We start from the raw sequence: 113678 nt of genomic DNA, 5'->3' as shown, positions 1-113678 counted from the left end.
CCTTCCTTCCTTCCTTCCTTCCTTCCTTCCTTCCTTCCTTCCTTCCTTTCTTCCTTCCTTCCTTCCTTTTTTTTTTTTTAGATGGAGTCTCTCTCTGTCACCCAGGCTGGAGTGCAATGGTGCAAACTCCACTTACTGTAACCTCCGCCTCCTGGTTCAAGTCTCAGCCTCCCGAGTAGCTGCAATTATGGGTGCCCAACACTAAGCCCAGCTAATTTTTGTATTTTTAGTAGAGAAACACGGTTTCACCATGTTGGCCAAGCTGGTCTCAAACTCATGACCTCAGGTAATCTGCCTGTCTTGGCCTCCCAAAGTGCTGGGATTACCGGCGTGAGCTACTGCACCCGGCCAAAATATATTTCTTATATAAAAGAGAAAGTTTTCCTTGTGCTGTGTTCTACTCATGGCTAAAAGGTTCCTAAAATGGGCCTTGTTCTTTTCTTCTTCTTCTTCTGTAGAGCAGCTAGAAAGACACTTGTTCTTCACCCAAAGAGGCCTTTTTTTTTTTTTTTTTTTTTTTGAGACGGAGTCTCGCTCTGTCACCCAGGCTGGAGTGCTGTGGCCGGATCTCAGCTCACTGCAAGCTCCGCCTCCCGGGTTCATGCCATTCTCCTGCCTCAGCCTCCCGGGTAGCTGGGACTACAGGTGCCGCCACCTCGCCCGGCTAGTTTTTTGTAGTTTTTAGTAGAGACGGGGTTTCACCGTGTTAGCCAGGGTGGTCTCAATCTCCTGACCTCGTGATCCGCCTGTCTCGGCCTCCCAAAGTGCTGGGATTACAGGCTTGAGCCACCGCGCCCGGCCAGAGGCCTCTTCTAAAAATGTTTTCTATATTGGTGAGACTAATTAAACTGGAAAAGATCACCAATTAAATGATAAAACAAGGTAAAGCCTTTTGCTAATTATTTTTGAATAATTTATTCCTGTCCAGGCACGGTGGCTCATGCCTGTAATCCCAGCACCTGGGAGGCTGAGGCAGGAGGATCACGAGGTCAAGAGATCGAGACCATCCTGGCCAACATGGTGAAATCCTGTCTCTACTAAAAGTACAAAAATTAGCTGGGTGTGGTGGCTCACGCCTGTAGTCCCAGCTACTTGGCGGGCTAAGAAGGGAGAATCACTTGACCCCAGGAGGCAGAGGTTGCAGTGAGCCAAGATGGTGCCACTGCACTCTAGCCTGGCGATAGAATGAGACTCCATCTCAAAAAAAAAAAACAAAAAATTATTCCTGGGCTCCCTATGACTTATTGAGGAATTGCAAGATACTGGGAAGTCTCTAATTAGGGAGTTTTAGAATAAACAGAAGTATAAACATTCATAGGAGTTAGATTTGAAGACAACCGCTTTTAACACGCAGGCCCACCAGGAAGTGAGCATCTTGGTGGGGGTTATTTATTATGTGTTTTACTTTGAACAGAGAACATGCACATTCATTAGCTCAAAAGTGTTCTTGTCCTCGCATAGTGAAGGAAATGTGTGCAAGATAAGGATGAATGTGGTTTGCAGGGAGATCTAGGCATGACTGGCGTTTGGCTTTGCTGTTGGCTGCAATGTGGACTGTGGACTGTGGGCAAATTAACTCACCACATTATGAATGCCCCTTAGAGAGGAAATTCTAAAAAGATTCCAAGACTTGCAGCAGCCTCACAGGAGATTGAGTATTCAAGGGAATAGAATGCTGGAGAACACAGAGACAGGTTAACTAAAGAAGATGAAAAATTAGGCTGGGCGCAGTACTTCATACCTGTAATCCCAACACTGTGGAAGGCCGAGGCAGGAGCATCACTTGAGTCCAAAAGGTTGAGGCTGGCCTGAGTGACATAGTGAGACCCCATCTCTACAAAAAAATAAAAAGAAATCAATTGGGTACGGTGGCATGCACATGTGGTCACAGCTACTCAGGAGGCTAAGGTGGGAGAATCACTTGAGCCTGGGGAGGTGAGACCCTGTCAAGGAGGAGGAGGAAGAGGAAGAAGAAAGAGGAGGAGGAAGAAGGGGAGGAAGAAGACATAGAAGAAAAAGAGCTGGGTGTGGTGGCTCATGCCTGTAATCCCAGCACTTCCGGAGGCCAAGGCAGGCAGATCATGAGGTCAACAGATCGAGACTATCCTGGCCAACATGATGAAACCCCATCTCTACTAAAAATACAAAAATTAGCTGGGTGTGATGGTGGGAGCCTGTAGTCCCAGCTACTCAGGAGGCTAAGGCAGGAGAATTACTTGAACCCAGGAGGTGGAGGTTGCAGTGAGCTGAGATCATGCCACCAGGCTCCAGCCTGGTGACAGAGTCAGACTCTGTCACAAAAAAAAAAAAAAAAAAGAAGAAGAAGGAGAAGGAGAAGGAGAAAGAGAAGGAGGGAGAAGGAGAAGGAGAAGGAGAAGGAGAAGGAGAAATGGTCTCTGAGCAGCCACAAAGAGTAGGAAGATAACCCAACCTTCCCCTCACTGGGTCTATGGGGAAAATATTGATTAAAGCAGAGCAGGTCTTCAGAGAGAGACTAGGTTTGGTGAGTAAGAGATTCAAAAAGCTAGAAGGAAAGGAGGATATTTAAGTTAATCTTATTGCATAATATATAACCCCAAAACTTTAGGCACTTGAAATAACAATGTTTTTTTTTTTTTCATGGTTCTGGGAGTTGATGGGTTCAGGTAGGTGATTTTCACTGGGGTCTCTCACGCTGTTGCAGTGGCTGGGGCTGGAGTCTTTGCAAAGCCTTCACCAGTCCCATATCTGGCAACTGATGTTGGCTGTCATCTGAAACCTGTGCTGGGATGTTGATTGGAACATCAAAATGTGGCCTCTCCCTGTGATCTGGGCTTCCTCACAGCATGGTGACTGGGTTCAAAGAGCAAGCATCCCAGGAAGACCACAGAGAAATGGTGTCACCTTTTATGACCTACCTTAAATCACTTCTGCCAGTCACAGACTTTCTTGAATTCAAGGCGGGGGAGCACAGACCCAACCTCACCATGGGAGCAATATTAAAGTTATTTTGAAGAACAGTGCATGCTATGATGATGATGATGATGATGATGATGATGATGATGATGATGATGTCGTCTTGCTTTGTCACCCAGGCTGGAGTCCAGTGGTGCAATCTTGATTCACTGCAACTTCCGCCTCCCAGGTTCAAGTAATTCTCCTGCCTCAGCCTCCCGAGTAGCACATGCCACCATGCCCAGCTAATTTTTGTACTTTTAGTAGAGTTGGGGTTTCACCATGTTGGCCAGGCTGGTCTCAAACTCCTGACCTCAGTTGATTTGCCCAAAGTGCTGGGCCTCCCAAAGTGCTGGGATTACAGGTATAAGCCATCACTAGGCCTCCCAAAGTGCTGGGATTACAGGTATAAGCCACCACCACACCCAGCACATGCTATTAGTAAAAAGTCAGAAAACAGGTGAGATGGTTTGCGCCTGTAACCTCAAACTTTGGGACGCAAAGGTGGGCAGATCACTTGAGGTCAGGAGTTCGAGACCAGCCTGGGCAACATAATGAGATCCCCATCTCTATAAAAATAAAAAAATTGAAAGTCAGAAAACAAAAGATGTTGGCGAGGATTCAGAGAAACGGGAACGCTTATACACTGTTGGTAGGAATGTAAATTAGTACAACCATTACAGAAAACAGTAGGGAGATTTCTCAAAGAACTAAAAATAGAACTGCCGTCCAACCAGCAATCTCACTACTAGGTATCTACCCAAAGGGAAAGAAATCAATAAATCAAAAAGTACCTGTACTCATATGTTTATCACAGCACTATTCATAGTAGCGAAGATATGGAATCAACCTAAGTGTCCATCAACAGATGACTGGATAAAGAAAATATGGTACATGTACACCACGGAACATGACTCAGCCACATAAAGAATGAGATTATGTATTTTGCAGCACTGTGGATAGAACTGGAGGCCATTATCCTCAGTGAAATAATTCAGAAACAAAGTCAAATACTGAATGTTCTCACGCGTGGGAGTTAAACAATAGGTACACATGGGGAACAATAGATATTGGAGACTCCAAAAGATGGGAGGATAGGAGGAGGGTGAGGGGTGAAAATTTTCCTACTGAGTACAGTGTTCACTATTTGAATCATGGCTACACACGAAGCCCAGACCTTAGCACTCCACGGTATATGCATATAGCACTCCACAATATTTGCCCCGGTCCAGTTGTGAAGTCTCATACAATCAATTAGTCAATGTTCTCCCTTGGTTTTGAATGTACTTCTTTTACTTCAAGAGTAAGTTGTCAGGTGCGGTGGCTCACACCTGTAATCCCAGCACTTTGGGAGGCCAAGGCGGGCGGATCACTTGAGGTCAGGAGATCAAGACCAGCCAGGCCAACATGATGAAAACCTGTCTCTATTAAAAATACAAAAATTAGCCAGGCATGGTGGCAGGCACCTGTAATTTCAGCTACTCAAAGGCTGAGGCAGGATAATCTGTTGAACCCGGTCAATGGAGGTTGCAGTGAGTTGAGATCACACCACTGCACTCCAGCCTGGGTGACAGAGCTAAAAAAAAAATTTTATTTTATAAAAATATAAATAAATAAATAAATAAATGAAGAGCACACGGGATAGCAGAACTTGTTGCAGCCACCTTGGAATAGAGAATCTGCCACAGACGGGAAGTAGAAAGAATGTCAGAGTTTAAGATTTCAGAAATCTAGCCATCTGAAAGGATCACAAGAGCTATTCCTGTGGCGGCTTTGGGGAATGGAAGCAAAGGTCAGAGCTGAGAAAAACGTGGGATGATGAGTCAGGCGAATTGCATGCTCATCCACGTGGACGCTGACATCCTCAGGAAAGCAGAAGGACTTCAGATAACAGAGGGCAAAACACGATTTCATTCTTTTGTTTTTTTAGAGACAGGCTCTTTCTCTGTCACCCAGGCTGGAGTGCAGTGGCGTGATCATAGCTCACTGTAGCCTCGAACTTCCGAGCTCATGCAATCCTTCCACCCCAGCCTCCTGAATAGCTAGGGCTACAGTGTGTGCCACCACACCTGGCTAATATTGTATTTTTATTTTTTGTAGAGATGGGGTCTGCTATGTTGCCCAGGCTGGTTGGTAACTCCTGGCCTCAAGCGATCCTCCCACGTTGGCCTTCCAAAGCATTGGGATTACAAGCGTGAGCCACTGTGCTCTGCCTCAAAATACTCTTTTAAAAGCTTTTGTCTGTTTTTCTGGAGTGGTGAAATAATCTCTGTGGTGAGGACTTCCTTTTCGTTTGGGAAAAGATATTTGCTGTGGGCCTATTGTTTCTGTAAAAATACTAGTAGCTAACATTTTTTGAGTGTCCATTCATTCATTCATTCAAATTATATATATGGGGGCCAGACACAGTGGCTCACACCTGTAATCCCAAGGCCAAGGCGGGTGGATCACTTGAGGTCAGGAGTTCGAGACCAGCCTGGCCAACATGGTGAAACCCTACCTCTACTAGAAATACAAAAATTAGCGGAGCATGGGTTGTGTGCCTGTAGTCCCAGCTACTCGGGAGACTGAGGCAGGAGAATCACTTGAAGCTGGGAGGAGGAGGTTGCAGTGAGCTGAGATCGTGCCACTGCACTCCAGCCTGGATGACAGAGAGAGACTCTGTCTCAAAAAATAAATAAATACAATTGTATATATATATATATGTGTGTGTGTGTGTATATATATATATATGTCTGTGTATATATATGTACTGGGCACCTACTCTATGGTTGGGGCCTATTCTAGATGCTGACACAGTTAATAAAACAAAGATTTTTGCCCTTTGGGGCTTCTAGTCTAGTGGGAGAGACAAGCATAAACAAGATAAGTAAGTATAATACATATTATGTTATATGGTGGTAAATGCTAAGGAAAATAATCAAAATCCTCCATGTGTTATTAGCTCATAGCACAGGGGTCAAGAGCTGGGGTCCAGGAGGTAGACTTGGAGTTTGAATTCTAGTTCTGCAACTTATTAGCCATGTGATTCTGGGCAGGCTATATTGCCTCTCTAAGCCTCAGTTTCCTCATTTGTAAAACATAAAAAAACAATAGTTTCTACATCAAAAGTTGTTGTCATGATTAAATGAGTTAATACAGACAAAGAACTAAGAATAGGATGGCAAGAGTGTGAGAAGTCACGGGCTTCAGAGTTCCTGAAGGTTACTGAGCTCTGAGACTAAGTTTAGGCTGGTGGCCAGGGTCCCAGCGGTGGGATTCACGGAGCTTGGAAGGAGAGGACCCCAGTCGAGATACATCACAGGGGCCTCAGGATGGCAGTGTGCAGTGGAGTCTCAGCACACTTCAGGATTTAAGCCTAGGACTAGCCTGCTGCAGAGCACAGGGAAGCCACCTCTGTTTCACTTTGAGGCAGGAACAAGGGAAGACCCTGGCCCTTGATTACACTGATAGATAAAACAGAGGAAGTGGGTTGGGAAATAATCCACTCATTATATCCTGGGAATGAACAGAGCCTCCACATGAAATTGAGTGGTGATTTATTAAAGGGAATCCAAGGCTGGGCACGGTGGCTCATGCCTGTAATGCCAGCACTTTGGGAGGCCACCTCATCAGGAGTTCAAGACTAGCCTGGTCAACATGGTGAAACTCTGTCTCTACTAAAAATACAAAATATTAGCGGGGCGTGGTGGCAGTCACCTGTAATCCCAGCTACTTGGGAGCCTGAGGCAGGAGAATTGCTTGAACTCAGGAGGTGGAGGTTGCAGTGATCCAAGATCATGCCATTGCACTCCAGCCTGGGCAACAAGAGTGAAACTCCGTCTCAAAAAAAAAAAAAAAAAAAAATTAAAATAAATGAAGGGAAACCACACAGAGGGGTGGGGAGGAAATACTAGCATCAGACAGGCCTGGGTGCTAATTGAAGCTCTACCTTTTACAGTAATTGGGCAAGTTACTCAACCCTCTGAGATTGACTTTTCTATATAAAGTAGCTGTTCCTGTGGATGACTTAAGGGGAGTGGAAGCAAAGATCATCAGAGTTGATGTATGACTCAACTAAGAGTTGAGGATGAAAAGTGGGGATAACACCTACCTGTACCCTGGTACAGATCATATGATGTTTATATATTTATTTGTGGAGACAAGGTCTCACTTGGTCACCCAGGCTGGGGTGCAGTGGCACAATCATGGCACACTGCAGCCTTGAATTCCTGGCCTCAAGCAATCCTCCTGCCTCGACCGACAGGGATTTATAGGCATGAGTTACTGTGCCTGCCCAGATCTCATGAAGTGTAACTATGACATAGCATCCGACAGGTAGACTTGCTCAGTGGAGGCCTCTTTTTTGCCTGATGGGTCAGCGGGGGTCCTGTGTGTACAAATGATGTTTACTGGTCCACACCTCCTCCAGGTTTTTAAAAATGAGCATTTTCTCTGTACTGACAATAATGAAATAATAACAGAATCCATTACGTTTTTTAAAATATATAATTATATTCAAATTTCTTTTTTTATTTTTTATTTTGAGACAGGGTCTCACTCTGTCATCCAGGCTAGAGTGCAGTGGTGTGATCATAGCTTACTGCAGCCTCTAACTCCTGGGCTTAAGCGATCCTCCTGCCTAAGCCTCCCTAGTAGGGGGGACCACAGGTGTGCACCACCAGGCCTGGCTAATTTCTATTCTTAGTAGAGATGAGGTCACTATGTTGCTCAGGCTTAACCTATCTTTTAAAGCGGGCAAAAGACTTGAATGGCACTTCACAAAAGAGAACATCTAAGTGGTCAAAAAACACATGGAAAAAATGCTCAAATTCATTAGTCATTAGAGAAAGGTGATTTAAAAACTACAAGGAGCAGCCAGGCATGGTGGCTCATGCCTCTAATCCCAGCAGTTTGGGAGGCCGAAGCGGGAAAATTGCTTGAGCCCAGGAGTTTGAGACCAGCCTGGGCAACAAAAAGAGACCCCATCTCTAGCAGGAAAGGAAGGAAGGAAGGAAGGAAGGAAGGAAGGAAGGAAGGAAGGAAGGAAGGAAGGAAGGAAGGAAGGAAGGAAAGAGAGAGAGAGAGGGGAAGGAAGGAGAAAGAAAGAAAGAAAGAAAGAAAGAAAGAAAGAAAGAAAGAAAGAAAGAAAGAAAGAAAGAAAGAAAGAAAGAGAAAGAGAGAAAGAAAGAAGGAAAATTAGCTGGGTGTAGTGGTCCATGCCTATAGTCCCAGGAGCTACTTAGGAGGCTAAGACAGGAGGATCACTTGAGCCTCGGAGTTTGAGGCTGCAGTGAGCTATGGTCGTGCCACTGCACTCCAGCCTGGGTGAGAGAGTAAGACCCTATCTCAAAAAAACAAAAACAAAACAAAACAAAAAAACAGGCCAGGCATGGTGGCTCACATCTGTAATCCCAGTACTTTGGGAGGCTAAAGCAGGCAGATCACTTGAGGTCAGGAGTTCCAGACCAGCCTGGCTAATATGGTGAAACCTTGTCTCTACTAAAAATACAAAAATTAGCCAGGTGTGGTGGCATATGCCTGTAGTCCAGCTACTGAGGAGGCTGAGGCAGGAGAATCACTTGAACCCGGGAGGCAGAGGTTGCAGTGAGCCGAGATCATGCCACTGCACTCCAGGACAATAGAGTGAGATTCCATCTCAAAAAAAAAAAAAAAAGAAAGAAAGAAAGAAAGAAAGAAATGAGGGCTTATGGTGACTCACGCCTGTAGATCCAGGCCGAGGCAGTGGATCACCTGAGGTCAGGAGTTTGAGACCAGCCTGACCAATATGGTGAAACCCCATCTCTACTAAATAAAAAAAAAAAAAAGAAAATCAGCCAGGCTTGATGACACATGCCTGTAATCATAGCTACTGGGGAGACTGAGGCAGGAGAATCACTTGAACCTGGGAGATGGAGGTTGCAGTGAGTCGAGATTGTGTCATTGCACTCCAGCCTGGGCAACAAGAGCTAAACTCTATCTCAAATTTTAAAATAAAAATAAATGAGGGCTTATGAGGCATCAAAGGTCATTAAGTTCATGGCAACTTAATTCATGATAGCTAAAAATGGGCCAGATGTCCATCAGTAGTAGAATGAATAAGTAAAATTGTGGATATCTAATATAATGGACTATTACACAGTAATGAAAATTAACAATCACTATTTGCAATAGCATGGGTAAACCTCCCAGACCTATTGATGAAAGAAGCCCAATGATCAAGAGATCTCATCAACTGAGTAAAGGAATCTATATGAAGGGCGGTTGCAGGAGTCCACTTAAATTTATTAAAACCATTAGGGATGTAGAGTGAGGTTTTTGGGTTTTTGTTTTTGTTTTTTAATTAGTGTGTCACTCTGTCATCCAGGCTGGAGTGCAGTGGGACAATGTCAGCTCATTGAAACCTCAATCCACACCCCTGCCCCAAGCCCTCTGGGCTCAATCAGTCCTCCCTCTTCGGCCTCCCAAGTAGCTGGAACAACAGGCATGCACCATGCCTTGCTAGTTTTGCATATCTTTTGCAGAGACCAGGGCTCCGTATGTTGCTCAGGATGGTCTTGAACTGCTGGTCTCAAGCAATCCTCCTGCCTCAGCCTCTCAAAGTGTTGTGAGCCACCCCACCCAGGCAGAGTGAGGATGTTTTTGAGGACTGTGGTAGATAGCTTCCTCATATTCATGTCCTGTGTAATCCTCTCCCTTTGAGCATCGGCTGGATTAGGGACTATTTTCTTTTTCTTTCTTTTTTTCTTTTTTTGAGATGGAGTTTCTCCTTGTAAGCCAAGTGGAGTGCAATGGTGTGAGCTCGGCTCACTGCAACCTCCACCTCCCAGGTTCAAGCGATTCTCATGCCTCAGCTTCCCAAGTAGCTGGGATTACAGGCATGTGCCACCATGTCCGGCTAATTTTTGTATTTTTAGTAGAGATGGGGTTTCACCATGTTGGTCAGCTGGTCTTGAACTCCTGACCTTAGGTGCTCTACCCACCTTGGCCTCCCAAAATTCTGGGATTACAGGTGTGAGCCACCACGTGTGGCTGGACCTAGGGACTATTTTCTAATTAGCAATAGACTATGTAAAAGTGATGGGATGTCACTTCTGGGATTAGTTTTCAAAAAAGGACTGTGATCTCACTCTCATTTTCTTTTTCTGTCTCTTCCTCTTTCCCCTCCCTCTCCCTGGGGTAAGCCTGCTGCTTCTCAACAAGAGGTGCAAGTGGACAGGAAATGATGTCTCCAGCCAACAGCCAGAGAGGACCTGAGGCCTGCCAGCAGCCGTGGAAGTGAGTTTGAAAGAGGAATCTGAAGACTTGAGAGAGCTGCAGCCCTGGCTGACAGCTTGATTGTATCCTCGTGAGAGCCTGAGCCAGAGGACACAGCTAACTTCACCCAGATTCCTAGCCCATGGAAACCGTGAGGAAAAAAAAAATGTATTGTTTCTTAAGCTGTTAAATTTGGGGTGATTTTTACCCAACAATAGATAACGAATACAAAGATATTGCTTATTACTCAAAATATAATGCCCCTGAAAAATTGAAAGCTGCAACCAGGGAAACTGAAAATTTCCAAGAACACTGTGTTTCTTCTTAAAGACAGTGAGAAAAGCACATACATCTGTTTTCCTTTTAGTTTTGGCCACCGGGAAGCTCAGAGCCAAATTTATGACGCAATTTTAATAACTGTGTAAGCCCCTATGGCCTATTTATCTGTGTTCTTATTCCTGGCCTTTCATTTTATTCTGACTTTTCTTTTTCTTCGTCCTGATTGTATTAGCTCATCTTTATATTTTTCTATATTATATGACTTATGGTAAGCCACCTCAAATTCAGCTTACAGAGAAGCAAGGCATTCGTAAATTTTTTTTTTTTTTTTTTTTTTGAGACTCTCACTCTATTGCCCAGGCTGGAGTGCAGTGGAACGGCTCACTGCAACCTCCGCCTCCCGGGTTCAAGCGATTCTCGTGCCTCAGCCTTGCCAGTAGCTGGGATTATGGGCGCCCACCACTACACAAGGCTAATTTTTTTGTTGTTGTGTTTTGTATTTTTAGTAGACACAGGGTGTCACCATGTAGGCCAGGCTGGTCTCAAACTCCTGACCTCAGGTGATCCACCTGCCTTGGCCTCCCAAAGTCTTGGGATTACGGGTGTTAGCCCAAGTACCTGGTCCATAAATCATTTTTTTAAAAATAGTTTTTAAATTTGAAACACAGTTTTGCACATTAAAAAAAAAAAAGTTTTGTACAGGTCGAACACAGAGTCCCACAGAGGTGGTGGTGGGAAGATTAGGTCATAGAAGTGTGACTCTGGAGCTCCAAGCATTGGCCAGGGTTGATTTAGATAGGGTCAGAAATATCAAGTGATAACGACGAAAAAGGGAAAAAGGATGGCAATTGATTGCCATCCTCAGGAGGGGCCGACGGCTCGCCCAGTCATCCACAGTGCCATCCTTGCAATGTGCTCCTTACACCGCTCCTCTAAGTCCCTCCCTCGCTGACCCGCTCGGCCCCGCCCCTCCCCTGCCCCGCCCCTCTCCTCCCCTGCCCCGCCCCTCTCCTCCCCTGCCCCGCCCCTCTCTACCCCGGGCTCCACCCCTCGCGCCTGCCGCCCCGCCCCGCGCCGCCTCAGCCTCCGCCGGCCGATCCGGCCTCCCCGGCGGTTGCGCACTCCACCCCCTCCCTCCACGCCCGCGCGCGCCTTCCCCGCCCGGTCCGCCTCACTCCTTTCGGGGCGGTTGGGCCGCGCTCCTGTGGGGGCGGGGCCCGGAGCAGGAGACCGAGCCAATGGGGCGCGGCGGCGGCGGCGGTGGTGGCGGCGGCGGCGGAGGCGGTGGCGGCAGCGGCGGCGGCTGGGTCGGGCCCCGACGGGCGGCGGCGGCTGAGGTGGAGGCGGAGGGAGGAGGCGGCGGCGGCGGCGGCGGCGGCGGCGGGGGGAAGATGGCGGCGCCCGTCCTGCTGAGAGTGTCAGTGCCGCGGTGGGAGCGGGTGGCCCGGTATGCAGTGTGCGCTGCCGGGATTCTGCTCTCCATCTACGCCTACCACGTGGAGCGGGAGAAGGAGCGGGACCCCGAGCACCGGGCCCTCTGCGACCTGGGGCCCTGGGTGAAGTGCTCCGCCGCCCTTGCCTCCAGGTAGCCGGCTTGGGGGAGTGGGCCGGGAGCGGCTGAGCCGGGCGAGGGCGGAGTCTGGGGGTGGGGAGCGCGCGGCGGGAGCTCAGGCCTGGGGGCTGCGGGGACCGGGCCGTTGGGGGACGGACGGGGTCGGGGCCGGGCGAGGGGCGGCTGCGGGGCGCTCCTGCCCGGGGGGGCGGCCTGAGCCAAGGCCGCGGGGAGGAGGTGGCGGGGCCGCGAGGCAGCCGGGAGGGATGAGGTGGCAGAGTGCAGCCGGGAGGCCGGGGCGGACGCGAAGCGGTCGGGCGGGCGGGCTGGGGCCGGGCTGGGCAGGAGCGCGAGGGGGCTGCGGAGGGTGGGTCCAGGCCAGCTTGACAGGTTTCCTGGTTCTCGGGAGGCGGGCCGGGGGTGTGGGACACTGTCCGCCGCACCCGCGAGACCAGCGGCCACCCCTTTTTCCCCAGATCGCTGCAACCGAGGCTTTGGGGCCGGCGCGGAGACAGGGGGGTTGCGTTTCCCACTGTCTTCCTGGTGCTAGGACAGGTGTTTCCGTGGTCAGGCCTCTTTGTACTCCAGCGCTAGTGAGAATTTGCAGACTTATTGGGACGGTGACATTTGCTGGCAAACACGAATTTGACCCTACTCTGGAGGAAGATACCAGCACTTAACATATCTGATTTCTTGGATTCTCCCTTGTATATTTCAGTGTGCCAGGAGGGGAAAATGGTCTGAGTTTGGGTCTAGTTCAAGCTTCATTGGAGTAAAGAGCAAGTATGTTATGTGTATGGTGGTGTTTTAGGCATTGGGATGACTTTTAAACGTTGTTGCCTATTAGTATAATAGGATACCCACAACAGATTAAAAACACACCCTTTGCTAAACTGGAGCGATTGGTTTGTGTTACTGATCATTTTAGTTTTTTTTTTTTTTTTTAAGGTTGTAATTGATTTGTCTGTTACGTTTTATTTTAATGCATTCAATTTTCCTAGGCAAGTTACTTTGAAAAAGGGGGGAATTTACATTTTAAAAGTGGCTGCTGTTTTTTGTTGTTGTTTTTTTAAATGGGGCGATTAAAAAAATAACAAGTCGAAGGAATGATTTCAAAATGTATAGGTTATGATTTTAATAGAGACTATGTCTGATATTTAGATGTTTGTTAACAGTAGGCACATTTGAGCGATTTCTTCCCCTCCTTTTGATTGGTAAATTGGCATGTATCAGAAATGTGTAGCTCACTAATTTATTTCAACTCACATATTGTTGATTATATGAACAAGGTAGCATTGGAGTTTGTCTTGTTATTGGTTACAAAATTCAGGGAGCTGATCTTTCCACTTAGTCTTTTTCATGGACCGGATACTCTGTCTCATTTGCTCTTAAACCAAAATCCTGTCGCTTTTTAGAGGAGAAATAATTATCATAGGGCCAAATGAAACATTTTAAAAACGCATTTAAAATGTAGGTATCAGTTTACAGGGGAAGATACAAGTAGATGTGACAAAAAGCTCACATTTGTTGTTGGTTATTCAGAACAAAGTTAATAGGCTGATTAGACTCCCAGATACCCTTTGAAAACCATTGAGTGTCTTTTATGCAAACATTGTTATGTTATTTCCACTTTCAGAAAGGACTTATAAACTTAAAGTACCTTCCACCCAAAGTTAGTTGAATGAATAAATATTTAAGGAAAACATTATGCAGCAGCACATTTCAAGTATTTAAGAAACAAGAACTAAAAATAACTTTTGATCCTAGTTTAATATGGAATTTAAGCAGAATTATTACCAATTTTAGATTTGTTTTCAAAACAAGCAGTCTGTAATAAATGGACTTTTAACACTGGAGCATGGAAAGAGTACTTATTGTATGCTTAAGTTTTTTTTTTTTTTTTTTTTTTAAGACGGAGTCTTGTTCTTGTCGCCCAGACTGGAGTGCAATGGCATGATCTCGGCTCACTGCAACCTCCGCCTTCCAGGTTCAAGTGATTCTCCTGCCTCAGCCTCCCGAGTAGCTGGGATTACAGACACCTGCCATCATGCCTGGCTAATTTTTGTGTTTTTAGTAGAGATGGGGTTTCACCATATTGGCCAGGCTGGTCTCGAACTTCTGACCTCAGGTAATCCACCCGCCTCTGCCTCCCAAAGTGCTGGGAATCAAGCGTGAGCCACCGCGCCTGGCCTGCTTAAGTGCTTAAAATTGACTTTTCTTGGCCAGGTGCAGTGGCTCATGCCTGTAATCCCAGCACTTTGGGAAGCCAGCACTGTGGAAGGCTGAGGCATGGTGGGTCACACCTGTAATCCCAGCACTTTGGGAGGCCGAGGCGGGTGAATCATGATGTCAGGAGTTCAAGACCAGCCTGGCCAACATGGTGAAACCTCGTCTGTACTTTCGTGTCCTTACTTTTTCCCATTTTCCCATAAATCGGTGAAAACTGCTGCAAACCTGCATCTGCCTGCCAGCTAACAGTAAGTTAGCACTCCCTGCTCCCTTGGTTTGGTACACTGAGCTCAAATCTAAGGGATCTGGGTGGGCTTCCACCTCTCCCAGTTCTTAGACTTGTGGCTTTATCTTCATGGTGCCTCAGTTTCTTATGTTAAGTAGGGATTTTAACACCTACTTAGGGCCCGGTGCAGTGGCTCACACCTGTAATCCCAGCACTTTGGGAGGCTGACACCTGGCAGATCTCTTGAGCTCAGGAGTTTCAGACCAGTCTGGGCAACAGGGCGAAACCCAGTCTTTACAAAAAACACAAATATTAACCCGGCATGGTGACGCATGCCTGTATTTCCAGCTTCTTGGGAGGCTGAAGTGTGAGGATCACTTGAGCCTGAGAGGCTGAGGTCCGCAGTGAGCCATGATGGTGCCACTGCACTCCACCGTGGGTGGTAGAGAGAGACCCTGTCTCAAGAAAAGAAAAAATAAACAAAAAAACCTACTTTGCCAGGTTAGTGTTATGATGAAAAGTGATACGTGTATGTTCCTGAAATAAAGCCTGTCCTCAGTTATAGCTGTTACCATTGATTGGAGATGTTCTTTTTTTTTCAGTGTTTGATAATAAATGCTTTTAGTTTCTTGTACATACTCATATGTTTAAACATTAATTGTTTTAATGTAGTTTATTGCTGACTTCATGGCATAGTATAAAGATGTGTTCATTTAAAAGAATTTTGAAGTTGTGCAAGAGAAACTAATATGCAGAATATTTTATTTTTTATTTTTTATTTCGAGATGGAGTCTCGCTGTGTCACCCGGGCTGGAGTGCAGTGGCATGATCTCAGCTCACTGCAACCTCCACCTCCCGGGTTCAAGCAATTTTCCTGCCTCAGCCTCCCAAGTAGCTGGGATTACAGGCAGCCACCACCATGCCCAGCTAATTTTTGTATTTTTGATAGAGACGGGGTCTCGCCATGTTCACCAGGCTGGTCTTGAATTCCTGACCTCAGGTGATCTGCCCGCCTCAGCCTCCCAAAGTGCTGAGATTATAGGCATCAGCCACTGTGCTCGGCCCTAATATGCAGAATATTCTATGTAGGTATTTTCTATATATTAGACCTCCTCTAAGAAGGGTTTCTATGTAAGAATAGTACAAATAATCTGGATAGATTAATGGGCTTGACAAATCTATGTTTCTTAAAACTGTAAAAATAGTCCGGCTGTCCTCTGGTATATGTATAGGTCCTATACATATACATACATATGGTATGACATATACCATAGGGGATTGGTTCCAGGACCCCTGTTTCTACTGAAATCTTGGCATACTTAAGTCCCCACTGTGGGCCCTGCAGAACCTGAATATGAAATGTTAGGCCTCCATCAATGCAGGTTTCGGTCTGCATTTGGTTGAAAAAGATCCACACATACGTGGGCCCACACAGCTTAAACCCATGTTCTTCAAGGATTCACTGCATTTGAAAATCAAGTCCACAAAAAAGGTGCCTTGTTTTACGAAATGTTGGATTACTACTTCTACCGTATCTTAAAAAAAAAGTACCATCTATTTACTACCCCATTGAGATAATAAAACTTTTAGAATTATAATATAACCCAGGGCTGGGCATGGTGGTTCACACCTGTAATCCCATGACTTTGGGAGGCTGAGGTGGGTGAGTTCAGGAGTTCGAGACCAACCTGGCCCACATGGCAAAACCCCTTCTCTCCTAAAAATATAAAAAATTAGCCGGGCATGGTGGTGGGCACCTGTAATTCCAACTACTCGGGAGACTGAGGCAGGAAAATTGCTTGAACCTGGGAGGCGGAGGTAGCAGTAAGCCGAGATTGCGCCACTGCCCTCCAGCCTGGGCAACAAGAGGGAAACTGTCTTAAAAGAATCTAGAAGTATTTACTGCTTCTTGCTTTGTCTGAGACTCAGAGGTTAAGTGACTTGCCCAAGATAACACAGGTAGTAGCAAATTGAGACTTTGACACTTGGCTTCCAGAGTACTTATTTAAAGTCTCCTTTGCACCCCCATTTTAAAAATTAAATTCTTGGCTGGGCGCAGTGGCTCACGCCTGTAATCTCAGCACTTTGGGAGGCTGAGGCGGGTGGATCACAAGGTTGGGAGATGAAGACCATCCTGGCTAACACAGTGAAAACCCGTCTCTACTAAAAATACAAAAAAAATTAGGCGTGGTGGCACAAACCTGTAGTCTCAGCTACTCGAGAGGCTGAGGCAGGAGAATCACTTGAACCGGGGAGGTGAGGTTGCAGTGAGCCGAGATCGCGCCACTACACTCCAGCCTTGGTGACAGAGTGAGACTCTGTCTCAAAAAAAAAAAAAAAAAAAAAATTAAATTCTTGTCTAGGTAATGCATTCGCTGCTTCAGATTTGAAATATAAAAAATAAAAAAACATGTACAGTGAAAAGTCTCCTTCATATCCCTTCCACCAAACAGACCGTTCTCCCTCTCAGTAGACTGCTGTGAAACTTTTCAGAGCCGTTTGACGCATAGACAGACATCCATATGACCATATGATTCTTCCCTTTTTTTTAACATGGGAATATCACGTATGTGTCCTGATTGATAACCTGCTTTTTGCTTGGCATTTGTTCCATTGCTCCCATAGTTTAAATGCTTATATTCATATTTAGTGAAATGTTAATAACAGCTAGTATGTAAAAGAGAATTTGTTCTAGTAGTTTTGACTAGGATGAATTTCAGAAATAAAATTCTTAACATTATCATTGTTTCTTGGTATGGAAATTTCAGAAGCAGGTTGAACTGAAAAGAGTCCAAGAGGAATAGAGAAATATCACAAGGAAGTGAATCTGGACTGTAGTAGCGATAAATGTTAATACTTACAGATAATGCTTACTGTGTGCTAGGCAGTGTTCTAAATGCCGAGACGGGCAGGTCACGAGGTCAGGAGATCGAGACCATACTGGCTAATATGGTGAAACCCCGTCTCTACTAAAAAATACAAAAAAAAACTAGCCGGGCGAGGTGGCGGGCACCTGTAGTCCCAGCTACTTGGGAGGCTGAGGCAGGAGAATGGCGTAAACCCGGGAGGCGGAGCTTGCAGTGAGCTGAGATCCGGCCACTGCATTCCAGCCTGGGCAATAGAGCGAGACTCCGTCTCAAAAAAAAAAAAAAAAAAAAGAGTGATAACTATATCAACCAGATTTTTAAAATATGCAAACAATAGTGCCAGCTTTTGTATCTGTATGACAGAAATATATAGAGTTTGTATTATAGCTTTTACCTGTTTAGAGCACTTTTTGGAAAGGCAGGGAAATTACTGTGAAGGTGTTGATATTCGAGAAGTAAGTTCCTGGAGTGTTTGCCTTTTAAGGTGTAAGGACGTGGTTTGTCACACCCAGTTAGCTAACAGATAGTGGAGTGAGCTATCCGGAAGACTTACCAGGTTAGCCTAGGGAGGAAGGAGAAAGGGGTTCTGGGCACATGGAGGGAGGGGGAGGGAGAAGAGTTTGTTTGAATTTGTCCTAGGTTGGGGTAGCTTTTTCTGAGGGAGGCCTTGTCGTGTGGACCTGCTGCATATAAAGACAGGAGAATTGGACCTGAGGTGTGGTGCTAGCTAAAGCACCACACAGATCTGGGAATTTAAGAGGAGTTTGTTTCCTCTGTCATTAGGAAGAACTTGAAAGGGTAGCAAACTGTGGTCATTTGAGAAGAATAGCAAGTGGTCATATTTGAATGTAACATACTCAACTGGGTTGGGAAAGAACCAGAATCTAGATGTTAGTCATAACAAGTACAAAACCAGGCATTCTTGTAAACCATGTACTCTTGTAAACAGTGATAAAATGTAGCACTGAGTCCTGGGTTTTTCTTCTATAAAGTTCTTGTACAGGCTGAGGATCCCTAATCTGAAAATCCAAAATCTGAAGTGCCTCCGTGAGCATTTCTGTTGAGTGTCATATTGGCACTCAAAGTTTTGGATTTTGGACCATTTTGGATTTTGGACTTTCAGATTTGGGATGCTCAACCAGTTAAATGCACATATTCCCAAATCTGAAAAAATCACAAATTCAAAGTATTTCAGCTTCAAAGTGTATCAGATAAGGAATATTCAACCTGTACTACATTGTACTAGGCTTGTATTAGATGATCAGTTTTCAAAATTTGTATCTCAGAATCCCTGTTCTCTGTCAATGAAACAGGGATTTCATACACCTTTGATTCACATTTTAATGTCTTAAACTTTAAAATTTTATAAATGTTTATACACACTCGAATGCATCTCATGCTAAATTTTAATATATTAGAGACAACTGATTTGTACCACCAGGTTATCTCAAGAGAGTTATACTGAGTGAAAACAAGTAAGAACCCTAAAAGGTTACATATTGTATGATTGCGTTTATGTAACATTATTGAAATAACAAACCTGCAGAGGTGGAAAACAGATTTAGTGGTTGCTAGGAGTTAGGAATGGGAGATGAGGGGTGGTGTGGTTATAAAGTGGTGGCATGAGGGAGCTGTGTAGGGATGGAAAAGTTCTGTATCTCAGGTGTAATTATACAAAGCTGCAAATGTGATAAAAATTTCATACAACCAATCACATACTGCATACAAATCTTAGCATACTCAAGTCCCATTTTGCATACAACACTGGTGAAACCTGAATAAACTAGGGATTGTACCAAGGTCAGTTTCCTGATGGTGACAGTTTAGTAGAGTTACATAAGTTATAACATTGGAGGAATTTGGGTGAGGGTACTTGGGACCTCCCTGTGTACTTTTTTGTAAATTCCTGTGGTTTATAATTATAGTAATCTTAAAATAAAAAGTTGGCCAGGCACAGTGGCGCCCGCCTGTAATCCCAGCCCTTTGGGAGGCCGAGGCAGGTGTATCACCTGAGGTCAGGAGTTCAAGACCAGCCTGGCCAACATGGTGAAACCTTGTCTCTACTAAAAATACAAAAATTAGCTGGACATGGTAATGGATGCTTGTAGTCTCAGCTACCTGGGAGGCTGAGGCAGGAGAACCACTTCAACCTGGGACGCAGAGGTTGTAGTGAGCTGAGATCATGCCACTTCACTCCAGTCTGAGCGACAGAGCAAACTCCATCTCAAACCAAAAAAAAAAAAAAAAAAAAAAAGCTGGGCACAGTGGCTCACGCTTGTAACCCCAGCACTTTGGGAGGCCGAGGCGGGAGGATCACCTGAGGTCAGGAGTTCGAGACCAGCCTGACCAACATGGTGAAACCCTGTCTGTACTAAAAATACAAAATTAGCCAGGCATGGTAGTGCATGCCTGTAATCCCAGCTATTAGGGAGGCTGAGGCAGGAGAGTTGCTTGAACCCAGGAGGCAGAGGTTGCAGTGAGCCAAGATCACGCCATTGCACTCCAGCCTGGGCAACAAGGGTGAAACTCTGTCTCAAAAAAAAATAATAAAATAAAAAAGCAGTGCATTTAGAATATATGAGAGAAAATAAGCAAAAGGAAGAAAATGTAAATTATCTATAATGCTCACACCCAGGACAACAATCCTTGGAATAGAGTGTCTCACTTTGTGTGTAGAATTGAAACTTTTAAAATGCCATTTTATTTTTTAATTAAAATTTTTTATTTCCTTTGTTTTCTTCCTCAGAGTTAGAAAGGATAAAAATGTTATTGACTAGTAAAACTGTAGCTTTATGTTGATACTTTGAAATTTTAGGCTAGTGCTTGTTTGTACATGTAACATTATATAAGCACATTCAGTACTATTAGAACTATTGCATTATGCAATAACGTGACTGCTTAATGCATATATCAGGATTAGTACATATTGTAAAGTTTTTATTTTTTACCAAAAAGTTTATGACTACAAAGTATTCATTCCTTAACACTATTACAGAATTAATTTAGAAATGTTTTACTTTTAAAACCTCTGGACAGATGTAATTAAATCCTTAGATAGTGTTAATGTACTATTTAAAAAACACACACAAAACATTATTATTTGCAAAACATGCTTTATCATCTATTCATCTTTGTGAATCAGGTTTTTCTTGATACCATGCAATCGAAACAAAACAAATTTGACGTAAGACTGCCCAATCATCCATAATTTAATGTTGGTGTTCATCAGAAGAATTTTATTGTTCTCATTATATACGTTATACGGTTGAGCTTTTTTTTTTTTGGAGATTGAGTCTCACTCTGTCACCCAGGCTGGAATGCAGTGGTGCCAACTTGGCTCACTGCAGCCTCCACCTCCCAGCTTCAAGCGATTCTCCTGCCTCAGCCTCCTGAGTAGCTGGAACTACAGGCATGTGCCACCATGCCTGGCTAATTTTTTCAATGTGTGTATTTTTAGTAGAGACGAGGTTTCACCATGTTGGTCAGGCTCATCTCAAACTCCTGACCTCAAATGATCCACCCACCTTGGCCTCCCAAACTGCTGGAATTACAGGCATGAGCCACCACACCCAGCCACATTTGAGCTTTAAAATGCATTGATAGAATAAAATACTGCTTTAATCTTTTTTCTTTTTTTGGAAACGGTCTTTCACCCAGGCTGGAGTGCAGTGGCGGGAGCTCGGCTCACTGCAACCTCTGCCTCCCAGTTTCAAGCGATTCTCCTGCCTCAGCCTCCTGAGTAGCTGGGATTACAGGCACCCACCACCACACCCGACTAATTTTTGTATTTTTAGTAGAGACAGGGTTTCACCGTGTTGGCCAGGCTGGTCTCGACATCCTGACCTCGTGATCTGCCCGCCTCGGCCTCCATAAGTACTGGGATTACAGGCGTGAGCCACCATGCCCAGCCTAATCTGTTTCTTATGTTACAGATGCACATGAAATTTCATTTAGAAAAATGTTCTTGTGCTACAATATTTAAAGCTATTGAATTATGATTTATGAGTTTTATTTTGTAGTTAGCATCTCTAGGGGAATTTCAGGGACACTGTTGCTGTCTTGTGATTACTGATCCTTTTAAAAACTTGTGTTTGAGGCTGGGCACAGTGGCTCAAGCCTGTAATCCCAGCACTTTGGGAGGCCAAGACGGGTGGATCACGAGGTCAGGAGATCGAGACCATCCTGGCTAACACGGTGAAACCCCATCTCTACTAAAAACATGCAAAAAACTAGCCGGGCGAGGTGGCGGACGCCTGTAGTCCCAGCTATTCCGGAGGCTGAGGCAGGAGAATGGCGTGAACCCGGGAGGCGGAGCTTGCAGTGAGCTGAGATCGGGCCACTGCACTCCAGCCTGGGCGACAGAGCGAGACTCCGTCTCAAGAACAACAACAACAAAAAAAACTTGTATTTCAGAAGTAAAGTAGTAGAAAATCTATGACAAAATCGGGAATTACAGTAGACAATAGACTCAACTCCACTATGTTTGAAGAGTTTGATTAATTTCTGTACATTGTGCTAGTGGTTAAGATCTTGGACTCTAGAGTCAACCTGAGTTGAAATCTTGGCTCTATCACTTGATCTCTTGTCTCAGTTTCTTTCTCCATAAAATGAGGGTAATAATAGTGTTAACTCATAGCATTATTGTCAATATGAAGTGTACCAGTACATGTAAACAGTCCTGGTGTCTGGCATAAAGGTATTCATAAAACATAGTTACTATTATTTTAGAACATAGTTGAGATCTTACTGTATGGTTTTTTTTTTTTGAGACGGAGTCTTACTCTGTCGCCCAGGCTGGAGTGCAGTGGCTGGAGCTCACTGCAAGCTCCGCCTTCCGGGTTTACGCCATTCTCCTGCCTCAGCTTCCCAAGTAGCTGGGACTACAGGCGCCTGCCACCTTGCCCGGCTAGTTTTTTGTATTTTCTAGTAGAGACGGAGTTTCACCGTGTTAAGTCAGGATGGTCTTGATCTCCTGACCTCGTGATCCGCCCGTCTCGGCCTCCTAAAGTGCTGGGATTACAGGCTTGAGCCAGGACTCAATCCCAGGACTTTGAGAGGCTGAGGCAGGTGGATCATCTGAGGTCAGGAGATTGAGACCAGCCTGGCCAACGTGGTGAACCCGGTCTCTACTGAAAATACAAAAATTAGCCAGGCGTGGTGATGCACACCCATGGTCCCAGCTACTTGGGAGGCTGAGGCAGGAGAGTTACTTGAACTGGGGAGGCAGAGGTTGTAGTGAGCCGAGATCATGCCATTGTACTTCAGCCTGGGCGACACAGTGAAACTCTGTCTCAAAAAAAAAGAAAATATTACCACTGTTTTCCCATGTTGTTAAAAATTCCACCAGTAATGTAAGAAAATGTTGGGTGCCCTGTACCCTTGCCAAATTGGGCATTCTCATTTATTAGATATTTGCCAATATAATTTATGAAAACTGTCATGTTATTGTTTTGATTTGCATTTTCCCCAAGCATCAGCAAGATTTGATGGTTTCACATTAAAAAAAATTTATCGTTTAATTTATAATCACCTTGTTTAATAATGAGGTTTTCATGTTTTTATTAACTGTGTTTCTTCTCCTGCCTGGATAAGTTTTAGAATTTTTCACATTGATTTAGACAAATGCTAGTACAAAGGTTTTTTCAAGTCTATGATAATTTCAATGATTTTTTCTTGGTAATTTTTGTCTGTAGATTCAAGTTCAGACAGGCATTTCCCATTCTGATATCATGTAAATGTATGTAATTTGTTAGTCTTGAAAAACATGACTTCTTTAATCTCCTAGAATGTAATTTACTGGGTGTTACATGAGTCTACAACATAATTTTTGTACAGACAAAACTTTTGCATTTCTTCTGGATATTGCCTGTTCATACCTTTGCCCATTTTTTTCCTTTCTTGGTTATCTTCTTATTGCCTTATAGGAGTTCTTTAGATATCACAATGGTTAATCTTTTGTTATATGTGTTACACATTTTCTCCTCATTTATTATTAGTCTTTTAATTTTGTTTATGGTATCTTTATATAGAAGTTTTAACTTAGGTGGTCAGATCTTTCACTTAAAAAAATTCTTCATTATTCAACTTAAAAATCTTTCACTTCTTTATAGTTTTTTTTTTTCTGGTTTAGCAAAATCTCTACCATCCCAAGATTATCTTTTAAAATTTTTCGTATATTTTATGTGAAAAAATTTTTTTCACAGTGAGCTCTTTTAGTTTGTATGGAATTTCCTTTTGTGTCTAGTGTAAGGGTGGGGATCTAAATTTTTCCTAAGTGGATAGACTTTTGCCTCTCTCAGTTTGTTGACTTGTTCATATTGCAAATGCCTCAAGGCTTTCCTGCATACATAAGGCCTCTTTGGATTCTCAGTTCTGTTCCAGTGACAGGTCTGTCTGTGTTTATTCCATTACTACCCCTCCCCCATGGCTTTTTATAGAAGTTTGATATCTGATAGGGCAAATATGCTCGTTTTCAAATTTTTCTTAGCTATTCTCATGAATTTACTGTTTCTGGTGAATTTTAGAATTATTTTGTTGAGTTCTAAGACAAATCCCACTGAGATTTTGATTAGAATTGTGCTAAATTTATAGATGAATATGGGAAGGAGTCAGTTCTCACTAGCAGGTCTTTCCATCAAGGAGCATATTGTATCTGTTTATTCTGGAGTTGCCTGTCTGATAACGGTTTTAACCTAGATGCTCATTGTGGCATTGTTTTGTTCTAAACACATGTATTACAAAGATAGTATAAGAGTAAATTAGTTGAGGGAAAAGCCTTACATCATCTATCCCTGTTTTCATTTCTCTTTTCACCTTTACTTTTGGGTCTAAAGAGACTTTATCGTGGCATATGGTGTATGGATACTCAGATTCTTGTAATAATCAGCAGTATATTATGATCTCTTTTTCTTATAGTCATTAATTTAATGATTAAGGACCATTTAATCAAGTTGATAACTGTACTTAACTCTTATTGTTAGATATGAAGGATGTTTCCAGTTTCTGAGGGTACACATTAAGATAGTGTTTTTACTCTTGTTTTACTTGAAAAATGTTTCAGGAGGGGTTGTTTTATTTTTTCAAAAAACCTCTTTGAGGTAATATGTAATTGTTTTGAAAATTTCATACAGGATTGCAGCATATAAAGAAGAAAGTGCCTTTTGAGAAGGTGAGAGTTTTTTTTGTTTGTTTGTTTTTGTTTTTTTTGAGACAGAGTCTTGCTCTGTCACCCAGGCTGGAGTGCAGTGGTGCAATCTCGGCTCACTGCAACCTCCGCCTCCCTGGTTCATACCATTCTCTTGCCTCAGCCTCCTGACTAGCTGGGACTACAGGCGCCTGCCACCACGCCCGGCTAATTTTTTATATTTTTAGTAGAGATGGGGTTTCACCGTGTTAGCCAGGATGGTCTCGATCTCCTGACCTCAGGTAATCCACCCGCCTCTGCCTCCCAAAGTGCTGGGATTACAGGCGTGAGCCACTGGGCCCAGCCCAGTTTTTTTTTTTTCCTGAGACAGAGTCTTACTCTGTCACCCAGGCTGGAGTGCAGTGGCACGATCTTGGCTCACTGAAAGCTCTGCCTCCCGGGTTCAAGCTATTCTCCTGTCTCAGCCTCCCGAGTAGCTGGGATTACAGGTGCCCGCCACCACCCCTGGCTAATTTTACTTATTTTTAGTAGAGACGGGGTTTCACCGTGTTAGCCAGGATGGTCTCGATCTCCTGACCTCATGATTCGCCCTCCTCGGCCTTCCAAAATGCTGGGATTACAGGCATGAGCCACCGTGCCCGGCCGAGAAGGTGAGAGTTTTGTTGTCCGAACTTTCAATCATTGGAGTGCCTCCTTGTTACTTTTGCCATATGTTTGTATCATCTGTACTGTTAATTCATAACAGTTTTCTTAAAATTTACTAAAGAAACCCAAAAATCCTTAGTGATAAGAGCTGTGAGCTCATACATTGATGTATATTCAATACATAACGTTGATATTATGTACATTGCTGTATATTAAAGAAATGTACCATTGATGCATATTAAATAAATGAGATTTTCAAAAGTATGTATACTTTATGATACACTGGCACAGTGAGTGGAAGTGTAGTTTCTGAAATCAAGGTTTTTTAATGGTTTTAAATCCTAATTCTGCTGTGTCCTCCCTCAGTGATAACAGATAATAAACTTAAGCCTTCACTTCCATTTTATTTGTTAAATGAGGTTAGTATGCCACCTACCTTGTAAGGTTATTGTAAAATTAAAACAGCAGGTGTACAAGCAGTCAACACAACCCTAGTACCTAGGTGTTGCACAAATACTAACTATCATTCAATAGATAATTTGTAAATACCTTGCGCCTCCTACAAAGTTAGTTATCACACAAACATCTCATTTTTAAAGTGTTTACGTAGTATTCATTGTAAGAAGGTGTTGTGATTTATGAAATAGCCTTTTTTAATTTTTTTTTTTTTCTGTCATTAAAAAAAAGAAAGCAACAAATAAGAGGATTGTTTCCTAATATGTATCACCATATTTCCCTCCCAAAGGACTGTACTAATTTGCTGTTCTGTCAGTTTAGACTTTATCACTTAAATATTTGGTGAGGGGTGATAGTGGTTTTAAATATAAAAATTGTTTTTGTTTTAGTTAACATTTTATTATTATTCACCAGCCAGCCATTAAGTAACATATTAATTACTATTTATTCTTTCTTGTTGAATCTGTGCAATTTTCTGAGAAGTAGGTAAGCCCGCACCTGTGTGTATGTGTGTGTCTGTGTGTGTGAGACGAAGTTTGTGAGGTGCTAGAAATTGAGAAATTATGGTAATTTCTTATTATTCTGGTCAGGGATCCCTGGAATATCAAAATTGTCTTCAATCTATAGCCACTATTTTCAAGTCTACAGGGTCCCTGGGAGAAATATTTATATTAAATATTTGCACTGACAAATGGACGACGAAAGGACTCTACATTTGATTCTTAACTAGGACTTGGGCACCAAACTCCAGGGTAGAAGACTGGAATTAACCCGGCTGGTTCAGGTGGAAATACTGTTTTTTTTTTTGGAATCTACTTAAGCTTAAATTATTTCAAACTAAAGTAGGCCATGAGAATGAACCCTTTTCATCTCCCCAGTTCTCAAACACACTGAGATCTTCCCGACATTTCACTCCTTTCTGTCAGTTGACCCAGGTCATGTAACCAGAGCGAGCCCATTTGCCCTGGCTGACTGCTGATCTGGCCTTGGACACCTGCCCTGGCCTCTTCTGCCCAAGGTGTAGGTTTGGCCCTGGCTCTCCCTTACTGCGGGGGTGTGGGGGGTGCAGGGGGGAGTGACAACCTTCTCAACCACTTCAGTCACATGAAAGAAGCAGAAAAGTGATCTTGCATCTGTGTGCTGACCTTTTAACAGTGATGCTGCCCAGTAGCACACAGACCCAACCAGTGTTCTCACATCTGCCTTCCTCCTTCCTGAGAATTAGGAGAAGGAAGAGCTCAGCCTTGATTTCTTACCTCAAAAGACAGCACATAAAAACTTGCAGCCATTCTCAGAAGCATTGGTTTTCTGTTGGGTTGTTGCTTGTGTCAAGTCAGCCAGAAAGAAGTGGAGTAAAAACTGGCCTGCAGAGTAGTACACATAATCCATGTCCCCCACCCCACCTCCCAACTATGCATCAACCTGCAGAGTGACTTCTTACTCTTGAGACGCTCTTTCCTCTTGCTTAATGGTTCATGACAGTTCTTCATTTTCCTCCTACCACTCTCAATTTTTTTTTTTTGCTGGCTTATTCTCCTGTATCTGGCCATTAAATGTTAATGTCCCACCAAGCAGCCTTAGGCCTTTCTGTCATTCTTCTTTCCCTTAACAGTCACAGCCATGTCCATAGTCTCACTCATGGGTGAATCCAACATTTTTATCTCAACCCCAACCTCTGATGGTTGAGTACTCCATTTGCTAATATCTAATTGCCTACTAGCTATCTCTACTTGGATGTCCCAAAAGTAATAAAATCAGTATGTCCAAGATTTATTTCATACTCTTCCTCTGAAAATGCTGTTTCCTATCTCAATGAAAGGCATCACCACCTAAGCAATTGTGCAAGTCAGAAACCTGGGACTTGTCTGTGATTCTTTCTCTCTCCTCCCCTCCCCCACCAAATTTAATCACCAGGTCCCGTTGATTGTTTTTAACCTTCTTTTATTGTGAACTATAACATACAGAAAAATCATTGAGCGGTGCGTCTTCTTATTGTTGTAATCAACAAAGCATAACCCTGTAACCAACATTCCAGTCATTAAATAGACCAATGTCAGCACTGCCGAAAGCCCTCCCTTAACTTCACCCTAATCAAGTATATGTATCCCACTTCTCAAAAGTTACTGTCCTGACTTTTATGAGAATCATTTTCTTGCTTTTCTAAGATCACACCCAAACTTGGTAGTTTAGTTTTGCTATTTGAACTTTATATAAATGGAACCATTTAGTTTGTTTTCTTTACTTGACTGCTTTCACTCAGTGTTATTTTGTGAGATTCACCTGTGTTTTATGGAGCTGTAGTTTGTTCATTAGTCATTGCTGAATAATACTCTATTATGAATATAACACAATTGATATTATATTCACTCTCTTTTTTTTTGAGATTGAGTTTCACTCTTGTCGCCCAGGCTGGAGTGCAGTGGTACGATCTCAGCTCACTGCAACCTCTGCCTCCTGGGTTCAAGCAGTTCTCCTGCCTCAGCCTCCCAAGTAGCTGGGACTACAGTTGCACACCACCACACCTGGCTAATTATTGTACTTTTAGTAAAGACGGCATTTCACCATGTTGGCCAGGCTGGTCTCGAACTCCTCACCTCAGGTGATCCACCTGCCTTAGCCTCCCAGAGTGCTGGGATTACAGACGTGAGCCACCACACCCAGCCTTCACTCTCTTTTTGATGGAAATTTGTCTCCAGTTTGCAGCAATTAGGAATACTGCAGCTATAAACATTTTTGTATATCTTTTTATAGTTTTACTTGGTAATGCCAGACTATTTTCCAAAGTGGTTTCACTAGTTTAGATTCCTACCAACAATGTGTTAGAATTCCTTTTTGTCCACCTCTTTGCCAAGGCTTAGAATTGTCAATCTGTTAAATTTTATTAACCATTCTGGTAGGTACATAAGGGGTTTTTGTGTGTAACTGAGGTAGATGTCATACACAATAAAAACAAAAATATACAGCCTGAAGAATATTTTCATATAAATGTATCTAGGTAACCACTACCCAGATGAAGATATAGAATATTTTCATCACCCCCGAAAGTTCTCTCATGGTAATTTCCAGAAAGAAGCTGCTATTCTAACCACACTGTTTTGACTTCAGCCACTATACATGCATTTGGCCTGTTTTTGAACTTCATATAAATGGGCTCAGACAGTATAGACTCTGCTGTGTCTGACTTCTTTTGCTCAGCATAATGTTTTTTGTTTTTGTTTTTTCAATTTATCTAACTTGTTGGTTTTATCAGTTACTCTTTTTTTTTTGCTGAGTTCTGTTGTGTGGTTATATTACCCTTTGTTTATTCATTTTCTTATTGATTGTTTCTAAGTTTTGGCTATTGTGAATTAAGCTGCTATGAACATTCTCATATATACTCATTTCCCTTGTGTTGCTATGAACATTCTCATATATACTCATTTCCCTTGTGTGTATATCTAGGAGTGGATTTCTGGGTTATGGAGTAGGTGAGTGTTTGACTTTATTAGAAACGATAGAACAGTTTCCCAAAGTGGTTGTACTAATTAACACTCCACTTTGGTTTTAATTTGCATTTCCCTGATTACTAATGAGGTTGATCAGCCTTTTATATGTTTTTTGGCCATTTGGATAACTTCTCTGTGAAGAGCTTATTGAAGTCTTTTGGCTAATTTTCTGGTAGGTGTTCTTTGTTTTATTGGTTTGTATAAGGGATAAATGTATTGATCCCCTCCCCTCCCTGCTTCATGTCTGTGTTGCAGATATTTATTACTAGCTAGTGGCTAGCCTTTCCTTTTTATTCTCTTAAAGGTATCTCTTCACTAACAATTTTTTTGTTTTTGTTTTTAATTATTATGAATACATAATAGCCATACATATTTATGGGGTAGATGCGGTATTTTGATACAAGCATACAATGCATAATTATCAAATTAGGGTAGAGTACCTCATCACCTGAAGCATTTATCATTTCTTCGTGTTAGGAATATTCCAATCCTAGTCTTTTAGTCATTTTGAAATATAAAATAACTTATCGTTAACTGTAGTTGCTCTATTGTGGTACCGAACACTAGACTTCTCATTCTTTTTAACTGTATTTTTGTGCCCAGTCACCAATCTCTCTTTATTTTCCACTTCCCTTCCTATCCTCTATTCTATCTACACGGGTTCAATTTTTTTTTTTCTTTAGCTCCCACATGTGGGTGAGAACATGCAATGTTCATCTTTCTGTGCCTGGCTTATTTCTCTTAACATAATGTCCTCCAGTTTTATCCATGTTGTTGAAAATGACAGGATTGCATTCATTTTGATGACTGAATAGTACTGCATTATGTATAAGTGCCACATTTTCTGTATCCATTCATCTATTGATGGACACTTAGGTTAATTCCATATTTTGCCTATTGTGAACAGTGCTGCAGTAAACATGGGAGTGCAGAAATCTCTTCGATACACCGATTTTCTTTCTTTTGGGTGTATACCCAGTAGCGGGATTGCTGGATCACATGGTAGTTCTATTTTTAGTTTTTTTAAGGAACCTCCACATAGTGATTGTACTAATTTACATTCCCAACAGCAGTGTACGAGCGTTTCCCTTTTTCCACATCCTCGCCATCATCTCTCATTGCCTGTCTTTTTGATAAAAGCCATTTAAACTGGAGTGAGATGATATCTCATTGTAGTTTTGATTTGCATTTCTCTGATTAATGGAAATTCTTAATTTTAATGTAGTTGAATGTTTCTGCCTTTTCCTTTGTAATTAGGGGTTTTTGTATCCTGATGTGAAGGTAATCTACATTCTTTTCTGTCACTGTTTTGCCTTTCACATTTAGATCAACGATCTTTGGAATTTTTGTGTGTGTGGTGTGAGATTGGGTCATTTTGTTTTACTAGATGTCATGATGATGATGATGATGTTTAGTTCCATTTATTGAAAAGGCCATCTCCTCCTGCTCTGTAGAGCTACCTTGGTCATAAGTCAGGTGGTTGTGTATACCAGGATTTGCCTGCCTCTTCTATTCCTGTCTGTTTGTCCTCTGCCAGTGACCCATTGTCTTAAGTACTGTATTTCAGCAATTCTCAAAGTGTGGTCCCAGGACTATGGGGGTTTCCTGAGACCCTTTCAGAGGCCAGGTCAAAACTGTTTTCATAGTAACACTTGGTGGTTTTTTGCCTCACACTCATCCTCCCACAAGTGTACAGTAGGGTTTTCCAGAGGCCGCGTGAAGTGCAGTGTTGCGACAGATTGAATGCAGAAGCAGATAGGAGAACCCAGATGTCGCCCATCAAGCCAGACATTAAGGAGATTTCCAAAAAATGTCAAACAGTACCACTTTTCTCACTCATTTTTTAAATTTGTTTTGGAAAATAGTTATTTTTCGTTAAAGTGTTATTTATGTTAGCATATAATAGATGTGTTATTTTTAAATGAATGAACTGGTACTTAAAACTTTCCTGTTTGGGCCTGGCACGGTGGCTCATGCCTGTAATCCAACACTTTGGGAGACTGAGGCGGGCAGATTACCTGAGGTCAGGAGTTCAAGACCAGCCTGAGCAACATGGTGAAATCCTGTTTCTACTAAAAATAAAAAATTAGCTGGATGTGGTGGTACATGCATGTCATCCCAGCTACTTGGGAGGCTGAGGCAGCAGAATCATTTGAACCTGGGAAGTGGAAATTACAGTGAGCCGAGATCATGCCCACTGCACTCTAGCCTGGGGTGACAGAGGGAGACTCCATCTCAAAAAAAGTAAAAATAAATAAATAAATTTCCTATTTTAATTTCTAACATGGTAAATATAATAGGTATAACGCATGTTAACTAAAGCATTTTAGAGTCTCAATAGTTTGCAGGAATGTCAAACCAAAACGTTTGAGAATCACTCATCTAGTTTTATGTCTTAATATCCAGTGGATAATAAATGTTAGTTATGTGTGGCCCTGGGCCCTGTGCATTTCCACATACATTTTAGAATCAGCTGTGATGTTCCACAAGAATACCTGTTAGGATTTTGATTGGAATTGTGTTGAATCGGTTTGGGAATAATTGAATTTTTTTTTTTTTTTTTTGAGACGGAGTTTTGCTTCTGTTGCCCAGGCTGGAGTGCAGTGATGCAATCTCAGCTCACTGCAGCCTCCGCCTCCTGGGTTCAAGCAATTCTGCCTCAGCCTCCCAAGTAGCTGGGATTACAGGCACGCGCCACCATGCCCAGCTGATTTTTATATTTTTAGTAGAAATGGGGTTTCACTGTGTTGGCCAGGCTGGTCTCAGATTCCTGACCTCAGGCCAATCCACCTGTCTCAGCCTCCCAAAGTGTTGGAATTACAGGCATGAGCCACTGCACCTGCACCCGGCCGAAATTTTCTTTTTCTTTTTTTTTTTTAATCTACACCTGCTGTAATGAGAATTTGAAATCTTTATACTGTTGAATCCTCTGATTCATAAACATTATTTCTCCATATGTTTTGAACTTTAATTTTTTTCTCAATATTGTTATATAATTTTCTGTATAAAGGTTTGCACATTTTCCAAACAGAATTTTTGAAGGAAAAAATTCTACTTTGAAATAAATTGGTGCCGGGCGCAGTGGCTCATGCCTGTAATCCCAGCACTTTGGGAGGCCAAGGAAGGCGGATCACGAGGTCAGGAGATCAAGACCATCCTGGCTAACACACTAAAAATACAAAAAATTAGCTGAGCGTGGTGGCGGGCACCTGTAGTCCCAGCTACTCAGGGAGGCTGAGGCAGGAGAATGGTGTGCACCTGGGAGGCGGAGCTTGCAGTGAGCGGAGATCACGCCACTGCACTCCAGCCTGGGCAACACAGATTCCGTCTCAAAAATAAATAAATAAATAAATAAATAAATAAATAAATAAATAAAAGAAATCAATTGGCCAGGCATAGTGGCTAATGCCTGCCATCCCAGCACTTTGGGAGGGCAAGGCAGAAGGATCACTTGAGTCCAGGAGTTTGAGACCAGCTTGGGTAACACAGTGAGACCTTATCTCTACAAAGAAAAAGTAAGAGAAACTTAACAAGAAAATGAAAGATATTTCTGAAAACTATTGCAGAACTTTACTGAAGCTCATAAAAGAATTGAATAAATGCTAAAACATATTTTGTTCTTGAATAGGATAGCTCTCACATTTATAAGATGTCAGTATCCACTCTAAGTTGCTGTATTTTATGTTGTTAGAAAAATACTTTTTTTTTTTTTTTTTACCTTTTATGATTTCTAAAGTTAAGATACACCTTAAAGCTGATGACATCTTCCAGGTGCTTCTGGCCATGTGGTAATTATGAAGTTAGGTTAGGAGTATTTTAACCAACTTATTTTACATAACTTTACTTTCATTATAAGCACAAGTTAGATGGGATATGAAAACAAACATTTAAGTCTAAAGAAGCTATTTCAATTGGCATAAAATAACTGTGCATCTTACATTGAAAATGTCTTAAATTTAGTGAAATTGGCCAGGCACAGTGGCTCACGCCTATAATCCAGCACTTTGGGAGGCTGAGGTGGGAAGATCACTTGAGACCAGGAGTTGGAGACCAGCCTGGGCAATATAGTGAGATGCCATCTGTGGGGAAAAAAAAATATATATATATATACACACACACACACACACACACATATAATTTGTGAATTTAAAGTAATCCCAATTAATATCTCAATAGGCTTTTCAAAACTTGACTCTAAAGTTTGTATGAAAGAACAAAAATGAAACTTTTTACAAAAATTATGAAAATCTGTTCATGAAGGAGGTATTAGTGCTGTGAAATATTAAAGTGTATGTCGAAGCCAAACCAATTTGAACATCAGATCACTGACACACAGTTGAGAGCACTGAAGTAGCCTCATCTATAGAAATGTTTTATGTGGTAAACAGTGGTATATGTGATGAAAATCAGGAATTCCTTAGTAAATAGTATTGGATGAACTGAGTAGCCATTGGGAAAAAAAGAGAATTATCTTGCTATCTCACTTCTTTTTTTTTTTTTTGAGACGGAGTCTCCCTCTGTTATCCAGACTGGAGTGCAGTGGCGTGATCTCGGCTCTCTGCAACCTCCGCCTCCCGGGTTCAAGCGATTCTCCTGCCTTAGCTTCCCAAGTAGTTGGGATTACAGACGCCCACTCCCACGCTCAGCCAACTTTTTTTTTCTTTGTAGTAGAGACGGGGCTTTCACCATGTTGGCCAGGCTCGTTTTGAACTCCTGACCTCAAGTGATTCACTCGCCTCAGCCTCCCAAAGTGCTAGGATTATAGGCATGAGCCACCGTGCCCAGCCACTATCTCACTTCTTTTGTTTAACATGTCTGTGAGATTTATTTATGTTGTATATTGCAGTTCTTCTTTATTGTATAGGATTATATTGTGTTAATATATCACATTTTATCCGTTTTACTATTGGTGAAAATTTTAGTTATTTCTTTTTTTTTTTTTTTTTTGAGACAGAGTCTTGCTCTGTCGCCCGGGCTGGAGTGCAGTGGCCGGATCTCAGCTCACTGCAAGCTCCGCCTCCTGGGTTTAGGCCATTCTCCTGTCTCAGCCTCCCTAATAGCTGGGACTACAGGCGCCCGCCACCTCGCCCGGCTAGTTTTGTTTTGTAGTTTTTAGTAGAGACGGGGTTTCACCGTGTTAGCCAGGATGGTCTCGATCTCCTGACCTCGTGATCCGCCCATCTCGGCCTCCCAAAGTGCTGGGATTACAGGCTTGAGCCACCGCCCCCGGCTAGTTATTTCTTTATTTTGGCTAAAGTGAATAAGACGGCTAAGAACATTTTGTACATGTTTGGTGGACATAAATATTCATTTTCTGTTGGAACTGAGTGGGACTGCTGGGTCATAGGATGTATGTTTATTTTGTTTTGGCATATATTGCCAGTTTTCCAGAATGATTGTAACAGCTTACACTCCTACCAGCAATGTAATAGGTTCCCCTCCTATCTTCCCCTCCCTCCCTCCTTACCTCCTTCCTTCCCTTCCCCCTTCCCCCTTCTCCCTTTCCCCGCTTCCTTCCTTCCTTCCTTCCTTCCTTCCTTCCTTCCTTCCTTCCTTCCTTCCTTCCCTCCCTCCCTCCCTCTTCCTCTTCCTTTTCTTCTTCCTCTTTCTTTTCCTGTCTGTCTTATGATTCTTCATCATTCAACTTGAGCCCTTACATACAGAAAAAAAGTTGGTGAATTTGCATAAAAACAGACAAGCTGCTAGGCCTGGTGGCTCATGCCTGTAATCTCAGCACTTTGAGAGGCTGAGGCGGGCAGATCACTTGAAGCCAAGAGTTCGAGACCAGCCTGGCCAATAAGGTGAAACTCCATCTCTATTAAAAATACAAAAATTAGCCAGGTGTAGTGGCACATGCCTGTAATCCCAGCTACTTGGGATGCTACGGCAGGAGAATTTGCTTGAACCCAGGAGGCGGAGGTTGCAGCAAGCCGAGATCGCACCACTGCACTGTACTCCAGCCAGGGCAACAGAGCAAGACTCCTCATCTCAAAAATAAATAAATAAATAAACAAACAGACAACCTAGACATGGCAAAAACTAGTATAAACAAAACTGGGACTCCAGTGATAAGCTGGGAAAAAATAGTTGCCATGCATCATGTTCAAAGGGCTCATTTCCTTTAAAAAGCAGGATCACTTGCTGATAGAAAACACCAACAACTCAGTAGACAAGTGGGCACATTCAGTGACAGTTCAAAGGAAAGACAAATGACTCCTAAATGTATGAAATGATCCTCAGTTTCAGTCAGTATTAGAGTTAAGCAAATTGAAATATACTGAAAGCATTTTAAAAATAACCGATTAACACGATTAAGAAGTTTGATTAGCTATTGACTAAGGTGTAGGAAAATAGCTACTTCTGTATATTAATGGTAAGATTCTAAACTCTATGGAGAGCAGTTGAATAATATCCATTAAAATTCAAGAATGCACGTACCTTTTGTAGTATAGTATAGTTTAGATCAGTTGTGGTGTATTTACACAATGGGATATTATAGAGCAATAAGAATGAATGAATTACAATTCACCCAACATGAATGACTTGCAATCATAATGTTGGGTGAAAGAGCCAAACACAAATATAAGTTCCAAAAAAGACAAAATTCTGGTGTTAGAAGTCAGGGTAGTATTACTCTTGGGGAGCTCACTGGATGGAGACATGAGGGGCTTTTGGAGGCTTATCATCTTTTTTTTTTTTTTAATCTCTGTTAGGTGGAATTATATTGAGAAAATTCATCAAGCTATGAACTTAAGAATTATGTACTGCTCTGAATGTATGCTATACTTCAATACACATTTTAATGTAAATAAAAATAGTGTGCATACATCAAGTCACACATCACACGCATCACACAGTCACACATAAAGAATGCACATAACTTTTGTTTTAGCAGTTTCATCCTAGGCATAACATATATTTACACACACTCTTCAGTAGTGTAAAGTATATTCATATTGTTGTACAACCAGTCTCTAAAACTTTTTCATATCCATTAAACAAGTACTTAATGCTTCCCCTACCCTTAGCAGTCACCATTCTACTTTCCGTTTCTATAGATTTGACTACTCTAGATAGCTCATGCAAGTGGAATCATATAGTGTTTGTCCTTTTGTAACTGGTTTGTTTCACTTAGCACAGTGTTCTCAAGGTCCATACTGTTTTGTGACTTTTGAATATTTTGTTTATTACCCATTTTCAAAAGAGCATTAAAGTAAAAAGGCATGACCTTATTCAGAGCTGGTTAATTACATGGTAAAAAGTTGATGGCTGTTGTGTCTTAGTCATTTCAACTAATAATAAATGCCAGTTTGGGCAGCAAAACAACTTTCTGCCAAAGCGTCATTTGAAGCCTGGTTTATGACATGTTTCGCCTTTTATCATCTTTGGGTGCCACCCAAATTGCAGGCTCAAGGCCCCAGCCTCTTGACTGTGTTCCACAGTTTCCCCTCTTGGCTTATTGTCCAACTTTGGCCTGCTCTTCCAAATCCACTTCTTTATCCCAGGAACAAGCTGCTTCTATGCCAAGGGCATGGCTTCCTCTTTGCAGATTGTCTCATATCTCTGACCTGGAAAAAAGGGGGTTTTTTCATTCTGCTAACTTTTTAGTGCTGCTATGAGATCATTATTTTAGAGCCCTCTGCAGTAATATTGTTTCTCATGGACTGAAATTCATTGTTTCCAGTAGGATTTTTGACTAGATGTGGAAACAGAAGGACAAGTTGAAATGACTCTGAAGCTTATGGGAGGACTGGGTATCATTAACTGGCACAGAGGGAGAAAGGCAGGCTCTAGGTAGAAGATATGTGACTTGCTTTTGAAAAGAGTGGTGTGAGATTCTGGCCTGCCAAAACAGCTGGAGTTATGAGCTAGAAATGGGGACTTAAAAAAGAGCTTCGTGCCAGATGTGGTATCTCATACCTGTAATCCCAGCACTTTGGGAGGCTGGAGACGAGCGGTTCATCTGAGGTCAGGAGTTTGAGACCAGCCTGACCAACATGGAGAAACCCCGTCTCTACTAAAAATACAAAAATTAGCTGGGCATGGTGGCACATGCCTGTAATCCCAGCTACTTGGGAGGCTGAGGCAGGAGAATCGCTTGGGATGTAGAGTTGCAGTGAGCCAAGATCACGCCATTGCACTCCAGCCTGGGGCCCGGGCGGCAGAGCGAGACTCCGTCTCAAAAAAAAAAAAAAAAAGAAAGAAAAAGAAAAATAGCCAGGTGCAGTGGCTCACACCTATAATCCCAGGGCTTTGGGAGGCTGGGGTGGGTGGATCACGAGGTCAGGAGATAAGAGACCATCCTGGCTAACACGGTGAAACCCTGTCTCTACTAAAAGTACAAAAAAATTAGCCAGGCGTGCTAGCGGGCACCTGTAGTCCAAGCCACTTCGGAGGCTGAGACAGGAGAATGGTATGAACCCAGGAGGGGAGGCAGAGCTTGCAGTGAGCCGAGATCGTGCCACTGCACTGCAGCCTGGGTGACAGAGCAAGACTTCGTCTCAAAAAATAAAAAGAAAGTGTTACTCACAAAACAGGTCATCATTCTTAACACCTTAAGTGAATTAACTGCTGTTTTTTCCTCTGGTTGTATGTGTATAAAAGTACGTATATAGCTGGGTGTGGTGGCTCACGCCTGTAATCCCAGCACTTTGGGAGGCTGAGGCTGGCAGATCGCTTAAGGCCAGGAGTTTGAGACCAGCCTGGCCAACAAGGTGAAACCCCATCTCTACTAAAAATACAAAAATTAGAACCAGGTGTGGTGGCACATGCCTGTAGTCCTAGCTACTCGAGAGGCTGAGGCATGAGAATTGCTTGAACCCCAAAGGCAGAGGTTGCAGTGAGCCAAGATTGTGCCACTGAACTCCTGCCTGGGTGACAGAGCAAGACTCTGCTAAAAAAAATAATAATAGTAAAAATAATAATAATAAAAGTACATATATAAACTTTAAAATGTAGTAGAAATTCTATTTTGTATTCACCCTTTTTCCCTCTGTGAATGAAGAAGTCCAAGGCCAGTCGCTTAGTACTTCTGCAAAAGAGATTATGAATGAATCTATAGGACTTGTTGAAATTTCACAGGTGAGATCCTACACAGATGGAGAAGAAAATGCGGCAAGAATAGGATTTGGGAAACTTGCCAAGAACTTTCAGAATTCAAGAATCAGAAATCATAAAGAGGTAGGAGAATGAAGAGTTTAGTGTCAAACTGAGAAGAGCAAATTCCAAGAAAAATGGAGGAAAAATTGTGTTTGATGTTATAAAAAGGGAGAGCTGGATGAAGACTAAGCATTTAAATACTAAATTGAGGGAATAGTGGCTTGCACTTGCCTGTAATCCCAGTGCTTTGGGAGGCCTAGGTGGGAGGATGCCTTGAGACCAGGAGTTTGAGGCTGCAGTGAATTATGAGCCACTGCACTCCAGCCTGGGTGAGAGTGAGACCCTGTCTCAAAACATCAACAACAACAAGATACAAATTGAGAAACTGTTACTTGATTTGCAATATATATTCGTCCAGCAGTGATGTAATAACAAGGACTGGATTTACATATGTGAAATAGCAATTTGTAGGCATTGGGTAACAGGCAAAGCAAGACTGTGGTCACTGAAAGGTGGGAAACAAACCTACTGAGCTCTATGATTGCCCCAATTTATTATCTGGAGGTAGTTTTCAGGCTGCAGAGCAGGGATGGGGAAGCCAAATAGAGCCTGGTGTCTTCGAATTGGGAGGACAAGATGGGGGTTGGCAGGGAGGGAAGGTTGTCATCATTCATGGGACGGAGTACCAGAGAGGTGGGAGTTGTACACAGAACTCCAGAGATAGGCGGAGGAGTCTCCTGAAGTCTGGTTGAGTCCTGATCTATACGTGCATGAGAGGAGAGCACCTGAGACCTGAGAAAGAACCCCACTGGAAAGGAGCAGGCCAAACAATTCCTGGAACTCACACAGAGCTGGGAATAGCCTCTGTTCCCATTAGCCAGAGTATATGCAAGGGCATCAAAGAGCCTTTGTAATGAGGCTAAATTCGCCCTAAGTTAAAGGCTACTCTGGACCTACTCTCACAATGAAAAAGCAAGTCTTGGAAGATCCAGCCAATTTAAAGAATCTTACCTGTGTGTGAGAACAAAGTCCAGCCCTATTTAAAGGAAAACACAAAATCCAACACCCAGAACACAAAACTCATGATGTTTGGCATTCAGTAAAATGACCAGGCATGCAAAGAACCAGGAAAATATGACATAATCAGGAGAACAATCAACAGAACTAGATCCAGAAATGACAGAGATGATGGAATTAACAAAGGCATGAAAACGGCAATTATAAATATGCTCTCGGTTCAAAAAAAGTAGAGGAAATGGTTAACAGTGGAAAGAGAAGTGGAAGGTATATTTTAAAAAGACCCAAACAGAACATCTAAAGTTGGAAATAAATTTTAAAATGCAGTGATGGCATTAACAGCAGTTGAGGCACTGCAGATCAGTGGACTTAAAGACAGCAATAGAAACTGTCCAAAATGAGAACAGAAAGAAAAATGGAAAAATCGATAGAGCTCAATGACTGTAACAAGGACAATTGTTAGAGATAGGAACAGTCTAACATACGTAATTGGAGCCCCAGAAAAGAGGGAAAGGGAAGAACAGAAAAAAAGATAGTAAAAAATAATGACAAGAAAATTCTCAAATTTGATGAAAACTATAAGCCCACATATTTAAGAATCCCAAGGAGAATAACTGTAAAGGAAACCACACCAAGGCACATCATCGTCAAACTGTTGACAACTCATAATAAAGAGAAAATCTTGAAAGCAGGCAGAGAAAAAATACACATCGTGTATGGAGTAACAGAGATAAGGATGATAGCAGACTTCTCATCAGAAATTTAGCAAATCAAAATACAATTGAGAGACGTCTTTAATTTTTTTTTTTTTTTTTTTTTTTTTTGAGGTGGATTTTTGCTCTTATTGCTCAGGCTAGAGTGCAGTGGTGCGATCTCAGCCCACCACAACCTCCACCTCCTGGGTTCAAGTGATTCTCTTGCCTCAGCCTACTGAGTAGCTGGGATTACAGGCATGTACCACCATGCCTGGCTAATTTTGTATTTTTAGTAGAGATGGGGTTTCTCCATGTTGGTGAGGCTGATCTTGAACTCCCTACCTCAGGTGATCTGCCTGCCTTGGCCTCACAAAGTGCTGGGATTACAGGTATGAGCCACCACGCTTGGCCTTCATTTTTGTGTTTTTCAAGACAGAGCCTCACTCTTGCCCAGGCTGGAGTGCAGTGGCGCGAACTCAGCTCACTGCAACCTCAGCCTCCCAGGATCAAGTGATTCTCTTGCCTCAGCCTCCCAAGTAGCTGTAATTAGAGGCGCATGCCACCATTCCTGGCTAATTTTTTTTATTTTTAGTAGAGACAAGGTTTCACCATGTTGGCCAGGCTGGTCTTGAACTCCTGACCTTGTGATCTGCCTGCCTCGGCCTCCCAAAGTGCTGGCATTACAGATGTTAGCCACCATGCCCAGCCTGGAGAGACATCTTTAAAGTGCTTTTTAAAAAAGACTGCTGGGGCTGGGTGCAGTGGCCAACACCTGTAATCCCAGCACTTTGGGAGGCAAGGCAGGAAGATTTTGAGACCAGCCTGGGTGACATGGCAAAACCCTATCTCTACAAAGAATGCAAAAACCAGCCAGGCATCGTGGCGCGCACATGTGGTTCCAGCTCTTTGGGAGACTGAGGTTAGAGGATCACTTGAGCCCGGGAAGCAGAGGCTGCAGTGAGCCATAATTGAGCCACAGTGCACTTTAGCCTGGGTGACAAAGCAAGACCCTGTCTCAAAAAAATAGGCCTACTGGAATTTGTTGCCAGCAGACCTGCACAAGAACTGTTGAAGTTATTCAGGCAGAAGGCAAATGGTTTAAAATGGAAATTTAGATCTTCATAAAGGATTGAAAAGTGCTAGAATTGGTAACTGTGGGAGTAAAAATAAGACAATTTTTTTTTTCTTTTTTCATCTCTTTAAAAGACGGCTGCATTGAAGGTGATTGCTAACAGGTACAGGATTTCCCTTTTTGTATGATGGAAATGTTCTGCAATTAGTGGTGATGGTTGCACAACATTGTGAATTAAAGAAATAGTAGCTTTAAAAAGATACTTGCTTAAAGCAAAAATAATAATGCATTATAGGTTTTATAACACATGGGAGTAAAAGTTATGACATTAGCTCAAAGAATGGAAGGGGACAGGAAGGGTATAAGAAACCTTAGTCAGGTTATTTATTTATTTATTTATTTATTTATTTATTTATTTATTTATTTATTTATTTATTTGAGACAGAGTATCGCTTTGTTGCCCAGGGTGGAGTACAGTAGCGCAATCCTGGCTCACTGCAACCTCTGCCTCCTGGATTCAACAAGGTTCAGCAAGCGTCCCAAATACGTGGGATTTCAGTTGTGCACCTCCACACCCAGCTAATTTTTGTATTTTTAGTAGAGATGGGGTTTCACCATGTTGGCCAGGCTGGTCTCAAACTCCTGACCTCAAGTGATCTGCCTGCCTCAGCCTCCCAAAGTGCTGGGATTATAGGCGTGAGCTACCATGCCCGGCAGAAACCTTAGTAAGGTTCTTAAGCTGTACATGGAGTGGTATCCTTCACCTGGAAGGCAGACTGATAGTTAACACTGTATAATTTAAAACCTAGAACAACTACCAGAAAAATTAAAGAAGTATAGCTAACAAACTGATAGTAGAGATAAATAGAATTCTAAAGAAAAAATTAATCTAAAAGAATGCAAGACATACAGGGAAAGAAACAAAGCACAGATGGGATAAATAGAAAAGGACAGTAAAATGGTACATTTCAACAGAGTCATGGATCAATTATTACATTAAATGTAAATGGTCCTGAAAAATTCATTCAGGTTAAAAATACAGGAGAAGATAAAAAGCTCCATTTTCACCATCATTAAGTATACTTCCTTCCAGTTTATTTTTGTCTGTATGTATATATGTGTGTATACATTTGTACCTGTTTATGTATATATGTGTTATACACATTATATACATATATGTGTATATATACATACATGTGTATATACATACATGCCTGTATATATGTGTATGTATACATATAGGTATGTATGTATATATGTATATAGGTATGTATAGGTATACATATACATACATATATGCATACAAATGCAGGTGTATACACATAAATAATGTGCAGTTTTTTAGAAACAAAATTGGAATCATGCTTGTTTCCTTTAACTTTTAATAGTGAACATTTGGACCTGTAATAAAATATTTGAAAACAGCTTTTAATGTCTGTATAGTGTTCCACCAAGTGCCACCTTATAACTTGTTTCATTCTAGATAACTTGTCATATACTTTGTTTTAAATTGGCCTTTTTTTTTTTTTTTTTTGAGATGGAGTCTAGCTTTGTTGCCCAGGCTGGAGTGCAGTGGTGCGATTTCGGCTCACTACAACCTCGGCCTCCTGGGTTCATGCCATCCTCCTGCCTCAGCCTCCCGTGTAGCTGGGACTATAGGTGCCTGCCACCACACCTGGCTAATTTTTTTTATTTTTAGTAGAGACGGGATTTCGCCGTGTTAGCCAGGATGGTCTTGATCTCCTGACCTCGTGATCTGCCTGCCTTGGCCTCCAAAAGTGCTACGATTACAGGTGTGAGCCACCGTGCCCGGCCAAATTTGCCATTTTAAATAATGCTGAGTATTCTTGTATACTTCTGTGTAAATCTTTTTTTTTTTTCTTGAGATGGAGTCTCGCTCTGCCGCCCGGGCTGGAGTGCAGTGGCCGGCTCTCAGCTCACTGCAAGCTCCGCCTCCCGGGTTCATGCCATTCTCCTGCCTCAGCCTCCGGAGTAGCTGGGACTACAGGCGCCCGCCACCACGCCCGGCTAGTTTTTTGTATTTTTTAGTAGAGACGGGGTTTCACCGTGTTAGCCAGGATGGTCTCGATCTCCTGACCTCGTGATCCGCCCGTCTCGGCCTCCCAAAGTGCTGGGATTACAGGCTTGAGCCACCGCGCCCGGCCCTGTGTAAATCTTTACATCATTGATTTTTTTTTTTTTTTGAGACAGAGTCTCGCTCTGTCGCCCAGGCTGGAGTGCAGTGGTGCGATCTCAGCTCACTGAAATAGCTCCACCTCCCGGGTTCACACCATCCTCGTGCCTCAGCCTCCCGAGTAGCTGGGACTACAGGCGCCTGCCACCATGCCTGGCTAATTTTTTGTATTTTTAGTAGAGACGGGGTTTCACCATGTTAGATAGGATAGTCTCGATCTCCTGACCTCGTGATCCACCCGCCTCTGCCTCCCAAAGTACTGGGATTACAGGCGTGAGCCACTGCGCCCAGCCTACATCATTGATTTTTTGGCTGTATTCCTACAAGTGGAATTGTCAAATTTACATCTAGAAAATTAAAACAATTTATGTTTCCATTACAGATGTATGGAAGTGCCAATTTAACCTTATCCTTGGTCCACGTGTGATATTAGTTTAAAAACGTTGCCACCCAGATTTTTTAAAAACTTGATTACCCCAGACACCCAATCCTCACTGTGCTTGTAGGATACTTACTTTATCTCTGAAATCTTTGAAATTCTACCAAAATCTCTTTGCCTTAAATTTGGCTAAAACATAAAACGTATACATTTATTTTTTCCTTTCCTTCTCTTCCTGCCCCTTTTCTTCATCAGCATAGTTTTCTTCATTCACTTCTTTGATTACTACTTCAGCTTCATTGGTTCTAGAATGTGAACATTTTGAAGACACATTCCATATCTCCCATATTCTCTGTTGTATCGTAGCCATAGTATACTAGATGCTCAATAAATTTGTCAAAAAGGCCAGGCATGGTGGCTCATGCCTGTAATCCCAGCACTTTGGGAGGCCAAGGGAGGTGGATCACCTGAGGTCAGGAGTTCAAGACCAGCCTGGTGCCAGTGGTCTCAACTACTTGGGAGGCTGAGGTGGGAAGATTGCTCGAGCTCAGGAGGATGAGGCGGCAGTGAGCTATAGTACCACTGCATTGCAGCCTGGGTCACAGAGCAAGACACTGTCTCAAAAAAAAAAAAAGGTATGGTGAAATTTTTAGTAGTATAAAGTTAGGTCTAAGAGTTTTATTTGCAAAGATTACCATGTGGGAGTAATCTCTAGACATTTTTTACTTCCTGGCCTATTTTGTAAGACCCCTAAAGTTGGAGAACTGGATCAGGGAAAGAAGCAGAGCTTGAATACACACTGCCTATTTTTGAGAGGAACACAAATTTAGAACTTGAAACAATTGGAGTTATTCCTTTCCTTAATTACACTTTGGAGTTTGGCCCTAGGGACCCAGAAATGAATGTGAGTTCCTCTTCTCTAGGAGTTCAGTTTAATGTTAGACATACATGGTAATAAGCACAGTCCGTGCAACAGAAATCAGTGGCATGAAGGTAAAGGGGAAGAGATCAATAATTCATGGTTGACGTTTTCCACTGAGGGACCAGCATCGGTTTTATGCAGAATGGAGGACATTTGAGATTTCATTTTGGGGCCATAGGAGGCTATAACCTGGGATGGTAAAAAAATTATAAAGCAGTGCTTACGCTCAGGTTGGAAACCTTGAACTTGTACTGGTGCTAGTAATGGGTTTTTTCCTAGTAGTATTTACAGCGCCTATACAGGGGTGGAAAATGAAACTAATGTATTTACTCAAAATAGGTGACTTGAAGGAAAATGGAATGGAGCAAAGTAGTGCTTTATAATCAGCCCCAGTTTTCAGGATAAGACTGCTAGAGAATCGTTACTTTTCACATTATAATGTAAAATTAATCATTAAAACTTTAAGTAAAATTGGAGGTTTTTGGCCAGACACAGTGGCTCATGCCTGTAATCCCAAGCACTTTGGGAGGCCGAGCTAGGCAGACCACCTGAGGTCAGGAGTTCGAGACCAGCCTGGCCACCATGGTGAAACCCTGTCTTTACTAAAAATACAAAAATGAGCCAGGTGTGGTGGCGTGTGCCTATAATCCCAACTACAACAGAGGCTGAGGCATGAGAATCGCTTAGAACTTGGGAGGCGGAGGTTGCAGTGAGCCAAGATCATGCCATTGCACTTCAGCCAGGGCGACACAGCGAGACTCTGTCTCAAAAAAAAAAAAAAAAAAAAAAAATGGAGGATTTAAATATCTTTCCTCATACCAAAAACTATTTATGGTAGCAGTATTTCTGACAGCCCCTGGCATCCTTTTGTTAATGGCTAGGAAGAGAAATGTAAACTGCTTTCACAGTCCAGAATGACCCTCCCTAGGCCTCCCGCTGTTCAGTTGTGATTACTGTCAATAAACGCCACTGTGAATACTACTGTTTTGTTTCATTTTGTTTTAATCATAGAGAAAAGGTTTTAATACTTTCTCTGCGACTAGGTAGGCTAATGATCTACAGATCTTTGAGCAGATGTTTAATAATTTTTCAAGTTCAAGTTCACTTGAACTTCAGGGAGTCTGAGATTACAATCAGAACATTTGGTTATTTCCAATGACAGTTTTACTCAGCTGGTTAACCTAAGCGAGATAGGTTTTGTTTTCAAGATCTTCCTTCATCAGTTTATTTTCCCTTATCAAAGACAGCAGTTTCAATGGAGCGAACACTGGATTAAGAATGAAAATATGCTCTGGTCCCAGCTTAGATTGCTTACCAGGAAAACAAGCAAGCAGTATGTCAGGTCTTTTAACTCCTGTGATATGCAGAGGCTACAACTGCTGTGCCCATGAATATTGACAGTTAAGACATTTTCCTATACCCTTCAAATTTGTTTTAGTAGAATCTCAGTTAATAGAGATTTATTTGGCTGGGCATGGTGGCTCATGCCTGTAATCCCAGCACTTTGGAAGGCCGAGGCAGGTGGATCACCTGAGGTCAGAAGTTCGAGACCAGCCTGGCCAAAACCCCTGTCTCTACTAAAAATAGAAAAATTAGCCAAGCATGGTGGCACACACCTGTAATCCCAGCTACTCAGGAGCTGAGGCAAGAGAATCGCTTGAACCCGGGTGGCAGAGGTTGCAGTGAGTCGAGATTGCACCACTGCACTCCAGCCTGGGCGACAGAGCAAGGCTCCGTCTCAGACACACAAAAGGCGGGGGGCGGGGAGGTGGTGGGGAGCAAAAACAAAAGTTAGAAGCTTCAAAGAACAGTTTCGACAGATTATCACCAAATACCTTATAAATGAAACAGAATATTCTAAAATTTAATTTTCCAACCATTGAGATCCACTCACAGGAAATGTAATGGAACCAAATCTCTTTCCTTCACCTAAAGATAATTAAACTCTTCATGGCATAAACTGTTAGAACTGGCTAATGCTGAAAGATAAAGGATTGAGGAGAATTGCTTTATTTTGGATAAAATTGGAAGTGCGTATCCTGAACTTGGTGAAATTGTTTTTAAGATCTCTTCTTCCATTCCGTCAAGACATCTCAGTAACAATGGTTTCTCTGCGTAAGAGTATTATTAAATCAAAACATAGCAAAGCTTAGTCTTATATTGTCAATTGAAACTGGTGCTCTGCCCAGGCGCGGTGGCTCACCTGTAATCCTAGCAATTTGGGAGGCTGAGGAGGGTGGATTGCTTGAGGCAAGGAGTTTGAGACCAGCCTGGCTAACATGGCAAAACCCTGTCTGTACTAAAAAAAAAAAAAAAAGAAATTAGGCTGGGCGTGGTGGCTCACGCCTGTAATCCCAGTACTTTGGGGGGCTGAGGCAGGTGGATCAGGAGGTCAGGAGTTCAAGACCAGCCTGGCCAACGTAGTAAAACCCTGTCTCTACTAAAAACACAAAAATTAGCCGGGCATGGTGGCGCATGCCTGTAGTCCCAGCTACTGGGAAGGCTGAGGCAGGAGAATCACTTGAACCTGGGAGGCAGAGGTTGTGTTGAGCCAAGATAGCGTCACTGCACTCCAGCCTGGTCAACAGAGTGAGACTCCATCTCAAAAAAAAAAAAAATTTTAGCCGAGTGTGGTGGTGGTGCGGGCCTGTAATTCCAGCTACTCGGGAGGCTGAGGCAGCAGAATCACTTGAACCTGGGAGGTGGGGATTGTAGTAAGCCGAGATCACACCACTGCATTCCAGCCTGGGCGACAGAGAGAGATTCTGCCTCAAAAAAAAAAAAAAAAAGAAAGAAAGAAAGTGGTGCTGTCTTCAACCCAGCCTAGATAAATTAATGAGGTAAGCTCATCTATCACATTATTTTGTCACTTTTAATTCAGTTACAATTGCAAAATAACTATGTGTATGATTCTTTATGTCCAGTTTTTATCATTCTTTGTATTGTATTTATTTTTATTTTTTTGGAGATAGAGTTTTGCTCTTGTTGCCCAGGCTGGAGTGCAATGGCGCGATCTTGGCTCACTACTACCTCCGCCTTCCAGATTCAAGATATTCTCCTGCCTCAGCCTCTTGAGTAGCTGGGATTACAGGCATGCACCACCACACCTGGCTTATTTTGTATTTTTAGTAGAGATGGGGTTTCTCCATGTTGGTAAAGCTGGTCTTGAACTCCCAACCTCAAGTGATTCGACTGCCTCGGCCTCCCAAAGTGCTGGGATTACAGGCGTGAGCCACCACACCCAGCCTGTATTGTATTTATTGATATTATTAAAACTTAATTCAGCTGAATAAATTACATGAGCTTGTATTTTACATGCCTGATGTTTTTATTTATTTTTTAATACTTCATTTTGCAAACTATCAGTCTACAATGGATTGGAATCTTTTTTTTTTTGAGATGGAGAATTGCTTTGTCGCCCAGGCTAGAGTGCAGTGGTGCAATCTTGGCTCACTGAAACCTCTGCTTCCTAGGTTCAAGCAATTCTGCCTCAGCTTTCTGAGTAACTGGGAAGACAGGTGCGTGTCTAATTTTTTGTATTTTTAGTAGAAACAGGGTTTCACTGTATTAGCCAGGATGGTTTCCATCTCCTGTCCTCGTGATCTGCCTGCCTCGACCTCCCAAAGTGCTGGGATTACAGGCATAAGCCATGATGGCTGGCCTGGATTGGAAATTTTAAAAACTCTGCCTTCACTGGTTTGAGAAATACCAGGCTAGCTGTAAGTAGCTACTTACATTTTGAGTTTGTGTGAACAGATTAAATCCAGATAATCTTGAATAAATCTCTGTTCTTTTTTTTTTTGAGATGGAGTCTCGCTCTGTCTCCCAGGCTGAAGTGCCGTGGCAAGATCTCAGCTCACTGCAACCTCTGCCTCCCGGGTTCAAGTGATTCTCCTGCCTCAGCTCCTGAGTAGCTGGGATTACAGGTGTGTGCCACCATGCTTGGCTAATTTTTCTATTTTTAGTAGAGACGGGTTTTGGCCAGGCTGGTCTCGAACTTCTGACCTCAGGTGATCCACCTGCCTCGGCCTTCCAAAGTGCTGGGATTACAGGTCTTTTGTGTGTGTGAGACGGAGCCTTGCTCTGTCGCCCAGGCTGGAGTGCAGTGTGCAATCTCGACTCATTGCAACCTCTGCCACCCAGGTTCAAGCAATTCTCTTGCCTCAACCTCCCAAGGAGCTGGGATTACAGGCATGTGCCACCAAGCCCAGCTAGTTTTTGTATTTTTAGTAGACACGGGGTTTCAGGATCTTGGCCAGGCTGGTCTTGAACTCATGACCTCATGACCCACCCACCTCGGCCTCCCAAAGTGCTGAGATTAGAGGTGTGAGCCATCATGCCCCACCTTGTTTTTACCTTTTAATCTTATCTGTTGTTAAAAAGCATGTTGCTTTCCTTTCTTGTAAGGAAGTGTTAAGATAATTAAAAGTAACAAGTTGGCTAATCAGTTCACATCTTTTAAAAGTTAGAAACAAACTTGTTTCTTACCTTGCAGAATCTCTGAGTCTGTTCTGTAATTCAAATTTCTCCTCGGTACTTTTGTTTTAACATGAACATTGTTTTAACATTAATTCACTAACAGTATCCTTTTTTATTAGCACATAATAAAGAGAATAATCATTAATGTGTATTTGCATTCTCATGATTTTTATTATGACACTACACACATACTGTTTAGTTCAACTGACATTTTTTGTACCAAGATCACACACACTAAGTAGTGATTTTCTTTCTGGTGCAAGCTGCTTAATCTGGGGAACTACTCCAGAATGTTTTCTTGTCTTTGCAGCTGTGCTATCAGAACATTCTTGTATACAGAATTCCAGACCAGTTTTGTTGCCAACATAATTCTCATCGTTTTACCCAGTTCAGAACTAGTTGTGTTTGTTGTATGTAAAACTGAGAAAAAGAATTCTTCCTTCACATTACCATCATTTTCGGGTAGCACATTAGCAGTATCTGTGCGCTTGTCAAGGTACAATGAAAAGCACTTTGCAAGTTTTTTTTTTTTTGTAAATTGGTCTTCTGTATCATTAGTTTCCAAAGGTAGCAAGCTATGCTTTCATTGGAAAGTGCAGATTTACCCTTTGACGTAAGTAATATTCACTTGTTTCTTGACAATAGCATTTTTATTTTAGCAATCCAAAGTGCTGGGACAGGAAGCATCTAAAACATTTATGGATAAAATACTGATCATCTCCTTCTGTTAACCTTTAAAATGTAGTACTCTTTCAAAGAATTCTCTCTGAAATTCTCTCTCTCTCTCTTTTGAGCTTATGTCTGTACATTTGGTTTATAAATGCCCTTAAATTTTGATGATTTTGTTGCTCCATTAACCAGTATATCTCTGCAATTAACAAACTGTGACATTACACTTCACCATTAATTATGGCTATAACCCTGAACTCAGTATGTGAGGCATCTTTTGGTCTTCATCTCTTTGGATTCACTTCCTTCACCGTCCTGTGGTTTACTATATTCAGAGGCATGTCTTTTCCACTGAAAAGATGCTGCACAATCAACTGAAGCTTGTTTATCCGTATGTAAATTTAGTTAAAAAGAATGTAAACTTCATTTCTCTAGTTTAACTCATGTTAAATTACAGATTTAAATACAGGCTTAAGATGAATATATTTGCAAAATTAAGTAGTTATAAAAATGAATAAACCCGTGCATTTTCTCAGATTTTTGTATACATTTAGATAGTTGGTAAAATAGCCGTAGCATATCCCATGTAACTTGATTCTGCCATACCTGCCTAGTACATGTCATGCCATATGCACCTCCCCACGTGAGCTTGACAGCACTTGGATTGGTTATTACTCTCTGTTCAGCAAGACAAATCACTGGTCATGCCCTTGCATGTCATGGCATTGTTGAATGTGTATAAAACTTTTTTTTTTTTTTTTAATAGAGACAGCATCTTTCTATTTTGCCCAGGCTAGTCTCGAACTGCTGGGCTCAAGCAGTCCTCCCACCTCAGTGTCCCAAAGTATTGGGATCACAGGCATGAGCCACTGTGCCTGGCCTATACAACTTTCTAAATGCTTATTCTCAGTTTCTGAACTGACCCCGTCATGGATTCATAACGAATAATTCATAGACCAGCACTGGTTTGTGGTTTTGCTCTGATAGGCATTTTGTTGTGATTGGATGATTGTATCATTCTTAAGAAAGTTATAGGCTTCACATGCATTCATGCATTAAGTCCATAGAAAATAGCTAGTTTCACTACATCTTTTTAAAGGATTTATTTGATAACTATTATATCACACAACAGGGCACATTACCCACTATTGACATATAATCCCATAATATAATATGAAGGTAAAAGGGGGAGGGTTGATTAAACCTGGGAGACAGAGGTTGCAGTGAGCCTCTATCGCACCATTGTACTCCAGCCTGAGTGACAGAGCAAGACCCCATCTCAGAGAAAAAACAAAAAAGATAAATGCTCTAACTTTATATTTCATCATATTGCACTTTAATTTTCAAAAGCTTGACAATGCATTCATTTATAGGCGTCTACTATTTTAACTAGAATTTCAGAACATTTAAAGTAGGCATGAGCTGTGTGTAAATGTTTCTGAGGTGTGAATTTACAAAAGTAGCTTGTATTAGTGGAGCTGTAGAATATTGTTTCTTCTACAGGAAGCCACCAGGAACCATATATTGTGTGGTGGAGCTTGTGGCTCTTTCTGAGCTCACGGTGTTGACAGCTGATTCATTTCAGTGCACGTAACATCCCGTGTTTCTCAGCTGGCTCCATCATGTGTCAGTTTCTTCTGATTCGTGTAATGGATTAGTGAGAATAACTTCGTGAAGGATCTGCATGTTAAATCTTTTTTTTTTTTTTTTTTTGAGACAGAGTCTCACTCTGTCGCCTGGGCTGGAGTGCAGTGGCCGCATCTCAGCTCACTGCAAGCTCTGCCTCCTGGATTTATGCCATTCTCCTGCCTCAGCCTCCAAGTAGCTGGGACTACAGGCGCCCACCACCTCACCCGGCTAGTTTTTTGTATTTTTCAGTAGAGACAGGGTTTCACCGTGTTAGCCGGGATGGTCTCGATCTGCTGACCTCGTGATCCGCCCGTCTCGGCCTCCCAAAGTGCTGGGATTACAGGCTTGAGCCACCGCGCCCGGCCTGCATGTTAAATCTTAATGCACGAAGGCCCCATGTAGCAGGCAGTATGTTCCTCAACAGCTGACTGAAGGCTCCAAGGAAGCTTTACTGACACCATGCCATCGCTTGTACTCTTCAAAACTGGGCACTTAAAGGTCTAGTGCATAAGAATCTAGTAAATCAGTGCTTCTCACATTGTGATGAGGAAATACTCCCCCCACCCATCAGGTAGGGAGCTATACTTTGTAAAATATAATTGAAACAAAGTACTAGAAAAATTCATTTTAAAAGATAAAAATATAAAATGTAAAAAGTATATACCACATTTTTATTAATAGATTCAATACATAAAATTACATTTTAGTAAATGTTACAACATAGGAAAGTTTTTCTTTTCCATTTCTGTATGTATTTCATCATGGACTAGTAAACAGTTACAGGAGCATCACCAGTCCGTGGAACCCACTCTGAGTAGCACCGTGGTAGTTACTGAGCCTTGCATGCCAATCTGTGTTACTGCAAGATTGGGTGGGGAGGTGTGGGTATCTCAGAGAGCTGGTAATACTGTCAGCAGCAGAACTGCAAACGACAGAGCATCCTGTGGGGCTGCTTCCTCCACAGATCTGAAATGTACATGTCAGAGCCCATCTTGGCTGCTATAACTATGAAAAGTTAAATTTTGATGAAATATAAATCATATTCTTTTTCTGATAGTGAATTTTCATTAGAGGCAGATTGCTTCTCTGAGTCCTGGGAACATTCCTGGTTCCCTTCTTTAGCACTGTTGCTAGACCCTTTGTTTTTTTTCATGTAACGTATCCTTATGGAAGGAGATCTGGGCCTGCTGTTCATTGTACTACAGCAGTAAAATAGGAGCTGGGATGTTCCTCCACCCAGATCTTCACTCACATAACATTCTGTGCCATCAGAAGGGAAAAAAGAGCCAGGCATGGTGACTCACACCTGTAATCCCAGCACTTTGGGAGGTCGAGGCGGGCGGATCACTTGAGGTCAGGAGTTTGAGACCACCCTGGCCAATGTGACGAAACCCCATCTCTACTAAAAATACAAAAATTAGCTGGGTGTGGTAGTGGATGCCTGTAATCCCAGCCACTCGGGAGACTGAGGCAGGAGAATCACTTGAACCTGGGAGGTTGGATGTTGTGGTGAGCCAAGATTGGGCCACTGCACTCCAGCCTGAGTGACAGAGTGAGACTCTGTCTCAAAACAAACAAACAAAAAAAGGTGGGGGGGAGGTGTCAGGGGGTGGAATGAGAATATTCAATTACCAGGATGAACATTCAGAGGTCTGATTGGAATTATATGGATGAAATCACTAAGGAAAATTTCTGGGTAGTTCTTTTGATGTGGCTTTTTGTGCCAAAATAAACTTTTAGGGTCTCCCTCCAATACTAGGTATATGGGAGAGTTTCCAAAGCTGCCAAAAGACAGAACTGGAATGACTATAAGTGGGAACTGGAATGACCCGTTGACCCAACTTAGACTTCAGCCCTTATTTCTTAAGTTTAGAAGCATTATTAAAAGATTAAAATGTGTCTTAAATTTGGTACAGTGTATTAATATAGAGATGCTAAGTCTTTGGTGCCTTTATTTTATTTTTAATTTAATTTTTTGAGACAGGGTCTCACTCTGTCACCCAGGCTGGAGTGCAGTGGCACAATCCTGCCACCTCAGCCTCCTGAGTAGCAGAAACTACAAGTGTGCACCATCATACCACCATGCCCAACTAATTTTAAAATTTTTTGTAGAGGTGAGGTCTCACTTTGTTGCCCAGGCTGGTCTCCAACTCCTGGACTCAAGTTGGTCCTCCCGCCTTGGCCTCCCAAAGTGCTGGGATTACAGGCGTGAGTCACCGCGCACAACCCAAGCACTTCTTTTTTTGCCACATCTCTCCTATCCCTTCCCTCTATATCCTCTGTAAATAAATTGTCCTGCATCCTTAACCTTCCCATCTTTCCCTTTGCAGTTTTACCTCAATGAAACTCACCTCTTCCAGCACTACTTTTTAATGGCAAGTACTCATTCAAATTCTCACAGCCCACATACCATGGAGTACAAAAGAGGGTGACAGCATTCTTTCTGCTTCCCCTTGCTGTTTTCAAGCTAATTCTTTTCCACCCTCATATTGTTTTATTATTTACATTCTTAGGATTCTCTTGTTAGGATCTGCTTACTCTCCCTCTGGCTGGGTGTTGTGGCTCAAGCCTGTAAGTCCAGGACTTTGAGAGGTTGAAGTGGGAGGATTGCTTGAGACCAGCCTGGGTAACATGGCAAGACTGTCTCTACAAAAAATAACAAAAATTAGCTGGGTGTGGTGGCACATGCCTTGTGGTCCCAGGGACATGGGAGGCTGAGGTGGGAAACTCACTTGAGCCTAGGAGTTCGAGGCTGCAGTCAGCCATGATCATGCTACTGTACTCCAGCCTGGGCAACAGAGCAAGACCGTGTCTCAAAAAGCAAAAAACCCCACTCTTCGGTGTGTGATTTGTGATTGTGAGCTTATTTTCTTTTTCTTTTTTTTTTTTTGGAGACAAGAGTCTCGCTCTGTTGCCCAGGCTGGAGTGCAGTGGCATGATCTCCGCTCACTGCAAGCTCTGCCTTCCGGGTTCACGCCATTCTCCTGCCTCAGCCTCCCAAGTAGCTGGGACTACAGGCGCCCACCACCATGCCTGGCTAATTTTTTGTATTTTTAGTAAAGATGGGGGTTTCACCGTGTTAGCCAGGATGTTCTCGATCTCCTGACCTCATGATCTGCCTGCCTCGGTCTCCCGAGGCTGAGGCAGGAGAATGGTGTGAACCCGGGAGGCGGAGCTTGCAGTGAGCGGAGATCGTGCCACTGCACTCCAGCCTGGGCGACAGAGTGAAACTCTATCTCAAAAAAAAGAAATTTTCTTTTTAGAGACAGGTCCCACTGTGTTGCCCAGACTGATTTCAAACTCCTGGCCTCGGGGATTCTCCAACCTCAGCCTCCCAGCGTGCTGTGATTACAGGCATGAGCCACCTCATTTCTTTTAAATCATCACCCCACAGGTTATACCGTGCCTCCTTGGTTTGTTGAAGTCTAATATAAATTAATAGTTGTATCACTTTTCTATCAGTGCATGGACCTTTGGATATTTAGGCTTCATTTACTACTTGCATACCTTTTGTATCATTATTGTCATTTATTTTAATTCTGCATATTTTTGACCCCAGAAGACGTTTTGCTTGACATAGTCAGTATTCATCTAGTCTCCCTCATATTTCTCCTTTCAATCATTATTCCCCCTCTATCTTTGCAGTGCTTCTGTCTAGGATCATGTTTCTTTTTTTTTTTGTTTTGTTTTGTTTGAGACAGAGGTCAGAGTCTTGCTCTGTTACCCAGGCTGGAGTGCAGTGCAGTGGCACAATCTTGGCTCACTGCAACCTCCACCTCCTGGTTCAAGTGATTCTCTTGCCTCAGCCTCCCGAGTAGCTGGGATTACAGATGTGCTGCACCACTACTCCTGGCTAATTTTTGTATTTTTACTAGAGATGGGGCTCCGCCATGTAGGCCAGGCTGGACTCTAACTCCTGGCCTCAGGTGATCCGCCCGCCTCAGCCTCCCAAAGTGCTGGGATTACAGGCGTGGGCCACTGCTCCTGGCCAGGTCATGTTTCTTTTGCCTGAAGAACTTCCTTTGGTGTGAACAAATTCAGTTTTTATTCTTCTGGAGAAGAAATTTTTTAACCTTCATTTTCAGCCAAAATGTGGACTTGCATCTAGAATTGTGGATTGGCAGTTCACTGTCTTTTGACTTCCTTTCTTTTTGTTGGTGTTAGCTATCAGTCTTAGTTTTGCTGCTTTAAGAGTGCTGTGTTCTTCCCTGCTTCTCTGGCTGCTTTTAAAGATGGTTAATTTTCTTTTGTTTTTGGAAAGTTTACTGTGATGTGTTTGCATAAGTATTTATGTGTCCTGCTTGGGGTTCAACATTTCTTGAATCTATGGCTTAGTGTGTCTTTCTTCAATTTTGGAAGTTTTAACCGTTATCTTTCTCCCTCTCCAAATTTTCTTTTGTCCTGTTCTTCCCTCTGTTTTTGCTGATGATAAAGTAGAGCATTTGATCATAGGAAAGGTAACTGAGTTGGAGTTATTAAAGATGTACTTGATGTGCTTGTTCATCTGTGTGAGGCTGACATCTCTTAAAAAGATGGTAGGATCAGGGCACAGTGGCGCTTTGGGAGGCCAAGGCAGGTGGATCACTTGAGCCCTGGCGTTCAAGACCAACCTGGGCAACATCTCAAGACCCTGTCTCTCCACAAATCGCAAAAGTTAGCTGGGTGTGGTGGTGCATGCCTGTAGTTCCAGCTACTTGGGAGGCTGAGGCAGGAGGATCACTTGAGCCTGGGGAGGTCGAGGCTGCAGTGAGTTGTGACTGCACCACTGCACTCCATCCTGGGCGACAGAGTGAGACCCTGTCTCAAAAAGAAAAAAAAAAAAAAGATGATAGTAATTGGGGAGGAGAGAAAGACTGATGAGCCAGGAGTGAAACAGCTTCCTTGAATGACAGCGTGTAAGGGAGTGACTGTAAGTGTGATTATTAAGTTGGTAGGTGGCAACAGAGAGTGGTGGCTGGAGCATATGTAGTTATATGGAAACACACCTCCAAGGAGCAGGAAGATTTGCAAGAGAGAGAGAGGTGCAAACTCCTGACAGCAAAATGTAAAGGAAGGAGGGTATTTTCCTTCCTGGCCTTGACAAATTAGGAGTGTGAGACCAAACAGTGTTTCCAGCTGAATGGGCTGCAAGAGAAAAGGCAGAAATATTTTTCTAAAGTTAATAGCTTATTGATCAATGAGTAGGGATTTCAGAGGACAGAGCTGAGAGGTTTGGGATAGGAGAGGAATGAAAAATTGGATTTTAATGGAAAGTACAGAGCAGTGTGACTTAGGAAGCCTCACCTTCCGGCAGTGACAGGTAGAGGGGATGCTGTGAAGCTAACAGGATCGGTTCTGTTAGTTTCTGAGATATGGATGGGTAGTTGGATTTCTACCCTGATTACATAGGCTTCCTCTTCCAGTATAGGAGTGCATGAGGTGGTACCACCCTAAGGTTTTAATGTGTTGAGACTTAGAGCCTGTAGCAGAGGGTGACCTAGCCAGGGTAGGATTCTCAGTAAGGACTGTGAGATCAGTATGTTCTCATGTCTTCATACATGGCTTTACTGAGGCTGGGCATAGCAGCTTCCCGAGGTTTTTTGAGGTTTTGAGATTATAAAACCCAAAGCTAGACCCTGGACCAGGTTGAATGCACCAAGTTAAACACCCGTTGTGAGACCTTTAGTGGCCAATTAGCCATTTAGCAATTAACTCCTCTTTGCCTTCTGTTAACCTGGATGCTGCCTTTTCATCCTAGAGTGGCACACTCTATCGATAGTGACATTATACTGCAGTTGGCCAGGTTTTTCTGTTAAGAGCCAGAAAGCAAATATTTTAGGCTTCACGGGCCATAGGATCGTTGCCCAAACTAACTACGTGACTATTCTATAATATTATAGTTTGAAAGCAGCCAGAATAATACAAATGTGAATGGCTTTGTTCTGATTAAACTTTATTTACAAAAACATGCAGTGGGCTAGATTTGGCCGTGAGTTGTAGTTTGCCAACCTCTGGTCAAGTAAAACCTCCAGGGCCTCACTGGCATCACTGTTAGACTTTGACAGTACACTTCAAGGTAAACTTTTTATGTGACAGGTGGTCTTCAGATTGGGTGAAAATCTATCTAGTAATTTTTGCAGATACGGTAACAAATGGTGAAGTGCTTACTTTTTATATGGATTATAAATATTTGTTACTCTGTATTCTATGAATCTTTTTCTCAGCATTTGATATAGAATATTATGTTCTTCCTTAGATTCTCCTGTACCTTCCTGTTACCATTCTCTCTCCTGGTTCTCCCGTGACTCCAGCATTTTCCATCACCTTCATGGGTGCTTTCCCTCCTGGTTGGTCCCTCACTTAACTTTTGGTGTTCCCTAGTACTCCATCCATAATCTTCCCTTTCCTTCATATTCTCCCTGAACATTCTTCATGGCTGTTGTGTTTAGAACCACACTTCTAAATCTGCATTTCAGACCCATCTAAAAACCTTCAGGTTTTTATTTAGGGCTGCTTATTGGACAGAGTTATCTGTGTGACTTGGAGGTATGTGAAAACTCAACATGTCAAAACTCAACTCAGTCATCTGTTCTTCAGCCTGTGTTCTTTGTCCCATGAATGGCCTCACGATCTACTCAGTCATCCTGGAAACCCGGGAGTCAGTCATTCTTCCTCGATTCAGAAGTTATCAGATCCTGTCAGTCTTAACTCTTCAATCTTCAAATCCATCTTCAGTGCTCTAAACTGTTACCATCTCTGAGTTAGTCTCACTCTTGCCAGTTCTGACCCCTTCAATCTGTGCTGTATGCCAATGCCACAGTGACTGTTAACCCCCTCAGGCAAAATTCAGCTTCTTCATAAGTCCATAGGTGCTTTGCAGTATTTAGTACATTATATTATGTTTCAGAGTATGATGTTTCTCCCTGTTCTTTAAGCTTCTTGAGGGTAGGGACTATTATTCAGTCACAAGCAATAAGTGTTGGAAGCAGTAAGGGCTTTGAGATTATATGTTAGGTTAGTGCAAAACTTCAAAGCCTTTACTGCTTCTAACACCTATTGCTTGTTGTATAGGTATTTAATAAAATTTGAGTAAGTGTATTTTAGATTTCCAGATAAATATAATGGATTTAATGCACATGCTTATTTCTATACCCTTAGGAAACCCCAAGGAGATGAGAGTAAAGGAATACAATAAATTGTATAAAACCACAGGACAAGAAGAATGAGAAAATAGGCAGAGTGCAAGAACACTGGCAGCCAAGCATCTTCATTCCCATCTGTACCCCAGAAGTAGGAGGCTGGTGGAAATGATTTTTCCGAAAGAAACATTTTTTCTAGAAAAAAATGGGACCACTAATGATATAGTTAACTCTCTGCTTAATTATTCACCTATGGTAACATATATTGGGTGTTGACAAAGCCACACCCAACGAGAATTCTATTCTGCCTTTAAATTTTAATTAATTTTTTTTTTTTTTTGAAACAGAGTCTCACTCTGTCGCCCAAGCTGGAGTAAAGTGGCGCAATCTTGGCTCACTGCAACCTCTACCTCCTGTGTTCAAGCGATTATCTTGCCTCTGCCTCCACGCCCAGCTGATTTTTGTATTTTTAGTAGAGGTGGGGTTTCACTATATTGGCCAGGCTGGTCTTAAACTCCTGACCTTGTGATCTGCCTGCCTCAGCCTCCCAAAGTGCTGGAATTATAGGCATGAGCCACCATGCCCAGCCTAATTAATTTTTAAAATTATTTTTTAAGCTTCAAGGAAACACACACTGCTGGTGAAAATGTAAATTAATACAACCTCTTTGGAAAACAGGATGGAGATTCCTTAAAAAACTAAAAGTAGAACTACCATTTGATCCAGTAGTCCCACTCCTGGGTGTCTACCCAGAAGAAAAGAAGTCATTCTATGAAAAAGACACCTGCACATGCATGTTTATAGCAGCACAATTCACAATTGCAAAGACATGGCACCAGCCTAAGTGCTCATGGGACCAATGAGCAAATAAAGAAAATGTGGTATATGTACATCATGGAATACTACTCAGCATAAAATGAAACCAAGTAATGTCTTTTGAAGCAACTTGGATGGAGCTGGAGGCCATTATCCTTAGTGAAGTAACTCGGAAAGCCAAAAACAGTATGTTCTCACTTATAAGTGGGAGCTAAGCTATGAGTACTCAAAGGCAGAGTGATATACTATGGAGATTCAAAAGTGGGAGGTTGGAAGAAAGGTGAGGGATAATAAACATATTGTGTGGCCGGGCACAGTAGCTCATGCCTGTAATCCTTGCATCTTGGGAGGCTGAGAAGGGTGGATCACTTGAGGCCAGGAGTTTGAGACCAGCCTGGCCAATACGGTAAAACCCCGTCTCTACTAAAAATACAAAAATTCGCTGGGTGTGGTGGTGGGTTCCTGTAGTCCCAGCTACTCGGGAGGCTGAGGCAAGATAATCATTTGAACCCAGAAGACAAAGGTTGCAGTGAGCCAAGATCGTGTCACTGCACTCCACCCTGGGCAACAAGAGTGAAACCGTGTCTCAAAAAAGCGGAGGGGGAACCCATAATGGGTACAGTGTACACTAATTGGATGACAAGTGTACTAAAATCCCAGAATTCACTATATGTAGGATGGATATGGATTCACTATATATAGTGAATTCTGGGATTTTATATATTGTATAATTAATCCATGTTAACCAATAACCTCTTGTACCTGTGAGAAACAGACTTACCTGTCCAAACCCAAAGAATGGACTCAAGAGACCAGGAAAACAGCGAAAAGTGAGACTTTGAATGACAGCCTTGCAAGATAAGGTGTCTGGTGGGCAGGCACACCCAGCACAGTCACAAGCCATTTATCCCCTAGTGTGCAGGTCCCTCCTCCAGTTGCTGAGTACTGCGGGGTTATAGTCTTCCCAGACGTCACGTATTGGTAGTTGGATTAAGATTTCAAGTATGTTCTTTAGGATCTTTCTGCTGCATTTTATTGCAGCCCACCATGCATTGCAACTGTCTCAGAACTCTCCAAACATTTGTCTTACGGCCCTAGTGGCTGCACTTAGCTGATAAGAAGGGGTACAATTATTTGTGTTGCGAAATAGCCTAAACTGAATTCTTTGGTGAGATGGGGAGAGGGTAGTTAAAGGGCGCCAACTGATAGGCGCCTGGCCACTGAGTGAAAGGGAAGGCAGGAAGAAGGAGGGGGCAGTGATGACTCAGTACCCTCTGCTTCTTTATCTCTATTTCTGTGTAGCCTGTTTAAACCTATACTAAGGCACTTAGAATTGAAAGTGGACTGCCACATATAGGTGATTTTCTATATGCCTCAAGAGCTATTGAATTTTTTTTTAATGGGAAAAAAATTTTAAGCATCTATACAGTGATATTCACTATTTGATTTATAATTTGTTGCATTTAGAGAAATGTGTATAGTCATGTAGCCACTATTACCACCAACATCAGAACAATTCCTCCCACTACCTTTTCTTTTTTTTTTCAAATGGGGTAACGAGGTCTCACCGTAATACCCAGGTTGGTCTTGGACTCCTGGTATCAAGCGATTTTCTCACCTCAGCTTCCCTGTTAGCTGGGATTACAGGCATGTGCTCCTGTAGAACAATTCCCTTTTGTAGTCAACCTTTCCCCATCCCTAACTCCTGGCATGCATTTATTCTCTACCCTCAGAGTTTTATCTTTTCCAGAATATCACTTAAGTGGAATTTTCTAGTGTCTAGCCTTTGAGTCTGGCTTTGTTCACTTATAATGTATTTGAGATTTATCCATGTTGTTTCATGTATCAGTACATGAAACAATTCCTTTTTATTGCTGAGTGACAGTCCATGGTATGTACCAGTGTATTCATCCATTCACCCATTGAAGGACAGTTGTGTTGCTTACGTGTGGGACAATTATAAATAAAGCTACTATAAACGTAGCTGGGATTACAGACACCCACCACCATGCCCGGCTAATTTTTATATTTTTAGTAGAGACAGGGTTTCACCATGTTGGTCAGGCTGGTCTCAAACTCCTGACTTCAGGTGATCCCCTGGCCTCAGCCTCCTAAAGAGTTGGAATTACAGGCATGAGCCACCACGCCCAGCCCGTTTATTGATTTTCTTGATCATTTCAAAGAACCAGCTTTTGGTTTCATTTATTTTCTCTATTGTTTTTCTGTTTTAAATTTCATTTATTTCTGCTCTAAGTTTTGTTTTGTTTTCCTTCCTTCTGCTTGCTTTAGATCTAAATTGTTCTTTGGGTTTTGTTGTTGTTTTGAGGCAGGGTATCACGCTATCGCCCAGGCTGGAGTGCAGTGGCACAAACACAGCTCATGGCAACCTCTGCCTCCCGGGTTCCAGCGATTCTCCTGCCTCAGCCTCCCAACCAGCTGACATTACAGGCACCCGCCACCACCTCCAGCTAATTTTTGTATTTTTGTTAGAGACGGGGTTTCACATATTGGCCAGGCTGGTCTCAAACTCCTTGAGCCCAAGTGATCCATCCACCTTGGCCTCCCAGAGTGCTGAGATTACAGGGTGAGCCACTACACCTGGCCTGTTCTTTTTTTTTAAGGTGGTAGCTTAGAGTAATAATTTCAGACCTTCTTTTCTAATATAAGCATTTTAATGCTATAAATTTCTCTCTCAGCACTACTTGAGCTATGTAACACCAATTTTAATTTGTTATATTTTTATTCAGTTCAAAATTTGTTATTATTTCCTTGATACTTCCTCTTTGATCCATGAATTTTTTTTAGAAGTCTATTGTTCAATTTCCAAAGAGTTGAACATTTTACAGATATCTTTCTGTATGAGTTCTAGTTTAATTCCATTATGGTCAGAGGACACACTTTGTACGATTTCAGTTATTTTAAACTTGAACTTTGTTTATGATATGTTTATGTTTTGTTTACAATGTGGTCTATCTTGTTGAAACTTCCATGTGTATTTGTAAAGAATGTGTGTACAGCTGGGCACAGTGGCTCACACCTGTAATCCCAGCACTTTGGGAGGCCAAGAAGGGTGGATTACGAAGTCAGGAGTTCAAGACTAGCCTGACCAAGATGATGAAACCCCATATCTACTAAAAATACAAAAATTAGCCAGGCACAGTGGCAGGCACCTGTAATCCCAGCTACTCAGGAGGCTGAGGCAGGAGAATCGCTTGAACCCGGGGGGTGGAGGTTGCAGTGAGCTGGGATTGCACCATTGCACTCCAGCTTGGGCAACAGAATGAGACTCCGTCTCAAAAAAAAAAAAAAAAAAAAGCATCTGCTGTTGTTGGTTGGGCAGAATATTCTGTAAATGTCAGGTGTCAGGCTGATTAATGGCTCTCTTCAGGCCTTCTGTATCCTTTCTGATCTTCTGCCCACCTGTTCTGTCCATTACTGAGAGAGAGAGATTGAAGTCTTTAAGTATAATTGTGGATTTATTCTTTCTTTCAGTTTTGTTAGTTTTTGTTTCATTTATTTGGGAGTTCTCTTATTAGATGCTTGTATATTTAGAATTGTTTTGTCCTTTTGGTTAATTGATCCTTTTACCGTTACATGTCTCTTTCTTCCCTGGTAAGTTCCCTTGTTCTGGAGACTACAGTTTCTGGTATTAATACAACCACAGTTCCTTTACTTTTCTTGTGCAAAATTTATACAAAATAAAATTTACGGCCGGGCGTGGTGGCTCACGCCTGTAATCCCAGCACTTTGGGAGGCCGAGGCAGGTGGATCACGAGATCAGGAGATCGAGACCATCCTGGTTAACACGGTGAAACCCCGTCTCTACTAAAAATACAAAAAATTAGCCAGGTGTGGTGGCAGGCACCTATAGTCCCAGCTACTCTGGAGGCTGAGGCAGGAGAATGGCGTGAACCCGGGAGGCAGAGCTTGCAGTGAGCCGAGATCGCACCACTGCACTCCAGTCTGGGCGACAGAGCGAGACTCCATCTCAAAAAAATAAATAAATAAAAAATAAAAATAAAATAAAATTTACATTTTAACCATTTTCTGGATTTCTTTTGATTAGTGTTTGTATGATGTAACTTGTTTCATTTTTTTACTCTTAACCTATGTTATAATATTTAAAGTGGGTTTTTTGTAAATAGCATATACTTGGATCTTTTTTGCTTTTTAGTTCAGTTTGACAGTGTCTGTCTTTTATTGGTATATTCAGACCATTTACTTTTAATATAATTGTTAGTATGTTTAGATTTAGGTCAACCTCTTTGTTTTGGTTTGTCCTTTCCCCCATTTCATGCCTCTTAGATATTGGTAGTTTTTAGTATTTTATCTATTGACTTTTTACTTTTATCTCTGTGAATTCTTAGGTGGTAGCTCTAGAGTTTACAGTATGCACACATAGCCTTTCATATTCTAGTCAGATTTTATATTTAACAACTTTAAGGAGAATATAGAAATCTTACAACTGTTAATATAAAGATTCCTTAATCCTCCCCCGCCTTGTGTTATAATTGTCATTTGTGTTATATCGTGTTATATCTACATATATTGAAAACTCCACTCCACAATGTTACTTTTGTTTCCAACAATCTTAAGTTTTTAAATTGAAAAAAATCTTTTGATACATCTTTAGTCAGTTTTCTAAAAATTTTAATGTAAATTAGCTGGGTGTGGTGTCTCATGCCTGTAATCCCAGCACTTTGAGAGGCTGAGGTGAGAGGATCACTTGAGGCCAGAAGTTCAAGACCAGCCTGGGTAACATAGTGAGACCCCCATTTCTTTAAAAATAAACATTTTATTGTAAAATGACAGTCAATACTTGTATATATTTATGGAGTACAACATGATGTTATAATTTACCAGTATAATATGGAATAATTAAATCAAACTAGTTAACATATCCATCACTTCAAATACTTATTTTTTGTGGTTTAGAACATTCCAAATTTATTCTCTTGGCAGCTTTGAAATGCAGAACACACTATTATTTACTGTGTTCACTGTGCTGTGCAATAGATCTCAAAATAAAGCTTATTCCTCCTGTCTCAGATTTTTGTATCCTTTGACCACCATTCTTAATTCCTCCCACTCCCCCAGCCTCTGTAACCACCATTCTACTCGCTGCTTCTATGAGTTCAATTGTCTTAGTTTCCACATGTAAGTGAAAATATGCAGTATTTGTCTTTCTGTGCTGGGCTTATTTCACTCAGCATAATATTCTCCAATTCCATCCACGTCACCAGTGACAGAATTTCCCTCGTTTTAAAGGCTGAACAATCTTAAAGCACTTTAGATATTAAAAAAAAGTCTAGGTCAGGCTCAGTGGCTCAGGCCTGTGGTCCCAGCACTTTAGGAGGCTGAGGCGGGCAGATCACGAGGTCAGGAGTTCAAGACCAGCCTTGCCAACATAGTGAAACCCCATCTCTACTAAAAATACAAAAAATTAGCCGGGCATGGTGGCAGGCACCTGTAATCCCAGCCACTCAGGAGGCTGAGGCAAGAGAATCACTTGAACCCGGGAGATGGAGGTTGCAGTGAGTGGAGATTGCGCCACTGCACTCCAGCCTGGGCGACAGTGTGAGATTCCATCTCAAAAAAAGAAAAGAGAAAAGTCCATTATATTTACCCAGATATTTACCATTTCTGTTTTTCTTCATTTCTGAAATTTCATATTTCCCTCTGATGTCATTCTCCTTCAATGTGAAGAACTTCCTTCAGCATTTCTCATAGTGCCGGTCTGCTGGTAGTAAGTTCTCTTTATTTTCTTGCTTCTGGAAGTGTCGGAGTATTCTTGATCCCTCAAAGAGATCTTGAGGGATATAGAATTCTCAGTTGACAGTTCTTTTCAGTACTTTAAAGATTTTGGCCTCCATGGTTTCCTTTTTTTTTTTTTTTGAGACGGAGTCTTGGTCTGTCACCAGGCTGGAGTGCAGTGGCGTGATCTTGGCTCACTGCAACCTCCACCTCCCGAGTTCAAGCGATTCTCCTGCTTCAGTCTCCCGAGTAGCTGGAATTACAGGCGCGTGCCACCATACTCATCTAATTTTTGTATTTTTAGTAAAGACAGGTTTTCACCATGTTGGCCAGGATGGTCTTCGATCTCCTGACCTCATGATCCACCTGCCTCGGCCTCCCAAAGTGCTGGGATTACAGGCATGAGCCACTGCACCCAGCCCCCTCCATGGTTTCTGATACAAAATTGGTAGGCATTTGAATTCTTGTCTGCTTATATAATGTGTCATTTTTCTCTGGATGCTTTCAAGAGCTGTTTTCTGTCTTTGGTTTTTAGTAGTTTGGTTATGATGTGTCTGGAGGTGGCATTCTTTGAGTTTAATCAACTCCAATGTTCACTGAGTTTTTGAATCTATAAATTTTTATATTTGGCTAAATTTGGGAAGTTGTTAGCCACTATTTTTTCATACAGTTTTGTGCACCAATCTTTCTCCTTCCAGAAGTCCAATGAAATACATATTAGGCCTTTTGATACTACCCTATATTTAAGATTGTTAAATATAGGATACTACCAAAATATTGTCCTGTATTTCAGATTGATATTTAAGATTGTTCTTTAAGTCTCCATTCTTTTTTTTTTTTTAATATGTTTTTCCTCTCTGTTGTTCAAATTGGATAATTTCTGTTCATCTTTCAACTCACTGAATCTTCCCTTTGGTATTCCATTCTGCTATTGACCTCATCTAGTGGATTTTTAATTTCAGATCTTATATTATTTAGTTCTGTAGTTCCCCCTTTTTTTTTCTTTTTTGAGATGGAGTCTTGCTCTGTTGCCCATGGAGTGCAGTGGCACAATCTCGGCTCACTGCAACCTCCACCTCCTGGGTTCACGCCATTCTCCTGCCTCAGCCTCCCAAGTACCTGGGACTGCAGGTGCTCACCACCACACCCAGCTAATTTTTTGTATTTTCAATAGAGACGGGGTTTCACCGTGTTAGCCAGGATGGTATCGATCTCCTGACCTTGTGATCCGCCTGTCTCGGCCTCCCAGAGTGCTGGGATTACAGGCGTGAGCCACCGCGCTGGACTTTTTTTTTTTTTTTAATGGTTACTTTTTCTCTGCTGAGAACTTCCTTCTTCCCAGTCATTTCTCTTTACTTTCACTTGTGGAACATAGATGTAACAACTGTTTTAAATCTTATTCTGATAATTCCAGCATCTGGAATGTCATCTCAAGGTTGACATCTGTTCATCATGGTTTGTTTCTCTTGAGAATTGGTAACATTCTTCTGGTTCTTTGTATGTCATATAATCTTGGAGTGCATCACTAATGTATTTTGAAGATTATGTTGTAAGAGTCTGGGTGCTGTTAACATTTGGAGAATGATGATTTTGCTTTAACAGGCAATCCAGTTCCACAAGCTCTGTCTCTCCTTCTGTGGGTGATGGCTTCAATGCCAGTTTTATCTTAAAAGCGTTTGCTATGCTGTTTGAGTTTGCCCTCAGGTGCACCTCTCAGTGATTTGTCTGCAATTTGAGTGATGGTTTATATCGTAGTTTATTTCTGAGAGACTTTGCTATCTATGCCTTTGGGGTCTATTCCATGCATGTGCCACTTGGGTGAGTCTGGGACTTGTGATGGTTCCTACACAAAATTAAGGGATTCCCTTCTCTGGTCCTTTCCTTGCTGGGATTTTCTTCCCTGTCTCTGGCTCCCGGGCACCCCTTTCCGTTTCTCTTGCTAGAAAGATGGGTTTCTCTCAGACAGTTTTAACCTCCTTCACTGTCACACAGTTCCATGTGACTGGCACCCAAAGAATGAGGCAGTCAAAGAAAAGAGAATAAACAACAGGATTCCTTTTACATGCTTACGGCCACAGAGACCCCTTCTCTCATTTCTTCCAGGGAAGGAGACAGGCTTTTCTCAGGCTTTGAGGTGCCTGGACTGCTGGCCAACCTTTAGGCAAGGCCAAGAGGGAAAAAAGAATGAATGTGAAAGTACGCTATCATCATGCTCTCCAGCCCACATGGATCTCTTGTCCTCATCCTCTGGCCAGAAAGTTTTGTGGGCTTTTTTGTGTTTGTTTGTTTGTTTGTTTGCTGTCTGACCCCTCACACACCTTAACCCTCGGGCAATTCTGCAAAGAAGACAGGAAAAGAACCCAAGAAACTCCAATGTAGTAGTTCATCTTCCAGTTTTTATTCCTCCCCTCTATTAACCAGCTATTTTTCCTTTTCAGAATCCTCAGTTGCTTTTTGTGTTGTCCAATTTTTAATTGTAATCCGTCAGGAAGAACAGCTTGTAGTGGGCATATTATATTTTATCCAGCACTGGAATTGGCATCCAGATTTGTTTTGTTTTGTTTTGTTTTTGAAATAGTATGATAGTATCTCATTCTGCCAGGCTGGAATGCAGTAGCACAAATACAACTCACTGCAGCCTTGACTTCTGGGCTTAACTGATCCTCCCACCTCAGCCTCCCTAGTAGCTAGGACTACAGACGTGTGCCACCACATCCAGCTAATGTTTTTTTGGTGTTTTTTTGTCTTTTTGTTTGTTTTTAGTAGAGGCAGGGTTTCGCCATGTTGCTCAGGCTGGTCTCAGACTCCTGGGTTCAAGCAGTCCCTCCAACCTCAGCCTCCCAAAGTGCTGGCATTACAGGCATGAGGCAGTGTGCCTGGCTGACACTCAGATTTTTAATGCCTTGGTCTTAGAAATGAATAGACAATTAATGGTCCTCAAACATTTGAGAAGTCTCTAGTATGACAGACAGACACATATGGATGTATGTCCAAGGAACTCAGAGCAACCAAAAATTGAAGTAGCCAGAAATAAACTTAAACATAGATCATTTGATCTCCTTAGATCTAAGAAAAAGTGATATCCTTGACCGGGTGCAGTGGCTCATGTCTACAATCCCAGCACATTGGGAGGCTGAGGTGAGTGGATCATTTGAGGTCAGGAGTTCGAGACCATCCTTGCCAACATGGTGAAAGCCCGTCTCTACTGAAAATATAAAAATTAGCCAGGCGTGGTGGTGGGTGCCAGTAATCCCAGCTACTTGGGAGGATGAGGCAGGAGAATCGCTTGAACCCAGGAGCGGAGATTTCAGTGAGCAGAGATCACACCACTGTGCGACAGAGTGAGACTCCGTCTCCAAAAAAAAAAAAAAAAAAAAAGTGATATCCTTAAAGCAAGATGCTATTTATGTAAAAGGAATAATCAGAGACTAAGAGAGAACACATAAAATTAAACATGTGTTAGCAATAAGTTTAATAAATGAATTTAACGGGTTTGGGAGAGTATATCATGCTAATCTCCTACAAATGGAGTAAAAGGAAAAAGAGAAAATAGAAGAAAAGATCAAAGAAAATTAGAGGGCCAACATTTGGCTAAGAAATGTATGAACATTTCCTAATATTGAAGAATGTAAATTTCTGCATTGAAAGAGCCCTTCAACACTCAACTCCTACAACAAGGCACATCCTTTGTGAAATTCGAGAATACCCAGATTAAAAAGAAGATTCTTAGAGCAGAAACAGGTCACATTCAAAGCTCAGAATAGCATCAGATTTTTCAAAAACCAACTCTGAAAGCAGGATGGTGGAAGAGTATCTTTAAAAATGTTGAGGGATTTGTGGCCTTCAATGCTGCCGAGAAAGTATCGTTCAAGCCTCTCTTCCCACTGCGGGCATGTCTAAGCCAGTTTCCTAAAGAGCCCGAAGCCGCGGAAGCCTTGAAACAGCTGAGTCTGGGGAGCCCTTCTGAACCATGCTCATGACTGTGTGGTCCTGAGACCCAGACTTCAAGCACTCCGGGGGCTTTGGGTTGGTCATCTGCCACTGTGGAGGAGATGGATGTAGCCATGAATCAAGGCCATACCAGGTGGAGAGAAGAGCTGTAGAACCTCAGAGAGCTGTCTGAAGATTCTCAAAGACCAGGTGCCTATGTGACTGTGGAAAAGATATTTCCTATCCTTGAACAGGATAGGAAAATTGAAGTGATTGAAATCACGACTGACTGAGGCAGTAGCAAGAAAAGGGTCTTTGCTTTTATAACCTTTGATGACCATGACTCCATGGATAAGACTGTCATTCAGAAATATTATCCTGTAAATGGCCACGGCTATGAAGTAAGGAAAGCCCAGGTTGCAGCAAGACATGGCTGGTGGCTCATCCAGCTAAAGAAGTCAAAGGGGTCCTGGAAACTGGTGGTGGTCGTGGAAGTGATTTGGTGGGAGTGACAAGTTTGGTCATGATGGCTTTGGTGCCAGCAATGATGGTGGTGGATATGGTGGCAGTGGGGATGACTGTCACGGATTTGGTAATAATGGAAGCAATTTTGGATGTGGTGGAAGTGACAGTGATTTTGGCAGTTACAACAGTCAGTCTTCAAATTTTGGACCCATAAAGAGAAAAAACTTTGGAGGCAGAAGCTCTGGCCCCTATGGTGGTAGAAGCCAATATTTTGCCAAACCCTGAAACCAAGGTGGCTGTGGTGGTTGCAGTAGCAGCAGTAGCTATGGCAGAGGCAGAGGGCATTAATTACTGCAGGAAACAAGGCTTAGCAAGAGAAATAAGGCTTAGCCAGAGCAGCGACAGGGAAGCCGCAGGTTACAACAGATTTGCGAACTCAACCAGGCACAGTGATGGGGGCCTAACTGCCTCAGGGCTATGCTTCAGATAATACTCATGTGTATGGGCAAAAGACTCGAGGGCTATCTTTGGGCTGTAATTGTATAACAGGGCATTTTAGTTTCTGTTCTCTGGAAACTAAAACAATCCAACAAAGAATTGTAATGTAGACTTTTTTTGCACCCATGCTGTTGATTGCCAAATGTAATAGTCTGATCATGACACTAAAGAAACGTGTCTTTAAAACATTCTGAGGGAAAATTGTCATTACTTTTTTTAGTTTTTATGTTTTTGTGACAGGGTCTCTACAGCTACCCGAGTAGCTGGGGCTACAGGTGTGTGCCACCACACCTAGCTAATTTTTTTTTTTTTTTTTTTGAGACGGAGTCTCGCTCTGTCGCCGGGGCTGAAGTGCAGTGGCCGGATCTCAGCTCACTGCAAGCTCCGCCTGCCGGGTTTACGCCATTCTCCTGCCTCAGCCTCCCGAGTAGCTGGGACTACAGGCACCCGCCACCTCGCCTGGCTAGTTTTTTGTATTTTTTAGTAGAGACGGGGTTTCACCGTGTTAGCCAGGATGGTCTCGATCTCCTGACCTCGTGATCCGCCCGTCTCGGCCTCCCAAAGTGCTGGGATTACAGGCTTGAGCCACCGTGCCCGGCCACTAATATTTTAATGTTTTGTAGAGATGGGGTCTCACCATGTTGCCCAGGCTGGTCTTGAACTCCTGTCCTCAAGCAATCCTAAGCCTCCCAAAGTTCTGTAATAACAGTCATGAGCCATCACACCTAGCCAGAAACTTATTTTTAATGTATAATTATATACCCAAACTATCAACCAATTATGATAGCAGAAGAAAGACATTTTTAGATGTCCAGCATCTCAGAAATTTGACCTCCTGTGTGTATTTTCTCAAGGAAAGAAGCTATTAGAGGATTGTGCCACCAAGTAAAGTAAACCAAGGAGAAATGGGAGACACCAAATATAAGAAATGGAAGATTCTTATATTTCTTCCATTATATGGAAGAGATTGGAAGTCTTAGGACGACAGCTGCAGCAGGCCTAGTGAGTAGCCAGCCCAAACCATGTCATCCAGAGAGCACCAGGAAGGCGAGGGCTTCAACAGAGATGTCTTCAGAGAAAGATGAAAATCATAGATTTCTTCACATGACTGATCCTGTTTAAAGTATTGCTCAGAAGGGATTCAGAAAACCAGTAATAGTGACGTAGAAAACTAAGCAAACAAAATATAAATTCGTAACTCCATGAAAAGCAATTTGTGCTCAAAAGGAAATATGATGACAGTTAATTATAGATATTTTTGTGATGGATAGTAAAACATGTCCCTGGAAAAATTTATTTTCTACAGAATTGAGCCCTAAACATACTAGGGCAAGGAACCTATAGCTTAAGAGAGTCCTAAACAACATATCAAGTAAAAGAGAATGAGAGTGGGGATTAAACTATATAGTGTCTAGGAATGCTCACTTGTCATAAATCCTTAGAGAAACTCAAGGATAAAAGTTGGTATAGTGCTTTTAGAGGAAAGAAGAGGTGTTTGATTGCATTGGGGCACAGAGAGGGGCTAGCAAAGTTCTATTTATTTTCTTTCTTTTTTTTTTTTTAAGACAGGCTCTCACTCTGTCACCCAGGCTGCAGTATGGTGGCACAATCATAGCTCACTGCTTGCCGCCTGAAACTCCTGGGCTCAGGTGATCAGCCTTCTGAGTAACTGGGACTGCAGGCATGTGCCATCACACCCAGCAATTTTTTTTTTTCTTTCTTCTTTTTTTTAGGTAGGGACAGAGTCTCATTATGTTGCCCAGGCTGATCTTGAACTCCTGGGCTCAAGCAGTTCTCCCACCTTGGCCTCCCGAAGTGCTGGATTAGAGGCATGAGCCACCATGCCCTGCCAAAGTTCTGTTTCTCGATGTGGGTGTGGCTATAAGGGTATGTGCCTTGTAAAAAATAATTTTTAAAAATATATTATTAAATGTATTTTATTTTTGTATGCTTATTTCATTTTACATTTACTATATTGTTTGGTATATTATGATGTTAATATAATATTTTTTAGAAAGACCCCAGGAGAGTGGTTATTCTGGGGGAGGAGGGGTAACTGGAAAAAGGGCGTGGGAGTTAGGTGCCTCTGAGGTGCTGCTGGTATTGTTATGTTTCTTTTTCTTAAGGTTTTTTTTTGTTTTTTGTTTTTTGTTTTTTTGAGACAGAGTTGTGCTCTGTCACCCAGGCTGGAGTGCAATAGCGTGATCTCAGCTCACTATAACCTCTGCCTCCCGGGTTCAAGCAATTCTCTGTCTCAGCCTCCCAAGTAGTTGGGACTACAGGCGTGTGCTACTACGTGTTTGAGAAGAGATGGGGTTTCACCATGCTGGCCAGGCTAGTCTTGAAATCCTGACCTCAAGTGCTCCACCTGCTTTGGCCTCCCACAGTGCTGGAATTACAGGCATGAGCCACCACACCTGGCCTTATTGCTCTGTTTCTTGATCTGGCTACTGGTGCACGCTTGTGTTCAGCTCATAGAAATTCACTGAACTTTATGTACTTTATGATATATAATGATACTCCAATAAAAAGTATTTCTAAAAAGTACCAGAGGTTATGGGACAGGAATGGGGCAGACCACTCAAAATCCATGTAACCTTGTTACCAGATGATGAAAGCAATGATATTTCTAGTAAAACTACTGGCAGAGTTGAAAGACTTGTTGGTTGGGCACGGTGGCTCACGCCTGTAATCCCAGCAGTCTGGGAGCCCGAGACAAGCGGATCATGAGGTCCAGGAGATCAAGACCATCCTGGCTAACACGGTGAAACCCCATCTCTACTAAAAATACAGGAAAAAAAAAACTAGCCAGGCGTGGTGGTGGGCACCTGTAGTCCCAGCTACTCAGGAGGCTGAGGCAGGAAAATGGCGTGAACCCGGGAGGCGGAGCTTGCAGTGAACTGAGATTGCGCCACTGCACTCCAGCCTGGGCAACAGAGCAAGACTCCGTCTCAAAAAAAAAAGACATTGAATTTTTCTTTTTCTTTTTTTTTCCGAGATGGAGTCTTGCTGTTTCACCCAGGCTGGAGTGCAGTGGCGCGATCTCGGCTTGCGTCCTGGGTTCAAGCAATTCTCCGGCTTCAGCCTCCTGAGTAGCTGGGATTACAGGTGCTCGCCACCACACCCGCCTAATTTTTGTATTTTTAGTAGACACGGGGTTTCACCACGTTGGCCAGGTGGATCTTGAACTCCTGACCTCAAATGATCCGCCCGCCTCAGCCTCTCAAAGTGCTGGGATACCAGGCGTGAGCACTTTTAACATGCTGGGGAAAATGATGCCTGGACCGTGCAACTTGGTGTTGTGTTACTGTCATTTTCTATGTACTGATCGCTTGTGACTTGATTCACTCTACAGAATCTTGTTAGAACAGATCATTCTGGGCTCTGTGTCAGACAATATAGTGATAATCATGTAAACAATATATACCGATAGAACCAAAAATTTTGATATAAGTACAAATTATGGTATTGGGAGGGGGAAAGGGAAGTAAAAGTCTACCAAACAATCTAGGTTAGCATACAGTGATAGATGATCCAAAAATTATAAGTGGCCAGGCCCGGTGGCTCATGCCTGTAATCCCAGTGCTTTGGGGGGCTGAGGTGGGAGGATCACTTTAGCCCAGGAGTTCAAGACCAGCCTGGCCAAAATGGCGAAACCCCGTCTCTACAAAAAAAATTTTTTTAATTAAAAAGCAAAAATAATAAGGCATTTTTGTAAAAAGAAATTTGTGGGTAAATACTGAGAGAAACCACTAAAATGAGTTGCTTCTAAGGAGGATACCTCAAAGGTCAGAGGAATGCTGGTTTTTGTCCCAAGTCTTGTAGCACTGTCTGATTTTTAAAAACCATGTATAATTGTAATAACATTAAAAATAATGAAAACAAAACAGCAACTTACCAAATAAGTTTACAAATCTTCCACTAAATTCCTCAGAACATCTTACATGTACCCTTCTAAGCCTCGTAAATGTTTCTTCCACTTTTTAAGACTTTCCAAGGTCCATTCTTCCTTTTTACTGGTCAGGAGTTCGAGACCAGCCTGGCCATCATGGTGAAACCCCACGTCTACTAAAAATGCAAAAAAATTAGCAGGAGTAGTGGCAGGCACCTGTAATCCCAGCTACTCAGGAGGCTGAGGGAGGAGAATCGCTTGAACCCGGGAGGTGGAGTTTGCAGTGAGTCGAGATTGCACCATTGCACTCCAGCCCGGGCAACAAGAGCAAAACTCTATCTCAAAAATAAATAAATAAATAAAAATAAAGAGAATTTTAAGATTATTGTTTTAAAGAATAAAAGTTGATATTCTTAAAGTAGTAAAAGCAAGATAATGGCATATTTATTAGTAACAAAAATTTAAACAACAAAGAAAAAAGCAAATGATTTCCAAAATATCAATAACGAATCAGTAAATAAAGGCAATCAGAAGTTTAACTTACTTGTGGCTGGGCACGGTGGCTTGTGCCTGTAATCCCAGCACTTTGGGAGGCTGGAGTGGGTAGATCACTTGAGGTCTAAAAAATACAGAAAATTAGCCAGGTGTGGTGGAACATGCCTGTGGTCCAGCTACTCAGAGGCTGAGACAGGAGAATCACTTGAATCTAGGAGGCGAGACCAGCTTCGGCAACATGATGAAACCCCGGCCCTACCAAAAATAAAAAAATTAGCCCGGTGTGGTGGTGGGAGCCTAGGTACTCAGGAGGCTGAGACAGGAGACTCACTCGAGCCCGGGAGGCAGAGGTTTGTTTCAGTGAGCCGAGATAGCACCATTACACTCTGGCCTGGACAACAGAACGAGACTCTGTCTCAAACAATAAAAATAAATAAAAGAACTAAAAGTAATTCTCAAGTGATGAGTATGTAAAGTGGAGATGAAACAAGAAAGGCATAATTATTGAAGTTGGTGATGGGTACCTGGGAGTTTTTGGGTTTATTGTGTGTGTTTTGTTTTTATAATACCTTTTCTGTTTACCATAGCGAAATGATAGATACATGGGTGTTTATTACATTCTTGTGCTCACTTTGTGTATATGCATTTGAAGTTTTCTATTATATAATAATTTTTTTTTCAAAGCAATATTTGGCTAGCCACAGTAACTCACACCTGTAATCCCAGCATTTGCGGACGCCAAAATAGGTTGATTGAGCTCGGGAGTTTGAGACCGGCCTGGGCAACATGATGAAACCTCATCTCTACCAAAAATACAAAAATTAGCCAGCCATGGTGATGGATGCCTGTGGTCCCAGCTACTCAAGATTCTGAGGAGGAAGATTGCTTGAGACTGGGAAGTGGAGGTTGCAATGAGCCCAGATCGCACCACTGCACTCCAACATGATTGACAGAGTGAGACGCCATCTCAAAAAAAAAAAAAAGTGGCTGGGCGCGGTGGCTCAAGCCTGTAATCCCAGCACTTTGGGAGGCCGAGACGGGTGGATCACGAGGTCAGGAGATCGAGACCATCCTGGCTAACACGGTGAAACCCCGTCTCTACTAAAAAATACAAAAAACTAGCCGGGCGAGGTGGCGGGCTCCTGTAGTCCCAGCTACTCGGGAGGCTGAGGCAGGAGAATGGCTTAAACCCGGGAGGCGGAGCTTGCAGTGAGCTGAGATGCGGCCACTGCACTCCAGCCTGGGCAACAGCGCGAGACTCCGTCTCAAAAAAAAAAAAAAAGGAAAAAGAAAAAGAAAAAAAGCAACATTCTGGCTTACCGTATTAGAAAGTCAAAAGGTAATATTTAGGGCTGGGTGCAGTGGCCTGTAATCCTAGCACTTTGGGAGGCCAAGGCGTACAGATGACCTGAGGTCAGGAGTTCAAGATCAGCCTGGCCAACATGGTGAAAACCCATTTCTACTGAAAATACAAAAATTAGCTGGGTGTGGTGGTGGGTGCCAGTAATCCCAGCTACTTAAAAGGCTTAGACAGGAGGTGAAGGTTGCATTGAGCCGAGGTTGCGCTGCTACACTCCAGCCTGGGCAATAGAGCGAGACTGTGTCAAAACGAAAAAAAAAAAGGAAAGAAATAGCAATGTAAACAATAGCAATGTAAACATACTATTTAGAAATGTGGAAGTAAATAAGAGTGAAAACAGGGTCTGGCGTGGTGACTCATGCCTGTAATCCCAGCACTTTGGGAGGCCGAGGCAAGCAGATCATGAGGTCAGGAGATCGAGACCATCCTGGCTAACATGGTGAAACCCCGTCTCTACTAAAAATACAAAAAATTAGCTGAGCATGGTGGTGTGCGCCTGTAGTCCCAGCTACTCGGGAGGCTGAGGCAGGAGACTGGCCTGAACCTGGGAGGCGGAGCTTGCAGTGAGCAGAGATTGTGCCACCGCACTCCAGCCTAGGCAACAGGAATGAGACTCCATCTCAAAAAAAGCAAAAAAAAAAAAAAGTGAAAACAGTTAACAGACATCAAAGTGGATGCCTCTGGGGATGAGAACTGAGCTTGGGGAGGGCTGGAGGCGGGAACGTCTCTGTATTAGAAGGCTTTGATGTTCTTTTATTTTGAAACCTTATACATGTATAACTTTGATAATATATTCATTTGTGGATGCCACATTGTTTTCAAGGAAAATACCCATATGATCTTACATGAATAATCAGGCATAGACCAATGCTTTGAATATATAAAAATTCTGTTTAGCCATGATCATTTTGGCAGTATGCCACTTATTTCTGTTGCCAAAGGCAGTGATTGAAATTTGAATTCCTGCCTGGGATGAGTAGCGCTCAGAGGTTTGGTTGCATGTAGTTTCCCCCTGTCTGTACTCCGGCCCCCAGCAGTTTGTTTTTATGCAACATCAAAGAGTGATCATAAATAAGCTTATCTCACTCTCCGGATTGAAAGCTACTAAACATCTTTCATTGCAATTAGAATAAAATTCAAACTCTTTGGCACGGCCTACACACAAGGCCCTAAATAATGTAAATGATTGGACTCGCACCTAGTTCTCCTGTCACTCTCCTCAATCACCATGCCCCAGGCTCGATGGCCTTCCTTGGCACACCCACAGCTCATTCCTACCTCAAGGCCTTTGACTTGCCATTGCTCATGAGACTGACTGCTTACCATCACTCAGGATCTCATTTAAAACTTAATTCCTAAAAAAAGTCCTTCCTGACCATGGAGCTAGAGGAGCTTCCTGCACCCCTTCTCTTCCCACAGCTGTGGTCTCCAAGTGTGGTCTTCAGACCAGAAGCATCAGTATCCCCTGCAAGCTTTTCATTTTGGGTTGTTTTCTCTGGAAATGCAGAGTCTTAGGCCCCACCACGGATGCACTGAAGGAAAAGCTTACATTTTAACCAGACCCCAAAGTGATAGCGCTTTTAAAATTTCAGAAGCACTGATCTAGAGGTTCCCCTTCTAATTTTCCTGTGTATCTGTCACCAGGTGTGTCCATTTCTGCAGGTAACCTGGCATTTGTTTACCTGTTTATTTCTTCCCTAAATAGAATTTAAGGTCCACAAGGGCAGCACCTTGTCTGGCTGGTTCACTTCTGCATCCCCAGCACCTAGCACCAGTGCACACAGTACATGCTCAATGAATATTTAGATGAGTGAAAGAATGCATGAATATAATGGAAATTATTTTATGTTCTTTGAAATGTATAACTGAAGGCTGGGTGTGGTAGCTCAGCCTGTAATCCCAGCACTTTGGGAGGCAACGTGGGAGGATTGCTTGAGCCCAGTACTTTGAGACCAGCTTTGGTACATGGCAAAGCTGCAACTCTACAAAAAAATACAAAAAAAAAAAGTTGAGTGTTGTTTAGTCTCAGCTGCTTTGGGAGGCTGAGGCAGGAGAATCACTTGAACCTGGGAGGTCTAGGCTGCAGTGAGTCCTGATTGCAACTGCACTGTAGCCTGGGCAACAGAGGAACATCCTGTCTCCAAAAAAAAAAGGATTGTATAATTGTACAATAAAAATCTTCATGGCTTTCACTTGTTTGTAAAATCGGGGTGATTTTTCTCTCCCAACATCACTGTTATGCAGGGGTTTCATTCTCTATCTTGGGCATTGAGTGCCATTAAATTATTGTAGCCCGTGAAGAACCACGTATTTATTCTTGCTTTGGGGCAGTTTGTCTTCAGAACCAAAGTTTTAGATTTTATTTAGAGTGTTTCTCTACTGACTTAACACCATAACTGGTTATGTTTTTTAGTACTTAAGAAGCACTCTCATTCCATCCAGAGTTAACATTATCTTTAAAGGTTTTGTTATTCAAAATGAATGTTAGCTTGATATTTGTATCAAGTTTTATCAAATAAATATTAAAAATTTAAAAAAGAAAGTCAAGTTTTAAAAATGTTAAGTCAAATGCAAGATTTAAAGTTAAATTGCAAATAAAAACTAATAGGGCATATAATGTATCCAGTTTTTTACCTCTGATATAGGAGTCCAGGAAAGACCTACAGTTTCTGATATTATCCCGTATTTCTTTTTTTTTTTTTTTTGGAAATGGAGTTTTCTCTTGTTGCCCAGGCTGGAGTGCAATGGTGCAGTCTCGGCTCTGCTCCCCGGGTTCAAGAGATTCTCCTGCCTCAGCCTCCCATTTAGCTGGGATTACAGGTGCACGCCACCATGCCCAGCTAATATTTTGTATTTTGAGTACAGACGGGTTTCACCATGTTGGCAATCCTGGTCTCGAAATCTTGACCTCATGATCTGCCTGCCTCGGCCTCCCAAAGTGCTGAGATTACAGGCGTGAGCCACCATGCCCAGCCCTACATTTAAAAAATACATTCCCAGTGTATTGCTTAATGCATATCCTGGTGAAATTTGTGAAGAAACAACTTTTCAATCTATATTCTCTGAGTGAATAAATAGCACCCCTTACATCTATGGCTTTCAACTGGGGACAGTTGTGTCCCGGCGGACATTTGGCAATGGCTGTGACTGCGTTTTTGGTAGTCACACCTGGGGTAGAGGAGTACTGGCAGCATCTAGTTGGGGGAGCCCCAGGGTACTGTTAGTTATGTAATACACAGAACACTCCCCAGCACAAAGAATTATGTAGCCCAAAATGTCAGTGGTCCACTGTTAAGAGACCCTGACTTAAGCAGAGAGAAGTCTCCTTCTGCAAATACTAATGCCATTGGAAAATGAATACTTTGCCCTACCTTTAGAAAAGAGAATATATAGAAATTGGCAACTGAGAGATTCAGATGGGTATACTGGCACTTTTAGATATGTTCATTTTAGATGATTATTTTTAATCAGAAATCTAGTGACTGGCCTCCCTCTTTGGGGTAAATCACTCTCAACACAGGACATTTAAGACATTTGACAACTTAGTTGATTTTAGAATTGGATAACATTCTCAAATAATTTTACGTTTTTTAAAATAGGGAAATTCCAATATAGGGTTACCGGTTTTCCTTATTTTACAGATGGGGTCGAGGATTTGGTCTTTTGGGTTCCATTTTTGGAAAGGATGGTGTATTAAACCAGCCAAACAGTGTCTTTGGACTTATATTTTATATACTACAGTTATTACTTGGTAAGTATTTATCAATACAAAAATAAGTTCGTTATATTCCGTTTAGTACTTTGTGTCTTTGTGCTGAAGTGTCTTGATGTTAAATAAAAGCATGTGTTATTTATAGAGCCACTAGCATGTACAACATCTTTGTATTGTGAAAACTTGATTCGCTAAGATTTTATTAATGTTGAATTTATGTCAATTGCTGTTTAATCATGGACAGCAGTATCTCATGATGTCCAGAAAAACCAGTCCCATTCCAGGAAATTATCACTCCCATCTTCCCTGTAAATGTGTTTTCTATTTTACAGACTCTGTAGCCTTGTAAAAATATCATATATTGAGGGGACATTTAATGAGCATATTCATAATCCCATCACCTTTACATATCCACTATTCCTACAGTCTTCTGCTTTTAAGAATAATTTTGAGGCCGGGCGCAGTGGCTCATGCCTGTAATCTCAAGCACTTTGGGAGGCCAAGGTGGGCAGATCAGCTGAGGTTGGGAGTTTGAGACCAGCCTGACCAACATGGTGAAAGTCTGTATCTACTAAAAATACAAAATTAGACGGGCGTGGTGGTGCATGCCTGTAATCCCAGCTACTCGTGAGGCTGAGGCCGGAGATTCACTTGAACCTGGGAGACGGAGGTTGCAGTGAGCTGAGATGGTGCCATTGCACTCCAGCCTGGGCAATGAGAGCAAAACTCTGTCTCACAAAAAAGAAGTAAATAAATAATAATAATAATTTGGGGCCAGGTGCGGTGACTCACACCTGTAATCCTAGCACTTTGGGAGGCCGAGAAGGGCAGATCACTTGAGCCCAGGAGCAACATGGCGAGACTCTGTCTCTACAGAAAATACAAAAATTAGCCAGGTTGTGGCGGCACACACCTGTAGTCTCAGCTACTTGAAAGTCTGAGGTGAGAGAATTGCTTGAGTCCAAGAGATGGAGGTTGCAGGCAGCCGAGATCACACCACTGCACTTCCAGCCTGGGGGACAGAGCAAGACCCTGTCTCAAAAACTAATAATAATTTAATGTGAACTGTGTTTCAACATAGCGTCGTTTATCCTGTTATTGTTAACATCTAGGTTTCACACCTTTGACTTCTAAATAATGCTGCACTGATCAACTTTGTTTAAAGACCTCCCACTCCTTCCTTAAGTATCTCCACAAAATAAATTTCCAGGCATAGGATCAAAAAACACAGATATTTTCTATTTTAATCGGTGTTACCAAGTTGCTTTCCCTCAGTTCTTTGGTTTCCCTGAAGCTCTAGCAGTCTTTATTTTTAAGATGTGTTTTGTAAAGTTTCTTTTTTTTTTAGTCATAATGATAATCTTCACCAGGAAAAATTACTAATAGTTACACATTAGTACCTATTACTTTAAATTTTACTTTTTAATTTCCTTTTATTGTCCATTTAGATATTGGATCCCGATAATAGTACGTTTTTATTGTGTTACAAACATTTAACGCATTCTTTATCTTTTTTTGTTAGTGTTATGAATTTATATTTTATTAAGTTTTTATACTTTGAGAGTTAAATCCATCCATTGTTACCTTTGCATTTTATTTTTCTTCTTTTTTATACATCTTGTTGCATACCAATGATTTTGTATTTTAATTGTTGATATTCCATTATCTGTCAGCTCTTTTGATTTGGTTCATTAAAAATACATGTAACATGCCGGGCGCGGTGGCTCAAGCCTGTAATCCCAGCACTTTGGGAGGCCGAGACGGGCGGATCACGAGGTCAGGAGATCGAGGCCATCCTGACTAACACGGTGAAACCCCGTCTCTACTAAAAAATACAAAAAAAAACTAGCCAGGCGAGGTGGCGGGCGCCTGTAGTCCCAGCTACTCGGGAGGCTGAGGCAGGAGAATGGTGTGAGCCCGTGAGGCGGAGCTTGCAGTGAGCCGAGATCCGGCCACTGCACTCCAGCCTGGGCGACAGCGCGAGACGCCGTCTCCAAAAAAAAAAAAAAACTCTTCTATCTGAAATTGATTTGTTATGAGGCAAATTATAAATCTAAATCATGGCTGGGCGCGGTGGCTCAGGCCTGTAATCCCAGCACTTTGGGAGGCCGAGACGGGTGGATTACGAGGTCAGGAGATCGAGACCATCCTGGTCTACACGGTGAAACCCCGTCTCTACTAAAAAATACAAAAAAACTAGCCGGGCGAGATGGCGGGCGCCTGTAGTCCCAGCTACTGGGGAGGCTGAGGCAGGAGAATGGCGTAAACCCGGGAGGCGGAGCTTGCAGTGAGCCGAGATTGCGCCACTGCACTCCAGCCTGGGCGACAGAGTGAGACTCCGTCTCAAATGAATGAATAAATCAATCAATCAATCAATCAATCAATCTAAATCATTCTCAGTAGTTCTGTCGAGTTTGCCCAGTTCCATATCTGCGTATCTTGCAGAAGTTCAAAGATGTGTGCACATGGACATTCATAGCAGTACAGTGTGAAATAGCAAAAAAAAAAAAAAAAAAAAAAAAGTTAGCTTAGAAATAGGTAATGGTTGAATAAATTAGAAAATACTATGAAATACTATGTAGCCATTAAAGAAAAAGGAGATCTGTATTTATATCCTAGAAAGATAAATATACTATTTAGTGAAAAATGCAAATTTTGGTATAATATATATAGGATAAACATGTTTGTATACATGCATGTAAATGCATAGAAAGGGGTCTGGTGGTTGGGCAGGAGGGAGAAATTTCACTGTATTCTGCATATTTCCATTTTGCTGGATTTCTAAAGAAGAATATGAAGTATAAGCCCAAATGCAAGGCGTTTTCCCTTAAAGGCAAAGAACCTAAGAAAAGCCTTTGACTAGATTAACTTTTGAAGATAGAGGTGCTACAGCCAAATTTCTTTTTATACCATTAATTTAATGCCATGCTGTATACATATTTTAAATCATATGTATCATATGTGTTTTTTCATTCGCATTTTTTGACTTGCATTTGAATGCTTCACGTGCCTTCTAATGTTGGTGTCTTCATATGAGGCACATTTGAACTAACCTAACAGTTTCCAGAGCATGACATCTGTACTCACTTTTTTTTTCTTTTTTATTGTACTTTAAGTTCTAGGGTACATGTGCACAACATGCAGGTTTGTTACATATGTATACATCTGTACTCCCTTCTAAGCTGTTTGAGATACAGCATTTTTAATTTAATTTTTTCATAGGTAATCCATTCACATGGTTCAAAAGGACCAGGCACAGTGGCTCATGCCAATAATTCCAGCATTTTGGGAGGCCAACGTGGGCGGATCACGAGGTCAGGAGTTCAAGACCAGCCTGGCCAACATGGTGAAACCCCGTCTCTGCTAAAAATACAAAAATTAGCCGGGTGTGGTGCCACGCACCTGTAATCCCAGCTACTTGGGAGGCTGAGGCAGGAGAATTGCTTGAACCCAGAAGGCAGAGGTTGCAGTGAGCTGACATTGTGCCACTACACTCCAACCTGGGCGACTCCTTCAGGAAAAAAAAAAAATTATATATATATATATATATATAAAATGTTACACAAAGAAAAATCTGTCCCAACCCTTCTCTTTTTCCCTGGTTTCCACTGCTCCTCAGCCCCAGCTGGTAGCTTGTTATTGTTTTAGAGTTTCTTTTTGCATATACGAGAAAGTACACATACACAATCTTAATTTTCCTCCGTTTTAAAATATAAAAGGCAGATGCTATACACACTGTTATACAGCTTGCATTTTCTTTTCTTTTTTTGCTTGATGGATGTATCGTGGGGATTTTTCCATATCAGTTTATTAAATGTCGTCTTTTGTACAGCTGCAGAATAATCCATTGCATAGTTGTACCATCATTTATTTAGAGTTACAGCACATTTTAAATTCCACTGGGAATTTTACCCTGAGCCACAAGTACCTAGTTGCATTACGGTAGTATTTAACGGAGAGCTGGTATTTATACGCTATTCTAAGTGCTTTAACCCTGCATTATCTCAGCTCATTTAATTGTCCAGCAGTCTTGGGAAGTAAGCATGATTGTTATCCCAATTTTACAGTTGAGAAAAGAGAGGCCTGGAGGAAGAAATAACTTGCCCGTATCATTTTGAAATTAACTTTCTTAGATAAAATTGTGACTGCATTAATTTTGAAATGTTAGTTGTTTAGCATAGGTGAAGTCAGCAAACTTTTTCAGTAAAGGGCCTGGCAGAAAATTGACTTTGCCAGTTGCTGCAGCCATTCAACTCTGCCTTCTAGCGTGAAAGCAGTCACAGACATTACATAAATGAATGAGCATGGCTGCATGCCAATAAAACTTTATTTACTAAAGCAGGTAGCTGGCCAGATTTGCTAGTCCCTGCAGTAATTCAGCAGCACCTTAGTCTTGAAGTGCCCTATGAAAACGTCTAGTCCTGTGGCTGTGGCCCAGCCACCCCATACGCATCTTCTTACTGCTTTTCTTTTTGCCAACAGGCACCGGGATTTCAGCTCTTTAATTGACTTCTTTAAACCTGCTCCCACCTGTTATTTTGTTCCTGTTTCTGTTATCCTTATCCATGAGTCATTGGGTAGGAGGGTAGTTTAACATGCTCTGCCTTCTCTGTCCTTGAAAATAAATGCACATATTCTTCATGTGCATTTGGCCACAGGAAACTAAAAATAATACATGTGAAGATAGAGTCCAGAATTCAGGTGCCCCCCCCCCTTTTTTTTCAAATGAGACAGAGTCTTACTCTGTTGCCCAGGCTGGAGTGCAGTGGTGCAATCTCATCTCACTGCAACCTCCACCTCCTGGGTTCAAGTAATTCTCATGCCTCAGCCTCCCTTGTAGCTGGGGTTGCAAGCGTGCAATACCGTGCCAATTTTTTTTTTTTTTTTTTTTTTGGTATTTTTTAGTAGAGGGGGGTTTAACCATATTGACCAGGCTTGTCTCGAACTCCTGACCTCAAATGATCTGCCTGCCTCAGCCTCCCAAAGTGCTGAGATTACAGGCATGAGCCACTGCACCTGGCTTTAGGTGCCTTTTTGTACTGAGAGCCTGGGTTTAGCACACATGTCCACCATTTTTCTTGATCGGGTTTGGCCCACATACAGCCAATGAGCTGTGGTTTCCCTTATCCACCAGGGTGAGCCCTTCCTGAAATGTTGAGCAAGAGTTTCTTTTCCTCTCCTCAGCAGCTTATTGATGTAGTCACCTCTCATTGTGGATTTTTAATCAATTTGATCTAAACATGGAAAAGCAAATTTTAATTTCCACAGATGGGGAGGCTGTAGTGAAAACCAGAGAAGGTTCTCACCAAATGTGTGCAGCTCGGTTTAGGAAAAGGCTGCTGTCCTCATGTCCCTTTATTCATTTGGTGTCTTAGGGCTGTTGATGTTACAAGTCAGCTTCATTGCTTAATGTGATTGTGAGACTGCATGTTTGCTTCGTGTGCATATTTTCAACTAGGTTAGTTTGTGAAATTAGTGATATTTCACCTGAAAGACTGAGAAATCAAAAACATTGCAGCTATAAAACTGGCATTTGGCCAGGCATGGTGGCCCACGCCTGTAATCCCAGCACTTTGGGAGGCTGAGGTGGGAGGATCACCTGAGGTCAGGAGTTGGAGACCAGCCAGGCCAACAAAAAATTAGCCAGGTATGGTGGCACATGCCTGTAATCCTGGCTACTTGGGAGGCTGAGGCAGGAGAATTGCTTAAACCCGGGAGGTAGACGTTACAGTGAGGTGAGATTGTATCACTGCACTCCAGCCTGGGCAATACAGTGAAACCCCATCTCAAAACTCTGAAAAGCTAGCATTTGATCTGCAGAGTCCACCTGTATAATTTTAATGAAACAGACCAGTATTTCTGTTCTCAATTTTCAGAGTTTGGCAGGAAGATCAGTATTCAAACACTGCAGCAAGTCACCCAGTGTTAGTCCTTGTCACTCAGAAAGCCTCTCTCCAGCGCCAAGGCCTGACTGAGCCCACGTCTCTTCTCTTACAGGCATGACAGCAAGCGCCGTGGCGGCTTTGATCCTCATGACGTCCTCCATCATGTCGGTCGTGGGGTCCCTGTACCTGGCCTACATTCTGTACTTTGTGCTGAAGGAGTTCTGCATCATCTGCGTCGTCACGTACGTGCTGAACTTCCTTCTTCTCATTATCAACTACAAACGACTAGTTTACTTGAACGAGGCCTGGAAGCAGCAGCTGCAGCCCAAGCAGGACTGATGCCCAACGGACTCTGCCCTGACAGTCTCAAGCCCCTTTTCCATTCAGTTTATTTTGCAGCAGGTTTTTATTATTATTATTATTATTCACAACAGACACTTTCCCTAAGAATCTCAAACTGATTTTTAAAAACCCTGTAAATTAGAAGGGGCCCTTGCTATTTTCTGTGTCAATCTTCATTTTAAATATGGATACAAAAAGGATATGCCGAGCCAATCAAAGACAAGCTTTAACTTTACTTTGAAGATGTTTCTGAAATGATAAAATGTAGCCCTAGCCCCCTGCCCTCAATTGTAAAGTCAGCAACCATTGCTAGTAATTCTTTAATGTGCATAAATTCAATTTCAGGTATAACAAATGTGATCATGACATGAAAATATTCTAGAATAGATACTGTATTAAATATTGCCATGTTTACAATATGTAATATGTTTTTAGCTGATGGATTTAAACATGTAGATTCAACTAGAATCCATTTATGTGATATTTATAAATAAAGGTAGAAATATTAGATCCATTTCTGCAGAACTTACTGTACAGTTTAGTTGGAGTGTAGCATTGAAGAACTGTCAGCTGAGCGTTGACTGAGGAGATAGTGAAAATAGCCTATACACAGCATCTTGTGGAAAGTACTGGCAGCTGTGGGTGCAGCAAATCATAGGGTGAAAAAAATAATAATAGGGTGGTTGGTTCCCTTTCATCTCCCTCTTCTGAAAGGAAGAAATTGAATTGGAATGTTCAAGTCCTGTTTGTGTCCAGTCATAAAACTGGGCCAATTGTTAACCTTACAGAATAAGTCATGTGGCCAGACCTTCAAGTCCAAGGCCTTCAGGACACCAAGGATGGGAAAATGGGTATTTTTTCTTTGCAGAAAAGCTGGAAATATAAGCCTGGCATTATTAGGTAAAGTTTCTTCTGCTAGTTGAATTTTCATGCAGATATTTTTCCTTAACGTTGGTGCCAGTCAGCCAAACAGTATTATGATGGAAGAGACCAGTCTAAGCCCCGTCGCTCCAGAGTGGGAGCCAGTGTTCTTGCTAATTGTTTCTTTCTGCACTAACCACTCGGATGTCTAATTTAGTTGTTTTGCAGTCAAATACTGGATCTGTAACCTTCAGGGCTGACATGCTGCGCAGTTTGCTTCATTGGGAGAATAGGAACAGGTAGACACATCTCAAGGCTAAATCTGGTCGTGTCGCCACTGCTCGCATAATGACACACATGCAGTAAGAAGAATTTTGGAAGGGATTCAAGTAAACCCAAATGAAATTGTGACAGGACGTTTGTATGGTTAACATCTGACATCAGAATGTTAAAAGTGCCTTCTGTCTTAAATCTCAAACCAAATATTTTGTGTGTTGACCTTGGGCAGAAGTGTCCTGCCCTCCTGTCTTCACCGTCAGGTAGAAAACCCGCACTCTGCAGAAGGGTCCTGTGTGATCATTTTACTCCTCTGGTTGGGAAGCAGCAGTAATGTTTGTGCTTCCAATCTGATTAATCATTTTATGTTAAAAACAGTCAATGAGACCAGTACCTCTTGAGTGCTTGATTTGCCTTCTCTTTGCAGGGGGGGGACAGGCTCTGCTCTGTAAATTCAAATGTGTAGGATCAGCAACAATTCTGTACCTTCCAACTGACTCAGAATTGATGCAACGTAGGTCTTCTAGCCTGAGGCAGGTATCAAGTCCGAATTGTAATGAACTTTTCACCAGTTTCAACCAGTTTCTTAAAAGATAGCTTAACTCAAGATTTCATCAAGACTTGTGTTTTCCCATGAATGTGAATCTTTCAATGGCTGTTGGAGTATGGATGTACTGTTCTTGTATTCTGAAGTAGTTAAAGAATCTAGAAAGCACTGATTGGCCATCTGGTGCCTATGGAGAAAGAAGTCCTCAGGTTTGAGGGCTGTACAGTGAGGCCGTCTTATAGCAGCGCGTCCAGCTCTACCAAGGCAGTCCTCTGGTTCTTTCCTCGAAGCTACAGTGGAAATGGCCTAATGGTTAAAACTGTGGTACACATAACACCGGTTGTGCTAAACAAGTTCCTCGTGTCCCAGTATCCAATGGTTTTTCATCCAATTTTGTATCAATCAGCAGAGTATAGTTAAAGCTTGTCTTGATGTTGCATTCTTGCAAATGCCTTCAACTCTTACCTAAGAAAACATGGGAAAATGGTCAGCCAGACCCTTTCAGTTTTTCCTTTGCTTTTCTAAACCTCGGTGAAACCACTGTTTGAGTTGTATAAAAATTTTTTGCCACATTCTTATGGCCCAGTCGGATTAATACCCTTTTATCTCACTGAGAGAGGAACACGTACTGCCTGTCATAACAGCATTGTAATGCCAGTGTCTCAGTAAGTAACAGAACCCTGGTGGTGTTAATTGGGTGTTTTTTGCCCTGGAGAATTCAGATTCCCTTCTATACCTTCTATTCTGCCCAGAAGAGGGGGGAATCACCAGTGTTATAAAATTAGAAGATTGTTTTGCCTGTTTTAGACTGAATATTTGAACACTGCAGCATTACTAGTCACCAGTGTTAAAGGACAGATGAGGGGAAACATTTGTTTTTAGCAGTAATTCCATGCTTCATCTTTTTTAAGTAATTTGTTCCAAATGAAGCCATTTATTGACTTGATGCTCACAAGTATCATTTGAAGAAATAAGACGAATTGGGGTTAGATGATAAATTCTAGGGAATCTGGGTGATTTGGAGGATTTCATTTGGTTTTGCATTACAGCTAGTTGCTCTCAGTAAAGGTAAATTTCTGGTGAAATAACTGGCTGTGTGCCCAGAATCACTGTTCCTTTAACTGGCTGTGTGCCCAGAATCACTGTTCCTTTATACATGTGTCCTCTCCTTAAATTCATTACTTTCAAATGATGTTCAAAGCATTGACTATTTTCATTCAAAGAGACTACATTCAAAGAGGACCAAGACTACAGTGAAATTAAAACTATTTGCTGGCCGGGCATGGTGGCTCACACCTGTAATCCCAGCACTTCGGGAGGCCGAGGCAGGTGGATCACCTGAGGTCAGAAGTTCAAGACCAGTTGACCAACGTAGTGGAACTCTATCGCTACTAAAAATACAAAAGTTAGCTGGGCATGGTGGCAGGCACCTGTAATGCCAGCTACTCCGGAGGCTGAGACAGAATTGCTTGAACCCGGTAGGCAGAGATTGCAGTGAGCCATGATTGTGCCATTGCACTCCAGCCTGGGCAACGAGTGAAACTGTCTCAAATAAAAAATAAATAAAAACTATTTGTTGACTATTGTTTTTCATTTAGTTTTTGAAAAGACTATTGGCAAAAGTACAGAGTTATCTTCAGCAGTTACTTCATAACTTAGATTGGTACCAAGAGTGACAGGAGATCTTGTCTTGAAAATCAATATTAGATGCCAACAAGGAGGCCCACTGTGACTTCTGGTAACCTATTTGGGGAGACAGACCTAATGACCTATTATGCAATTTCTGTCCTCATGTCTTTTCCTCCAACACACAAGCATTGGTGAAACATTTCAGACACCTCAGGCAGCATTTACGGTTTCTAATTGTGAGAACTACCCTTCCATCAAACAAAAAAGGCAAGGGTGGGAGCCCCAGCTACTTGGCTAAACATTTTTTTACTACAAATTCGCCTAGAAAAGGTGAAATGTTTTGTTATAAAACTGTATTAGGCATGACCTAAGTATTAGGTGTATGATCTGTCTAGTATGTTCCATGAGAAAGATTTCTTACTAGTGCTTTAAGCTCCAGAGTAAACATTCATTTAAAATGGAGTTCACTGGGCAGGTTTCCCCTTTAATCTAGATAGAAATACTCTTTATCAGAGATTTAAGGCGCCGTTTTGCTAACTGGTAAATAAAACCAAATGTAAATATGTAAGAATGTTTATTTGTTGCACATAACTTTTTTGGTATAAAATAAATGTAGAAGTTACCTGTGGAAGTTGTGCTCCCATTATTCTTAAACTGCAGGGTTGCATTCCAAAAAAGCTGAAACGAGGTCTTTTTAGACTCGGTAGGAGCCTTATATTCTTGAAGTCAATACTGTCACCTCATTTCTAAGGTATACAGGGTTGATTCTTTTTCTCTTAAATCATACGTAACTTGCAGGAGATTCAGAGTCATCAGACCTCTAGATCTTGGAATTCCTGTGGGATTATGATGTATGTGATTGTCAAAAATTAATGACAAAATGTGTCGCTGCCTACTGTTCTGTGAACACTCAGAATGTATTATGAGCTGTTTTTCCATAGTTTTACTTTGGCTTACCTTGAATACTCCACGTATAATCGTCTAAAAAGGTAGCATCGGCAAGAAGGATGAATCTGTTGGAAATACAGCTGAGCTATCCTTCATGGACTAGAACAAGTGTGTCCTGTGCTGGAGCTTAAGACCTGTGGAAAGGGACACTGCCCCCACCGGGCACAATGGCTCACGCCTGTAATCCCAGCACTTTGGGAGGCCAAGGTGGGTGGATCACTTGAGGTCAGGAGTTCAAGACCAGCCTGGCCAACATGGTGAAAGCCCGTCTCTACTAAAAATACAAAAAAACTAGCCAGGATTGTGGCGTGTGCCTGTAATCCCAGCTATTCAGGAGGCTGAGGCAGGAGAATTGCTTGAACCTGGGAAGAGGTTGCAGTGAGACGAGATCATGCCACTGCACTGCAGCCTGGGCAACAGAAGAAGACTCCATCTCAAAAAATAAAATAAAAAAAAGGGACTGCCCCTACTTTGTAAACCATTTAGATGTATCTACTGTATTTAACTTTTCTTAATGTTTGTCAACTTTTACTGATTACACTTTGACATACTGGAACACAAAACTTGATTCCTTTGAAAACTAAAGAGAGGTTGATAAAAAATATACAAGCCCTAGATCTTAATTGGAACTGACTACATTCTCATTTTTTAAAAATGGACTGACGATGCCTAATAAAACCAGGTGAAATTAACTTTATTCTTTCTTTCATGGAGCTTGCACAGGAAAGCTAAAAAGGAGGGTCTGTGTGGAGACAGGGGGCTCAACCACAAGAGAGGGGAAATCAAGTTCTATAGCAAGAACTATACTGGAGGACGGGCACGGTGCCTCACGCCTGTAATCCCAACACTTGGGAAGGCTGAGGCGAGCGGATAATCTGAGGTCAGGAGTTCGAGACCAGCCTGGCCAAGATGGCGAAACCCCGTCTCTACTAAAAATATTTTTAGAAATTTAGCTGGGAGTGGTGGCAGTTGCCTGTAGTTCCAGCTACTTCAGAGGCTGAGGCAGGAGAATTGCTTGAACCCCGGAGGTGAAGGTTGCAGTGAGCCGAGGTTGCGCCACTGCACTCCAGCCTGGCCGACAGAGCAAGACTGTCTCAAAACAAAACACAACACAACAAAACTGTATCGGTTCACTTTCAACTGACTGGACAGCAAAAGGAATATTTTTCCAAAGCGTATACTTCAAATCAGAACTGATGCACCATCCTTGCCTTACTGGAGCCCTCGAAGAGAGGGAGGGAGGATAGAGTCCTTAAGGAAAGACTGTGCTCTGGGAGGGGTAGGCGGCGTCATTTCGGGGTGTAAAGCCATGGAATGCTGATTTGTAGGCAGAGTTGTTTAAGGAGGTCTTGTCACACTCAGTGGCATCTGTTACAATAAAGCCAATGGGCTTTTACACTCATCTGTCCGTTTCTGTCAAGACCCTATGGCTGAGGTCAGAACGATGTCCTGGGAGAACCAGTTACCTCTAACCTTCCAGTTCAGACACTGCCAGCTTAACTACGTGGAAACTGGCTCACAGACCCTGCTAAGTGCTGCAGCATGACCGCGTTTCTATGAATTTGTTGGTACATGTGGGACTTTAGCTCATCTGAGGAGTTGAACGGCAGCTGTGAACATCTTCTACTTACTCCCTGTCGAGGCTGGCCCCGTTTGCCACACAAACACGGCGGCCCTAGGACCATGGGGCTATTCCTGCAGATGCCCTCTGGAACCAGCTGCTCTGAACATGGTGGGGGTGTTGGAGCAGCAGTTTCTCCACAGTCCACACATAGTTAAGGCTCTGAAAACAGCGCGACGCACAGAAATGATTTCAGATGCTTTTCAGTAGCCACTTTCATGCCAACTCTTTATTTCCATACTAGAAAATCTTTTATTTCCACCTCTAGCGTTCCCTGCTAGCACAGATGACCAGCAAACCCAGGCCAGAAACGTTCTGGTCTGCCGTGAACAGTCCAGGAGGCACTTGTTCTGCTGCTGTGGAAGTCACCCTGACTCGGGGAGGAAGGGACACACAGGTGTCAGTCTTGCTCAAGCAAACAGGCTGTTTTCCAAACACTGTGACTTGGCTACTGAGTGGGAATACCTGGTTTCATTGGCAATCTTCCAGTATCTCTCTCGCAAAAGGAACGCTGCACTTTTTGGTTGTCTCTGCCGAGTGAAGATCCCCTTTTTATTCCCCAGCACTCTCGTCGGTGCTAAAAACAAACAAACAAACAAAAAAAACACAAAGTGATTCAGATGACTTCTGATGGGTCAAGTTAGAACCACACTGGATCCAAGGTAGGCACTACATAGCAATGTCTTTTTTTTTTCTTTTTTCTCACTGTCCCCCAGGCTGGAATGCAGTGACACTCAACCTCCTGGGCTCAGGCGATCCTCCGCCTCAGCCTCTCAAATAACCCCATACTTGGCTAATTTTTTTTTTTTTTTAGTAAAGACAAGGTCTCATTATGTTGCCAAGGCTGGTCTCAAACTACTGGGCTCAAGCAATCTGCCCTCCTCAGCCTCCCCATAGTGCTGGGATTATAAGCACGAGCCACCATGTTCAGCCAAATGTCCTCTTATAGTTTCAGGATGCTTGCTGTGAAATGACAGTTTATGGGTTGAAATATTTAAATACCACTGCTCTGCCCAAACACTCAGGTTTCCTCATGTGTTAATTCCTAGTTTTCTAGTCTGTTACGGGAAAAACCCAAAACAGTGGCTGGGTATGGTGGCTCATGCCTGTAATCCCAGCGCTTTGGGAGGCTGAGGCAGGTGGATCACCTGAGGTCAGGAGTTCGAGACCAGCCTGGCCAACGTGAGAAAACTCCGTCTCTATTAAAAATAAAAAAATTGGTCGGGCACAGTGGCTCATGCCTGTGTAATCCCAGCACTTTGGGAGGCCAAGGCAGGCAGATCACAAGGTCAGGAGTTCAAAACCAGCCTGGACAATATGGTGAAACCTCAGCTCTACTAAAAATACAAAAATTATCCGGGCATGGTGGTGGGTGCCTGTAGTCCCAGCTACTCAGGAGGCTGGAGCAGAAGAATTGCTTGAACCCAGGAGGCAGAGGTTGCAGTGAGCTGGGATCATGCCACTGCACTCCAGCCTGGGTGACAGAGTGAGACTCCATCTCAAAAAAAAAAAAAAAAAAAGCACCAAAAGTTTATTTTTTACTTGCAAAAATAAGGTTTACATGCTGGCTTCCCAGCTGTCTGGTAACTAGGTAGGCAGAGGGCTGTGGGTATCTAGGACAGTTACCCTTCAAAAGGCTTGGGTCTTTCTGAAGAGACAGCGCCTAGTGGGAGCCGGGGTCCTGACCAGCCACAGGTGCCAACGTGGGACCTACTCATGGAGTTCAAAGTCCTCTGGGGCAGGGCCGATGTTCAGCTTGTCAGCACCCACCACCAGTGGTCATCAGGCCTGAGCTGAGGCTGGTGGGAAACACAGCTGGCAAAGACCCGTCAGGGCTGTGCTCTCAGGACACTCTCCGTCCCCAGTGAGACCACCACTAAATGGAAATGTTAAATAGAAAGGAGGCCTTCCCCACGGAAATGTTCAAGACTGTTTCTTCCATGAGTGAACACAGGCACCACCAAGTACTTCGTCAAATGCAGCCCTTACAACACCCACAAGGTGGCGGCACTATCCCCACTGGACAGGCTTATGATACGCTTAGGCGACTTGCCCATCGTGATGCAGCTCATTTCTTTTTTCTAAGATTGAGTCAGCCGGCCACGATGGCTCATGCCTGTAATCACAGCACTCTGGGAGGCCCAGATGCGTGGATCCCCTGAGGTCGGTAGTTCAAGCACAGCCTGTCCAACATGGAGAAACCCTGTCTCTACTAAAAATACAAAATTAGCCGGGTGTGGTGGTGCATGCCTGTAATCCTAGTTAATTGGGAGGCTGAGGCAGGAGAATTGCTTGAACCCGGGAGGTGGAGGTTGCAGTGAGCTGAGATAGTGCCACTGCACTCCCGCCTGGGAAACAAGAGCAAAACCCCCTCTCAAAAAAAAAGACTCTCACTTTATTGCCCAAGCTAGAGTACAGTGGTCTGATCTTAGCTCATTGCAATCTCCATCTCCCAGGTTCAACCGATTCTCATGCCTCAGTCTCCCAAGTGGCTGGGATTACAGGCATGTGCCACCATGCCCGGTTAATTTTGTATTTTTAGTAGAGACAGGGTTTCTCCATGTTGGCCAGGCTGGTCTTAAACTCCTGACCTTAGGTGATCTGCCCACCTCAACCTCTCAAAGTGCTGGGATTACAGGCATAAGCCACCGCACCCAACCTGCAGCTCATTTCTTATCACATAAAGCCTCACACCTCTCCACAAAACTGCCATCATGGATGTCCCCAGACACCATTTATTGCAGGTGCCACGCAGAAGAAGAGCTTCCTGTTCTCCTTTTCCCTTTACCTCTTCTTTCTCACCTCATCTTGTTCATTCATTCATCCCTTTTCCACTCTCACTTTTAAGCTTTAACCTTTTAAAGGCCTGTCTTCCCCTGTAAGTAATATAATTCCCACCATTACCATGTCCTTCTCCAACCCACCAAACTGCCATCCTGAGTTTACAGTAAGTCCATAAACTAAGAAGAAATGGGACACATTCATAGCGAACATGGCAGCCCCTCATCCATCCCCACGTGAGAACACAGATGTTACTCTCTTTGAAGACCAATTTTGTTTTTTAAAGGCAGGTCTCGCTCTGTTGCCCAGGCTCTCGTGCAGTGGTGCAATCATAGCTCACTGCAGCCTCCAACTCCTGTGCTCAAGTGATCCGCCTGCCTCAGCTTCCCAAGCAGCTGGGACTACAGGCACACACCACCACGCCTAGCTAATTTATTTTTGTAGAGATGGGGTCTTGCTATGCTGAGGCTGGTCTCAAACTCCTGGCCTCAAGCGATCCTCCCACCCTTGCCTCCCAAAGTGCTGAGATTACAGGCGTGAGCCACCATGCCCAGCCTGAAGACTTTTAAATGCTGCCACATTTAAGACGCATTGAAACTTACCTGTATTCGATGAGCCTGCTTTTCGCAAGTGAGTAATATACAACAGCCTGAAATACCTTAAGCTTCTCAGGCTTTGTACCCTACTATGGAATAATGAGTGTTTCCCAAAAGTAAATCCATAATGAGGTCCCGTTTTTCCTTCCTCCTTGGCTATGAAATAGACAAGAACAAGGCAAGCTAGACTTGCCTCACCATAGCTGACTCTCCTGTTTGCTTTCTGACCATATTTGGGAGGGGGGGCCTGAGTGCTTTCCTACTTCCTAAGCACAACTTACTTTCCCTACGAAATTCTCAACGCAACCTACATGGATTAAACCAGCTTCCCCGCTTTGTTTCCAATATTCTTATAATTGAAATGGCCAGCATTGGCAAGGCAACCTGAAAAAATAAGGACGGGTACCTTATCCCATAAGCCAAACTGCCACTTACACTGTTCAGTCATGAAATCGGCAAAATTCCAGATGAGCTCTCCAACCACGTACTTTCTGCGTTTTTGATCCAGAACCACATGGTACTGCTCTAGCAGACTCTTCTGGTACTCTTCAGTGAACATCAGAGGTGGATCCTGGGATTCAAGGCAAAGAGAATGTAAGAGTCAGAACTGGCAGAATTGTAAATGTTAGATAAAAATAAAGATCCACTTGATAGTGACCAAAATACCTGTCCTCGCAGGGGGCTATAGTGCCTGCAGGACTCACTGATGCTGGGGTAAAGACAGCCAGGGAATGATGTAACCCAGAATAAAAAAGGAAGTTTAAAAAGAAAACAACTTAATGAGCAACTGCTTTATTTATAAACATAATTTGATATTCGCTTTACATTACTTTTCCACCTCTATCTGCTAGTACAGTCTTAAGGCTACACTACACTACAGGTAAAAATATGTCTTTGGGCCAGGTGCAGTGGCTCTTGCCTGTCATCCCAGCAGTTTGGGAGGCTGAGGTGGGAGGACTGCTTGAGCCCTGGAGATCAAAGAAGCAGTGAGCTGTGTTCACAACACTGCACTCCAGCTTGGGTGACACAGCAAGACCCTGTCTCAAATAAATAAATAAATATAATTAAATTAAACTAAACCAGGCTGGGCGTGGTAGCTCAGGTCTGTAATCCCAGCACTTTTGGAGGTCGAGGCAGGAGGATCACTTGAGCCCGGAGTTCAAAACTAGTCTAGGCAACACAGTGAGACCCAGCCTCTACAAAAAGCCTAAATATTAGCCAGGCGTGGTGGCGCACACCTGTGGTTCCAGCTACTTTGGGGGCTAAGGAGGGAGGATCGCTTGAGCTCAGGAGGGCGAGCAGTGAGCTGTGACTACGCCACTGCACTCCAGCCTGGGCAACAGAGTGAGGCTGTCTCAAAAAAAAATTATTTTAAACTAAATCAATTCAGTTATCCTAGTCATATATCAAGACCTCAGTAGCCATGTGTAGCTAGTGTGTACCATTTCAGACAGTGCAAATGTAGAACATTTCCATCACTGCAAGAGCTTTTTTTTTGAAACAAGGTCACCCAGGTGGGAGTATAGTGGTGCCATCAGAGCTGAATGCAGCCTCGACCTACTGGGCTCAAACAATCCTCCCACCTCAGCCTCCCAAGTATCCTGGACTATAAGCACTCACAACAATGCCTAACTAATTTTAAATTTTTTGTAGAGATGGGGTCTGTGTTACGCAGACTGGTCTCAAACTCCTGGGCTCAAGAGATCCTCTGACCTTGGCCTTCCAAAGTGCTAGCATTCCAGGTGTGAGCCACCAGGCCCAGCACTGCAGAGGTTCTATCAGCACTGACCTAGACCCTCTCGAGAGTTTCTTAAGAATTCAGAGCTGGGGCTTGGCACGGTGGCTCATACCTGTAATCCCAGCACTTTGGGAGGCCAAGGCGGGTGGATCACTTGAGGTCAGGAGTTCAAGACCAGCCTGACCAACATGGTGAAACCTCATCTCTACTGAAAATACAATATTAGGTGGGCATGGTGGTGCGTGGCTGTAATCCCAGCTACTCGGGAGGCTGAGGCACGAGAATCGCTTGAAACTAGGAGGTGGAGGTTGCAGTGAGCCGAGATTGCGCCACTGCACTCCAGCCTGGGCAACAAGAGCGAAACTCATCTCAAAAAAAAAAAAAAAAAAGAATTCAGAGCTGGTTACCTTTTCAAAACAGATGAGCAAGCGAGCATATCCACGAGCCACCTCCTCCTACTTAACTAGTTTGCAGAAGTGGCATTCTGTAAGCATGATAAATTTAAGGGTGCAAACAGAACAGCGTAGTCCACTGTGGGTGGCTATTCCCTGTGTGTCAACGGGAGTCCCAGGAGCTGACAAACAAGTGTGAGCTGGCTGGGGTGGGAATGAGGGGCTGGATGGGGTTCAGGAATTCACATGAAAAAAAACCTCACAAGATAAACCAACATATCTTTGGTGAGAAGGACAAAAAAATCAGATGGATTAAAAAAAATGGGGACAGGCCGGGCATGGTGGCTCATGCCTGGATTCCCAGTACTTTGGGAGTCCAAGGCAGGAGAATCACATGAGGCCAGGAGTTCCAGACCAGCCTGATAGCGAGAGTCCATCTTTACAAAAAAAATTAAAAATAGGCTGCCCATGGTGGTGATGCCAGTAGTCCCAGCTACTCAGGAGGCTGAGGCAGGGGAATCGCTTCAGCCCAGGAGTTGAAGGCTGCAGTGAGCTATGATGGCACCACTGCACCCCAGCCTGGGCAACAGAATAAGACCCTGCAAAAAAAAAAAAAAAGGCTAGCACAGTGGATCACGCCTGTAATCCCAGCACTTTTGGAGGCCAAGGCGGGAAGATCAGTTGAGTCCAGGAGTTTGAGACCAGCCCGGACAACATAGCAAGACCCTATCTCTAAAAAATAAACATTTTTAAAAAAGAATCTTTTAGTTGGTGATTGTGGTGCCAACATGGGCATTCCAGGCAGAAGAAACAGCTCAAGCAAGAGCGGAGCAAACGAGGGCAGTGGAGACAGATCAGTGGCCAGGAGTGAGGCGAGAAGAGGATGAAAACCCAGGAGAGAGCAGAGGACACTGAGTGTCTTGACCAGGGTTTAGGGCTTTGTCCTGTGGGCCTGGGGGAGCCAATGACAGGACTCCCAAAATTGTCATCTGTGGCTGGCGCAGAGGCTCACACCTGTAATCTCACCACTTTGGGAGGCTGGGGCAGGAGATCACTTGAGCCCAGGAGTTCAAGATCAGCCTGGGCAACACAGCAAGACCCCATCTCTACGAAAGTAAAAAAATTAGCCAGGCATGTTGACATGTGCCTATGGTCCCAGCTACTCAGGAGGTTGAGGTGGGAGGATCACTTGTGCCCACGAGGTTAAGGCTGCAGTGAGCAGTGATCACATCACCACACTCTAGCCTTAGCGACAAAGAAAGACCCAGTCTCAAAAACAAACAAATACAAATTTGGATTTGTTAAGAAGACTATGTGGGCACAGGTGATAGGAGGCTGTCTGGAAACAAAGCCGGTAAGGAGGCCACCTGTGAGGACCAAGCGAAGGGGGCCGAGGCCTGGCTGCTGGCAGGAGGGAACATGGATGAGACAGCAGGAGGTGAGCCCAAAGCTGAAGTGAGGGGAGCAGTGCAGTGGGCGCAGGGCAGGCCAGGGGAGGTGAGTGACATCTCTGCCTCGAGAGAACACACAAGCAGAAAGCTCAACACCGCTTACCTGGTGAAACCCTACAATCGTTTCCGCTCCATACTCGCTCTGAATAATGGGCTTCTGATACGTCTTATACCAGCTCTCAAACTGGGTGGTAAGCTGCTGTTGAATCAACTCCAGGTGCCCATAGTCATGATACCAAGAGTAGTAGCTGTTCAAACAGATCACATCCACATACGGAGCCTAGGACCAGAGCAGCAGAGACCATTCAGCACCCAGAAGACAGCATGACTTAGCACTCACACACTGCGGGGCTCCTCTGACAGAGAAGGTAAGAAGGGGATGTAATCCCAGCACTCTGGGATGCTGAGGCAGGAGGATGGCTTGAGGCCAGGGGTTCAAGACCAGCCTGGGTAACACAGCAAGACCCCAGCTCTACAAAAAATAGTAGTGAAAAAATTAGCAGGGCACAGTGGCTCATGCCTGTAATCCCTGCACATTGGCAGGCCAAGGTAGGAGGATCGCTTGATCCCAGGAGTTCAAGACCAGCCTGGGCAATATTGCAAGACCCCATTTCTACCAAAAAAAAAAAAAAAAAAAAAAAACCAACCTAGAACGGGAAGAGCTGCCTCCTGGGGCTGAGAACATGCAAGTACACCAATTTAGATCCTGAAATTACCCTGCTCCATAGGCAGGAAACATGGTCACAAAGTGGCCCAAAGGAGGCAGGCCTGTCACTCCACGTTGATGCTCACGACGTGTGCAGCTGGGAAGGGCTGTGAGAGGCACAGCAGCTGCCAACGCACAGTCCTCAGCCAAAGCCCAGGGCCCCCGCCACTGGAACTGTGTCCTCTCCAGGGAGCACTCCCATCACTGGGCTTCCCCTCACCTTGCCCTGGAGAAGCGCTCCCACCTGAGAGGCCGATGAAGTCATTCTCACAGAAAATCTTTTTTTGTTTCATTTTGGGAGAGAGTCTCGCTCTGTCCCCCAGACTAGAATGTTAGTGGAGCGATCTCAGCTCACTGCAACCTCTGCCTCCCACGATCAGGTGCTTCTCGTGCCTCAGCCTCCCAAGTAGCTAGGATTACAGGTGCGCACCACCATGCGTGGCTAATTTTTTTGTGTTTTAGGTAGAAACCAAGTTTCACCAGTTGGCTGGGCTGGTCTTGAACTCCTGACCTCAAGTGATCCACCTGCCTCAGCCTCCCAAAGTGCTGGGATGATAGACGTAAGCCACCATGCCCGGCTGTCACAGAGAATCTTGAGGCAGCTTTCACAAGGCAGCACTGTGGGCTGTAGAGGACTTGCAAGAGTCCATCCTAGGAGCAGGGCAGGGAAGACCGAGTAGGACCACCCCAAGCTTCAGCACAGCAGGGCTCACAGCTGAGCAGCAGAGGCTTCTGTGTCCAACTGGCTAGTTTCTAATGTGTTCTGAACATACTTCTTTCTAGTAAAAATGCTGGCCGGGTGTGGTGGCTCACGCCTGTAATCCCAGCACTTTGGGAGGCAGAGGTGGGTGGATCAAGAGGTCAGATCGAGACCATCCTGGCTAACATGGTGAAACCCCGTCTCTACTAAAAATACAAAAAAATTAGCTGGGTGTGGTGGCGGGTGCCTGCAGTCCCAGCTACTCGGGAGGCTGAGGCAGCAGAATGGCGTGAGCCCTGGAGGCGGAGCTTGCAGTGAGCCGAGATCACGCCACTGCACTTCAGCCTGGGCGAGAGAGCAAGACTCCGTCTCAAAAAAATGAAATGAAAAAAACCCAGCGCATGGTGCTTTCCAGCTGTTCCAATGAGCAGGTTTCAGGATGAGCCTAGGCAAAGGCAGGGAGAAGTGGGATGGGGACCCCCAGGCTCACCCCCTTGTCTGCTGCATAGTTGGAGTTGGTCACAAAGGTCACAGGCCGGGAGGGGTCCAAGGCTTTGGTGTGAGCGATCACCATCCTGTCCACAAAAGGCAGAAGACAGGGGTTCTGTCAGTCCAAGGTCTCAGGCACCCTCCCATCCTCTCTGTCCCATCTTCCCCCGCTAGAAAACAACATGCAGCCAGGCAAGGGGGCTCACACCCGTAATCCCAGCAGTTTGGGAGGCCGAGGCAGGTGGATCACCTGAGGTCAGGAGTTCAAGATCAGCCTGGCCAACATGGTGAAATCCCATCTCTACTGCAAATACAAAAATTAGCCAGGCATGGGGGCATGCATCTGTAACCCCAGCTACTCGGGAGGCTGAAGCACAAGAATCACTTGAACCCGGGAGGTGGAGGTTGCAGTGAGCCGAGATCACGCCACTGCACTCCAGCCTGGTCCACAGAGCAAGACCCTGTCTCAGAACAAACAAATAAATAAAAACAAAAAAGCATGGAGCTGCTGCTTTCTTCCCTAACTGGAGATGTATTTTACGTAAGGGCACATGTTCCTCTAGTCCTAGACTGAGCTCTCTAACATCACTCTTTCTCCCCGTATCTCCGAATCCTATCCTCCCAGAGGAGCAGCCACCCTTCCAGGTACACAGAACCGTGGTCACTTGGCTGAACACTGCTAAAAATGAGGTTGACTCCCTGAAACAGCTCTTGAACACAGGAGTGGATGGGTGCAGATTTGGGTGGGGTATTTATTAATGCATCAAGCAAACAGGGGCACTCCCTGGAAAGTAGGCATGTGGCTGGGTGTGAGGTGCTCAGCAGTGACTCAAATCTAAGTCCACAGGTCCTGCAGTGGGAGTGGAGACGCATGCACAGAGACATGGTGCAAGAGCCAGGCACGGTGGCTCACACCTAGAATCCCAGCACTTTGGAGGCTTACTAGAGACCAGCATTTCAAGACCAGCCTGGGCAACATAGCAAGACCTGGTTTCTACAACAAATTTAAAAATTAGGGCGGGCATGGTGGCTCACGCCTGTAATCCCAACACTTTGGGAGGCCGACGCGGGTGGATGATGAGGTCAAGAGTTTGAGACCAGCCTGGCCAACATGGTGAAATTCTATCTCTACAAAAAAATACAAAAAAAACCTAGCCAGGCATGGTGGCACACACCTGTAATCCCAGGTACTCATGAGGCTGAGGCAGAAAAATTGCTTGAACCCAGGAGGTAGAGGTTGTAGTGAGCCAAAATCATACCACTGCTCTCCAGCCTGGGCAACAGAGCAAGACTCCATCTTGGGGGAAAAAAAGTTTTTTTTAACTTAGACTGGCATGGCGGTACACGCCTATGGTCCCAGGTATTTGAGAGGCTGAGTGGGGAGGATCGCTTAAGCCTAGGAGGCCGAGGTGGCAATGAGCCGTGATTGTACCACTGCAGTCCAGTCTGGGGAACAGAGCGAGACCCTGACTCTGAAAAACAAACAATGAAAGAAATGTTTCAAATGGAAGTGACAAGTGGTGACAGCAATTGGGCTCTGCTAGACAATAAACATAACTTGGACTGGAGAGTCAAGGACAGCCTCTTAGAAGAAACGACCCTTAGGAAGGGTGCGGTGGCTCATCTCAGCAGTTTGGGAGGCCGAGGCGGGCGGATCACCTGAGGTGGGGAGTTCAAGATCAGCCTGACCAACATGGAGAAACCCCGTCTCTACTGAAAATACAAATTAGCCGGGCATGGTGGTGCATGCCTGTAATCCCAGCTACTCAGGCGGCTGAGGCGGGAGAATTGCTTGAACCCACGAGGCAGAGGTTGTGGTGAGCTGAGATCGCGCCATTGCACTCCAGCCTGGGCAACAAGAGCAAAACTCCATCTCAAAAAATAAATAAATAAATAAGAGGAAATGGCCCTTATACTGAGTAGAGTTAACCAGGAGGGATGAAGGGAAGAAAAACCCAACAGAGGGACCCATCCGTGCTCAGAGCTCCCAGCACCCACCCGAGTCCTCCACAGTATAGACTTTTTTTTTTTTTGAGACAGGGTCTTGTTCTGTCACCCAGGCTGGAGTGCAAAGGCCTGATCTCGGCTCACTGCAACCTCCGTCTCCCAGGTTCAAGCGATTCTCCTGCCTCAGCCTCCCAAGTAGCTGGGATCACAGGCGCGCACCACCATGCCTGGCTAATTTTTGTATTTTTAGTAGAGACGGGGTTTCATCATGTTGGTCAGGCTGCTCTTGAACTCCTGACCTCGTGATCTGCTCGCCTCGGCCTCCCAAAGTGCTGGGATTACAGGCGTGAGCCATCGCACCCAGCCCTTTTTTTTTTTCTGAGAGACAAAATCTCACTCTGTAGCCCAGGCTAGAGTACAATGACATCATCTTGGCTCACTGCAACCTCTGCCTCCCACGTTCAAGCAATTCTCCTGCCTCAGCCTCCCAAGTAGCTGGGATTACAAGCGTCCACCTCCCGACCCAGCTAATTTTTTTACTTTTAGTAGAGATGGGGTTTCAATATCGGTTGGCCAGGCTGGTCTCAAACTCCTGACCTCAGGTGATCCACCCACCTTGGCCTCCCAAAGTGCTGGGATTACAGGTGTGAGCCACCACGCCCAGCCCAGACTGTTGTTGAAGCCTGTCGTCCTCCTTCCTTGGTTCATTTCTCCTTTTACGCCCTCCCCAATCATTGCTCTGCCCATCTGAAGGCTGTGACTGGCACAGGTCAGAACAGAACCCCCTAACTCAAGTTCCACACCCACACTCTCCAACAGCCAGGCTCTCAGATGGGAAGCTTCAAAGCCTTGGGACAGCCTGGCTGAACCTCTCCAGCCTGGGTGGCTCCCTCCAAATCCTGCCCCAGAAAACAGGCATCTCCTCTGGCCACCTCCCAAAGAAGCCTATCTGGAAGCCTCAAACACCTGCTCCTGGAAGCCTGTACTCTTCCCCTTCCCTTCGCAACAAACGTCCTGTCCACCCAGTCCTGCTGAGCACACCTCTGTGGCCTGAGCTCTGAATTGTCCATGGCCCAGCCTGCGACAACTTCTCACAGCCTTCTGCCTGCTGCAGACTTGGCTCAGCCCAAAGCACTGCATGAAATTGGGGTGTGCTGTATGAGTCAAGAAGCATTTCTACCACCTCTGCTGCCTCTACCGCAAGTGAAAAACCTACTCTGAACGCTGAGTTAGAACTGCACGATTGTAAGGAAGAAAAGGGGGCCGGGTGCGGTGGTTCACACCTGTAATCCCTGCACTTTGGGAAGCTGAGGCAGGAGGATCACTAGAGGCCAGGAGTTCCAGGCCAATCTGGCAAACATGGTGAAACCCAGTCTCTACTAAAAATACAAAAATCAGCCGGGCACGGTGGCTCCCACCTGTAATCCCAGCACTCTGGGAGGCTGAGGTAAGTAGATCTCCTGAGGTCAGGAGTCCAAGACCAGCCTGGCTCAACATAGTGAAACCCCATCTCTACTGAAAAATGCAAAAGTTGGTCAGGTGTGGTGGCTCACGCCTGTAATCCCAGCACTTCAGGAGGTCGAGGCGGGTGGATCACGAGTTCAACAGATCGAGACCATCCTGGCGAAAATGGTGAAACCCTGTCTCTACTAAAAATACAAATATTAGCAGAGTGTGTTGGTGTGTGCCTGTAGTCCCAAATACTCAGGAGGCTGAGGCGGGAGAATCACTTGAACCTGGGAGGTAAAGGTTGCAGTGAGCCGAGATTGTGCCACTGCACTCCAGCCTGGCCACAGTGAGACTCCATCTCAAGAAAAAAAAAAAAAAAAAGGAAAAGTTAGCTGGGCGTGGTGGCCCGTGCCTGTAATCCCACCTACTCAGGAGGCTGAGGCTGGAGAATAGCTTGAACCAGGGAGGCGGAGGTTGCAGTGAGCTGAGATCATGCCCCTGCACTTCAGCCTGGGCAACAGAGGGTGACTCTGTATCCAAAAACAAAGAAAAAGAAAAAATCAGCTGGTCGCGATGACACACATCTATAATCCCAGCTACTTGGGAGGCTAAGGCAGGAGGATCACCTGAGCCTGGGAAGTCAAAGCTGCAGTGAGCCAACATTGCACCACTGCACTCCAACCTGGGCAACCAGAGTGAGAACCTGTTTAAAAAAATAAATAAATAAAACAGGCCAGGCACAGTGGCTCATGGGTGCCTGTAATCCTAGCTACTCAGGAGGCTAAGGCAGGAGAATCACTTGAACCCGGGAGGCAGAGGTCGTAGTGAGCGGAGATCACCCCACCGCACTCCGGCCTAGGCAACACAGTGAGACTCCTTCTCAAATTAAAAAAGTGAAAAAAAAAAAAAAAAACAAAAAACACAATGTGGGTGGGTATTTGGTCCCCTGAATGTCCAGGTATTGACGGCCTTCCCATTGGGCTGGACGGGAGGCTGATCTTGAACAGCACACACCCACCCCAGCCAGCCACCTGCCAGGGTCTCCTCCCCAGTCTAGCCAAGGGCAGGCAGGGGGCACTCACTTCAAGTAGTAGCCGGCAGATTCTAGCTGCGACGCAGGCTCGTTGGCCACAGACCACATCACAACGGCGGGGTGGTTCTTGTCCCTGCGCACCACTTCCTCCATCACCCGCATGTGGTTTTGCAGGGACACGTTGTTGAAGAACTGCCTGCAGGCCAGGAGGGAAGGGACAGAGGGTCATGGTGCAGCCCATAGGCTGGGCAGGCAGAGCAGGTGCAGAGCGGGGACTCACGGCAGTGCCAGGCCCACGCCAGGACACTCATCGATGACCACAATCCCATAGCGGTCACACATCTGCAGCACTTCCTCAGCGTAGGGGTAGTGACTGGTACGGAAGGCATTGGCACCAAGCCAGCGAAGCAGGTTGAAGTCCTTCACCAGCAGCGGCCAGTCGAAGCCCTTCCCTCGGATCTACGAGACAGCAGAGCCGAGTGACCCCTGTCCCTGTCGAAGCTGCACTTCCTCTGAGAGCCAGGACCCTGGAGAGCCACCCCACGAGTCCCCTCTCCATTTGGAGCCATTTGCCTCATTGCCCTGAGCTGCCCTCAACCGCAGGACACAGGGAAGGTGAAAGTGGAGGGTGACCAGAAGCAGCCCCCACAAGGACCCAGGAGCCCCAACGCACGTCCGCATCCTCATGCTTGTTGACGCCGTGGAAATAGAAAGGTTTCCCATTGATGAGGAACTGGCTTTCGGTGACAGCCACAGTGCGGATCCCCACAGGGAGTGTGTAGAAGTCAGACACAGGCCCCAGTGACGTCTGTGCAGTCAGCCGCACCTACAACAGCCAAAGCACCAGGTGTGAGCACCCCGACAGCCTGAGCCCTCTGCCAGGAAGGCCCCTCGTGCATGCCAGCAGCCGCCTCTGGGCCTGTAAGCAGAGATGCAGCAATCAGAGGCTCTGCCCTTCCCTGGTTGACCCTGGGACCTGCCCTTCAAAATGGGGTCTTCCCCTTGACCAGACAAGGAGGCTCATGCCTGGAGTTTTCACATTTTGGAAAGCTAAGGCAGAAGGATCACTGGAGTCCAGGAGTTCAAGACCAGCCTGGCAACAGCCTGAGACCTCATCTCTACAAAAAAAAACTTTTTTGAGACAGTCTCACTCTGTTCCCCAGGCTGGACTGCAGTGGTGTGATCTCAGCTCACTGCACCCTCTGCCTCCTGAGTTCAAGCAATTCTCCTGCCTCAGTCTCCCAAGTAGCTGGAATTACAGGTGTGTACCACCATGCCCAGCAAATTGTCATACTTTTAGTAGAGATGGGGTTTCACCATGTTGGCCAGGCTGGTCTCAAACTCCTGGCCTCAATAATCCACCCGCCTCAGCCTCCCAAAATGCTGGGATTATAGGCATGAGCCACCGTGGCCAGCCTACAAAAACTTTTTCTTTAATTAGCCAGGCACGGTGGCATGTGCCTGTAGTCCCAGCTACTCAGGAGACCAAGGTAGAAGGATTGCTGCAGGCTGAGAGCTCAAGGCTGCAGTGAGCTGTGATCAGGCCACTGCACTCCAGCCGGGGTGACAGAGTGAGACCATCTCAAAAAAAAAAAAAACTGGGCCTCCCACCAAGGGTGAGAAACATCAGAAAGCTCAGAGGACCACGCCTGCCCGTTCACCTGTCCTGGGCTCCTGCTGAAGCCAGGGTCACCAGATGCAGGCAAAAGACCTCCCTTGGGCAAGTCCCAAACCACCATTACCTCCAACGAGTACAGATAGGCGGGGCGTTCGTGCATCAGGTATGGCCACCAGAGGCTGGCACCCGGCACTTTCAGTTGGCCCTGGGTTCCTGACCCGTTCGCCACGAGTTTGTTTTCTGCATCCAGAAGACGCACTTCCAACTCGAACAGGTTACTGCCCTTGACAGAGATCTGGTAATTCACCAGCCCTGCGAGAAACGAGAGAGAGCAGGGCTGAGGGAGGGACACGACCTGAGTGGCACAAACGGGAGTGCCCTGCAGCCACTGCTGCCAGGCAGCCATTTGTTTCTGTTGCTTTTTTTTTTTATTTAATTTTTTAAATTTTTTTTTTTCTTGAAACAGAGTCTCACTCTGTTCCCCAGGCTGGAGTGCAGTGGCATGATCTCGGCTCACTGCAACCTCCACCTCCAGGGTTCAGGTGATTCTCCTGCCTCAGCCTCCCAAGTACCTGGGATTACAGACGTGTACCACCATGCTCGGCGAATTTTTTTATTTTTTAGTAGAGATGGGGTTTTGCCATATTGGCCAGGCTGTTCTAGAACCCCTGACCTTAGGTGATCCACCTGCCTTGGCCTCCCAAAGTGCTGGTTTGAGATGGAGTCTCGCTCTGTCGCCCAGGCTGGAGTGCAGTGGCCGGATCTCAGCTCGCTACAAGCTCCGCCTCTCAGGTTCATGCCATTCTCCTGCCTCAGCCTCCCAAGTAGCTGGGACTGCAGGCGCCCGCCACCTCGCCCAGCTAGTTTTTTGTATTTTTTAGTAGAGACAGGGTTTCACCATGTTAGCCAGGATGGTCTCAATCTCCTGACCTCGTGATCCGCCCGCCTCGGCCTCCCCAAGTGCTGGGATTACAGGCTTTGGTCAGGCACAGTGGTCACACCTGTAATCCCAACACTTGGGGAGGCTGAGGTGGGAGGATCGCTTGAACCCAGGAGTTCAAGACCAGCCTGGGTAACACAAGGAAACCACTTCTTCCCTAAAAACACAAACAATCAGCCGGGCGTGCTGGTGCGTGCTTGCAGCCCCAGCAGCCCCAGCTACTTGGGAGGCTGAAGTGGGAGGACTGCTTGAGCCAGGAGTTCGGGGCTCTAGTGAGCTATGATCTTGAGGCTGGGTAGGTAGTCAAGAAGTGACTGTGTCCTTTGGACATGCCAGCCACGGCGCTGAGACACGTGACGTGTGAACACGCATGTACAGCTCCTGCGCATGTGCAGCACCCAAAGGACAGCCAGGAACGTGCTTACAGTAACACCTCTTCCCAGCTCCTTAGGAATTCATCATGGAAGACTCCCAGAAAGGGAGTTTCCCCAGTAATAATCGGCGCTGTCTCATCCTTATGAGCACCCTGTCCTGAATTCTGTGTCTCAGGGTGAACCGTGTGTTTTGCACTTCACTGTTTTTTTTGTCGGGGTGTTGCTGTCACCCAGGCTGGAGTGCAGTGTTGCAATCTCAGCTCACTGCAACCTCCACCTCCCAGGTTCAAGCAACTCTCCCATCTCAACCTCCTGAGTAGCTGGGATTGCAGGCTCACACCACAATGCCCAGCTAACGCTGGCTAGGCTGGTTTGAACTTCTGAACTCAAGTGATCCACCCGCCTCGGCCTCCAAAAGTGCTGGGATGACAGGCATAAGCCACTGCGCCCGAGCTATTCTAAACTTAACTTCCAAAATACTTTTCCTGGGCAATAAACTGCTCTATGTTGCATTGCGCTTGCTGTGTGATTCTTTTTTCAATTCTTTTTTATTCATTTATTTTATTTTTTCTCAGACAGGGTCTCACTATGTTGCCCAGGCTGTTCTGAAACTTTTCAGTTCAAGCGATCCACCCACCTTGGATTCCCAAAGTGCTGGGATGACAAGCATTAGCCACCACACCCAGCCTAAATATTTTTTGTTTTGTTTTTTTTTGAGACGGAGTCTTGCTCTGTCGCTCAGGCTGGAGTGCAGTGGCACAATCTTGGCTAACTGCAAGCTCCCCCTCCCAGGTTCAAGCCATTCTCCTGCCTCAGCCTCCAGAGCAGCTGGGACTACAGGCGCCCGCCACCATGCCCAGCTAATTTTTTTTGTATTTTTAGTAGAGACGGAGTTTCACAGTGTTAACACAGGCTAACACTGGCCTGTGTTAGCCAGGATGGTCTCGATCTCCTGACCTCATGATCCGTCCGTCTCAGCCTCCCAAAGTGCTGGGATTACAGGCATGAGCCACCGCGCACAGCACCTAAATTCCTTTAAACTTAGAACTGCAGCCCCATGACAGCTGTCAATAATCTTGCCACTGCACTCCAGCCTGGGCGACAGTGCAAGGCCTCATATCAGGAAAAGAAAAAGGTATGTTTTATTTATTTATTTATTTATTTGACATGGAATCTCTCTCTGTCCTCCAGGCTGGAGCGCAGTGATGTGATCTCAGCTCACTGCAAGCTCCGCCTCCCAGGTTCACGCCATTCTCCTGCCTCAGCCTCCCGAGTAGCTCGGACTACAGGCGCCCGCCAGCACGCCCGGCTAATTTTTTGTATTTTTAGTAGAGATGGAGTTTCACCGTGTTAGCCAGGGTGGTCTTGAGCTCCTGACCTCGTGATCCGACTGCCTTGGCCTCCCAAAGTGTTGGGATTACAGGCGTGAGCCATGGCGCCCAGCCTGAAAAATATACGTTTTAAAAAAGAAAAAAACTTAAAACAAAAATTTTTCATAAATACAGGATATCCCAGTGGCTCATGCCTATAATCCCAGCATTTTGGGAGACTGAGGTGGGTGGATCCTGAAGTCAGGAGTTGAACCAGCCTGGCCAACATGCTGAAACCCCATCTCTACTAAAAATACAAAAATTAGCTGGGCATGGTGGCGTACGCCTGTAATCCCAGCTGTTCAGGAGGCTGAGGCAGGAGAATCGCTTGAACCTGGGAGGCGGAGGTTACAGTGAGCCAAGATCATACCACTGCACTCCAGCCTGGACAACAAAGAGACTTCATCTCAAAACAACAACAACAACAACAACAACAACAGGGTATCCCCCAGCTGGGCGCAGTGGCTCACACCTGTAACCCTTGCATTTTGGCAGGCCAAGGAGGGTGAATCACCTTAGGTTAGGAGTTCAAGACCAGTCAGACCAACATAGTGAAACCCATCTCTACTAAAAAAAATACAAAAATTAGCCGGGTGTAGTGACGGGTGCCTGTAATCCCAGCTACTTGGGAGGCTGAGGCAGGAGAATTGCTTGAACCCAGGAGGCAGAGATTGCATTGCAGTGAGCCGAGATCACACCACTGCCCTCCAGCCTGGTGACAGAGCAAGCCTCCATCTCAACAAAAAAAAAAGAAAAAAAAGAAAGACAGGGTCTCCCTCTGTGGCCCAGACCAGAACGGAGTGGCACAGTCATAGCTCACTGCACCCTTGACCGCCCAGGCTGAAGTGATTCTCCTGCCTCAGCAGCTGGGACTACTGGCATGCATCACCATGCCTGGCTAATTTTTAAATTTTTTGTGGTGATGGCCTTGCTGTGTTGCCCAAGCTGGTCTTGAACTACTGGCCTCAAGAGATCCTCCTACCAGGGCCTTCTTGCAAAGTGCTGGATGACAGGTGTGAGCCACCGTGCCTGGCCCCCCGAAGCTGCCTGTTCCTTGAGCATGACGTGTAGCAAGGGAAGCTGGAGTGAGAGCAGCACAGTGGCGAAGGGACATGACTGCCACCCTGAGCTGTGTGATGTTAGGCCAGACCCCTCTTCTCCAAGGGGTGATTTCGGGAGCCCGTGCCGGCTCAGACAGCCTGGAATTTAGCTTTGTAGGTGGACGGGAACCTGTGAGGGTTTAGAGATGCTGGGAGCACCTTTTTCCTGGGAGAGCTTTCCAAACAGGGAACAAACAGAGCCACCCTGGGCCCCACTGAGGGAGGATCCTAGCAGAAGCCCTCACCACTGTCGTGCTCCACGCCGGTGGTGACGGTGATGTCATCGATGTAGGTGGTGGGTGTTGTGTACAGAAGCACAGACCGCTGGAGTCCCGCGTAGTTGAAGAAGTCAAAGTATGTATTCTGGACAAAGTAACCCTTGGGATACCTAGGGTGGGAGGACTGTGGTTCGCTGGGCCCTTGCCCTGGGTCCCTTGACCTCAGCTCACATGCCTTCCCGGCCTCCCCAGATCCAGGGCCTCCACTCTGCAAAGGCCACCCTGTCCCTAGCAGGAAGACCACCGGGTGGGGCGGGAAGGTGGGTGCGTGCAATGGAAGCAGGATGGTACCCACTTGGAGGTGTCGGTCAGGTATTGGATGGTCCCTGGTGGCAGGGTGGTGGGGGTGAGTGTGTTGTTGATGGCGATAGTGATGCGGAGCTGGGAGGACAGGGGCCCCACCTGGACCAGGTTGCTGATGTCGGCCTCAAAGGGGAGGTAGCCCCCCTCATGCTCTAGCGTGTCGACCCCATTCACCCACTGCAGACACAGGAGACATGGGGAGGGGGTGGCAGGTCAGGGCATGAGGAGGGGCCCAGCTATCAGGCACTCCCTCACATATCCAACAGTATTGGGCTCTGGGGCCTGCCCGTCAGACGGGAAGAATGGCATCCCAATGGGGTAGATGAGGCCACCTATCCCCCTACACAGGGCACAGCGCCCAGGGCAGGGCAGGGCCCCTCACCATCCCACCCCGGCAGACAGGCTGTGGGTGGCAGCTGGGGGTCCCATGCCATGCAACAGCCCACCCACCCTGCCTGCTCCTGGCCCCACTGACCACGATGGCATAGGCGTGGGCACTGCCAATCCTCAGCACCACTCTTGTGCTCAGGTCCTGGGTCCATCGCTCCGGCAGGATCACCTCCCGTTCATACCACACCCAGCCGACAAAATGCCGCAGACGCCAGTCCTGGCTGATGTCGTTGAAGCTAGAGGGAACTGGCATGTCCAGGGTGGGGCCTGACTGTGGAGAGAAGGGCCAGGCTCAGCTCCTAGGCCCCCAAAGGGATCCGGGACCAGTGTGCTGCACAGCTGTGTCCCAGGCTTAGTGCAAAAGTCCTGATACATTGTGAGGACTCTTGGCAGAACAGATAACTTGCTGATAACGGGTCAACTGCCAGGGCGGTTTGTGCACCTGGGCCAGGGGAGCCAGGAGTTCCTCCTCAGAGTGGATGGGGCCCAATAGCTCCTGAGACAGGAGGGAGCCCAGGGCCACATCCCAGCCAGAGGCAAGAAGGTTCACACCCATGACTAAGGCAGATGGCCCATTGCATGTCACAGGGAGGAGGGCTGGTTGGGGGGAGCTTTGCTTAGGACACTGTCAGTGGGGCACACACTGGCACCCAGCCCCCTCCTCTCTCCCTCCTGTACTGAATGCCGCAAAGTCAGAAAAAGAGGATGTAGACCAGGCAAAAGCGGCCCAGACCTCACCCGGTTCCACTTCTCTGCTGACCACATCCAAGTCAGGAGGGGAGCACGGGTGGCGTCCTTGGCCTGATGTCACGTCCTGTCCTCTATCTGAACCTTGAAAACCAGAAAGCTGACCTCAGGACGTCTAAACTGTCCCCTCCTCCCAATCCCCGGGCCCAGCTCTGTGCAGTGCATGCTGCTGTGGCCAGGGGAGTGTGTGGGTGGTTCATGCCTGTAATCAGCACTTTGGGAGGTCAACGTGGGAGGATGGCTTGAGGCCAGGAGTTCGAGACTATCCTGGGTAACTAGTGAGACCCTATATCTTAAAAAAAAAAAAAAAAAGGTCTCACTGTGTCGCCCAGGCTGGAGTGCAGTGGCATGATCTCAGCTCACTGCAACCTCTACCTCCTGGGTTCAAGCAATTCTCCTGACTCATCAGCCTCCCAAGTACCCGGGATTACAGGCATGAACCACCACACTTGGTTAATTGTTATATTTTTAGTAGAGACGAGGTTTCACCATGTTATGTTGGCCAGCCTGGTCTCAAACTCCTGGCCTCAGATGATTCGCCTGCCTCCGCCTCCCAAAGTGCTGGGATTACAGGTGTGAGCCACTGAGCCCGGGTAAGATTTTTTGTTTTGTTTTGTTTTGTTTTGTTTTTTAGCCAGGCATGGTGGCCCCAGCTAAACTGCGGGACGGGAGAATTGAGTGAGCTCAGAAGTTAGGACGGCGCCACTCTCCTCCAGCCTGGGAGACAGGGGCAAACCCAGTCTCAAAAAACATTTTTTTAAATAAAAAATAAATATTAAAACGAAGGACACTGCACAGGCTCGGCCTTCGCCTCAGGAAGGGGTTCGGCAGAAGTCTTTTCTCCTCCTCCAGCCTCCTCCACCCCGGCCCTCCAGAGTGTCCCCGTTTCCCCGTCCCCCAACGCCGCGTCCCCCAAGCCCGTTGACCTTTAACTTCCTGCGGGCTCCCAGCTCCCGGACGCCCAGGGGAAAGAGCCTGAGGGGGCCCGGGCTCCCCTACTCCCACCGCCGGGCTTCCGGACGCCTCCCGGCCCTGCCCCGAGATCGCACCTCCCGCAGCGGCCGCCGGTACCACTGCTCCTCAAAGCCCCGGCGTCGGTTGTCGGAGAAGTCGGCGCGGAAGCTCCAGAGGCCGTCCAGTTCCTTGCGCTCCCGCGACGGGCTCTCCCGGGGGTACAGCATCCCGCCCTGCAGCGCCAGCGCGCAGCCCAACAGCGGCCCGAGCACCGCCCAGGCCACCGCCAAGCCAGGGGCCATGCTTTCCGCTCGCCTACTCCCCCGCTGCCCGTTCCGCCACTGTCTGCTGGGCTAAGAAAAGCGCGGGAGGTGCCCGTAGGGCGGTGCGCGTGACGCCCCGGTGGCGTGACGCGCCTGAAGCCGCCGGCGCCATCTTGGTTCAGGACGAGTGCCAGGCCTGGAGGGGCGGGGCGGGGCCGGGCGCTGCCCAGTGGGGCCTGTGGCTGGAACCCCAGGCTAGGCCTTTGGGGAAACGGGACCCTCACCCTCAGCCCCAGCAAAGAAGGGCGAGGTCTGCTCCCCACCCCGGCCCAGGCTGGACGATCCAGGTTCGCACGCCAGAACAGAACCCCTGAGATCGGTGGGATCGCCCTGTTTCGTCAAGGAGCACCTCCACTTGCTTTCCCCAGCAGGAATTTGAGCCGGCCCCACGGGAGCTTCTTCCATGCCTGTGTGATGCAGCCTCTTGCAGGGATGCCCGTCCTTGGGATGCGGCCATAGCCTTGACCCTGGGGTTCTGGAGCCCTGACCTTAACCCAGGGGCCAAGAGCTCCCTCTTGGTGTTGCAGGCACATAAAGATGCAGGGAGAGAGGCCAGGTGCAGTAATCCCAGCAGTTTGGGAACCCGAGGTGGGCGGCGGTGTGGCGGGGGGCGGGGGGGGGGGGGGGGGGGGGCGGCTGGGG

The 113678-nt window shown here is 44.3% G+C and overlaps 2 protein-coding genes across 7 annotated transcripts; one reads left to right on the top strand and one right to left on the bottom strand.

Annotated features, from left to right (window-relative positions):
* The first annotated feature begins 11535 nt into the window (after positions 1 to 11535).
* LOC111530454 (vitamin K epoxide reductase complex subunit 1-like protein 1) lies at positions 11536 to 89419 on the top strand. Its single transcript, XM_023197668.3, has 3 exons — positions 11536 to 12034; positions 79178 to 79287; positions 85246 to 89419. The coding sequence occupies exons 1-3, from the start codon at positions 11688 to 11690 to the stop codon at positions 85470 to 85472; spliced, it is 684 nt and encodes a 227-aa protein (XP_023053436.1). The 5' UTR covers positions 11536 to 11687; the 3' UTR covers positions 85473 to 89419.
* Positions 89420 to 89593: 174 nt separating this feature from the next.
* Positions 89594 to 113156, bottom strand: LOC113219513 (beta-glucuronidase). 6 transcript variants are annotated; one of them, XM_026446729.2, is made up of 13 exons: positions 112809 to 113156; positions 111098 to 111283; positions 110615 to 110799; positions 110287 to 110429; positions 106382 to 106569; positions 105313 to 105465; positions 104920 to 105098; positions 104689 to 104835; positions 100212 to 100296; positions 98419 to 98595; positions 95170 to 95305; positions 91823 to 91934; positions 89594 to 89624 (listed from the first exon to the last, which is right to left on the bottom strand). In XM_026446729.2, the coding sequence occupies exons 1-13, from the start codon at positions 113013 to 113015 to the stop codon at positions 89609 to 89611; spliced, it is 1914 nt and encodes a 637-aa protein (XP_026302514.1). In that variant the 5' UTR covers positions 113016 to 113156; the 3' UTR covers positions 89594 to 89608. The 6 variants fall into 6 exon arrangements, 5 of the variants coding, with proteins under 5 accessions (XP_026302514.1, XP_026302512.1, XP_026302513.1 ...); XM_026446727.1 differs by lacking the exon at positions 89594 to 89624 and adding an exon at positions 91558 to 91727; XM_026446728.1 differs by lacking the exon at positions 89594 to 89624 and having other exon boundaries at positions 91734 to 91934.
* Between the last annotated feature and the right edge of the window lie 522 nt (positions 113157 to 113678).

The sequence above is a fragment of the Piliocolobus tephrosceles genome, unplaced genomic scaffold, assembly GCF_002776525.5.
Source record: "Piliocolobus tephrosceles isolate RC106 unplaced genomic scaffold, ASM277652v3 unscaffolded_76, whole genome shotgun sequence".
In the NCBI taxonomy this organism is placed as follows: Eukaryota; Metazoa; Chordata; class Mammalia; order Primates; family Cercopithecidae; genus Piliocolobus; species Piliocolobus tephrosceles.
This window is presented reverse-complemented; position numbering and strand designations above follow the sequence as displayed.

Coding starts and splice junctions, on each gene's coding strand:
- LOC111530454 (XM_023197668.3), top strand. CDS start 11,688: ATGGGGCGCGGCGGCGGCGGCGGTGGTGGCGGCGGCGGCGGAGGCGGT. Junction 12,035..79,177: donor TCCGCCGCCCTTGCCTCCAG/GTAGCCGGCTTG, acceptor CTTATTTTACAG/ATGGGGTCGAGGATTTGGTC. Junction 79,288..85,245: donor TATACTACAGTTATTACTTG/GTAAGTATTTAT, acceptor CTTCTCTTACAG/GCATGACAGCAAGCGCCGTG.
- LOC113219513 (XM_026446727.1), bottom strand. CDS start 113,015: ATGGCCCCTGGCTTGGCGGTGGCCTGGGCGGTGCTCGGGCCGCTGTTG. Junction 110,800..111,097: donor CCCACGCCTATGCCATCGTG/GTCAGTGGGGCC, acceptor CTGTGTCTGCAG/TGGGTGAATGGGGTCGACAC. Junction 106,570..110,286: donor CGGCGTGGAGCACGACAGTG/GTGAGGGCTTCT, acceptor CGTTTCTCGCAG/GGCTGGTGAATTACCAGATC.